General features: G+C 37.9%; 6 protein-coding genes across 15 annotated transcripts in view; 4 read left to right on the top strand and 2 right to left on the bottom strand.

Moving 5' to 3' along the window:
- The window catches only part of LOC128623991 (piezo-type mechanosensitive ion channel component 2), a 99,642-nt gene extending 59,526 nt beyond the window's left edge, over positions 1 to 40,116 (bottom strand). The window contains exons 1-5 of the mRNA XM_053651238.1: positions 38,854 to 40,116; positions 28,482 to 28,577; positions 16,934 to 17,059; positions 8,706 to 8,748; positions 3,599 to 3,761 (exon numbers count right to left, since the gene is read on the bottom strand). Of these exons, the coding sequence (XP_053507213.1) occupies positions 3,599 to 3,761; positions 8,706 to 8,748; positions 16,934 to 17,059; positions 28,482 to 28,577; positions 38,854 to 38,917 (492 nt within the window). The 5' untranslated portion in view covers positions 38,918 to 40,116. The remainder of the gene's footprint in view (positions 1 to 3,598; positions 3,762 to 8,705; positions 8,749 to 16,933; positions 17,060 to 28,481; positions 28,578 to 38,853) is intronic.
- An 11,297-nt stretch (positions 40,117 to 51,413) lies between these two features.
- Positions 51,414 to 58,235, top strand: LOC128624477 (cathepsin Z). The gene is made up of 6 exons (XM_053652160.1): positions 51,414 to 52,168; positions 54,479 to 54,642; positions 55,547 to 55,726; positions 56,040 to 56,190; positions 56,298 to 56,463; positions 56,784 to 58,235. The coding sequence occupies exons 1-6, from the start codon at positions 51,954 to 51,956 to the stop codon at positions 56,895 to 56,897; spliced, it is 990 nt and encodes a 329-aa protein (XP_053508135.1). The 5' UTR covers positions 51,414 to 51,953; the 3' UTR covers positions 56,898 to 58,235.
- An 8,662-nt stretch (positions 58,236 to 66,897) lies between these two features.
- Positions 66,898 to 77,302, top strand: abhd8a (abhydrolase domain containing 8a). Its single transcript, XM_053651509.1, has 5 exons — positions 66,898 to 67,269; positions 72,780 to 73,547; positions 73,898 to 74,068; positions 74,499 to 74,715; positions 75,794 to 77,302. The coding sequence occupies exons 2-5, from the start codon at positions 72,793 to 72,795 to the stop codon at positions 76,019 to 76,021; spliced, it is 1,371 nt and encodes a 456-aa protein (XP_053507484.1). The 5' UTR covers positions 66,898 to 67,269; positions 72,780 to 72,792; the 3' UTR covers positions 76,022 to 77,302.
- A 408-nt stretch (positions 77,303 to 77,710) lies between these two features.
- On the top strand, positions 77,711 to 109,780 carry LOC128624136 (glial cell line-derived neurotrophic factor). 2 transcript variants are annotated; one of them, XM_053651512.1, is made up of 4 exons: positions 95,201 to 96,494; positions 96,767 to 97,367; positions 107,077 to 107,341; positions 107,985 to 109,780. In XM_053651512.1, exons 3-4 carry the CDS (start codon positions 107,104 to 107,106, stop codon positions 108,410 to 108,412), a joined length of 666 nt encoding a protein of 221 aa, XP_053507487.1. In that variant the 5' UTR covers positions 95,201 to 96,494; positions 96,767 to 97,367; positions 107,077 to 107,103; the 3' UTR covers positions 108,413 to 109,780. The 2 variants fall into 2 exon arrangements, with proteins under 2 accessions (XP_053507486.1, XP_053507487.1); XM_053651511.1 differs by lacking the exons at positions 95,201 to 96,494; positions 96,767 to 97,367 and adding an exon at positions 77,711 to 81,220.
- A 5,810-nt stretch (positions 109,781 to 115,590) lies between these two features.
- Positions 115,591 to 118,872, top strand: capsla (calcyphosine-like a). 5 transcript variants are annotated; one of them, XM_053651451.1, is made up of 6 exons: positions 115,599 to 115,643; positions 115,722 to 115,968; positions 116,707 to 116,812; positions 116,999 to 117,176; positions 117,342 to 117,551; positions 118,573 to 118,872. In XM_053651451.1, exons 3-6 carry the CDS (start codon positions 116,739 to 116,741, stop codon positions 118,672 to 118,674), a joined length of 564 nt encoding a protein of 187 aa, XP_053507426.1. In that variant the 5' UTR covers positions 115,599 to 115,643; positions 115,722 to 115,968; positions 116,707 to 116,738; the 3' UTR covers positions 118,675 to 118,872. The 5 variants fall into 5 exon arrangements, with proteins under 5 accessions (XP_053507425.1, XP_053507426.1, XP_053507423.1 ...); XM_053651448.1 differs by having other exon boundaries at positions 116,550 to 116,812; XM_053651450.1 differs by lacking the exon at positions 115,722 to 115,968 and having other exon boundaries at positions 115,591 to 115,643.
- A 377-nt stretch (positions 118,873 to 119,249) lies between these two features.
- Positions 119,250 to 140,054, bottom strand: ranbp3b (RAN binding protein 3b). Of its 5 annotated transcripts, XM_053651442.1 has the most exons (18): positions 140,006 to 140,054; positions 133,111 to 133,169; positions 131,031 to 131,067; positions 130,286 to 130,372; positions 129,873 to 129,944; positions 128,409 to 128,474; positions 127,460 to 127,573; positions 125,812 to 125,912; positions 125,432 to 125,551; positions 125,251 to 125,348; positions 125,053 to 125,128; positions 124,810 to 124,903; positions 124,195 to 124,346; positions 123,823 to 123,943; positions 123,549 to 123,691; positions 122,414 to 122,624; positions 121,164 to 121,197; positions 120,554 to 120,646 (listed from the first exon to the last, which is right to left on the bottom strand). In XM_053651442.1, exons 1-18 carry the CDS (start codon positions 140,025 to 140,027, stop codon positions 120,637 to 120,639), a joined length of 1,617 nt encoding a protein of 538 aa, XP_053507417.1. In that variant the 5' UTR covers positions 140,028 to 140,054; the 3' UTR covers positions 120,554 to 120,636. The 5 variants fall into 5 exon arrangements, with proteins under 5 accessions (XP_053507416.1, XP_053507420.1, XP_053507418.1 ...); XM_053651441.1 differs by lacking the exon at positions 121,164 to 121,197 and having other exon boundaries at positions 119,250 to 120,646; XM_053651445.1 differs by lacking the exon at positions 121,164 to 121,197 and having other exon boundaries at positions 119,250 to 120,646; positions 124,195 to 124,319.
- Between the last annotated feature and the right edge of the window lie 4,125 nt (positions 140,055 to 144,179).

Genomic DNA, 144,179 nt, shown 5'->3' with positions numbered 1-144,179 from the left:
AGATATGACATACATTACTACATACATACATACATACATATATATATATATATATATATATATATATATATATATATATATATATATATATATATATATATGTATGTATGTATGTATGTATAGGTTTAATACATTCTGACTATAAATAAAATACAAATTTAACAATTTTAAAAAGCCAATACGAAATTTTACCATCAAACCGTAACTGTGATATCTCAGGAAAGAGTATTGTAATCTTATTTTCATAAATATGAGCAAAAATTAATATACACCAATACTATCTCTATGATATGTTGACTCTGTGCTGTTTTATCTGGACAAAATACTTCGTAAACAAAATCATTTAGTGCAATTTTTTTCCCAGGAGCACACCAGTTTCTGAACAGGGGATGTGTGTGACTTAAACAAAGCTGCTGTAGATTAGATAACTCTGAATCTCTCAGCAACAACACACAATAAACCAAACAAGCTTTTAACTGCTCCACATGTGTGGCCTGGAGCACAGGAACCAGCACCCTGTTAATGGCATGGCAGCATACTGGATCTGTCTGGCAAGGCCTTTTACGTACCATGTGCTAACACTTACTGAATAAACATTATCGGGCTGCTTTCCTGGATACTTTCCTGGATTAACCTTATTGTTGTACATAATTGCAATGTCAAGGGCAATCCACAATTTTATCAGCAAGATTTTAACATTCTGCGTAATTTCACAGACTTTCAACTCATCAGCTAATTAACAAAGGCTTTGTGAGTTAAAAGAGAGAAACACTCTGAAAGAATAAATTAATGTCTGGATCAAATGTTTTATTTATTTATTTATTTATTGTAAGTAGTTTTTCCTTAAAATATACTTGTTTTCTCAAACAGTAGTAGTTTTTAATTAAGAGCCTCAGGAGAAGAAGTGAGGCGTTTGGCCTATTTAGGAACTTTAAGGTGGTTATCTTCGGACTCTGGGCCGTTCGAGCCCCGAGTTCCATACAAAGTGAGAACGCTGTTTTCTTTCCTGCTTGATTATTGGTACCACGAGAAAATAATAAAAAAGCAGCAAACCCAATGCATAGTACTTTGCAAACATGAGTGCACATAAGTGACTTATGAGTTTGCGCATCTGAGCCACAGTTCAGAAGTATTTTTTTCTACATGAATCCAAACCAGCAATTACAATCCCTGTCTGCAAAGAAGCCCAGAATTGGTCCTAAGTGTGGACTTGAGTTTTTGGACCAAGTGTGAAAACGCCCTAAGTAAAGCATTTTCCCTGGGGGAAGCGCCTTGATAACATAAAATAATCTTACTTTCATAGAGGTAATGCACTCATTACTATTTATACAATTTTAATCTATGAGCAGGTGTGTCCAAACATGTGACTGGTAGGGTGAGCTACACAGCATCCACTCCCAACAAATTAAATTCTGGCCACATTAAGGGAAAGTGGAGACACATTTTCCTTTATATCTCAGATTTTATGCCATGAATCTGGCACGGTGCACTCTTTATCCTCTAACTCTATAGCAAAATAAAGATATATGAGAGTAAGTGGAAGAAAAACACATCAAACACCAACACTGCTAGTAAAGATGCTGTTTATAGAAATCTGATTATGGCTTTTCATTTCAACTAATAAATATTTAAGTAGTCCTTAGTTCTGCCATGTATTTCACATGCCACTTTAAGCAGTAATATTTTAAGAGTAACTCAAATTCAAACACAGTTAGGTCCTTCATCAACCATAACCTATATATGGTTCCCTCCAAAAGTATTGGAACCGAAAGGCCAATTCTACTGTTCTCACTGTACATTGAAGACATTTGGTTTTGGGATTAAAAGATGAATATGAGACTATAGGTCAGGATTTCAGCTTTCATTTCCTCATATTCACATCTAGATGTGCTGAACAACTTAAAACATCATTGTCTTGCTACATGATGAAGCTCCTACCAATTAGATTGGATGTATTTCTCTGTAAATTGGAAGACAATTTGTTTCTGTAGACTTCTGAATTCATTCTGCTTTTACCATCATGAGTTACATCATCAATAAAGATTAGTGAGCCCATTCCAAAATCAGCCATGTGAGCACAAGCCATAACACTACCTCCACCATGTTTCACAGATGAGCTTCTATGTTTTGGATCATGAGCAGATCCTTTCTTTCTCCACACTTTGTCCTTTCCATCACTTTGGTAGAGGTAAATCTTGGTTCCAGAACTTTTGTGGCTCATCATTTTATCTTTTTGTAAATTCCAATCTGGCCTTCTGATTCTTACTGCTGATGAGTGGTTTGCATCTTGTTGCATGGCCTCTATATTTCTCTAGATTTGAAGTGCACTGCACTTGAAGTGATCTTTGAACAATGAATTGTGATACTTTCAGCTGTCCCGTGAAGGTTGTTTGTTATGTCACTAACTGTTGTTTTTTTTGTGTGTGTGTGGCTTTTTGTTCACAGCTCTCACAATGTTTATGTCATCTGTTGTTGTTGCTTTCCTTGGCCAACCTATTCCATGTATGGCTGTTAGTACACCAGTGGTGGCATTCCACACTGTTATATTGCCTATGCCCAACGTTTGTGCAGTTTTCTCAGCTTCAAAACGGGTTGTTTTTCTCCTACAGACATCTCTCTGGTCTTCATGTTGGTTTATCCTTTTTAACAATAAATGCAGTCTTCTCACATGAAACCTATGGCTCAAACCAAGAGAATACATTCAGCACTATTAATTCTTTGAACAATCAATTTACAGGGCACACCTGGGCAGCAAGAAACACCTATCATACACATGTTCCAATATTTTTGATCACTTGGAAAAAAAGGGGGTAGGCTCAAACAAAAGGTGAGACATTTGAAGGTGTTTAACACATCTAGATATAAATATGAGGAAATAAAAGCTGAAATTCTGATCTGTCATCTCATTCATCTTTTGATCTCAAACCCAAATGTCTTCAATGTATAGCAAAAACAATAGAATTGGCCTTGCTGTTCCAATACTTTCAGATTGGACCGTAATGAAAACATTATTTTAGCAACTATTCACTGGTCAATAATTGTGTTTGTGATGTGTAAAATATGATATAAACTTAGACATTTTAATATATAAGTTCTATTTTTATTTTTTTATTTTTTTGCTTCCACATTTCCCTTTGGACCATGTAGTGAAAGATCTAAAATGCATTGCGATATGCCTATTGAATAAGCTTGACTAAGAATGCATGTGCAAACATAATGGTCAGCCCACTTAAAGCACATCTTTAATAGGGCATTTTTGCAGATGGTGAATTTCAGGTGGATAAGGCTCTGGGATATTATTAGAAGTTCAAATTCTAGCGCTGCCAAGCTGTCACTGTTGGTCCCTCGAGCAAGACTCTTAATCTTTATCTGCTCAGCGCAACTGTAAGTCGCCTTCAATGAAAGTGTCTGCCAAATGTAAATGTAAAATGAACAGCCTTGTTTGTACTAGGATGAGGATATGTTTTTGATGAAGAATATAAAGCACTGAACCAAGACTGATACATTTATGTCTACTAATATCTATTAAACTTTGTATGTATATACATCTGCTTATATATAAATATATATCTTCTGTAACAGTTCATGTCAATCTCACCTGTTCTTCTGCATCAAAGTCCTGGTTGTATTGGGCCATTTCCTCCACTGGTCTCTTCTTCTCCAGACTTCGACACAGCAGCCAGGTGCCGAGGCCGGCCATGAACATACCGATGTCTGGCAGAAACACCCGGATGCCATTTCCTACATCTGCCCCTATAACACTTATGGCAGAGGAGACATTAGGCCATGAGCTTCATACTCAGAAGCTCTGATTAGGTCATCACGATCAATGATGACCATACATCTTACTATACATCATCCCGATATCTAGTGCAAACAAAACATTTCTTGAATATCAGTACATTATTGGGAATTCGCAGATTATGTGTTCTAAAGGTACAAATACACAAATGACTATTTTTTTTTTTAAGGAAAGCTTGCCAGGTTCATAGCGCTAAAGTTGTGTACCAACATAGGATCCCATGCAAGTGGGAGGTTTTTACTTGAGCAAGCAATCAGATATGATGCTTGTGGGACAAACAAAAGCCACCTACAAGTGCATTACAGCGTTCGTTCCATTCATCCTTAGTAACTGCCTGGACAGGGTTTTGGCGGTTTAAATTAGGCTGCTTTTTCTTTTAAAATAGAATCAACTAAAATCATTAGAAAATATAAGCACACATCTGTAGTTGAGACCAGTTATGAACTCGAGCGATGTAGCTGAGGTTGAGGAACTGTCAGAGGCAGAATTCACAGACTGTGCTAACAATGCTGCCATTTCTACCTCGTTTTTTTTTTTCTTTCTTTCTGTCCTTTCCAGTGTTTCCAGTGGCGTAGAGGCAGGCTACATTGATTTATTTTTTTAAAAAAAATACATTTCTCATATAGGTCACTCTCACTTCAAGCTTAATTCGAATACAGATACAGATAGGAGTATTTGGGGCATTAAACAAATACAGGTATTGGCATTGTGTTAAACCCCTACTATGCATATAGAGCAAAATGCTGAAATTGATGATGAACTCAAAAGTTATAATAATGTCATGTCATGAATTTACACTAGTGGTTCAAATAGTCTTTAAAAAACATTTTCAGCTTTATATTTAAATAATCTGATAAAGTGCAGTGATAATAAAGAAGTGCTAGCATTTTATAGGAACAATACCCCCCATGTAAACTTCTTATTGGTGTTCGTTTACCAATAACAACCCGGATACCACGTGTAGCCGTGGAGGTCCCGTGAACAAACACCATCTGTGATAATGGAAAGATGGGAAGTTTATTGGAATGCAGTTTTTTTTTCCCAGCAGCATTTTCCAGCTACAGCTTTTTGCACATCTGTGGTGTGCTACAATACTTGGATTTTATATGCCTCTCCACCCAGTTCTATAAAATCAGCATTTCCCCATGTTAAAAAGATATAAATATTTCTCATTAGAAGCACATCAGGCTTCTCTAAAACAGCCACAGTGGAAATAAGGCTACCAAAGTGTTATTCTATTTAGGGACGATTTATTCAAAACAGTCTCTTTCACAGTCCTATAAAAGCCTCTATTGAACTTTTCTTCAAGGAGCAACATGTTTAGGTCTGCATAGCCCGAACGAAAACTCAAAGCCCACGCAGAAATACGTCTGTGATTTCAATCTTGCAGAATAAGTAAATAAGAATGGTTATAGCATTAATGTATGCCGTATGTCTAAATTAGAAAATTGAATAGTATTCAAGGTAGGAGATAAACATCATCCTTAAGGTTTTTCTAGCTGGTTAAACATAATCAACAGTTACTGTAAAAAAAAAAATCCTTGTTTACTACAAAATCATTTCTGTGCCCTGTAATTTATTTACTAATTATATAAGTATATTCATGTCTCTGAATGCCAGACTCTGCTGCTTCAGATCAAATTGTTTACAATAATAAATAGCTCTTGCTTCTCACAAAAAGCATGCAATTATTCCTGCATGCTTGAAAGTGTGAAGCCCAAAAGGCCGCGTTTCCAGACTGTGTTCACCTCATAAAAGTTGAAAGTTGCAGTAACAGCTAATCAACGCCTGCTAAGTGAATTCCAGTCTAATTACAGCTCACTGATGTTTCCAATTAGCTCAGGTTTACCCTTAAAAAAAAAAAAAACCCAATGAGACAAAATCTTAGTGAAGGGAAAATGTCCTTACTGTGTTAATGAACACGGTCATGTTTCCATTTCATCTATGAAGATTTAGTGGTTTTTCGAAAGTCCCTTTAAACTGGATGCTCCAACACCTCTAGATAAAAAAGACGACGTGATGATGGTTTCTATATTTTCTGGTCCAAAGCGGCCACTTTAGACTCATCTCTCCCTGGCGTGCCGGCTCTAAGTCAATTTGGCGGCTCTGTTTCCTCCCTCTCGCATGCCTCCATGCCAGGTTTAAGAGGAGAGAGACATCACCGTCCCGTAATGTCATGGCTAAATGCCTTCGTTGGAGTAACAGGTCAATTAGGGGCATAAACAGTTTAGAGTTCAGCTTCCTGCCACTTTCAGCGGCTCCACTCTTAGCAAAATAAATCCACAGACACGCGGCCCGCACTTATGAGAAACCACGGCTAATTGTATCAGGGTCTTATGAGTGCCTCCGTATGTCAGATTTGGCTCTGAAAAATGTGGGCTTTCAAAAGCAGGTCAGGTGTAAGTGGGTTTAGCGCTCAGGTGGAGCTGTATGGAGAGATGGGCAGACTGCCTGACACGCGCGTAAGTGGGCTGTAATGCTGTTTGTCTCTGTTTGTTTCCTGCTAACAGCAGGATGATGCTTACACAGGCAAGCAACTCAATAATTTAAAAATATCACAAAGGTCTTTCTCGCTCCTAGACTTCAAACAACCAAGGGTGAGTCAATAATTTTCCACCACTTACAATAATTAGTAGCACAGCATGCACTGTGAGTGTCATCTGTTCCAAAGACACTGGGTGCTAAACCTGATTTTACACAACCATTGCTCATTTTTACAGTGTTGCTATAAAACCTGTTTACTCGCAGCACTGCAAGACACTACATTCAGTGAAGAATATTTCTAACCTAAATTCTGACAACAGGTTCCTAAGTTTGGGGTTGTGCAGTATGTGCACTGAGAGCTGATTCAGACATTCAATATTCGGAACCTTTTTTGGGATGTACAATAAGCTCACGATCATAAAACTCCCACTGTAACTTTTTTTCTTCATGTATTATGATGAAGCTCTGAATCAGATTTATTAACTCTGGAATAACTCTAAAACAGTTCTGGAAATTCAGGACTGGCAAGAAGGAATTTGTTAGTGAGTTAAGTCATTTGAACCTGGAATTAATGTTGGGCAGGTCTGTAGTGGCTCAAAAGTTAAAACTCTGGGTTATTGATCAGAAGGTTCAAGCACTGCCAAGCTGTTATTGTTGGGAGACCTTGAGCAAGGCTCTTAACCTTCCAGGGGTGTTGTATAGTGGCTGAAAATCCTAGATGCCTTAGAGAAAAAACTGAATTTTCCCACATAAACTGGAAAGCATATTGGTAGACAGGAACCTCAGTTTTGTTTTTTGTTTTTTTTTTTGTTGTTTTTTACTAACCAAAGATTCCAGAATCCTGCATTCTTGTTTTCTATTGGCACACGAGACAGGTTTGCAAATTCACAGGTCAAAGTTCACCTACATAAAGTCAGCACAATACAAAACACTACCAGCAGCACAAGTATTTCTCATGCCTCATATCATTTCCCTGTCACTGACTTGCCTTTTTTTCTCCAGTAAATTTGAACTGTGTTTGGTCTGACCAGTATGTTAGCTTGTAAAGCAGAAAAGTGTAGTCACTTGTATCGCCGTAGCAATGAGTAGGTCATAGATGTTGGTCGACTGATCAATCGGCCTGGAAAATTAATTACATTGATATCCAGCATTTTTAGGTAATCTGCCCTGAAAGCAATCAGCAACGGTTCAAGCTTACCCTTTTGTCTTCCCCGGCAACTACATACTGTTTCCAACTCAATCAAGTGGCTCAGAGACAGCACTGGCATTGGAGAACAAATGGTAAGTCTCAGATCCTAGCTAATTAATTTTATTAAATTTAATTTAAGTTAAATGTTTTATATGCTGTTTATAAGATAAGAAGTGTTTACTTTAGCCTCTGCATAATTAGTTTGACTCCTGTCATTTGGTGAGAATGCATGATGCTAAGATAAGATAAGATAAGAACAATACAAACACAAAAAAGCCTAATATTTAGCAGACTGCAGGCTGCATACCAGACACATGCATAACACATACTGCAGACTCACTGTAGATTAGGGCTGAACAATACAGCATCCACATCACAAGTTCTGCATGTGCACTGATTTCACAGGAGACAAAAACTAGCAATTTTCATCACTAATCTTGAAGAGAAAATATTTAGCCCATGTAAAAACCCAAATTAAACTGAATTGAATTCAATTTAATGAGTTTATTGCTTCTGGTTCTGGACAAATTGCGCATGTGCCCTTCACATGTGCATGCACTCTGAATGGCCGACCATAATCGTTCAATTCAGGCTGATTGATTCCCTCACAAAACGAGTAGAACTTGTCTAGTCCTTCTTGTTATTCATTTGAAATGTTCAAATATAAAATATATTTCAGATAAGAAGGAAGCTATTGAAGAAAAACGATTTCAGACATTTGATTTCGCTGTGATCTTGACCCTGATTAAGTCCATTCCAAAGTGTATTCAATTCATCTAGTGGTTACTGTGATAATTCCATTCAAATCCCACAAACATTTAATCACTCGCTCTTGAGATATCGTGCTAGGGAGAATCTCGGATAGACGGACGAAACAAAAACACAATGCCTCCAACACGTATTGGCCCCTCATAACACTTACTGACATAAAAAGTGTAGCTGGTTTATGAGGGATGTTTAGTACAGCACAACAACAAAAAAAAACTAAATCAGCATTGGCCACTGAAATAGGCCAACCACATCTGTATATCTTAAAATACTTAAAAACTGAAATATACATTGGAATAGATTACCAAAATTTAGGTCACAAAATGGACAACACATACACATGCACAGGTTTCTTCTCTCTCTCTCTCTCTCTCTCTCTCTCACACACACACACACTCTCTCTCACTCTCTCTCACTGTTTATACAAAATCCATAGAGTTAAAATAAAATGATGTATCTTACCTCTCAAATCCGATCTGTCGTATAGATTTCTCCCAACCTGAACCTGGTGGGGGAAAAAAATAGAGCTCTTTAGAATCTGGTGTATTTCCACTACATTTTCTTCATGGCCTGATTTCTGAAGCAAAATAAAAAAAAAAATGACAGTGTGTATCGTTATGCAAAGTTCCAAAGGTTATTTCTAACGTTTTTGCATGAACCAATTTACAATCATTATATCACATTTAGCTTTTCATATACACTCACTATCCACTTTATTGGGAACATCTGTACACCTGCTCATTTATGCAATTATCCAATCATTAAATCATGTGGCAGCTGCAAAATGTGTAAAATCATGCAGATGCAGGTCAAGAGCACCAAGTAATGTTCGCTTCAAACATCAGAATGGAGACAAAAGGGTGATTTCTGTGACTTTTAACCGTGGCATGGTTGTTGGTACCAGATATGCTGGTTTGAGTATTTCAGAAATTGCTGATCTCCTGGGATTTTCACACACTACAGTCTCTAGAGTTTACACAGAAAAAAAAAACAACCATCCTGTGTATGGAGAGTCTGCAGGCTGAAACACCTTGTTGATGAGAGAGATCAGAGGAGAATGACCAGACTGTGACTTGCTGGATGAGTAGTTTCTGTGCTATTGGAGGAATTTTGGAAGGTCGGCCACTTCTGGGAAGGTTCACCTTTCCTTTGGGGAAAATGTTCCTTTCCTTTTGGGATAATGTTCTGTGGACTGATGAGTTGAAAGTGGAACTGTCTGGAAGACAGGGGTCCTGTTACATCTGGCGTAAACCAAACACCGAATACTGAATTCCGAGTTTAGTTTAAGCCTGCAGACTCGCCATACACAGGATGTTTTTTTGTTTTTCTGTGTAAACTCTAGAAACTCTAGAAATCACAAGAGATCAGCAGTTTCTGAAATACTCAAACCAGCCCATCTGGTACCAACAACCGTGCCATGATCAAAGACACACGTTTTCCCGCACTCTATTTGATGTAAACAATAACTAAAGCTTTTGACCTGTATCTATTTGATGCGTTTATATTTAATGTCACAGAATCCCAACTGATGCTCTATAAAAGATTATGTGATAAGCTCAAACCTCAAACTCAACTATATTTAAGTACTGCATGTAGGTGGCTGCTCTAATGCTTTTACGATCACTTTAACTAATTTGTCTTTATATCATAATGGCTATAGATATAAATGGATATAAAGAACCAATCAGAAAACTTCTCTTGGGTTTTGGAGAGAGATCTGAATAAAGGGGTGTGGCTTTAAGGTACTGTATATATATAAAAAAAACGCCTCCATTTCATTTAACATGCATCCCTCTGTGTTGAGTGTGTCTATGAATGTAGCTATTTCGAGCTGTAAAATTGGCACTGAAGAGTGTCCCTAAGTAGAAAATGCCTACTCCCGGAATAGCATTACAAAGGCCATTAACGAAACATTTTTGGCATTCAAACAATCCAAACAACACAAAACAGCCTTCACTCCAAACAGCTGGATGGATATCGAGCATATCGCCTTTTCCGCAGCAAACAGCAGTGATGAAATCCCACCCCTCCAACACTACCCGGTTTCCCAAAACCTTCCTAGCATCAATACTGTAAGACAGTAATACTCGTTCTACCATTTCATCATCTATCGTCTCATTCAGTACGTTTACATGGACAACAATAATCCAATATTAACCCGATTAAGACAATACTCTGATTAAGAAACTAGCATGTAAACAGCAATTTTTAATTACCTTAATCCGATTAAAGTCATACTCGAAGTAAACACAAATCGAATTAAGACAGGTGGAGTATTCCTGTTTTAGTCGCATTATCGATGTGCGTCACAGACATGTACACACCTTAATCACACTATTAACATCGTGTGAGAGTTTTCACCGCATTTTGGAACAGGACACGATCACACACGGCAGTGCTCAACCGTTTTACGGCAAACAAGAGAGCACGGCTGCGTCCCAAACCGCGTACTTGCCTACCATAGGCCTATAGCAGGTGATATACATGTATCCCGGCTACTATACAGTAGGTAAGTACGCGGTTTGGGACGCAGCCCATGGTTTCAAGCAGTCATCTATTAGAACGTATATCATGACAAATAATTAACTGCACTGGAAGCATTCGTAAAATTAAAAATAACAACACCCAAAACTGTATACGGTACCATAACCTCCATGATCCTCGAACCCCGGATCATGGAGGTGTGAGGCGAACGTGCTAACCACTAAGCCACCATGTGCCCTTGTTTATATTTTGTGAATAAAAATGACCTTTTTCTATCAGATACTCTGCGTGCTCGCTCTATAGCACAATGTGTCTTTTAGAGTTGCTGTAACTTGTGCGGGTAAAGAAGTGGTCAGCACAAAAATGATAGTGGTCAGCACAATGCACTCAAGCCTGAGATAGATCAGGAGCCATCACTGGCTGAGAGAGACATTATTAATCGCACACTATATTTATATAGACTGATCAGCCATAACATTGAAACCACCTGCCTAATATTGTGCAGGTGCCCCTTCTGCCGCCAAAACACCTCTGACCTGTCGAAGCATAGACTCCACAAGACCTCTGAAGGTGTGCTGTGGTATCTGGCACCAAGACATTAGCAGCAGGTCCTTTAAGTCTTGTAAGTTGTGAGGTGGGGCCTCCATGGATCAGACTTGTTTGTCCAGCACATCCCACAGATGCTCAGATCTGGGGAATTTGGAGGCCAAGCCAACACCTTGAACTCTTTGTAATTTACCTCAAACCATTCCTGCACAATTTTTGCAGTGTGCCCAGAGCGTCGCATTTCCTCCACGGCTTGTCTTCTTCTCATAGTGCATCCTGATGCGATCTCTTCCCTTAGGAAGACACACACACACCCGGCCATCCACATTATGTAAAAGAAAACGTGAATCATCAAACCAGACCACTTACTTCCATTGCTCCACGGTCCAGTACTGATGCTCATGCGCCCATTGTGGGTGCTTTCTTTGGTGGACAGGGGTCAGCATAGGCACTCTGATCAGTGTGCGGCTATGTAGCCCCATACGCAAGCTGAGATGCACTGTGTGGTCTAACACCTTTCTATCATAGCCAGCATGAACTTTTTCACCAATTTGTGCTACAGTAGCTCTTCTGTGGGGTCGAATCAGACAGACTAGCCTTCGCTCTCTATGTGCATCAGTAAGCCTTGGACACCCATGACCTTGTCACTGGTTGTCCTTCCTTGGACCACTATTGGTAGGCACTAATCATTATATACCGAGAACACCCCAAAAGACCTGCCGTTTTGGAAATACACTGACCCAGTCATCTAACCATCTCAATTTGGCTCTTGTCAAAGTCGCTCAGGTCCTTACACTTGCCCATTTTTCCTGCTTCCAAGACATAAACTTCGAGAACTGACTGTTCACTTGCTGCCTCATTTATCCCACCCCTCGACAGGTGTCATTGTAACATGCTCATCAATGTTAATGTTGATGGTTTTAATGTTATGGCTGATCGCTGTAAATAAAAAAGTTATATATATATATATATATATATATATATATATATATATATATATATATATATATATATATATATATATATATGGAATTTATCTAACATGGCTCATAATGTTTTACACAAACATAAACCTGTGTCAGTTCAAGTGTACACTATCATTAAAGCAAAAAGGGGACATACCAAATATTAAGAAACTGAAATTTCTAAATATTAAATATTTCTAAGATTCTCATTTTCACTCAAGTATTTGCTGATGACATAATTCGTATTGAAAATGTTTGTGTTAAATTGAAAAAGAATGTCAAACACAAGTGTGTGTGTGTGAGTGTGTGTGTGTGTGTTACAAAGTGATACTGTTTGTAAAGTCTGCAAAATTATCTTTATCAGATCTTTCGCTAAAAATGTTCAAGTAACACCTCTGTCATGGTTTTGCGAATGTTTCCTGGTTAATGCCTTAATGGCATAGTTGGCACTGCGAGGACAGAAATGTGAAAGAATGGGTGTCATGTTATCAGAGCATCACACACACACACACACACACACACACCATAGATTGTGAACCGATGTTCCTGAAACCATTTAAACAAATACCAGCACCTTAATTAACCCCTTACATGTGTTCTTTCAAATACACTGCTACTCCACATTAATATTAGGTCAATGATACTTATTCTAATGCTTGAAAAATAATGAATATCACACTGCATATTAAAACGTTGCGTTGTATTATGGTTTTTAAACGTGCCTCATTTTATTTTAAAGGTCTCAGACAATAGGTTTCATTCATCCAAGGTCAAAACACACTTTCATTTTTGTCATAATTTACATTGCAGCATTAGCTTTTTTCCCCACTGTCACAAACGACTCATTCAATGATCCGTTCACTCTAAACTCCTCCTTTCAGAGAGCCTACTCTGCTCTGATTGGTCAGATGTCCCAGTCTGTTTTGATTGGTCTACTGCTGTCGGAAAGGAAACGCCCACTATAATATCTGAGTTTACCATATCCGTAATAATATCGGTTTTACCTTACCAGTCTGAGACCGAGTCCGATATTGATGCATCGGAAGATAAACCCGAATCACCATCCAGAGCATGACGAGAACAGTGTGTTTCTCAGTGGTAAGTTTATATGTAGTTTGAAAATAACGTGAGTTAGCCGGTTAGCAGAGGCTAACAGTTAACAGAATAAAAGCTGTGCATTGGCTTTATACGTATAAAACACAAAACTACGCATAGTAGAAAATATATACATAAATAATTAATCATACTTTCAGGTTGTGATCCAGAGGTGCAAAACGGTCCATATAAAGTGGGTATGATCCCATCTTTGATTTCAGCTAGATTTGAGAAGTCATCAGTGAAATGACTTAAAGACAAACGAAAGTCGGTGGTATCGTTTTAAAATGAATTCTAACCACTGACGCTTTACATCCTCATCCTTTGGGAGTCCATGCAAAGTGGTTTTGCTTTTGCAGCGCAGGAAACAGTGTCTTCTAGACATGAACCTAACTCTTTCAGGACGCAAACTCAACTGTAATGTTTGAAGGCGGTTCAAAGTACACGCTGTTCGCGAGCAGCCAATGAAGTCCAGAGGTGGGTTTTTTTTGTTACCAAATTACGTAGGTTAGTACAGGAAATAAGTCTGGAATTACTGACGACTCGTTTCAGCTGATCAGAATCGGTTCCTTCTTTTGGGAGTCAATCACTCCATTTGTAGTGAGCTTTCGATTTTTTAAACTTTGCAGACTTTTTACATTCACAAACAGCTACAGAACGCACTACATGAAAGGTAATATCTGAAAAAGCATAATAGGTGCACTTTAAGTCACAAAGCCACAATGAAATTATACGTTGATCATATTCGTCAACTGAGCTCTTTATTGATTAAGAAGCCATATGCAAATGCATTACTTTAAATACAAATTGAGAGATGATTATTCTCTCCAGGCTCAGGAGTACTTCTGTCTAGACAAACTAGAGTTTAATAGTGTTTCATAAGCTTTTAAGGGTCAATTATCAGCTATAACTATATACTTCTCATAGTCTCCCTTCCTCTTTAAGTGAATATTATTTATTTCAATGAATAGATGTATTTTTTTGCTTTTGACTATGTGAATATTAACTCTAGTTTTATTACCTACTGTAGCATTGCGACAATAAGTTTAAGATTTTAAACAATGCACTGTCTGTATGATGGACAATATGCATAATAGCATAGTGGATGCAGTCGAACATTAAACATACGATATAAAGTTTATTCTATTTCAACCATCAACTGGTTTCAACTGGATTGGACAGCTAATGAAGGACCTTTCTCTGTGCTACACTTTATAGATACGTATATTACACTGTATATTTCCAAAGAACCAGGACGTTTATTTGTTTGTCAGTGTAAAACACAATGACAAACTGCTTCCATGTGCCATGCGTGCATGTGTTTGCACGTTCAGATCTGAATTCATTGAATGCCCTGCCTAGCATTCAGGTACTGTATCTATTCTGCTAAACTTCCCTGAGGCACCGGCTGCATCAAACAGCTGTGACAGCCTAATCTGCCTCCTGTCATAACCTTTAAAAAGCAGAGTCATAGATAAGATCGGAAACAATTAGTAACTGCTGAAAGCTCCTTAAAAAGGCATTAACCACGGCACCATTTTATTTGTGGAACATATATATCTACTTGACAAAAACCTATAAGATAAAACACCTCAGCAACAATGCCCTCTCCGTATCTATGGATAATGTGCCTATATTCAACAAAACACAGCTTGTCATTTTACAGAGAAACCGGAAGACTTTCCTATACTTGATTAACTTTGCAAATCATCTTGACTGTTTCAAAGCAATGAAAAACCTTCTCCATATCACCAATTCTACATTTAATTAAATGTAAATAAAAATTAAATAAAACAACAACCCCTTTTTTTTTTTTAGTTTATTACTAGATTTTTTTTTCTAAATGAATCTAATTTAGATCAGATTATGTGGTGCATCCAGTTAGATTAGATTATTTGGCATCCCTGTGTATGAGGTGTTACTATAGAAGCAATAATGTATTAGGTATAATACATTATATTAATCTATAGCTGTTGTTAATGTTACAGCTGGAACTGCTGTGCAGTTATACAAAACTAATGCTCGTCTTCTGACCAATCAGATTCGAGAATCCAACCATACTATGGTATAATATGTAATAAATTGTTTCCATTTAGGCCAAAACTATTATAGTGCTAATAAAAACATAGCACAAGACATCTTGAGACAGCGATTTGCATGAATCATGCTGGATGAAAGGTTGGGGGCAGGATTTAGTGGACGTAACTTTTCTTTTGACTTCCTTCATATGTAATCAAGTGAAATCCTAACACTTAACAATTTATAGTTTTTTGAGAGAGCGAGAGAGTGAGAGAGAGAGAGAGAGAGAGAGAGAGAGCGAGATGGTGATGGGGAATGACTGTTTATCGCAATTAAAATGTAAGTGATAGCATGGCCTAACTTCTCTCTTAACTTTAAACCATTCAAATGTGCAACGTTTCTTTCATTAAGAAACTAAATATTGTAATGCCAGATCGCTGTGGTATAAGCAAGATCACACGCAACATACTCTTACACAAAAATAACGCACTTCAAGGAGGTAGCAGCACTCAGCTCTGCATTGAGCTGCATCACACCACCCTGGCGTGGCTTTTTTTCATATAACTGCACGATCTGTTGCGTATTATTCCTTACATCACGCTTACATCTAAGCTTATGTTTAACACATGGTGCTTTATTCCTCTTACCACAATAATTTGGTATAACACTAACAATTTTGTTTGTAGAAAAAAAATTACGTTATACTTTTTAGCCATTTATAGTTACTTTTAATTTTGTGGCACATACACAAGACAAGTTAGTTCCTGTTATAGCTTGCGTTGTAACAGCTAGAAACAGCAGTTCTCTCACCAGTATCTATATTATTCTCTCTCTTAAATTTAAGAAGACAAAAAAATTATCTTGTCATGTAACTAAAAGTGTCCTCCATCCTCAAGACTTTATGATGTTGTAAAATGTAAAGTTACAGCTTTATCTCTCAATTTTACAAAGCACTGACACTTGGGACTCCTTCTAAAACGGCTAAATAAATGTCTCCTGACAAAAAACTTCACCATATCAATAATTACACACGTTTTAATCTGCTGTGAAGCTCCTGCCTTACACGTCCATGTGTACGTGGTTTGGTTTTTTTTTTACTATAGAAACAACAGTATAAGAGAATGAGTGCTTTGATATAAAGTATACTGTATATTACACCGACCAATTAGAAGCGAGAGTTTAATGCCGCTCTGACATAAATATACAGTAATCTGTCTCTTTTTGGTGTTTATCATTTTAAATGTGACGAATAAAGAAAATAGCCCGCAACATCAACTTTTATAATGAAAAATTGTTATAAAAGATTGTTTTAAGAAGCATTTTTTTTAACAAATTATCAAAAATTATAACATACAACATTACAACTTTTTTTTTTTAATAAATGCTTCATAGAAAGGGCAACCAATATCTCTTACAAATCAAAATCCTGTCAGGAACTGACAAGACAACAGTAGATGATGTTCACTCCAGGTTTGGACTAGTGCAGTTTTAATATTTTAGAAATTAATGCATCACTCTCTATGAATCCTTTGAGTATGCCTACGTGTTTTTGGGTCATGCTGAAAAATATGTTGGACTCACAGTTGAACCCAGGATCGATGTTGTTTCTGGCTAGCAGACTGTTGACAGTGATCTGGTAGATGATGTGGAACAGGAGGAAGGTCATACTGGTGAAACACAGTGACTTCAGCAAGCGCCCCGTGTGGCCTGTAGGAAACACAAACATATCAGCACCAGGGATTAACTGAGATAACCTTCAGGTATTTAGTAAACCTTCAGGTATTTACTATATAACTGAGTCAGAGAAGAACACTGAATTAATTAATTGTGTCAATAACATTGCAGTTCTGTAATCATATTAGTGCCAAAGGACTTCAATAAGATACTATTTGGCGCTACAAGAGAAACAGTGTACAAGTTTTGAAATTACCATACAACAAGGTCATACAGCCTTCAGAATGGCTACATAACTCGGTACAAGTGTTGAACGATGGTTTTTGGATGAGTGTCCACGTTGTAGCTGAGTAGGAACCATAAAAAGAGTAGGATCAGGTCGATGTGAAGAAATTATGGTTATAAATCATGATGGAATGCAACCTAATGTGGTTCAAATGAAAATATGGACGTTTGGTTTTTTTCTTTGTTCTTTTTGAGCAGATACAGCTGCCAAGCGTATGGGCTTTTATAGTACACCTTCGGCTATTCTGAAGCCTAATGATTGTTACCCTGTTATATCCAGTGTGTACAGAACGTCTGCATCCACCGTTTTACAGTGAATAAGCATTCCTGGTGTTCGTTCTAGAGCAGAGGTGCCCAAACTTTTTCCTGTGAAGGACCAAAAACCGAACTTGATTGAGGGCCGTGGGCCGAAAGTAAACGTTGCATTATACCAAACTTTATTATATTAAAATTTAAGTTGCCATGGTTCCCCTCATTTATAATATTTAAAAATAAATAAATAAATAGAAATCATTACTCTGTAATCTGCTTAACTAAGGCAGGTTTATTTTCCAAGGTTTATAGTTCAATGAAACTAATAGTACAATGAAAACATAGAAACAATCCCATTTATAGTACAATAGAATTCACTGCCTAATAATTCAAGCTATAAGCAATGCAGCCATATGCTTGCAATATCAGTGACATCTAATGATAGACATGAAGCTGGTCCTTATTTTTAAAAAGTTTTTTCCAAATTGGGCTGCAGCTGACTTACTGACAAAGTCAGGGTTTTATTTAGGTGAGAGTCAGTTAGTTTGCTTCTCAGTTTACACTTGTTTAAGTTCATCAGACTGAAAGTCTGCTCACAGAGGTAGGTATGCCAAACAGAGACAGCATCACTTGTGCCTGTTTGCACATCTTTAGGTATCTGTTTGGTGGGACACATTTGTAGAGGTCTGTCAAGGGAAGGGACCTGAACTTGTGTTTGAGTTCTTAATCACACTGAAGCTCAATTAGTTCCATCTGAAGATCATCACTGACTGTGTCCACACTGATGGTGAAGGGTTGAGCAAACAACACAAAGTCACGCATCACAACCACAAGCCTGATGGATTTGGCACATAGATGTACTTGATGTAAAATACAGTAGTACTTTACCACTTTCCTCCCACATTCACTGACTTTATGAGACACCAAGGTATCAAGGCCAGATTTCCGCCCTACCATTGCCGGGACTCCATCAGTTAATATCTCCATCAGCCATATTCTCCCAATTTAATTAATTCTTTTTCAACACTTTCCTTCTTCTCATATATGGCATGGTGGGCCAAATCAAAAGTCGCCACGGGCCAACTTTGGGCACCTCTGCTCTAGAGCTTATAAGCCTTATCTATATACTTCTTTTTCTGTTAAAAACATCTAAATGTGAACAATTAAATCAGGTGCAACTTACAGTCATGTGAAAAAATAAGTACACCCCATGGAAATTGTCGGCTTTCCTGACATATTTGGACAAGCAAACATTTGATCATCTTTAAAGTAATGCCTATTAATGAAGTTGATATACTTGAACAAAACCACAAGGAAAATGAGCTTTTTCAATAATTTATTCAACAGAAATATCAATAGATGTGATATGCTCATGTGGAAAAAGTAAGTACACCCTTGGCCTCAAAAGCTTCTTGTAGGCGTTTTGCATAATTGTCCACCAGGCTTGCTGGAATTTTTGACACTCTTCCATGTAATATTCTTTCAGTTGCTAGATGTTTGAGGGTTACTTGCATATACTGGCCATTTCAAATCCCCCCACAACATTTCAATGCGACTCAAATCCGGGCTGTGACTTGGCCATTCCATAACCTTCCATTTCTTCTTTTTGAGCCATTCCTTGGTGGATTTGCTAGTGTGCTTAGGAGGATTATCCTGTTGAAAGGTCCACTTTCAGTTCAACTTCAACTTTTGGACAGATGGCCTCACATTATCTTCAAGCACTCTTCGATACAATGCAGAATTCATAGTTAAATCAATGAAAGCAAGCTGTCCAGTCCCTGAGGCAGTGAAACAACCCCAAACCATAACATTTCCACCACCGTGCTTCACAGCTGGTATGAGGTGCTTCTCCTGAAAAGCTGTCTTCGGTCTGTGCCGAGCATGTCTGCTGTTACTGTTGCCAAACAATTCCATCTTTGATTTGTCTGTCCAGAGCACAGTATTCCAAAAGGCCTGGTCTTTGCCTATATGCTCATCGGCAAACTGTAGTCTTGCAAAGGCTTTTTCCTGGCACGCCTCCCATGCAGGTCATATTTTTGTGCAATTTCTTTCTGATTGTAAATGCATGCATTTTGACACCAACAGTTGTAAGACTAACTAGCAGATTCTGTGATAAAATTTTGGGGTTCTTGGAGACGTTGCATCAGACGGTCTGCTCTTGGGCTGAATTTGCTGGGACGGCCAGTCCTGGACAAATTGGCAGTCGTTTGAAATCTGTGCCCTTTCTACATGATTTTCCTTACAGTGGAATGATGTATTTCAAATAATTTGGAGATCTTTTTAAATCCCTTGCCAGACTCATAGGCATCCATAACCTTTTTTTCTGAAGGCCATACAGACCTCTTTAGATCTTGGCATGATGACATCACACACCTCAATAGCAAAGGGAACACCAGACACTAGATATGAGAGGGGTATACATAAGAACGGTTCCACCTGCACTCCCTTAGCAGGTTCTATTCACTGGCATCCAATATTCAACACTTGAATCAAATTTTATGGATTTGAAGGTGTGAAAAATGTAGGGGTGTACCTATTTTTTCCATGTGACTGATCTGTTTTTTTTTGTCAATTTTCTGTCATTTGATAGAGTCACCTTTATTATCACCTTTATGGCACTGTTTCAAAGAGGATCAAATGTTAGCTTGTCCAAATATGTAAAAAAAAAATTATAAAATTTTTAATATAATTATATAATTGTACTTATTTTTTCACAAGACTTTATGTTTATTAATTTAGCAAGATATTTATACTCAAGATGACTTACAAACATGAGCAAATGAGCCGGTGATGGTTAATGTGTATGGGATGTGAACTCATAACCATCAGGTCACAAGCACAGAACCTTACAGCTGAGCTAAAACTGTAAAACACTTCAGTTTCTCGCACTGCTAAATATAAATCGTCAATGTACTCATCAGAGTTAAAAATACAAAAACCAATACATATCTGATAAGGACATTTTCTCTATGTACTGTAACCTACTATCGCATAAAACCTCACACTGCCAGCAATAATCAATAAGAAGGAAAAATATACGTTTACCACTCGTCAGTCGTATGTAGAGAGGTTTACATACCGTCATGTGAAAAAATGTGTACACCAAGCAAACATTTGATCCTCTTTGAAACAGTGTCTATTAATAAAGGTGATACACGGTAACAATAATAATACATAAATAAATATATAATAATAATACATAAAATTGACATTTTCTAGTAATTTACATAATTTAAATTAACAAAAAACATTCACATGGAAAAAGTAAGTACACCCCTATATTTATCACACCTTCAAATCCATAAAATTAGGATTAGGTGTTTAAGATTGGGTGCCAGTGATTAGAACCTAGGTGGAAGGTGGAACCTGTCTTATTTATACCCTTCTCATACGTAGTGTCTGGTGTTCCCTTTGTTATTGAGGTGTGTGCTGTCATCATGCCAAGATCTAAAGAGTTCTGTAAGGCCTTCAGAAAAAAGGTTGTGGATGCCTAAGAGTCTGGCAAGGGATTTAAAAAGATCTCTCAAATAATTTTAAATACATCATTCCACTGTAAAGAAAATCATGTACAAACGGTGCAGATATCACAAAACTGCCAATTTGTCCAGGACTGGCCGTCCCAGCAAATTCAGCCCAAGAGCAGACCGTCTGATGCAAAAAGAAGTCTCCAAGAACCCCAAAATTCATCACAGGATCTGCTAGTAAGTCTTGCAACTGTTGGTGTCAAAGTGCATGCTTCTACAATCAGAAAGAGGTTGCACAATTTTGCCCTGCATGGGAGGTGCACCAGGAAAAAGATTCTGCAAGACTACAGTTTGCCGATGAGCATATAGACAAAGACCAGGCCTTTTGGAATAATGTGCTCTGGACAGACTAATCAAAGATAGAGTTGTTTGGTCACAGTAACAGCAGACATGCTTGGCACCGACCAAAGACAGCTTTTCAGGAGAAGCACCTCATACCAACTGTGAAGCACGGTGGTGGAAATGTTATGGTTTGGGGTTGCTTCACTGCCTCAGGGACTGGACAGCTTGCATTCATTGATTCAACTATGAATTCTACATCATATCAAAGAGTGCTTGAAGATAATGTGAGGCCATCTGTCCGAAAGTTGAAGTTGAACTGAAAGTGGACCTTTCAACAGGATAATCCTAAGCACACTAGCTAATCCACCAAGGAATGGCTCAAAAAGAAGAAATGGACGGTTAGGGAATGGCCAAGCCAAAGCCCGGATTTGAATCCCATTGAAATGTTGTGGGGGGATTCGAAATGGGCGGTACATGCAAGAAACCCTCAAACATCTTGCAACTGAAAAAATATTGCATGAAAGCGTGGTCATAAATACCAGCAAGCCGATGTCACAGACTGGTGGACAATTACGCAAAATGCCTACAAGAAGTTATTTTTGCTAACGGGGGCAGTACTAACTTCTGATGCCAAGGGTGTACGTACTTTTTCCACAGAAGGATATCACATCTATTGATATTTCTGTTGAATAATTGATCGAAAAAGCTCATTTTCCTTGTATATTTGAACATTTCATTAATAGGCACTGTTTCAAACATGAGCAAATGTGTGCTAGTCCAAATATGTCAAAAAAAGCCAACAATTTCCATGGGGTGTACTTATTTTTTCATGACTGTAATAAATACTGCATTCACCAGATTCACTTGTTTGCGTGGAGTGCAGCCTTGCAGCCTCTCTGACCAGCGTATCAGTTTCAGGCCTTGTCCGTGCTCGTCCTCGCTAATAAAACCAAGAGCACTAAACAATTTTCTCATTTCCCCTCCAGTTCGCCTCTGTCAGTCAGAGAGGATGGAGAACGCTTTCTAATATTAAGCTGTTGGAAGAGAGAGAGAGAGTGAGAAGCCTGGAGCAGTTCAAATTCTCTGTTAAAACTCTCAACCACATCATAATGCTCCATATTCCGTCCAGATAAAACAAAGGAGCAAGTGTTTAGGGAAATATCAGAACTTGGCCATGTTTTTTAGTGTTGAAAATGTAGACTTTTTTGGACTGTTTTATGTCTGCTAAGTCGTTACATTTAGGATTTAGATTTACTTGTATGCCGAGGTGGTGTGATGTGGCATGGCACACAAGTGAACTGACCGATCTGACCAATCAGAATTGAGGATTCTGTGGAATGAAAAAAAAGAATAACATGCAATAAGTACCTTTTTTGAGCTTAAACATACAGGGACATTGTGTAAATTTATATAAACATGTGTTTCCTTCCAAACACAATAAGATGTTGGTCCATACCTCCATACAGAAAAATGTAAGCATTTTAGAAAGGGTAGCAATTCAATAATACAAGAGAGAGAGAGAGAGATTATATATATATATATATATATATATATCAGTATCGACTGGCTTATTAAACAATTAACCAATGTGTACTGTATATAAAAACTTGAACTCTGAGGGCAGTTAGTAATTTCATGATCTTTTCACCTACTATGTTATAATCTTTTCAAATGATCAGGCTAGATCATTAGAGTTGTTTTGTTTTTGTGTTTGTTCATCAGTGGGAAGCACGATGACAAAATGCTCCCATGTGCCATGTGTGTGCGTATGTTTGCACGTTCAGATCTGAATTCATTCAATGCCCTGCCTAGCATTCAGGTCCTGGATCTATTCTGCTGAACTTCCCTAAGGCTTCAGCTGCATTAAACAGATGTGACAGCCTAATCTGCCTCCTGTCATAACCTTTAAAAGCACAGACAATATCAAAAACTGCTGAATGCTCCGTAAAAATGCATTAACCAATAACCACATCATTTTATTCGTAGAATAACTAACTCTATTTGGCATCACTGTCCTATGCTACAGTTTGATGCATCCACAATATGTCATGCTGAATTGTATGTTTGGGGCTGTGAATATACTCAAAAGACTATGGAATGACATCTGAGGCCAATGTTATATATAGAAATAGAAATATTAATTAATACTATTATCCTTTTATTCCACAAAAAGTTGTTTGGTTGTTTTTGTCTAGTTTTTTTTTTTTAACATGGAGGATATCAAAGGAGACAGCATCTTAATCTGTGACACTGCTTATCTCAAGGACTGAATTTTTTTATGGATAAAGTTATGAAGTAACTTAAAGTGAGCTGTAAGTGTAGCAAATGAGTTTTCAGTCCGCTTATCCTTAAAACATGCTTTCCTAAAAGAAGAGCACATCAAGTTAACAGAACAACTAAAAATAGTGAATGAAATGCGTGATAAAATAGCTTACATCTACGATTTAGTATCTAAAAAGGAAAATAATAGGAATAATGAGGGTGGAATCCAAATTAGTCAAATTATACCAGATCTGTGGTGAGCATTATAGTTAGGACTATTCATGCAGCAATATATTGGCAATATTCTCGACTCCTATTAGATGTTTATTTCAATGTTTTCCATATTCTAATTCTCATCATCATATTAGCCTTTTTTTTGGCTTTTGCTTGCTTTTTTGCATTTTCTATTTTCATTTCGACAATTCTATTAGGAATTAAAGACAACTATTCGTCTTTAAAAGCAGTGGTCTAGATGCTATTGAAAACCCCATATCAGACACTACTACTCAAGATCTGGCAACCCTACTAGGCATGAGCTTCATGCAGGTAATTTACATAATTTGAATGAGGAGCCCAGAAAGCCTACTTACGCTGCTACATAACCCCAGTTTCAATATGTGTAACTTTCCCCGTGTTAATATTGACATGACTTTTGAACGGCCCTGAACGAGTTTTAAAAACTGTAAATACATAATTCTTTTTATGAAAGCATTAAAATGGTATGCCTTTAAACATATGAGGCCGGAGTATCCAAATATTTAAAATGTCAGAGAGAGATACAAAATATGTAATGTTATTATTTAATTTATTACCTGTAGCCTTGTCTTTCTTATATCGACATACACTCATCGGTCACTTTATTAGGAACACCTGTACATCTATGTTTGTAGTTATCCAATCAGCCAATCATGTAGCAGCAGCACAATGCATAAACTCATGCAGATACAGGTCAGGAGCTTCAGATACTATTCCCATCAAACATCAGAATGAAGAAAAAGTCTGATCTCTGGGACTTCGACTTCGATGGTTGTTGCTATCTTATGGGGTGGTTTGAGTGTTTCAGAAAGACTACTGATCTCCTGGGATTTTCACACACAGTCTCACAGAAATTGTCACAGAGTTTATACACAATGATGCGAAAATGATGCCACATGATTGGCTGATTAGATAACTGCACGAATGTGCAGGTGTACAGGTGTTCCTCAGTGTATACTATATGTTTTGTGCTCTGCTGTTTGATATAATTTTAGACTACATGCCAAAAACCTTTGATTACGTCCTCATTCTGTCCAGGCTTGGCCTTCAGTAAGGTTCAAAAAAGTGAAACCCAGTCATTGAAGCATTCCCAGCATCTTCAATCAGACGACAGTTTGAGTCTGTCACCAATAAACACAAACCAACCCAGATCCGCTAATAGGACCAAGAGCGCCATTAGCGACACATGACTCAGAACTCATTACTCATTCAACATTTACAGAATATAACTTGAAACAGAGAAGAATTGAGCACTTGTTCCTGGTATGAGTGCTGTCATTCAATACGAGACACAACAAGTCTCGTCCGAGTGCAAAGTAAACACGATGCAGTACAATAAATGCATGTATGTGTTTTCATAGATTTTTGATTTACAGAAACCTACATACTGGATCCACATAACCTACCGAAGCCTAGAAGAAGCCTTAATGAAAAGGCAATGCGTGGGAACACAATAACAAATCCTGGTTCTAATACTGATAATCAATTTTCTCAAATTTCCCCAGAAGAAATCAATAATGTCTATCTGTCCGTGTGTCTGTCTATATCTATATCTATTCATTTATCTGATGTCAGTAGGTACTGTTTTATACAACTATACCAGACTTGATAAGATCTATGAAACACCATGCAGGAAGCACATTTCCTTTACAATAAAGGCAGGTCTCTTTAACTATTGATGAGGGTGTAAGTGGTCCACTTTAGAACCTGCTATCCTCCTTTTCTCGTCTGAAGCTCTGAGAGCCAATGCAGTGATGTCCCTGCCCTTCCTCTGACCCATCAGACCACTGAGTCTTTCAGCATGACACACATCCCTCCATGGCTGAAGGCTCTATCTGCTATAATATATCTCCTCTATATTTAATTCCTCTGTAATATAAAAGAGAATGTTTGCTTAAATGACGTGTTCAAAGTCTAATCATGAATGTCTCTTGAATGTAAGCCTAAAATGTATTTTCTGCTAGGTATGAGTATCTACAAATACAGTTACAGAGTGGAATAGGAAGCACATAATGGCAAAAAGAAGCAGATCAGAAATTTGTGAAAGGCCAAGAGTTAATACATAACATGTTACATTTAAATAAGGAATAACTCACGACGGCATCTGCTGTTTTTGGAAAATACTCAAAAACAGGGTGGTGAGATGCTGCACAAGGCAAAGAGGAGTTACTTTTGCCACCCTGAAATGTATTATTTTCCAATAACAGCAGCCGGAGTGGTGTATTCCTCTTATACCACAGCAATTTGCCAATGATTACAAATTTTAATTCATTAATGAACTACATGTCACTTTTAACCATTTAGTTACATTTAATGTTGTGGAAGCAAGTGAGTTCCTGTTAACATAATAAATGAACTACAGTAATTCCCTCACAAGACCTCATCTCATGGAATAAATAAGACAAAAAAAAAACAAAACAAAAAACACCGTTTGTCATGTTACGTAAAGTGCAATGTCCTGAAAACTCTCCTGTGATGGAAAACTTACTGCTTCTTACGGCTCTGACACTGGAGACTCCTTCCATAAATGTTCAATAAACAACTTACAGAAAGCTTCACCACATCAATGATAAAACAATTTTTACTTCGTTAGATAGCAACATGTTTTTAATCTACATAATCCATCCATCCATCCATCTTCAACTGCTTACTCCTTTTCAGGGTCGCGGGGGAACCTGGAGCCTATCCCAGGAAGCATCGGGCACAAGGCGGGGTACACCCTGGACAGGGTGCCAGTTAATCTACATAATATTAGGTTCAAATGATGTGGAGCGTCTGCTATACAAGTCCCTGTGAATGAGTTGTTACTATAGAAACTCTCGAGAAAAGAAAATTCTATACCACAGTATTTGATTTGAATGCTCAAATCTGATTGTTCAGAAGGCGTGCGTTATTTTTGTATATAACAGCACAGGTCGTTCCAGCAGAAACATGAACGGTAGGTTAATATTAATGCTCTCGTTCTAATATGTTATAGTTTCTATAGTAACAGCTCATACACAGCAACTTGGACGGCAGAAGCTCTACATAATATAAGGCTAATAATACACTGCAAAATAACAATACATCCTATCAAGTGGAAATACCTTGAATATAGTCAAATCTATCTAGTATTTCCTGTTATAAGTTTACAATAAACCAAATATAAGATTATTAAACCTATTTCAAGCCATTTGTACTCATTTCAAGCTTGAAACAGTCTTGTTCTATTAATTTTGCTTATTTTAAGCATTTATTTCTATAAAGAAGCAAAATTATCTGCCAATAGAATATGAATTGAATAATGTCCAGAAATAGGTTTAATAAGCTTACATTTTGTTTACTGTGACTATATTCAAGATATTTTCACTTACTAAGATGACAATTTTTTGCAGTGTAAATGGATTTAAAAAATGTCAAACCTATAATCTTTGAAGTGGTCATGTTTTTTTTTTTTAGGAGACATTGATCCTGTATGGAAGGCGTCTCGGTTGTAAGCACTTTGTAACAGTCACGTTGCTTCGCGTATTTTATCAGCAGGAGTCTTCAGGACAGAGGAGCTTATAGACTCTCTGTTTTCTCTGTAAAATTACAAGCTTTTTTCAGAGAGCGAGAGCAGGAGATACTAATGAGAGAACTACTGTTTATTGCAGCTATAATGTAGGTGAGAACAGGAACTAACTTGTCTCTTGCTCAATGGTTAGGGCATTGGACTACTGATCGGAAGGTCACGTGTTCAAATCCCATCACTGCCAAGTTGCCACTTCTTGGCCCTTGAACAAGGCCCTTAACCCTCAACTGCTCAGTTGCATAAATGTACAATGAACTGTCCTATCACTACTAAGACACTCTGGATAAGGGTGTCTGCCAAATGCCATAAATGTAAAAGTAAATGGATATTCAACAACATTAAATCTAACTATAAACCGTTAAAATGTGTGGCATTAGTCCATCCATCTTCTACCACTTACTCCTTTTCAGGGTCATGGGGAACCTGGAGCCTGGGACCAGGGAGCATCGGGCACAAGGCAGGGTACACCCTGGACAGGGTGCCAGTCCATCGCAGGGCACAATCACATACACACTCACACACCCATTCATACACTACGGACACTTTAGACATGCCAATCAGCCTAACATGCATGTCTTTGGACTGGGGGAGGAATCCAGAGTACCCGGAGGAAAGACCCGCAGCATGGGGAGAACATGCAAACTCCACACACACAGGGCCACGAACCCTGGAATCGAACCCCGGACCCTGGAGGTGTGAGGCGAACGTGCTAACCACTAAGCCACTAAGTAATTCCTTACTTAATCAACACCTTCTGACTAAATCAGTTTCAAACATTTAACAGCACCATGGTATAAACAATATAATCTTGTCTGTTAGGTGTATTCTCTTGTAAGCGCTCTAAACAATAAATCCTGCTTTAAAGTCCTATATTCAGCTGCATTAAAGGCAGACAAACAACTTTTCTTTATATACAACCTCAACATCATTAGCGTGTTTAAACCCATTGGTTTCTTTTCACAGGCCACTTGGTAGCAGGGATGAGACGGATTTCATCCCAGCATTGGATTTTATGTCAGTGGTCATGAATTAGAGTAGCTCTTACTCTGCATGGTTGTGCTGGAGGGCTCGGGGAACAGCGGGATGAGGAGGAGGTAGATGAGGTAGACGAAGGAGAGCCAGTTGTACCTGAAGAAGCATGCTACAAAGAGATGGGACAAACAAAACCAGACATAGGTTATAAAAAGCCTCACATACAGTAGCCTGTAAATGCAATGCATACAGATGGGTGACAAATGAATGGAAATAACAGTGGCTTTGTTATGCTGTAGTATTTTGTTGGTATGGTTTGAGTCCACTGCAAATCAATGAGCATGCGCATTTAAATGATTTCAGACCTTCACGATCACCAGATCTCAACCCAATCGAACACATAATGGAGATTTCGGAGCGAAGTGTTAGACAGAGCTTTCGTCCACCATCATCAAAACATCAAATGAGGCAATTCTGTTCGGAAAAATATTGTTCATCCTTCTAGTAAAGTTTCACAGACTTCTAAAATCGGTGCTAAGCTGCACTGAAGCTTTTCTGGCAGCTTGTGCTGGCTCAACACTTTATTAAGACACTTTACGTAGGTTTATCATTTGTCACCTGTCTGTACAGAGCAAGAAGCTATGAGAGCATCAGATGTACTGGGTAAACACTTTGCACAGATTTAACACAGAGACACAGAGACGCGTAAGGCAGATGTCCAAATGTTACTGTCTAGCGTGCGAATGGAACAGTGCAAAGAGTGTTTGCTTGGAAAGAATTTTGGACAGTGTGTCATTGTGAAAGTCCCAAGTCCAGGTGTAAAAATGCCAAATGTATGAAGATAATTTTAGACGTTTACATTTTGTGCAGAAATGTGAAACTGCTTTAAAGATTTGTGCAGCAGCCTGGGAAAACTTTTACATGGTGAAATGTTGATCATTTCTACTATGTATTGAAATATGTTTCTTTTTTGCATCTATCTCAACCGCAAGTAAAGCTGTAGCATTTTAAAGTAAAAAAAAAGGGGTAAAAAAAGGTACATCTTAGGAATTTCATTGTGACTGTGTCACAGGAGCGTCATGGATATTTTGACAGGCGGTCTCTGATTACAAACTGAATTATGACACAGTTTCACTACGGCACCTAGCTACCGAACAACTTGATCCAATCGTGATATTCAGTGTGTGAGGAAATCCCACTTAGCTAGCAAGATTCAGACTTATTATGCCAAACTGTCTGTTTTTTACCAGCCTGTTTGTTCAACTGGCTGCTTATCCTACATCTTTGCAGCCTAAAAAACATAAAAAATTACATTTAAAAAAGCATATAAAAGCAGGCCCAAATCATGGAAAGTAAATTAAAGCATAAATAAAAAAAATTCCACATTGTGGAAGTACAGTACGTTATAAGCAAAAAAAAAACCCACACAAACAGCAAAATCTGGTCAAAAACGTGTGCGTTCTGAGATGCTTTTCTGCTCACCACAGTTGTAAAGAGTGGTTATTTGAGTTATCATAGCCTTCCTGTCAGCTCAAACATTCTGGCCATCCTCTTTTGACCCATTTCATCAAGAAGGTGTTTGCACTCACTGGATGTTTTTCCCCTGCACCATTCTGTGAAAAATCTAGAGACTGCTGTGTGTGAAAACCTCAGGAGATCAACAGTTTCTGAAATACTCAAATCTAGCACCAACAACAACCAAAGTGACTGAGATCATATCCCCCCCACCCCCCCACCCCCCATTCTGATGTTTGATCTGAACATTAACTGAAACTCTTATCCTGTATCTGCATGATTTTACACATTGCACTCCTTCCATATGATTGGATGACTGGATATTTGAATGAATTAGCAGGTGTACAGATGTTTCTATTAAAGTGATTGGTCAGTGTATACTGTATATGCATGCACACTCCAATCCTACAAACTGTTTTAAATATTAAAATATTATTAACATATAAATGAGAAAAAGCTTCTGGATACTTATATGAGTTTATAAAAGGCTTGCTGATGAGTGTGGAAAACTACCAGGCCTAGCTCCAAACAGGTTTGTGGGTTACGGTAGGTGTCCAAGCATTTATGTCGCATTAACGATCATTTAAGCTAATGACAATTTAAGATAAAGATCATTTTGTAAAATCTAAATAAGCTTTACAGATCTTTATTGGAAAGACTTTGAACAGGTGGTAGGCAATTAAGGTCACAGTTACAATAATGAGGACACTAAAGAGACCTTTCTACTGACTTTGAAAAGCACCAGAAGAAAGGTGCCGATGGTTCCTGCTCACCTGTGTGAACATGCCATAGACCTGCTGCAGGGACGCATGAGGACTGCAAATGTGGCCAGAGCAATAAACTGCAATGTCTGTAATGTAAGAAGCCTATGATAGTGCTACAGGAAGGACAGCTGTTCGTCCCTGCAGTAGAAAATGACATGTAACCGTGTGTCCCCCCCAGACGTGATCGAGAACTTGCAAATGCCTTGGTGGAAGAGTGGGGAAACATCTCCTAGCAAGATCTGACTAATCTGGTGCAGTCCATGAGGATGAGATGCACTGTACTTAAAGCAGCTGGTGGCCACCAGGTACTGACTGTTACTTTTGATATCGACTTCCCCTTTGTTCAGGGACTCATTATTCCATTTCTGTGCGTCAAATGTCTGTGAAACATGTTCAGTTTATATATCAGCTGTTGAATCTTTTTATGTTAATACAAATATTTATACATATTAAGAAATTTGCTGGAAATAAAAGCAGTTGAACGTGAGAGGACGTTGCTTTTTTGCTGAGTATATAAATAATATAATGCCTTTTCACACACCGAGTCAGTACAGTTTAATGGAGTATTTAAACTGCATTGTGAATTTATACAGCGTATCAGTGTTCTTTAGTTATTAATGGGCCCTCAGAGGACTAAAATGAGAGCTGTAACTTATTTTTGTCATTTCATCAACAGAAAAGTGCAAAACTAATCAATTCAAACACAGGACTAGAAACTGTCCTGTGTAGAGGACCTGCAAAACAGTGCAGAAATGGACACAAATCAGACGAGTCTTGTGTCTAACGGCCACGTCTTTTTATCTTTTCAGTGTGTGTAAAAGTGAAGGTGAGAAGAACAAGGCACATCTGGCTTTTCAAGAGCTTTCTTGGCTCTGAAGCGTTGTCATCCAGATGGCAGCAGCTGGATGGCTGCTAATCCCACCATTTCCCACAAAACACTCATTTGACCCGAACAGTTTTACATTGTGAATTTAATAAGCTTGGGTTAAACTGCAGACGTGTTCCCTCAGAAACGTCTGAAACGTTTCAGTGAAGTGGAGGACAATAGTCCTCCTGTCATTTTTACTTCCTAATTCAAACTCTCAGTGCTCATTGTCTGCCAAACAGCTTTGACTATAACATACTGTTAAAAATAAATCTACTGGTAAGCTCTGATGGAATACAACTATGCTTACTTCAATTGGTGACTCAACTTGCATCAAATGTGGTTAAATAAGCAATATTACACAGTAAAATCCACAGTGTTGAATTAACATCTACAGAGTTTATTCATGTCCAATTGGAAACAAATTCATCACTCTAGGTGTGTTTCCATAGTGTTTAAATTAAACATACACTTTTAAAGATCTGAACAGCCTTTCAACAGGTTTCTATCATAGTGGATACACATTAAGTAATGATTATACCACTTTGAGAAAAATAACCAGTGATGAGGTAGTGTACTGACGTTACAACCCTGAAATTGATTATGTTCCATTAACAGCACACCCCAAAGTTGTTTTATCCTCTTGTACCACAACAATTTGCAGACAGTTACATTTTTTTTTCATTAATGAACCAAACGCCTGATTTATTCAAATTGTAATTACAACCCCAATTCCAAAAAAGTTGGGATGCTGTGTAAAATGTAAATAAAAAGAGAATGCCATGATTTGCAAATCTCATAAACCCATATGTTATTCACAATAGAACATAGAAAACATATCAAATGTTTAAACTGAGGAAATGTACCATTTTAAGAAAAAAAATAAGGCAATTTTGAATTTGATGGCTGCAACGCGTCTCAAAAAAGTTGGGACGGGGCAACAAAAGGCTGGAAAAGTAAGGGTTACTAAAAAAACTAATTAGGTCACTTGGCAACAGGTCAGTAACATGATTGGGTATAAAAAGAGTATCTTAGAGAGGCAGAGTCTCTCAGAAGTAAAGATGGGATGGACTCTGGATGGAAACATATAGCCTAGGGTTAGGCTATATGTTTTTTGAGACGTATTGCAGCCATCAAATTTCAAATTACCTTCTTTTTTTCTTCAAATGGTACATATCCTCATTTTGAACATTTGATATGTTTTCTATGTTCTTTTGAGAATAACATATGGGTTTATGAGATTTGCAAATTATTGCATTCTGGGGTTTTTAACACAGCGTCCCAACTTTTTTGGAATTGGGGTTGTACATATAAGGTATGTAGAACCGCTGTGAAACAAGTTAATTACTTCTTTTTTTCTCTCTTTAAGTTAATAAGACATAAAATGCTACTTGTCTTGTTAATTAAGAAGCCAGGAAGCACAAAAGTCCTCTGTCCTAAAGGCTTTCTCATGTAAGAGAAAGTACTGACTGTTACAAAGAGCTGGCAAGATAAAGAGCCTCCCATAAATGTTAAATAAACATCTCCTTACACGTTTTATTATTACAGGCTTAGTTTACATGTGTCCGGAATACAAGTACCAGTGAATGAATAGAACGAGCACATTAATGTGAGTGTGAAAAGTAATCAACAGCACTGTGGTATAATAGAAAATCTGTATTTTGACATGACATGACATTCTTTTAAAAGGGTTGATCAATCAGACAAGGTTCACAATTGTAAGCAATAAATGAAAGCAACTAGCATGAGAACACATGCATGCGTTGACATAATATCATAATATTGATTCAAATCAGCAAGACATCATAATGAATGGAAACTAGTTTTGCCAGTTAGAATAAAGCCAAACGAAGTACCAATATTGGCTTCAATATACTTGTTAGCTGGATTAGAGTCACTGAGTTGAAGTAAAGCAAGAAATATGGACTACAGTTAATAATGGTACTATTTTTTTTGTGACCACATACCAGCAGGTCTGCTGAAGATAAGAATAAATAAGTACCAGCTGACAGCACAGGAAACCATTAAGCACAATGACATATCACTACAACATATATCCTGCTGGTAAAATCAGCAACCATGCAGAGTGCTTTCTGAGAAAGATGTGGGCAAAACTGGATAATGGTTACTTGGCAATCTTGAGATTTGAAATTATAACCTTCAAAAATCGCAAAAATCCTTGGGTCATGAGTTCAGATGGTGGTCCTAGAGCTCATAATGTGGTGTGCTCGTTGTCAGTCAATTTACCAACTCTGTAACCAAAGACAGACGACGACAAAGTTTTGGCAATGTCTCAGAATGTGAGTGCTCGTCTACAACGTTTGTCTATAAGCCATCAACAGGAGGATGGCGCTGGATGGTGCAAAAATAAGGTAGTGGCAATGGCAAACCATAAACACATACGCTAACTGACTGGAAATTTCCTCAGGCTCACTTTTAAAAAAAATTCTGTTTACAGGACCCTGTTTTTTTTTTTTTTTTGCATGAGCCTGAATCATGCGGATTGATGATGTAAGCAGAACCTCATTTTCTTTAATCACAGATCTACCGTTAGAGAATCTTCTTAGTAAAATTTGACATGGAGAACACCATCAGTTTACACCTGGTTGTTTCATGCATCTTGATCATCAGGATTATATCCGGATAGAGATTATCCACATACAAATGCAAGTTTACAGTAAATCCCTTCAAGACAACTTTAAAACATTTCAATTAGATAGTTTAAATCACTTCATATTTTATCCGGTTATATATTTCATCCAAATGTTATATAAGCGTAAATGAATTTGCCTCTCTAAAACCAAACCAAACCCCCTCCTCAAGGGAAGTCAATATTTTTTTTTAAAGGTGGCAATAATCTTTTCCATAAAACAGCTGAGGAATAAATGAGGAATATAATAAGAAGTCTGGGTTATTAGCTGGTGTGCAAATTAAATCTGGCTAACCAGAGAAGGATGAAATTCTTATCAGGTCCAATCCAAGATGCACGCCCTGTCGGCTTCAGATATCTTTTGCACACTTTTCTGGCTACAAGCTTCAGAACCTTGAAGGTTGCAATCTGACTGCTTATGTTATTTCTGTGTATGGGCACTATTTTTAACAGACAGTAGCATGAGCATACCTAAACATACAGTCATAAGTTCCTTAAATTCTCTCTCTAAAACTTATCAGAGATTTTTTTGGACAAACTTGCATGTTTGCCAGCAGGCTATGGGAAAAGGTCTACACGGTTGGTCGTCTACAATGTCAAGGTCTGTCAGTATGCATCTTTCTGTGAAAGTATTGCATGTTTGTTAACAAAATGTACCAGCAAATGCTAGAAGGCTGGCTGGTGAGATGTTTAATTTAGCTATTCAGTTTCACTTTTAGCTTTCTTCACTTTATTCACTTTTAGCTGTTCTAATTGAAATCAAAATGCTCTTCGTTGAATTCTTGGAGATGATATGAAATATAAACTGACCCACACCTATTTACAAGTTTTCTCTGCCAGTCTTTTCCCATTAGTAATCACAGCCAAGCTTAGAACCACAGATCCAGGACAGCCCTCTATCAAAATATATAGTGTGTTCTGTAGATCACATTTAGGTACAATTAATGAGGGTCCACTAATAACAATATTATATTCTTATGTAACAGCCAGGCAACAGTAGCTTATTTAACGAGCTGTGATGGTTTTCATAACCTGGTTCTAGTTCAGAAATATGACTACAAAAAGCTGTGGTTTTCAATTATGACACTCATGGGCTTGCCTTAACTGTCGGGTTTGATCTGCGGTACAGCAAACTGGCTCAGGAATAATTGATGCCTTTTGAAAAGGGAAAGCCACATCAACTGTTGTGTTTAAAAACACTTACTCTAATGTTCACCCTATACATCCATGGCGTTGGATCAATCTTCATTAGTTTTGACATTGCGTAGCACTGTAAGCCTGCGATCTGAGTAAGAAACTGAATTTATACAAGATTACCATTTGATATTAAATCACAAATAAAGCCTTAAATGTCCATCGTATTCGTTTTACTAAAATTTACAAACACATCAACTATTATCAGTCTGATAGTGTTCTGTTACCTCACTGCGTTACAAGAAATGTAAAATTAGCATAAAGTTTTAATGCTTTTCATGAAAGCATGCAACACACATTATCAACAGCATTATAGCACAAACACCATCATTTGGAGGTCATTTTTTAATTTGCTTATATGCTCAAATTAAGAAAATCAGCCTGAACCTTTATTATTTCTTATAGCCATTTTTGCACTCAGGCTTTTGGAAAACCAGGCAACAATAAATTGCGCCTCTGTACCTGACTACAAGTAGAAACCCTACAGCAAAGAGTATTTATCACCTAGACATGTCTAAAAACACTTCAGTGCTCCTGTTTCTCAAAAATGCATTCGTCTTCAATAGCCATGTCGAGTTCCTGTCACGTTTTTTCCTGTTACTGCACATTCCTGTGATTGACCTCTGCTTATCCTCACTTTTAAAAAAATAAATCATCAAATATTAAAGGTGTGTTTACGATAATGGGCAGCCAGTTTTTCTCTCCTCTGATGCCACATTATTAATTCATGCGGTTAAAACTACTTTCCAGCGATTAATGGTAGACGCTCCACGGCTCAGTGAGATTGCTTTCTGAGGAAAAAGAACAGACTTTCTCAGCTGTCAAACGATACATTATCGGCCTATACAGTTGAGTGGATATAATCTACAGAAAGCGCTGTGGGCAGGCTGAGAGGATGACTCTTATGGGTGACAAGTGACATCCGTTGCGGTCAACCGTACATCAAATTAAGCCATCGAGTTTAGAAATTAAGGGGGCATTATCTTGTTGATTACAGTTAGCTTTAAAATGAAGTGCTAGATGTCTGATGGGATACAGGAATACGAATGAATCAGACAGCGTGAAGGGTCCAGTTCGATAATTGTGCGGGCTCTGCACTATTAGCAAAAACATTAGAGATCTCCCATTTGAGCTGACAGCAATCAAGCCTCACTGCCATTAAGACTATAGCCTGTGTTGAGAAACACTCAGAGAAAAAAATTCTGACATACGAACATATCAACAGCCTGTGTGTCAGGTGAAAGCTGAAAGCCTGGGCCATATGAGTATACAGTACGTATGCTACGGCATTAGATACTGACAGTCATGAGCAATAATCTAATATTCTTATATACTGCCTAAACGTAGAGTCTAAATTAAATAATTTTGACATGACTGTACTTATTAATCTTAAATTGTGATGCACATTAACTGGTGAATGAAGAGCACTTCTAACACATACGGTGTGTACATAAAGACAGCTGGACACACATGACCTTGTACGCAAATATAATAAATGCCTATTACACTGTAATTCTCTACTGATGTAATATAGATTATTTCCTGCAATTATTTCCAAACATGAACGCTGTAATGTAGAAAGGATATTACATAATTTTTTTTTCTTACCAAACCTAAACCTAATTCTGATTTTAATGAGCGCCTCGTTTTCGGATTATTTTTGGTTCTTGTAAGTCACCACCTAGCATAACATTGTCAAACACTGCAGGAGTCATTAACCCATTACAAACACATATGCGCATAGTGTTATTGGTGTTGTTTTTTATTATACATATATACAAAAAATGCTAACTTTTTGCATATTAAAAATATAACACATATTTAACATATAGAACTAACAAAGATCATCTTAATCACATTAATTTACTATTTTGTGGGGTTGTTTTTTTTTTAGAAGAAGAAGAACTTTTAACAGAGCTCTTTCATTAGGATCAACCATTAAGGATGCTTGTAAGGATGTCTTGTAAATCATTACACACTCAAAAAAAAAAAGGGGACTACCCTTCCTTGGTGTGGTTATCTTTTGTACCTTTAATATCTATATTTCACCAGCAAATGTGGATCTAGGGTACCTTTAAAAAAAAAAAAAAAGATCTAAGGTTAGACTTTAATTACTTTAAAAGCTTTAAAGGTACACTACTGTACTGTATTTGCACTTTTCTAGGTAAAAGATAAATAATAAAGGGAAATAAATACCTTTGTCTGGTATCTTTTTATCTGAGGATGTAGAGCTCTATACGTACACTCAAAAAATGAATTCATTACTCGTACTTAATTTAATTGGAGACATTTTTACACAATTTAATTTAGTTCATTCCAAATAAATCAGTTTAGTTGGATCAACACAATTTGGGTGGTTTAGCTCAAATTAACTTACTCTAGTATGCTTAATTAACTTTGTGACATTTGTCAAACTACATTTTCTTATGTGGGACCAAATTAATATTTGTATGAATTTACGGAGGTTGAATTAATTTTCTTATGTGTAAACGAGCAGTTTCATTCAACATTACACACAATGTATATGATGAATAAATAAGAAAAAACTGATGGCAGACATTAGTATAGATCACTGAGTGGCCACAAGCCTATAAGCCCAAGCTCCACTCTTCGGCACAATGGTAACCACAGAATTCAAAAACATTACACTGCTTCAAATGTCCAACATAACTCAACATTAAACGCTATCATGTCTTTCCCTTTTCTAAAAAACATAAAATAACGCGTAATCCCTAAACGTATCAATAAATTTAAGCAAGCTGGGAACTACAGATCCACTGCCCAGTTAGTTATAACAAAAATTATTCATGTACCGGTAGTTTTTACACAAATGAATAAAGTAAACTTCAGTTTTAAATATATTAGCTGGACTGAACAGTGAAATGAATGTTGTGACAAAATGTTCAAAAATCGTGTTACTTTAGCTCATTCTAAATAATTAAACCAAACATGAGGAACAAAATCTATTTTTTTTTTAAAGTGTACTTCTCTAACTGGTTTAGAAATGACATCTTAATGTACATATGTATTAAGTATTGAGTGTAGAATTTATTTTAAAGATGCAAAAATAGGTCTGAAACAGACCCATGTCTACGTCAGAGGAAGTATTACATCAATTAGGGGACTGAGCTAAATGAACACCTATAGTGTGTACATAGGTCCAGGTGGTCACACATGAGCACACATCAGGTTAGAAGAGTTGTAAGTGTTCATTCAACACTGCAGGTGTTAATTCAACACTGTATATATTTCAGTACTGTGTAACATGTGCTGTCAATAAGCCAGTAAAATCCAGACATCCTGCTACAATTTGACAGCAAACACCAACAAAACATAACCTTATCTGACAGCTGGAGCTATCCGAGCAATAGGAGCTCGATGACTTCTTTACGCATTGCCCTGTGCATCACTCTTCACTTTTTTTGTTACCTTTTTTTGTTTTTTTTTGTCTACTCACCTGCCGCCAAGCAGAAGGGCAGCAGCAGTCTGAAGATCAGTCCACACACCACCTCAGACGCCATCGCCCGGGAGATTTCTCATCCAGCTTGAAATGCAAAAGCGGTGAAGTCAGAATAAAACGTGTGCTATTCCGTACATTATCCGTTCCGCACGCGCTCTGCTCCACTCCCGCATCATGCGGACATGTGCGAGCCGCACAACTGCCGCGCGCAAATGATCTTCTCAATCTTCCACTTACTGTTATTCTTAGTATTTTCTTACTTTTTTTTGCTTCCCAATTAAAGTCCGCGGTCCAGATAACCAGTCCCAGGATTTTTTTTTAATAAAGTCGGCAAAACATTAATTAAAAATCAAACAAACAAAACAAAACAACAAGTCACATTCTGCTCTGTGGGAAAGTTTCATTCTTTTTCCTTTTCCGTTCTTCTCACTTCAGGATACTGGATCAAGTTTATCCATCAGCCATGTGCTCAAACAGGGCAAACCCAAAAGTTACTGCTTGTAGTGTTGATTCTCCAAAAGCCTTTTTTCTTTTTCTTTTTTTTTTTCTTTTTTTTTTTTGGAACATCAAGTATTATTGTGCGTATTTACCGGGCTCGGGTTCAAAGCCAAGCGACGCACTGGACTGGAATATTTTTTTCTGCGCACCTCAATCAAAACTCTACAAGGCTGAGATAACGCTATGAAACGCTGACCAATCGGAGCGCACTAACTTCCTACACGATCAAACAGATAACCAATAAGAATCGAGAGGAGGCGGAGCTACTGATCCACTCTGACAGGGCAGTTCATTTTGAGCTCGTTAAAAAAAAAAAAAAAAAAGGAGCCTTCTAGAGAAATGTCTGTGTTTGATAGCCAGTCACATTATTTTCCACTTTAGTAGCGTGATTGTTTAGATACCTCTACACAAGTCCAGCCGAAACAGAGGAAGCTATTTCAAGAAGAATGTAGATAAACAATTATGACCGATTCAGCTCAAAATACAGGCCACTAATGCACACTGTAATGGCCATTTGAATCAGTGATCAGCATGTCTTCATGGACTCAAGCAACCACAACAGCTACACTTACAGACTATATTTGTACAAAGAAATTTGATTTATTTTAATTATTGGGGGGGGGGGAGAGAAAGGACATTCATATACTCCTGAGTTCTCCAGAAGCACACAATAAAAATGACCTATGCTAAAACAAATTCAACTTGTGTCTTTAACAATAATTTACTTACATTACCGTAAACATTTTGGTGTCCTACAAGGTATTGATTCAAGATATCAAATCAGGCTCTGTGTAATGCAGAGTTTGTTAAATATTCATCTATAATAAATCTGATTTATGTTAAGTTGGCTACTAATGGTTTTGATTAGGAAGGAATAGCTGGTGCTACATTGTGTTGCTTCTACATTATCTTATAACCTACTTAAGGATCACTTTTAGGCATAGAATTACATTGCCACTGTTTTTCTAAAAGCAATTAGCCTACTGTATATAACCTCTTTGTAGCTTTTAGTGCCTAACAACTTCCTCACAACTAATAATAGCTACAGTGACATACTGTAGCTTGCTTTTTGTCAATTTATTTCATAAATATCTTGAATTTTATGAAATATATTTATTTCATAAATATGTCTATGAATCAAGAGCTCAGTGGTTTCATCCTGGTTGATGCTAAACGTATCAGATAAACGTACCAGGTTTTCACAAACTGCCATTGCATGACATTGGATACCGGCCATACAGCCAACTCAGGACTTACTGGTAATGAGCAAAAAATGAATAAAACAAACAAGGAGTGATACTTTCTATGTAGTTATATTTTAACCATATTTCTCAAGTACTGTGATTTATTCTGCAAAACAGAATTCTGGTTTCAGATTTATTGGACCTCTATAATTACAGTAATAATTGGTGAACCCTTTACTGGAAGAAGTGAGAGCACTGAGCCTTAATATGTAAGGTCTACAAGGTTGAAGACACTTGTAGAGGGATCTTAGGCCACTCTGCCATAGAAAAAAAATTCAACACACATTTAAGCAAGTTTACTGATTCCTTCAATTCAGACCACATTCAGATATTTTCAATATTGTTTCAAAATTATCTTGTTCCTCCAAGGACAAAGTGTTAACCTCATGGCAGAAGCAACCAAGCAGCCACATTTTTCGCTATAGCAGGTGGCACTTAACAGAAACCATTATGCCGACAATCATCAACAAATTAAACCCCAAATCAGCCCCAAAGCATTACTGATCCACACATTGTCCTTTTACCAAACAATGTGTATATGTCCAAACACTAATATTACAAATCATGATTCCAGTTGTAGTTCCAATGGCACTTGGTGAAGTTCAGGGATGGTGTTTGTGCAATTGTGTATACACAAATGAAACACTCAAAACTCAAAGGGACAAAGCACAAACAAAGTCAAGAACAGGCAGAAGGTGAAACACAGGAGGAATCAAAACATGTAAAGAAATATCGGCAGTACAAATCAACAGCAATAATCTGCCCCAGGGATATAGACTAAAGAAGCTTAAGTATACGTCCGGAAATGTACAGCCAACCGATCCCAAAGCATGAGGCAGGAGCAGGTGTGTACGAGTTGTGATCGTCCAATGGCAAGTGGCGTGATGCATTGCAGTGGACTGGGCTAAAGGAGGAGGTTGAGACAAGGGACACCCATCCTACAACCAACATAGACACATGAATGGCACATAGTACAAACAGAAATACGATTGAGACACAGTCATCTGTGATCAGGAGTCCAAGAGAGCAAAATTGGCCATGCTCTCTGGTAGGAGGGATGGCAGACTCTTTCTCCCCCTGAATTACTAAGAAATTGGGAGAAGATTCTTGTTCTTGGTGGATAAGTATGGAACCCAAAGTAGTCTTCTGCTGGTGTAGGCCATCCATCTCAAGGTTCGACTTGTATGTACTGAGATCCTTTTCCGCTCACCACAGTTGTAAAGAGTGTTTATTTTAGTTACTGTCAGCTACTTTCATTTTGCTGTGACCTCTCTCATTAATAAGTCACTTCCTACGGTAGAGCTGCCACTCTGAAGATGTTTTTCACAGCATTCTGTGTAAACGCTAGAGACTGTTGCACACGAAAATCCCAGGAGATCAGCAATTTCTGAAAAACTCAAACCTGCCCATCTGGCTGGCTGAAATCACATTTTTTTTTCTCCCATTCTAATGTTTGATATAAACTGCAATCTTTGACCTTTATTCATTGCACTGCTGCTACATGATTGACTGATTTGATAATTGCATGAATGAGCCGGTGTACAGGAGTTCCTATTAAAGTAGCATTAAGTTTACAATAAAAGTTGTTGTGTTCTAAGAAGTAGCCTAAATAATATCCCTGTATCTACCAGTTTATGTAAACTTTCATCTAATTTTAACATAATAGGGTGAATATGAAATGCTTTTTTGTGTGTAATTGTTTTGTTCTTTTTAATGCATGGAAAGATGTATTTTTTGAAGAATGTTTTTCTTGTTTCTTGAAATGTATTTTTATTTAGAACAAAATGATTCCACATTGACACTAAATGAACCAGTTAGATCAGAAGTCAGTCTAGAATGCTCTAACAGTATTCAAATTAAATTATATTACTGTTTCCATTGATAGTCATTTGGACTATGTCATTTTGTAATTGCATTTATTCAATAGTCAAGCCAAGATTGACAAATGGTAGCAGAGACAAACTCTTTCCAACAGAATCCAACATGGGTGTTTTTCTCCAGTCTATTTTATTGTTGCATTTAGACTAAGAAAATGTTGATCACTTGTATTTTATTTTCCAAAAATCTCTAACTGAGCCAATTCTAAAGTTTCACTAAAGACCAACAGCTATCAGAAATATAACTGATTTTCTAGTAGCAGCAGCCATGGCTTACTGGTGCAGGACAGCATGATCTCATTTGCTCTTGTTAACACAGCTACTTTACTCAGGCAATTCTCTTCAGGAAGCAAATGACCAGCAATGATGCTTTAGTGGCAGAAAGTCAATCAATACAGAGCAAAGTAGCATCCATTGATTGATGTCGATAGTTTTTAAAGCTATTCTCCAAAGGCCTAGTCCTTGTGACTAACAGACACCAGGAAACAATCCATAATTCAGGAGATGTTAAGCTCACAAGCAAAATGCACACAATTTTCTTGACCCATGTTCTTTCCTTGGCAAAGCTTGGGAGCTTTGATTATCCATCTCCCATGAACATCAAAATGATTGATCACAAGACTCTTATTTAATGCACAAGGCATTGATTGTAAATGATGGCTCACAAAACACATCGCGATTGATGTTTTGATACCGCTAGAGGGTATCTGTTGGAATCCAAAAAAATGCAAAGGCATTAACAAGTTCAGCAGCTTTACTGTTGAGTTTATTGTTCCCCAGCATTTACAGACAATATCATTTGTATATGTGGATAAAGACAATGCTACTGTAACCAGTAAAGCGTATCAATTCATATCTATTAATTCAGTAACGTTTGGTTTGGATATCAACTTTCTTCTGTTTAACCATTGAAGAACTATTAAAAATCTAATATCACAATTGCCCCTATTCATTGCGTAGAACCATAAATGACTGAACAGACCGCAATACAGAGGTGAACAGTGCAGTGTGTGTGGTTTCCTGTAACTTTAAGTATCACTTTAATAATCTTCATCATCATATGTAAAACATTCATGATGCCTTGTTAACTGCAGAGCATTAAAGTTTCCCATCATCATCTCCATTATTGAAGGCCATCTATACCATGAAAATCTGCACTTAAGAGCTAGCCACTCAAAGCTTTTAGCACACTTATCACACAACATTGTACTGTAAAGCTACTTCCTTCATACTGTTTGTATACAGGTTTACATTCAAAATGAGCGGATGCTTTTATCCAAAGCAGAATCCAATCCGAGCACAGAACATGTCCCAAGTGCTACAAAACAAAGCTTCCAAAGATAATTGTAGGAAGAATAATAACAGCAACTACTAAATACAAGAGCAAGTAGTACTACTCAGAACTGCTACAACAACTGTTCACGAATCAGTCAGACAAACTGTAGTGCAGAGCAATACATTTACCTACATGTAAGCTGTAGGTTTAATCACCGATATATATCAAAATAGCAAAAAAGAACACACACAAGTAGTGTATAGACATGGATTTCAGAGTGAAAGAAGTTAGGGTTGACCATAGTTATGGTTTTGATGCTGCTACTGAAACTTAATTGAATAAACAGTAATTAAAACATAGACAAGCTGGCATAAAATATCTTTTTTTAATTGAAGAATAATAATTCTATGCTTTTTTAAGGATAGGCAAAACTTCATATGCTTAACTATGAATAATAAAACTGCATTTCGTTGAGATTTTTTTTAATCAAGCAAATATTTACTCTATATCAAATACTGTCTCTATGAGAAGATTTTAAGAAACTGTCGTTCTTATATAATAATTTAATTATAAATTATAAATAATTTCATGCACAATTGAAACCCATGCTTTGAATATTTTACATTATTTTTATTTCATGAAGCGCTGAGAGAACACCGCAAGCATGAACACAATGGTCAGCATCACCTTCAGCAGTGAAACATTATATTAATATATTGAAATATTACATTTGAAATATTTGAATATTGAAATTTTTTACATTTTTTGTCATTGTCGAAGCAGAATCTACAGACAATTTTCTCCACACCTGATGGTCTGTAAGATAAAAAGACATACAGTCATATGAAAAAATAAGTAAACCCCATGGATCCTCTTTGAAACAGTGCCTATTAATAAAGGTGTTACACTCTATCAAAACTGACATTTTTCATAATTTTCAGAATTTAAATGAACTAAAAACAGATCAATCACATGGAAAAAGTAAGTACACTTATCACACCTTTAAATCCATAAAATTAGAATCAGGTGTTCAAGATTGAGTGTCAGTGATTAGAACCTGCTTAGGGAGTGCAGGGGCAACCTGTCTTATTTCTACCCCTCTCATATCTAGTGTCTGGTGTTCCCTTTGCTATTGAGGTGTGTGTTGTCATCATGCCAAGATCTAAAGAGTTCTGTAAGGCCTTCAGAAAAAACGTTGTGGATGCCTATGATTCTGGCAAGGGATTTAAAAAGATCTCCAAATAATTTCAAATACATCAATCCACTGTAAGGAAAATAATCTACAAGTGGTATAGATTTCAAACGACTGCCAATTTGTCCAGGACTGGCTGTCCCAGCAAATTTAGCCCAAGAGCAGACCGTCTGATGCAAAAAGAAGTCTCCAAGAACCCCAAAATTTCATCATGGGATCTGCTAGTAAGTCTTACAACTGTTGGTGTCAAAGTGCATGCTTCTACTATCAAAAAGAGACTGCAAAAAATTTGACCTGTAAAAAAATTGCATGGGAGGCGTGCCAGCCTTTGCAAGACTACAGTTTTCCAATGAGCATATAGGCAAAGACCAGGCCTTTTGGAATCAAAAGCTAGAGTACCAGCAGACATGTTTGGCGTAGACCAAAGACAGCTTTTTAGGAGAAGCACCTCATACCAACTGTGAAGCACGGTGTTGGAAATGTTATGGTTTCGGGTTGCTTCACTGCCTCAGGGACTGAACAGCTTGCATTCATTGATTCAACTATGAATTCTGCATCATATCAAAGTGGGTGCTTCAGAGTGCTTAAAGTTAATGTGAGGCCATCTGTCCAAAAGTTGAAGTTGAACCAAAATTGGACCGTTTCAACAGGATAATGTTCCTAAGCACACTAGCAAATCCACCAAGGAATAGCTCAAAAAGAAGAAATTGAGGGTTATGGAATGGCCTAGTCAAAGCCCAGATTTGAATCCCATTGAAATCTTGTGGGAGGATTTGAAACGGGCAGTACATGCAAGTTCCAGCAAGCCTGGTGGACAATTATGCAAAACGTCTACAAGAAGGAATTTTTGCTAAAGGGAATACTGACTTCTGAGGCCAAGGGTATACTTACTTTTTCCAAAGAAGAAAATCACATCTGTTATTTCTGTTGAATAAATGATTGAAATAGCTATTTTTCCTTGTGGTTTTGTTCAAGTCTTAGCCACCCTATTTTTTTTAGTACAAACTTTGTTACAGATTTTTTTTTTTGTGACTTCTACATTATCAAGTCAGTACAAAATCATTTTAGATTTCCAAACATTAGTTTTCCAGCATAAAATTAAATGTTACTGAAAAATGTTTGTATGTCAGTAACAAAAGCAGCATTTTACATAAGAGACACTTTTCAGCCAAAAAAACCATAATGAAGGCTGCTGGGTTTTGCTGCAAAAATAAGAAGCAAGTGAGACAGTTAAAGTCTCCAGAAGAACCGTGACCGCTTCTGCAAGATGCTCAATAAATCTTACAGCTCATTCCCTTATAAAACAGCACAAATTGTTCCTGAGACTATTTTTTTTTTTTTTAAAGAAAGGCTAGTCTCACCAAATATTGTTTCATTTATTACTGTTTACTGATCTTTATAGTATTTTTTAAATGTAGAAACATTTAATTTCATTATTTTTGAAGGCATCTTTGCTCTACAGCATTTCTTTGCATGTGCCTAAGACTTTTGCACAGTACTGTATATCAACTTCATTAATAGGCACTATTTCAAAGATGATTAAATGTTTGCTTGTCCAAATATGTCAAAAAAAAGCCAACAATTTCCATGTGGTTTACTTATTTTTTCGCATGACGGTAAAATATTCTCTATTACTGCTATTTCGTGTATTGCTTTGCTCAAACACACAAAAATATACATTTCTGAACATTGTAATTATAAGACAAAATATGTGTATACAGTATGTTTATTGCTCAGATGGTGCCAGTGGTAAATGGACTGCACTTATATAACGCTTTTTTAACCTTAGGAGTTCTACAAAGTGCTTTACACTGTTTCTCATTCACCCATTCACACATACACACACACTCACACACCAATGGTAGCAGAGCTGCCATGCAAGGCGTTAGCTTTCCATCGGGTTCAGTGTCTTGCCCAAGGTCACTTTGGCATGTGGAGTCATGTGGGCCAGGAATAGAACTGCCAACAAGTGGACAACCCGCTCTACCACCTGAGCCCCAGCAGCCCCAGTGGTGTTGGTGGATTGGTGGGCTTGAGAGATCTATACACACTCATTTTGTAGGCTCAATTGCTTTTACCTGACCTATGAATTACTGGCTGATTTAAGATAGAAATATAGGTGCTTTTATAATTTGGTCACAAACAAAGTTATTCAAGTCTAATTTCAGAGACTGACTGACTGGCTGTGTTTCCAAAGAAGTACATTTTTCATGGCTGTGTCACTTGTTCTTACAAATGTGATCATCAGCCATGTGTATTATATAAGCAGTCTTTCAGTACAGAAAATATATACAAACAAAATTCTGATTAAACAAAAGAAAAACAGTAACAAGTTATTTTCCAAGTTCTTCACAATTCATGAAAAAAACTTTGTATTTCCCACTGACATCAAGCTAATGAGTTTTGTGTAATGCACCCCTAACTCTAGCTACCTCACTGAGAGCCAAATCTAATTGTCTCTTGTTATACTTTAATAAACAGACCTGCTTATTACTGTTTAGTTCGTCTTGAGCTTTTACCATAGGATTGCATCTTATGTTAGATGATCCAAATTACTCTTATTATATTACAGGAGAAGTTTGGAAAGAGCTTGTAATGGGTTGCCTATAAGGGGAGTTCTGCTGTGTTTAATTTAATCACATGGCAATCTCAACTCAAGGCACTTTGCTGACTGGACAAAAAGTGAAGTAATGATCTTAGGCTATTATACTAATAAGAACAATTCAATTATACAAAAGTATAGACAATAAATGTAATATATTCTGTACAAGGCCTGCAGCAAAATTAAGGGAAAGGGCTAGTGATAGTACGAGTATTAATGATACCGCTACTACTGATGATGTTACTATTACTAAATCTGTTAAAACTACTACTGATATTTTTTATTGCTAATACTGATGCAGTTATGGGGTTATTACCATTTCTAGTAAGAATATGATTTACTACAACATGTGGTAAGAATAAGACATTTTTAATTTTACTTCTGCTGATTCTATTACTACTAATACCATTACTCGCACCACTACTGGTGATAGAGCTACTACCAATACTACTACAACTACTGATGCTGCCACCTGCCACTAGTACATATACTATATCCCCTGCCACAACAACTAACAATACTTATATTCATGTTACTATAACTATATATACTGCATTTATATCATGTAACCATACTGAATTGGTTTCTCCCTTCAGTCTCCTCATCAAGTAGAGAATTGCATGTTCAATTGATTGACATGGCCAGTCTAAAACCTTCTACCTTCCCCCTGATAAAGTCCATTGTTCAGTTGCCAGTGTTTTTTTGGATCTTTGTCTTGCTGCATGATAAAGTTCCTAAATTTGAATGAATTTCTCTGTAAATTGGCAGACAAAATGTTCCTGTAAACTTCTGAATTTCTTCTGTTACCACCATCATGAGTTACATCATGAATAAAGATCAGTGAGTATGTTCCAGAAGCAGACATGCAAGTCCAAGCCATGACACCACGTTTCACACATGAGCTTGTATGTTTTGGATCATGAGTGGATCCTTTCTTTTGCCACACTTTGGCCTTTCCATCACTTTGGTAGAGGTAAATCTTGGCTCCAGAACTTTTGTGGCTCATTTCTGTATTTCTTTGCGAATTCCAGTCTGGCTTGTGAATTGTGATACCTTCACCCCTGCCCTGTTGAGGTTGTTGGTTATGTCACTGAATGTTGTTTTTGGGTTTTTCTTCACAGCTATCACAATGTTTCACAATGTCATCAGCACTTGTTGATTTCCTTGGCCGACCAATCTGGTGTCTGTTGCTCAGTACATCAGTGGTTTCTTTCTTTGTCAGGACATTCCAAATTGTTGTATTGGCTATACCCAATGTTTGTGCAATGCCTCTGATTTTCCCTCTTTTCTCAGCTTCAAAATGGCTTGCCATAGACAGCTCTCTGATCTTCATGTTGGCTTATCCTTTTTAACAACAAATGCACTCTTTACAGGTTAAACTGAAGGCTAAAACCAAGAGTAGATGTTCAGAGCTATTTATTGTTTCAACAATCAATCTAACATGACACACCTGGGTAACAAGAAACACCTGCCAGTCACGTTCCAATATTTTGGCCAGCCTACAAATTGGGTGGTTTGATATAAAATGTACTATGTTCTATGTTGTTTAACACATACACTACATATAAAAACCATGAAAAAAAATATCTAAATTCACTTTCATCTTTTGATCTCAAAACCAAATGTTTTCAGTCTACAACAAAAAGTTGTAGGAAACGTCCTGTCGGGGTAGCTGACTGTAGTAACATCAATCTGACATAGAATTTCACCTTAATAAATTGGAATATTAATTAGAAACTAAAGAGTCAACATCATTAAGAGAGAATGGTCATAACTGAGTGTTGTTTATAGAATTCTTGAATACCGATCATGTGTGTAACACTATGCTGCTCAGAGAACACAGCAGATTCAGGTTAAAAACGCACATGAGATATTATTTATTAGTGCTCATGCCGTTTGGCCCAGTCACTGTGCAGTAATGTAAAATTTAAATAAATAAAAGTCCCGGGTTGATCCCGCTGCCTCAGCATTTATTAAGAAAGAAAACATAAATAAGGCTTTACAAGCACTACCAAAGCAATCGAGCTGTCATGTAATGGGGTTGGAGACAGATGCAAGTGCAGTTAAAGCTTTTATTGAAGAGAGGCTGGGCTGGGACATGTTCTCTGTACATAGTAAAATCCCTAGTATTAAATTAACACCCAGAGTGTTCATTTGAGTCCAGTGGACTTATATAAACACTGTAGGGTGTAAATTCAACACTCTGGGTGTTAAATCAACACTGGCGATTTTGCTGTGTAGTTCTTAGGCAGGAACCAGGCTTGGGAAGCTGTGTCATTTGCCTCAGGCGTCAGCAGAGCTTGGTGGCCTGTGTCGTCAGCCTCAGGCATGAGTAGAGCTTGGTGGGTCGTGTTGTCTGCCTCAGACATGAGCAGAGCTTAGTTGGCTGTCTCGTCGGCCTCTGACTGGAACATGGCTTGGTGGGCCATCTCGTCTGCCTCAGACGTGAACAGGACTTGGTAGGCCGTCTTGTTGGCCTTGGACAGAAACATGGCTTAGGAGGCTGGCCTTTTTGTCCTATGACGACGAGTTCCACCAATTTTCCTCAACTTGAACTTTTTATTTATTTATTTATTTAATTAAATTTTTTATGACACAAATCTTGGTAGGCAACAAATTTTGTGACAGCACCACTTACTGGTCAAATGTTACAATAAAATGCCAAAAATGCTTCCATCTAAGACATTTTTGTCCAATCTTCAACAAATTTGGCTCACATAATGAAAAAAAAAAAACCCCATAAATACTCTAGATGTTTTTAAATTCCATGAAAAAAAAATGTTTCATGTCAGAGCAGTAGCAATCGTGACCACAGGTCAATGTAGCAACAGACAACACCACAGGTCACAGCAGCTGCTGCAGCAGCAATGCTTCCCATTTGTTCATCTAGACCTTTCCTCCTACAGTCAAATAATTCCACCACTGTCCATGGTCAAAACATACACATCGGGAGTGAAACTACAAATCACGCTTGAATCCCTTTGCCTAAGTTGCTGGCTCTGCTTTCCTGTGATTGCAACAATAGTAGCACATCTGTGAATGTGTGATTCACAGAGTCTGGGTGCTTGGAGCCCAAAAATGCTGCATGCAGCTTTTATTACTATTATTATTATTATTATTATTATTAAAAAATAAAGAGATATCCAGACCTAGATTTCACAATAGTGAAAACAGACATTTAAGTATAATAAAATAAATTATCACAGTGACTATTAGTAGTAAACTTTTAAATATACTTTTGAGATTAATAGATTGAATATGATTGAGTAATGAATTCCAGATGACCAGTAAAAAGTGGGGACACCAATGTAAAAAGTGAGCTCAGTCCTAAAGATTTAACAGGAATATTGGGTTTAGGATGTGCAAAGACTTAAGGAAGATGTTACATATCTAGGGGTGTTTCTGAAAAGAATGTTATGAATGTAATTTATTTGCAGCTGTTTTACTCTGAGCTTCACTGGCAGCATACTAACCAGCTTTAACTCTTGTACCTTCTGTGGGCCATTAGGGGGCATTTATCAGGTACTGAACAGTTTTGTTCTGGGTAGCCTGGAGACAATCCTTATTTCTCTTGGTAAGGCTGGAGTACCCTGAGGCACTGGCATAGTCAAAATAACTGAAATGCTGATGTGAGCGCTTTCTTCATATCCATAACTTGATTTTGGTGTTAATAACAATTAAAAAAGAAGAAGAAGAAGAAGAAGAACTATTTTTTTTTGTCATGATTCAAAATTCAGTAACCTATTTCTAGTTTCAGATTTTGTGCTCGAAGGCTGACATGATGTACGTCCTTGGTTCTATCGCCATCTACCGGCGACATGTTGCTACTTCAGTAGCGTTTTAAAGTGAACCGAAAAATTCGATTAAGAAACTACAGCCTCGTTGTAAACAAACAGAATAAACAGCAGCTGGAGAAACGTATGGGAGCCTTTTAAATCAATTTATTAAGACCAGCATATCACCACATTTCAATCTCTTTAATTAATGTGAATTTAAAAAGAAAATCCGACTGGACATGAATTATATAACAGCTCCAATTAACAGCGTCGGTTCTACTCGGCTTTAACTTCGGCTTCACTCGGTTCTAACTTCAGCTTCACTCGGCTTTAACTTCGGCTTCACTCGGCTTTAACTTCGGCATCACTCGGCCTTAATTTCGGCATCACTCGGCTTTAACGTCGGCTTCACTCGGCTTTAACTTCGGCTTCACTCCGTTCTAATTTCGGCTTCACTCGGCTTTAACTTCGGCTTCACTCCGTTCTAATTTCGGCTTCACTCGGCCTTAACTTCGGCTTCACTCGGCTTTAACTTCGGCTTCACTCGGCTTTAACTTCGGCTTCACTCCGTTCTAATTTCGGCTTCACTCGGCTCTGGCTTCGGCTCGACCTGAACGCGCAATGCATTGTGGATGTTCATGCGCAGTATTTGCATTGAGGGTAGTGCGAACTTGAAAGGCGGCAGCTGTGAGGGTTTAAAACACACCATGGCACCTGTCACCAGTATTTTCCTCTGGCTGCTATTTGTTTTGAATGTTTCTGAGCAGACTCCGAAAGTAATCGCTGTCGGGGAAATATCCAATTCTTGCTATAAACCAGTCAAGTTCAACAGACCTACGTTTGTACGGTAAGTAAATGTTTAGAGGAAAGAAACGTTTAAATCACTATAACTGTAACGTTTACATGTTATATAGCGCTGTAATTTATTCCTTAAATAAGTGAAAATGATCACATTAAGAACGCCATGCTGCCAAGTAAACTGGAATTTCTGAAAAGTGCACAGCTTTGTGAATGTTATAGTGTTATAATGATTTTTATACCGTTCAATAGCATTTGAAGGGAATGACTTACAGTCATATAACCAAATGTAAAGTGTTCATGTAGGTGTCAGCTATAACGCACATCCCTTTATTTTATTTTTATATTTAACCCTACAATGCATGAACCAAAAAACCTATACGAATGCATAAAGGGGGGTCAGAATGACCCATATTGGAATTAATCGTTTTCTTCACACACACAAAATGTCCTATTAATGAAATAATTAAAAGTACTGACAATACACAGATGTTTTAATATTTCAAAGATGTATGTTTATTTGTTTTCTGCATTTTATGTCTGTCAGCTGGCCAGCAGATAACTGCCTTGTCGACTCGACTGACCTTTTTGACAACTGTATAGGGAACTGCGGAGAGATAGAGAGAATTGATTACTGAGCAATTTGATAAGTTTATTATTATCTTTTTTCAGATTGATTGTCACCACTGCAGGTGGTTCCATGTTGCATGCCTTTCCATGTCAGAGAAGCAGTTCAAAAAGTTGACTGGAAATGCTGTAAATAATGTTGAATGTCTGTGGCTCCCATCCACAATCTGTCGAAACATGTACATAAATAAATTAAACTGTACACAGTTCCCTATGTACAGTTTTCAAAAAATTGTGCTCATTTTCCAAAAATGTTAGTTTGTGTAGGTTTTTTTGGTTCGTGCATTGTAGGGTTAAATAACAAAAATCTGAAAGGTGTGCGACACCTAGATGAACACTGTACAGTTGGTTTCATGACTGTACGTCTTTCCCTTCAAATGCTATTGAGCTTTAAATAATGGTATATTTTGTGTATGAACCCATTCAGTAATGAAATACATGGCAATATTTACATATGATTTAATAGTTTATTTTAATAAATATAAAAAGTCTAAAAGATGTGCGTTATAGGAGACACCTAGATGAACACTTTACAGTTGGTTATATGACTGTAAGTCATTTCCTTCAAATGCTATTGAAGGTAGAAACGTGTATAACAATGTTGTGTGTAACTATAGAGACGGTCCCTTAGTTTAGCATTTCTGCGAATATCGAACTTCTAACATCAAGCCTTCTTTGTGCCAGTAAATTCGTGATAATGATTTGTCAGATGTTGCTGTGTCATTTTATATAACAGCATCTTAGATACTAGTGCTAGCTATAAGGCAAATCACAGGCTCCTTCTCATGTTATCATTTCTATAGTAACAACATACATTGCATATAGTATGGCAGACTCTCAGCGTAAACTGTTTAAAAACATTTGGCATCGCTGCTATGATGAAATTTTCTGTGAGGAGACATTTTATTTAGCACAGAAAAGAGAAATGCTGATAAAGCCAGATTCACACTGTACAATTTTGGCCACGATTTGTTTGTCTGAGACAAATTTTGAGAATCCTAAAAGATTCCTATAATCCTAGGCCAAAATCTGTAGTCTTTGATCGCTAGTTTAACGTGTTCCACGACAGCCGATTAACTTCCTTGCGATCAAATTTTTCCTCCGATTAAATTCTGGCAGTGTCAGAAGATTTGAGGCACAGTCCTGTAGAGTGGCTTCTCCTACTCCGTACGAGTCTTCTTGCGTGCGTCCGTTTTTCGCGTCTTGACTGTCGTACAGTTTGACATTAATGACAGAGATCCTACAGTGTGACATGGCTTACAGTGGGGATCGTGTTCGTACAGTCTGACAAGAAACAGTCGCAAAGGACTATTAAAAATCTCACAGTGTGCACCCGGCTTAAAGGAGCAACTGTTTATAGCTGTTATAACGTACTGATAACAGAAACTATCTTCTTTTGTGGACATTCTACAACATATACCTTTAAACAAAAAAAGTATGTGTTGTTCAATTAATAAAAGTAATCACTGGTGAATTGCTGTGGTATAAGAGGAATAAAACACTTTGGTACGTATACACTTTGGAAAATAATCAAATTTGGGGTATCACACTAGTCCATTGTTGATTATTTTCCTATAACAGCACTCATGTTTGTGTTTAAATTCTTACATGTGTTCAATGAGTCTTTATTTATTATTACGACTTTTAAAATAGATGACAGAAGTAATCCATGCAGATAATTTTACAGGGTACTTTGCATTAAAACGCATTACTTTTTTCATGTTTTCTTTAGAACATATGCTAGACCTCATGAGTACTTGAACATCACTGACCTCCCTGCTTCCTGGGATTGGCGTAACATTGATGGGATAAATTATGTGAGTGTGACACGTAATCAGCATATCCCTCAGTACTGTGGCTCCTGCTGGGCCATGGGCTCCACCAGCGCCCTGGCAGGTATACAACCTGGACTATGATATATAATTGATTTACCCACCTCTTCTGTGAACACCTAACCAACCCATAAAAAATAAATAAATAAATAAAAACCTTACTCTTGCACTTACACCTCTACTCTGCGCACTTTGCTTCTTCTGGAACTCAATTAATGGATCTTGTATGGTAGCACTAGTATTGTTCTCTGCTTGATATATCGCTTTGCTTGTATTTTCTCATTTGTAAGTCGCTTTGGATAAAAGCGTCTGTTAAATGAATAAATGTAAATGTAAATGATATAGGCTGAATCCCAAATGATCACCCACTGGACACAAAGTGCATCTCCTAACCTTTTCGTTCCTACCCTGTGTAGCGCTTATGTTGATAATTAGCACAGGCTAAATCCCAAATGGAAAGAATAGTTGTACCTATAGTGTGCAGAAGCCATTATATCATACATTATGCAGTATGCATGGAGAAGGAATGAAATACATCATATAGCAACTTAACATGCTAGCAATACTAACAGCTCCTATTGACCAGACAGCATTATGGAAAAAATGTGGTTATTGCTGTCCTGTGCAAAAAGGACTCATATTACATATTCTGTATTACATAACTTATACCACAGCGCTGTGGAATTTGATTGGTCAGAAGGTGTAGATTAATTTTCTGTAACAGCAGCTGTGACAGTAGCTTTGGGTGTAATCCAAAAGAAATGAGGATGAGCTACATAATCTAAGACAAAAAATCAAACAGTTGTTATTTAACACAGCAAAACATATCCTTAATAATCCTTAATCCTTAATATTATAATGTTTTCTATAAGAAAACGTTTTTTAACATTTATGAAAGGAGTCTCGGGTGTCATCACAAAAAATTCTGCAAAAAAAACAACAAACCTCTTCTTGTTTCTCCTCATTAGATCGTATAAACATCAAACGGAAAGGGGCGTGGCCATCAGCTTACCTGTCCGTCCAGAACGTAATTGACTGTGGAGGGGCAGGGTCTTGTTTTGGAGGTGATCACCTGGGGGTGTACGCTTACGCACATGACAAGGGCATTCCAGATGAAACCTGCAACAATTATCAGGCCAGAAATCAAAGTAAGTACAAAGTCCATGTACTGTATATACACCTGTATAATTGTAATACTCACATGTGTTTTATATAAACATAAAGTTTTTAGTGAAAAAGTATCAAATTCATGAATTTATTCCATTTAAATGTAATGTGTACACATCTGTAATAAGTCAGTAATGACAGCAGTTATGACATCAGCCTAATTTCATTAGGGATTTATAGTAGCTCATGTCTTACAATAGTGCGCTGAACAAGAATCATGTTGTAACAGTGTGAGGTTGGCATCAGTTTCTCCTTCTCCTTTTCTCCTTCTCCTTTTCTCCTTTGTCTATGTAGAGTGTGATCTGTTTAACCAGTGTGGCACCTGCTCATTCTTCGGGTTCTGTTCTGTTGTGAAGAACTACACTTTGTGGAAAGTAGGAGACTATGGTGAGGTTTCAGGACGAGACCAAATGAAAGCTGAGATCTACAAAAATGGCCCAATAAGGCAAGTTTCCTACTTCAGATACAGTGTCAGTGAACACTCTCGTCAGTGAGTTTGTGCGATCTGAATATGAACCTGTTCCCTCGCCTCCATCCCTCTCTGCATGGCAGCTGTGGAATCATGGCAACTAAAGGTCTTGAGGCATATGAGGGAGGCGTGTTTGCAGAGTTTCACATCATCTCACTCATGAACCACATCATATCTGTAGCTGGCTGGGGAGTCACTGATGATGGAACAGAGTACTGGATAGTCAGGAACTCCTGGGGCGAGTTTTGGGTGAGCTACATGTTCATCTTTTCAGTCAGAAACGTAAGACATAGTATATGATCTGGGCCATGAATATTAAAAATGTATATAAATAAATAAAAACCCTTATTTTTACATACCCACTAATCCCTTGCTCTGGATCCGCTCTAACCTAGTCCAGCAAAGCATCAAAAGCTTAACACTCAGAAAAGCAAATTGCATGCTTGTAACTCACCCTAGTTTATCTATCACAAGACAGTGCAATGAAAAATCTTAATGTTTTTTTAAGATGAGCTGAATATATTAGTTGTGATAGCAGTAGCAGAAGTGATTTGTACTTTTGTCCACAGGGTGAAGCAGGCTGGGCCCGGATAGTCACCAGCGCGTATAAAAAGGGTAAAGGGCACTGGTACAATCTTGCCATTGAGAAAGCATGTGCATATGGAGACCCCATAGTGACCTAAAGGAAGAGGAACTGTTCAGAGCAGCTCTATCCACATGTCAAGAGTGTAATCCAACTGAGAGCAACACTTACTATAGACCTTATTAAAGTGTTATGAATGGGATTGTGTTAGTAATGAAATTCATTTTTCGATGTAAAATCCATTAACACTTGCTGTCATAGAATTGCAGGGTTTAGAGAGCATTATCACAATACTGTTTATTCTCTATGGTTTATTATTGCCTACTAATGGTAAATTATTTGCTTTTTAAAAAGAAAACCATGTGTTTTGTTTAGTTTTATTTAACGTGTATTTTACACTTGCATATTTTCCTTAAACACTTTTGATTTATAATCTGATGTCTTGGTTGCTGTTTAAAAAAAAATTAAGCAAAAGACAATTAAATAGAGTAACAGAACTACTACAAACGTTGTACAGTGCCTTGTATAAGTATTCACCTCCTTGAACTTTTCTGCATTCTGTAGCATTACAACATGGAAGTGAAGTGGATTTGACTGGGATTATATGTCATGAATCTTCACAAAATAGCCCATAATATTAAAGTGGTGGGGCAAATCAATAGTATTTATTATTTACGACAATGTTTAAAAACATTTTTGTAAATAGTTTTGCACACTATATTGGTTTTCACTCCACGTCACGCTGCTATTTTTGGGGGTAGATTAATGACATTAAATGTGTTTGTAGGTTGTAACACTGCAAAATGTAGAAAAGTTCTGTATTATTTTAATAATTGCAGTGGATTGGATTTTATGAGTGTGATCACAATATTTATTCATTTTTAATGGTTTATTATTGTTTTCTTATAGTATTGTTGTTTTTCTTTTAATGAAAAATAAAAATTGCACTTTCTTTAACTTTTTTTAAATGTATTTTATAAATTTTCTCAAACACAAAGTTATTATTCTGGTGGCTTTGTTGTTTTTATATTTATAAAATCCTAGTCTATAAGCAACACAGCTACTACAAAGAACATATTAATATTAACACAACATATTCATATTAACAATGTATTTCATATTAACACAACGTATTTCATATCAGCACAGCATATTCATATTAACAACATGTTTCATTTTAACACAGCGTATTTCATATTAACAACATATTTCATTTTAACACAACATTTTTTTTTTAACCCAGAGAATTAAATATAAAGTTGGGGAATCTATTCCATACATTATCTTTATTTTTTATATATGCAATTATATCCATTTTATCTTAAAAACGTTATTGAGGTCTGTCTTTTTGTAAATATTGGTGTTTTTTCCTCCAGATAAGATCACTTTTTGGAACATCCATTGACATTAAAGTATATACTGACCTTAAAGTCCCTTCTGCAATTCAACCCCCTGAATAGAATCCCTCACAACAACACAAATATGCAAAACAGGTGTTGTCTCAAGCACACTTGATGCAACCAATCAAGGGCTTCATTAGTTGCACCAGGTGTGCTTGAGCTGGAACACATGAATTACCTGAACTGGCTGTGGATAGAAAATGTGTGAAATACCTGTATGAGGCAGAAAAAGGAAGCTATTAACGGCTGCAAGCAGATTTCTGAGAAGGCAGGTTGTGAAAAACCCTCAAGTGATTGCAAAAGACCTGCAACAAGACTTGGTGGCAACAGGCACTGAGGTTTCAGTGAACACAGTAAGGAGTGTACTAAACGCAGAAGGATTCCATGCCAGAACTCCAAGACGTACACCACTACTGACCCAAAAGTCGTCTGAAAATCATATAAATAACCTACAAAAATTTTGGGATTCTGTTCTGTGGAGCGATGAAACAAAACCAGAACTTTTTGGCACGATGGATCAGCGGTATGTCTAGAGAAATAATAATGAAGTAAGAACACCCTGTCCACAGTCAAGCACGGTGGTGGCTCAGTGATGCTCTGGGGCTGCTTTGCATCCTCTGGCACTGGAAACCTGCAGCGTGTGGAAGGCAAGATGGATTTATTGAAGTATCAGGAAATCCTAGGAGAAAACGTCATGCTGTCTGTGAGGAAGCTGGAGCTTGTGCGTCATTGGACCTTCCAACAGGACAATGATCCCAAGCATACCTCAAATTCCACCAAGGCTTGTTTGCAGAAGAAGTTCTGGAAGATTCTACAGGGCCATCACAGTCACCTGACTTGAACCCCATAGAAAATTTCTGGTGGGATTTGAAGAAGGCGGTTGCAGCGCACAAACACAACAATATTGCTGAACTGGAGGCCATTTTTCTTGAGGAACGGGCTAAGATTCCTCAGGAACGCTACCACAAGCTGGTGTCTGGCTCTGCATCTCGTTTGCAGCAAGTCATAACAGCAGAAGGGTGCTCTACTAAGTACTGAAGATGCTTGCCATGAAGGGGTTGAATAATTTTGAAACTGGAGAAATCATTATAAGTTGCATTTTCAGTTGAATTTGGGGAAACCACTTGAAGCATTCGTTGTGTTGAACTATTTCAATTGCTTTTGTTTGATTTGTTCATTGCAAACAGCTGTAAATGTTGACAATAAACCTGATTTGCAATGGCGTTGAATAATTTTGATTTCAACTGTAGGCCTAATTTAGTGACTCCTTTATTTATTATTCATTATTAACCTTCATGTAACCGTTATTATCAAACTGCCTAATACTACACAAAATTTTATGTTAATACTGTAGGCTTACATCTAGCATACTGCATATGGTACTGTACTATTTCAGCGTACGAAACATACCATTTTTTTTTACAATAATATGTAGTTTGGAGCAAGTTTGTTTCACTTTACATTACGAAAAATGCTATTTTGTTGAATTTACAGTAATAATTAAATGCTTACATTAGATGTATAGTATAGACATACAGTATATGTCCAGGCAGAACTACTGTATCTACTAGCAAGCCGTGTTTATTCAAATAAAACATGACTGCCCCCTACTGGTCTTGTATTTCTGTGCCCGCAGCAAGCACGTGATTCCTAAGATCCCTTTTCTTTTGAGCGCATTTTTAATGGCCACATCTCTGTATACAAGACACTAACACACTTGTGATGTTATTGTTTAAAAAAAAAAAAAAACATGTACAGACAGGCTGTTTTTGTAATTTGGCTTTCAAATGTTTATTGACAAAGTATAAACCGTAAATATCCTGCACATTACTGTGCAGCTTTCAATCAGTGCAACACTCTGCAGTGTCAACATTGCTTTAAATAACAGTTACAAATATTCAAATGTGTTTTCAACATTAACAGTGCAGGAATCTTAAAACAATCCACACATCCGCCTCCCCTTGCATTTAACTCCCCTGGGGCTCGACCCCCCTTGCGCTCAGTTCCTGCACTCAGTTGTTCTCCAAGAGTGAGGTAGTTCTCAGCATCCATTCTCTTCTCTCTTCCGCCACCTATCTCGCCCTTTTGTGCAGCAGCAGCAGCTCTGTTGCTGAGACTGTTATAAAAGCATAATAGCACCCATCAGTTTACCCGTCATTCTCCACACTAGGTCTGGTTCTCTCTTTGTTTGTGTGCTTAGAGCATCACTGTATATGGCTTACAGAAGCAGAACCTTACCAGTTATATTGCTGTTGTCTTTGCCACTGTGGGGGAGAGCTGATCAATACAACGCTCCTGGTAGTGGGACACTGTGTTACCACTTCATAATTTTGTTGGAATGTTTTGGCACACACACACACACACACACACACACACACACACACACTCACACAAAAGTATTGAGGAGATTCTGGCTGCCCCTGGTGACTCTGGGTGTTTGTTCTTCTTTCCATTTTTTACTTCTGTAGAAGTCTGTAGAAAATAATGAGAGAGAGAGAGAGAGAGAGAGAGATGTCTTCAGTTAAATATCATAAATATTAACTTATACTGCATTAAATTTTAGAATAGTTTTCTTTAATTACTTGCATTTAATATTATTAGCATATCAATGTGTTATTGCAGATCTCAGTACTGGTGTAGTACAGTCCACATGCACTGGACATCATTATTTTACACTCACTCAGCTCACTTTATTTAGGTTTATTCTGTTGTTCCTCACTAACCTGGCCTCAGAACCAGTGATGTACAAGGATCTGCTCAAGGGTTGGTTGTCTTTTAGGGTCTCGTTGCAGGCACCACCTTATCAGACTGTAGGCAGCTGTGTGTGCAATAATGTAATTGGTTAAAAATGAAAATGGGTAACCTTCTGAAATTTCTCTTCATATTTAGATTTTCTGTCAGTTCGTTTTAATTAAAAATAATTATATAATCCTAGTTATTTTGCTATGGAAGTTTTTTCGGCTTTGTGTACAGGTTTGAATGTAAATCATCTGCATTTTCTCACATTCAGACAGATCATCAGGGAAGTCCAGGTGGCCATCAACAATTTCTTGCTCTCCACAAAAAAGCTCTTCTTGACACAGCAGTTGGTACAGGAATATGCCAAGACCCCAGACGGTGGCAGGTTCCGCCTTGTAATCTCTTTCAGTGATCCCATTCAGGTGGCTGGAAAGTCCAGGTGCCTGAATGAGACAGAGAAAGAGTATCATCATTAAGATGGAACGTGTTGCATGCATCAATTTCAAAATAAACGTTTACCTTCAAAAAACTATGCAGTTGATCAAATACCCTGTCTTTATATGTTTTTTTTTTTTGTTTAAATACAAGTCAAAGTACATTTACAAATCACTTCTCTTTGTTTTTATTAGCATTTTCCATACTGTCCCAACTTTTTCGGAATTGGGGTTGTAAATATATGTTGCAATAAACAATTTTATATAATTATTAGAATATAAATATAAAAATAAAACAAAAATTATTATAATTATAGCCATCATTTATTTTAATTCTATTCTACAAAGTTTTCCAGCTATGTGTACAGGTTTGAATGTAAAGTGTCTGTATTTTCTCACCTTCAGAGAGCTCATCAGTGAAGTATAGGTCACCATCAACAATCTCTTGCGCTTCAAAAAACGTCTCTTCTCTATGTAACAGGCTGTACAGGAGAACGCCCAGACCCCAGACGGTGGCAGGTTCCGCCTTGTAATTGTTTTCAATGATCCATTCAGGTGGGAAGTAACCTCGAATGGAAGACAAAAGAAAAAGTCTGAAAGATCACAAAAATGATCCATGACTAAATTCCCATCAAATCTATTTGTCTCTGAAGTGCAGTTACCTGCATATTCCGTGTAGGGGGTGTTCTTGAGCAGCTCACCACAGCTGAAATCGATCAGCTTCACTTCAAAGGTCTGAGGGTTCAAGGTTTCCTTCCTTGATGTCTCGATGGAGCACACCCCAGTCACGGCAGTGACATGCAGCATGAATTACTTGCTGCATGATAATTTGAGCCTGAGGTTTAGACACTTTCATGCGTACATGTCTGCAGTACTTGAAGAGATCAACGCAGGGGTCGGGCTGCTCCAGGACTAAGATGAAGTATGTGGACATCTCGAACCATTCCAGCAGCTCTATCACATGTGGACAGTAAGGCTTGCACACGAGCTAGATTAGCGCCACTTCAAGAGGGAGTCTATGTGTGTCATCCGGCTAAAAACACAGTGAACGTGGTTAGTATTGGATTAGACAAAAAGGCACGTGAAGTCAAAATCCAGCTGATCAAAATACAACTGAAATGAATGAATAAATAAATAAAGGTCATTCAATGATTTGAATAAAACTATAATAAACAAGAGAGATAAGTGCTTAAATGATAAGAAAAATCAATAATAATGATAAGAGCTAATTTGCTTTTTAAATCACATTCTATCACCCTTCTTTGTATCAAATACGTTTTACTTCCACATGGCTCACTGGCTTCCCTGCATGAGGTAGTTTTTTGGAATAATAAAAGCTGAAGGATGAAACATAATTTTAACAATTCAATTCAATTCAATTGTATTTGTATAGCGCTTTTAACAATGGACATTGTCTCAAAGCAGCTTTACAGAAACATATAAACACAGGATACAGATTTTAAATGTGTGAATTTATCCCTATTGGGCAAGCCAGTGGCAACGGTGGCAAGGAAAAACTCCCTAAGATGAAATGAGGATGAAACCTTGAGAGGAACCAGACCCAGAAGGGAACCCATCCTCATCTGGGTAACAACGGATAGTGTGAAAATAAAAGAAAGTTCATTATGGTTTTAACATGAAGTCTATTTGTTGAACTAGTCCACTGTTCACCAAAAGAGTCCTGAGTGCAAAACTGCATGTGGTAATTGCAGTCCAAGCGGTACCATCCTAAGCAATATCCAAGCTGTAGCCTCCAGTTGATGAGAGCTCCATCCAGAGGTAGGGCATCAGGACGGATCAGGCAGGTCCGGAGAGCAGAAAGAGTCAGGATCACTGGCATCTCCATAAAATCAATTGTGGCTTGACAGAAGGAGGTGGGGGAGAGATTATTAGGTATGCTTACTATCCCATAATGGATAAGACTGTGTACTTTGTGTAAAAGAAAGTCTATTTATGGTAATCTTGCGTAAACAAATATGTTTTCAGCCTAGACTTTAACACTGAGACTGTGTCTGAACACTAATTGGAAGGCTATTCCATAACTGTGGGGCTTTGTAAGAGAAAGCTCTTCCCACTGCTGTAGCCTTCACTATTCGAGGTACCAACAAATAGCCTGCACCTTTTGATATAAGAAGGTGTGGCGGATCATAGAATACCAAAAGTTCGCTTAGGTACTGTGGCACGAGACCATTTAGTGCTTTATAGGTCAGGAGTAGTGTTTTATAATCAATGTGAAATTTCACTGGGAGCCACTGTAGTGTGGATAAGATAGGGGTGATGTGGTCATAATTTCTGGTTCTAGTAAGGACTCTTGCAGTTGCTTTCTGGACTAACTGGAGTTTGTTTATGCACCTACTGGAGCATCTAGACAGTAAGGCATTACAATAATCTAACGTCGAGGTGACGAAAGCATGAACTAATATTTCTGCATCATGTAATGACATTATAGTTCTTATCTTAGCAATATTTCTGAGATGAAAGAAGGCTGTCCTAGTAATATTATCTGCATGAGCGTCAAATAAAAGATTGGAGTCAATCATCACACCAAGGTCTTTTACTGCTACACATGATGAAACAGAAAGGCCATCCAGAGTTACTGTGTAATCAGAGTTACTTGTAGCTACATGTGGTCCTAGTAAAAGTACTTCTGTCTTGTCAGAAATAAGTAAAAGGAAGTTAATAAACATCCAATGTCTAATGTCCTTTACACATCCCTCAACTTTATGTAGTTGCTGTCTGTCTATCATCAGCATAACAGTGGAAGATAATTCCATGTTTACGAATAATTTGACCCAGAGGTAACATATATAAAGTAAAAAGCAGTGGGCGTAAAATGGAACCTTGTGGCACACCAAATTTAACCTCGGTATGCATGGAGAAATCTCCATTTACATCTATGAACTGATAACGATCGGTCAAATAAGACCTGAGCCAGGAGAGGACTGTTCCCTTAATGCCAACAACATTTTCTAATCTACCAAGGAGAATAGTATGATCTATAGTATCAAAAGCTGCACTAAGGTCAAGTAACACAAGCAAGGAGACACAACCCTGATCAGAGGCCAGTAGTAGGTCATTTACTAGTTTAACCAGTGCTGTCTCTGTGCTATGATGAGGTCTAAATCCTGACTGATAATTTTCATGAATGTTATTCCTATGTAGGTACATGCATAGCTGCTGTGCTACAACCTTTTCTAAGATCTTGGAGATAAAGGGGAGATTTGATATTGGCCTATAGCTGGACGGTTGACAGGGGTCAAGGTCAGATTATTTAATCAGGGGTTTGATAACTGCTAGTTTAAATGATTTAGGTACATAGCCAGTGCTACGGAAATAATTTATTATTTTTAGAAGGGGTTCAATTACTCCTGGACAAATCTGTTTAAAGAAACATGTAGGTAGGGAATCTAGTACACAAGTTGATGATTTCGCTGAAGAGATTAATGAAACTAGTTCGGTCTCTCTAAGGGGAGTGAAACATTCTAATCGATGATCTGATATTGCTATGTTATCATCTACAGGGTTAGTTATAAAACTATCTGGTTTTAAATTAGTAGTCTGAATTTCATATCTGATATTTTCAACTTTACCAATGAAAAAATTCCTGAAATCTTCGCTGCTATATAATAATTGTGATTGTGTGCCTGTTTCTGTAGTGGACTTATTCCTAATTAATTTTGCTATTGTGTTGAATAGAAATCTAGAATTGTTTTTGTTTCCTTCTATTAAGGTGGAGAGATAAACTTTTCTAGCATCACTAAGAGATTTTCTATAGTTGAGGAGGCTCTCCTTCCATGCTGTTTGAAATACTACCAATTTGGTTTGACGCCATTTACGCTCTAATTGTCGAGTGGTCTGTTTTAAGGTACGTGTTTGATTGTTATACCAGGGTGATAGCTTTTTCTCTTGTTTTTTTTTTTTGTTCTTTAAGAATTATTTTTCTTTTGAGTGGAGCTACCTTATCTAGTGTGTAGTGGAGTGTTGACTCTAAGTATTCAGTTGCCTGATCTAGATTTATGGGATCAGACGGTGATCCAATTATAATTGATGTCTCTGGGAGGTTGTTGATAAAACTCGTTGCAGTAGCTGACGTGGATGTACATTTTACGCGGTAGCGTGGTGAGGTGCAAATATTATTATCAATACGCAATTTAAACGAGATGAGATAATGGTCTGAGACAACTTCAGACTGCGGAAGTGTGACTATATTTTCTATACTTAATCCGTATGTTAGTATCAGGTCAAGAGTGTGACCACCATTATGAGTGGGTCCTATTACGTTCTGATTGACCCCTACTGAATCTAAAATGGACACAACCGCTGTTCTCAGAGAGTCTTTTGGGTTATCAAAATGAATATTAAACTCACCAGCGATTAATGCTTTATCTAGAAAAACTTTGAAAAGATTTGAGATAAAATCTGCAAATTCACTAAGGAATTCAGAATATGGCCCTGGGGGTCTGTAAATAATAATGAGCGGAATGGACTCATTTTTTGTGGCTACATATGTTATACTGGTATAAAGAACTTCAAAATAGTTGAATTTATGACTAGGTTTTTGTGTGATGCCTAGATCAGCGGTTCCCAAACTTTTCCAGGGCAAGGCCCCCCAAATGGCATTAACATTTGACCGAGGCCCCCTTTTGCAAGATGTCTTTAAAACACATTAAAAATACAGACTTCTGAATATATCCCCCTTTTTTAAATTAATAATTACATCTTACATCTTTACATTACATTACATTAGGAATTGTTTGTGTGTGTGTGTGTGTGTGTGTGTGTGTGTGTGTGGTTGTCTGAGAGTGAGAAAGATAAAACATACCAGTGGGAGGTATGGGCACACCAAATTGTTGAGGCCCCCCGGGCGCCCCCTGGCGGCCCCCCACTTTGAAAACCAGTGGCCTAGATTATGACTAAAGATGAGTGCAACATCTCCTCCTCTGCCAGTCAGACGGGGCTGATGTATATAACTGTATCCAGGAGGACTAACTTCATTTAACACAACATTAATTTTAACACAACATATTCATAGTAAACAACATATTCATTTTATCACAACGTATTCATAGTAAACATTCATTTTAACAACATATTCCATTTTTTTAAAAACACAACACATTCACAAAGTATTCATTTTAAACAACACAAAATATTCGTTTTAACACAACATATTCATATTAACAACATATTCCATTTAAAAAAAAAAACCAACACATTCACAAAGTATTCATTTTAAACAACACAATATATTAATTTTAACACACACACACACACATTAATTTTAAACAATTACACAGCGATTTAGCCAATATATATATATATATATATTTAATGAACATCACAAATTGTGATGTTTGGTGCCTCAGCACAGCTTTCTACAGCAGTGCTATCATGTACCGGTCCCTAGATAAGGGGCTGAGACAGTCTCGTGCTGCTTCCTATTGGCTGACAACCGTAGCAACGGAATACAGGCCCGTCTCATTGGCTACTTTCTCCCGCCACTCGGTCAGTAATTCGACATCCTGAGTGTCCATTAAGCGTGAGCCGCAAAGCCCCGCCCCCTCTGACTGCAGAAAACAAGGGCATTGGGTCGGTAACTAACCCACCCGGGTGCACTGCGAAACGGGAGATGCTGAGCAGAGACGCGCCCCTGTCTTGGCGGAAGTCTCTGGATAATTTATCCTGATACACTTCTCTGTATAATGCACACTTGGATGTGAAGGATGCCAGTGGGTTCTCCTGTGGTTTGCAGAATCCGGTTACACTGCAACATTGGACTGCACGCAGATTAGACACATCACCGGTGGTGTGTCGCCCCCCCCCACCCCCCGTGAGTGGATGAGTCGGTCACTGCATCGCTGCAGACCTGGAAACCGTCGCTAAGGAATAAGCATCCCAGGTGAGCAATGATAATAATGCATTTAAACAGAATAAATCATCCGTGACTGTAGTAGGTGGAATGTAGTGATTTCCAGATCTGCATGGTGTACAGTTCACTCTTTAACATGTGTTGCGCAGAAACCGATCAATACCATTGACATGTTTATTCCTGCAGGATAAAATGTCTCCTCTGGCACACACATGAACCTCAGACATACCACAACACATGCTGTAATATTTAATCCGTAAAAGATTCATGCATGTAAGCGTGCTGTGTCCTGATGCACTGTATACTAGATCAGTGAAATGCGCAGTTAATATTAATGTAAAGTATGTACTACAATGTAGTACAAAACAGCGTCAACAATACTAGGAATGAGTGTTGTTGTGTACAGTGTAATCACTGGACATTATGTTCCCATGTGTGTTACTCAGTTTGGTTCTGCACGCCTACACAAATAATTACATTCCTTTAGGAACATTGTGCATTTCACTCATCCTCAGGATTTATTTATATATATGGCATTTGGCAGATTTGTCTTTATCCACAGCAACTTACATTGATCTAATTTATACAAATATGAGATAAGGGCCTTGCTCAGGGGCAGCTTGGCAGCGCTGGGATTTGAACTCATGACCTTGCAATCAGTTGTCAAATGTCCTAACCACTGCGCTACTTTTGAACCCCTTTTTATTTTTTATTTTATTTTACGAGTAGTGTATAGAACATTTCAAACATTATGCACTGGTACTACAGAGTACTAGCAGTATATCATTATAATATTGTTAGTAAGATTTTTATGTATTTATAAAATAAATACATAAAACCATTCATGCCATCCTGCTACCTCTACATACTACATACATAAGTTTTCACATTACATACCCTGGCATCAGTGGATCGCCTCTGACTGTACTGTCACTATAGTATTATTTGCACTAATGATTCATGCTGCCGGGAGCATGGTAGCTTAGTGGTTAGCGCATTCCAGGGTTGGGGGTTCGAATCTCGCATCTGCCTTGTGTGCGCAGAGTTTGCATGTTCTCCCTGGGCTTTGGAGGTTTCTTCCAGGTACTCCAGTTTCCTCCCCGAGTCCACAGACATGCGTTGGAGGCTGATTGGCATTTACAAATTGTCTGTAGTGTATGAATACGTCTGTGATTGTGTCCTGCGATCGGTTGGCACCCCATCCAAGGTGTCCCCTGCCTTGTGCCCAAGTACCTTGGGATGGGCGCCAGACTCCCCTGTGATGTTGTGTAGGATAAATGGTATGGAAAATGGATGGATGGATCCATCCTGCCTTTGCAACATGCACAAAGTGTATAATGCACAACTCTTCCTGTTATGTACAGTATTATATTATTTTCTATTATATACATATTCTCTATTCATATAACAATGAGAGATGCAAACTTAAACTCATTGTACTTATACAACAATAACAATAAAGTCCTATCAGTCATAATTTATTAAAGTTGAGAATTTATTTAGATCCATGACATCTGTTCTTAATTAGATTGTCAAAGGTTTCATTACTGACTTTATCTGGAACATTCAACACAGGTCCAAAAACCTGCACTTGACTAGCAATTGACCTTGAGGTTTAAAACAGACAACTGAATTTAAGATTGCCTTTTGTTTGTGTTTCAAAGATGCGTCACAGGTTCATGGGTCGTCATGGAGCTGTGATTGGCAGGTTCTTTTGCCTCTATAAACCCTCCCCTGTCCCTGTGCTCTGGCCTTCACTGTCTACCTCCAATATTGATCTATGTGCAACTCTTATTGAGCTTCCCTGTGGGAAATTTGTGAACTGCACTTGCTGCAGTATAATCTGATCTCCCCTTATTTGCCAAATTGAAACTCGTATCATCAGCATCGGAATAATCATCAGTGGAATAATCTTGTCTCATGATGAACTTGCAGCCAGCAATTCGTTCAACAGGTGTATTATTACAGCAAAATGGCTTTTGATTATATGTATTTACTATGTCAGTGTTATTAAAACAGAGGAAGCAGAGGATTTGGGTTTTAAGGCTGTCTTCTGTGATACTAGAAAGCTCAGAATTGTGCTTGCAAGTGGTTTCGATGGTTACTCTTGTTTTAACGTTGCCGTGCTGGAGCTTGGTTCCAAAACTCTGCCCTTTTGCTGCCCATAGCATTGATTTTCGAGTGCTGGTGTGGGAACCTCAGAAGATACCCTCTTTTGCCAATCAATAGTTGAGAAAATGCACTGCAGTACATTTAAGCAAGGCAGAGGTAGTAAAAGTATGTCCTAGAGCAACATCAACTCAAAGTTACTGTAACTATAACTAAAATATACCTGAAAGACACTGAAGAAGAAAAAGTGATTACATACTCCTACATTTGCTGCATTTTATGTCACGATGCATTTCTAATTCTAGAGAATTGTTTCTCTCATATCCTGGGTCTCTGTAACTCTCGATGGCAAAAAATAAATAAAAATACAGCTGTATACACTGTGGGTGCTCCAGTGTGCCTATGTGCACAGTCCCATGTTTTGTTTTTTTTGCCCAAAAACCTTGTTGACAACCTCATTAAAAAGTAATGCTAGTTAGCTACTAAGTGCAGACTATACAGACTAAGCGAACGTGACATTTATATGAATTGCCTGGTAACCCATCCAGGGTGTCCCCCACCTTGTGCCCCGAGTTCCCTGGGATAGTCTCCAGGCTTCCCCACGATGACCCTGTGCAGGATAAACGGTATGGAAATTGGATGGATGGATGAATTGCCTGGAAACAGACTACTTTGTAGCCATATCATTAACCTCTCCTTACATAGCACATCATGTTTGTGCCCTCAAAAAAATATCACCAAATAATAAGCTTTCAACATACACACAATTGAGAAACTGAGCAAATGAGAAACCAGAATAGGAAGTAATATCTTCCTCCAGTTGTTGAACTTAACTAACAGGCAATTATTAAAAAAAAAAACGAATAACCATGACATCAAATCTGATTGTCCCAGGCTACTGATTTGTCTTAAATCTTAAACAAATAATTTTAAATATATATATATAAAAAAGCCTATTTATGTTAGAAACATCTGAAGTGTGTTGAATTTAACGCCAAGCCATTGTGAACACACCTTCAACCTTTAGACAGGCTAGTCCAACATTTTGTTCTTCAGTGACGACTTGAATCATTTTCTATTGGCCCCATTCCAGTAAAGGGAATCCTTGCCCTGCAATCACCAACGTAATAATACTCAGTGCCGGAGGAGTGGAAATCGGATCTCATAACATAAATGCATCAAAGCACTTTGCAATATTCTACTTTAGTCCCCCAGGATCTGGACTTATTTTAAGCCATGCTTTGGTAGGTTTCTGTTGTGAAGCTTCCCCTAATTTTAAATAATTCACAAATACCCCCCCCCCCCCTTTATTTAAATAATGCATGGCACATCATTATGAACCTGGAAAAATGAGTGGAGGTGGCTGGGAGTGGCTGGAGGAGACACAGCTGGGGAAAATAACAGGGGGCAAGAATGAGAGATGCAGGTGTTATTATGCTGTCTTAAAAAAGGCAGACAGACAGGGTCTGATAAGTGCTCATATTTTTGCCTGCTGCTCTGAATGCTGTTTGTGAATTACCGTTCGACAGGCCTTGCGACTCTGCATTTTGTCTGTCTAATCATTAGTCTGTCAGCTCTCATCAGCATTTACAAAAGCCAGGCGGCTGACTAATGCAGCTCCAAGCTTCTGGTGAGCAGGTGCACACTATAGAGGAGAAATGAAGCGCTAAAATGCATTAAATAGGATTAAAGGAAAGAGGAGAAAACTTGTTCTGGAGTTGTGGTAGACCTCATAATACCTGACATGACATGTATTTATTTGAGCAACATTGTAAAACAAAATGGTGTATTACACAATAGTCAAATCATTTTAAAGCCATAGACTATTAGCCATGGATATGCAGTGCTTTGTATACAAAAAAGCATACAACAAACACATAGCCTGCTCAGCAGAAAACCAATCTGACCATTGTCTGACTGTACAAGTGGTGTGATTACACAACAGCAGACAGGCAGGCATTCACACTCGAATGAAATCCAATCCAGAAGAGCCTTCATTTGTATGATGGGCAGTCAGTTGTACAGTCATTACATAGGCTGCTATCTATGTGCCCAAAAGATGCATGGTGGCTTTTTAGCAGCCATGGGTATTTTTAGACCAATGTCGAGGTCAAAATGTGAATTGACGTGTCTATGTTGCCACATACAGCTAAGCCACATGCTCCATATTGTATTACCATTTCGGCTAATGCGAATGGAATGGATCTCTTTTATGCGGGTAAGTGTTTGGTCTTAATTGCGTTTGCTTACAGTTATTGGTAGTGGGCATTTGACATGATTTTTATTCAGGTTGGAAGCATTTTGAAAACAAAAGCAGAACAATGTTTATCTGTGTGAGTGTGACTTCACTGCCCTAAGCATGGAAAAACTAGAAGCCCCTTGAAAGCCTTATTGCAGCCACTAACTGCTGCGAATGTCCTTATACTCTAAGTTGACAGCAGCTGTCAGGCACCACATCAGCAGACTTCTTCTGTGTGAGTCACTGTGCCTGTATTTCTCTAGGGCACAACACAAAAGCAAACGCTGCAAAATAAATGCTCAGTGCCAGTGCTGGTGTACTGTACTGTAGCTGAAATTAGGTCAAGGACATATTAAAGGGATTCAAGTGGTGGGGTTTGTTTAATATTATCTAGCTGAGATAATTACTTTTACATTATCTCATTTGGCTGATGCTTTCATCCAAAGTGACCTACAATTGAGATAGGATACAGCTGAGTAGTTGAGGGTTAAGCATCTTGTTCAAGGACCCAACTGTGGCAGCTTGGCAGTTCTGGGATTTGAACTCACGACGTGCCTTAACCACTGAGCCTTCACTTCCCCATGGTACTTAGAGATTACTTGTTATGTTACAGAAAAAAAAGCAAAATCGTCTGTTCTGATGACTTTAGCATGTTGGAAACCTCTGACTGTTACAAATCACTGTCATACTAGATACATTCCATAAACGTCCTCATTAGATCAACAATCAGTACGTTTACATTTACAACAATAATGCAATATTAACCTGATTAAGACGATACTCTGATTAAGAAACTAGCATGTAAACAGCAATTTATTATTACCTTGAGCCGATTAAAATCATACTCGAAGTAAACACAAATCGAATTCAGACATGTGAAGTACTCCTGTTTTAGTCGCATTATCGACGTGTATTACAGACATGTACACACCTTAATCACACTATTAATGTCGTGTGGGAGTTTTCACCGCGTTTTGCGACAGACATACCAACATACCAAGATAATTATTTACATTAGAAAGATTAGATTGTGATTATTTACAGAGATCAGATTGCATAGGCTTTATAGTTTGATAAAACACTCCCTGTTTAAAATCAGACCATATGTGTTGATTTGTCATTCTTCGAATCCTGTAATTAATGAATTTGATGTTTAGATGACACTAATCAGACTCTGTATGCATTTGTCCAGGTAAGCGAGTACCATGCTGACTAGCATCACAGAGGGCATCCTGTGCTGCCTGACAGGAAAAAGTGGAAATGCGGTGCTGCCTGTGGAGCCATCGGATGCTGCCCCGTCTGATGGGTTCGAGTTTGTAGAAGTGAAACCAGGCCGTGTATTGCGTGTGCGCCATGTCCTGCCAGAGCGTTCTGCCAATTCCGAGCTGCAGCAGGAGCAGGGTACCAGTGTGCACTGCAAGCGCAAGATCACTGTCTACCGCAATGGCCAACTGGTGATTGAGAACCTGGGTGACGTGCTGCGCTCCGAGATTCTACATTGCCCCAATGGAGAAGTGGAGCAGTGCAGCACTGTGGAGGTGGAGCTTGCTGATTACTTTACTGCACCTTCCTCCCCAGAACCCAAACCAGCTCCTCCTTCTCTTCCGGCCTCAGACCAACAGAAACCAGCTCCACCACCCAGGCGGCGCAGGAGGAAGCCCAAGCGCACAGTTCTCATTGACTCAGAGAGATGTATCAGCAGCTGTAAGGGGACCCACTCGGATGTGGCACTCTTCTTCTTCCACGGAGTTGGTGGCTCACTGGACATCTGGGGTCGTCAGTTGGACTTCTTCTCCAAACTGGGCTACGAGGTCATTGCACCAGATCTGGCAGGGCATGGAGCCAGCACGGCCCCTCAGATAGCAGCTGCTTACACGTTCTACGCCCTGGCTGAGGACCTGCGCGCCATTTTCAAGAGATATGCCCGCAAGCGCAACATCCTCATTGGCCACTCATACGGGTGAGCTTAGGCATGAGTCTGTCAGGGAAAATGTTTACACAAGGATGCATTTTATATAAATGTGCCAAAGAAAAAGTGCTGACGTTGGATCAGCTCTTCATGTCCACATACAGAGGTAGCTAAAAAAAAATAGGAGGAAGAGGGGTGATAGTGTTCAGGGAAATTTGAGAGATTAGAGACAGAATTTTCAGTACGGTCTTGTAAAAGGGCAGTATTACATTTTTTGTGTACTTTAAAAAAAATGGTACTTTTATCCACCATTATGTGTTTCATCAATCTGTGACTTTTACTGTTTAATTCCTATTTTAGGAAATTAAATCTAATTGAAGCCCCTACTATCTTCATTCCAGGGTGTCTTTCTGCACGTTCCTGGCACACGAGTACCCAGAGCAGGTACATAAGGTGGTTATGATAAACGGTGGAGGCCCCACAGCGCTGGAGCCAAGTCTCTGCTCCATCTTCCAGCTGCCCTCTTGTGTCCTGCACTGCTTGTCGCCTTGCCTTGCGTGGAGCTTCCTCAAGTACAAATCACACAAAATGTGCACTAAAATGATGCTTCAACTGTATAAGGATTTAGATTGTACTTAAGATAGCATTTACTGCTGGGCTTAATACTTTATAGAGGGCTTCTTGAAATATAAAACTCACCATATTAGTAGGTAATGTAATGGCTGTCATTAAAATGGTAGCTAAGCAGGTAAATTGTACCCCAATGGTACTTATTTTTGTTCTTTAGTAGTCATATATTTAATTAAAGCTTATTCCCTACATATCACATGGGGACTACACGCAATTAAATGTAATTGCACTAATAACTGAAAGTAATAGATTATTAGCTCTTATTAACTGCACCAGTTTAAAGCCATTATGCTAGTATATTGTGTTAATTGTTTGACTTTTCCCTCGCTCTCCCCTCTATACTCTTCTGAACCTTCTTCTTTTTTTCCTCAGGGCTGGATTTGCCAGACAGGGAGCTAAAGAGAAGCAGCTGCTAAAGGAGGGCAATGCCTTTAACGTGTCTCCGTTCGTGCTGCGGGCCATGATGAGTGGTCAGTACTGGCCCGAGGGAGACGAGGTGTACCATGCCGAGCTCACCGTCCCCATCTTGCTTGTGCACGGCCTCTATGACAAGTTTGTGCCTATGGATGAGGACCAGCGAATGGCTGAGGTACGATGAAATATTTCTATTAAACAAAAGATAATATAGATAATAAATGTGCAGATTTATCTAAATACTTCCCATTTCATGTTTTATGTAATAAGGGCATCAGGTTTTCTTTTGGATTTACCAGTACCCTAAAGATAACACTATAGATGAAAAGACAATGGTAAACAACTAGATCTCTATGCGGTAATGAATGTATTGTTCGTTAAGGAGCATTACGTATATGCAGATGCCCAGTGGCAGATGGTTACTGAATGAAACAAAGGCTTCCTTTCATTTTACTGAGGAGTGTTAACTCTTCTCTATTCATTTTATTTTATACCACAGCAGTATTGAATGCTCATATCTGACTGGCCAGAAGGTGTTAAACAAATTTATATAATATAATAGCAGCTCTTACAGCAGTTCTAACTGTAAGGTTACTGCACTGAATCTAATACATACACATAATTTCTATAGTAACAGCTAATTCTCAGGGATTTGTATGCTGTATGCGGCACATAATTTAAATCTAACAATAGACCGCTTAAAAGCGTACAACATGTGAACTTTGATGTAGATGGGCTAAAACAGCAGAAGACCACATCACCTGATCTTTTTCCAATCTTCAGCTGTCCAGTTCAGTGAGTCTTTGCGCACTGTAACCTCCGTCCTGTTCTTTGATGAAAAGAGTGGAACCCGATGTAGTCTTTTGTTGTTGTATCCTGAGATGCTTTTCGGCTCACCACGGATGTAAACAGTGATTATAAGAGTTACTATAGCCTTTCCTGTCAGCGTGAACCAGTATGGCCATTCTCCTCAGACCTCACTGCTCACTTTCACACCCTTCTGTAAGACTTGTGCACAAAAATCCCAAGATATCAACAGTTTCTGAAATGTTTCTCTCCTTCTGCTGTTTTATTTGAACTTTAACTGAAGCTCTTGTCTTGTATGATTTTATGCATTGCACTGATGCCACATGATTGGCTGATTTGAATAATTGCATAAATGAGCAAGTGTATAGGTATTGCAAATAAAGTGGTTGGTAAGTGTATTTGCAAATTATTTTTAACTGAAGATCTGACATTCTGTGTACTTCCAGATTCTCCTTTTTGCCTTTTTGAAGGTGATTGAAGAGGGTAGTCACATGGTCATGATGGAATGTCCAGACACGGTCAACACACTTCTGCATGAGTTCTTTCTCTGGGAGCCAGACATCACCAGAAAGGATTGTGTGGATGATACACCGGTCACTCCGACTGTTACTACAGACACCATGACTGACGAAAACACTGGCACACAAATATCCAACAAGCCTGTCAACAAATAACCAATGAAGAGTGGTGTTTTTGTTGGGCAAATCAATCAGAAGGCTCTTGATGGCAGGCTGTATGAGGTGGAGTGATCACCCAGGCTGAAAGCTAATTTTTTGGAGCTGAAGACTGAGCTGAGGGTTCGAGCAGGTTGCAGCAGGACAGCAAGAACGGTTCAAGAGGTGAGACTCTGCTGACAGGCCAGAGGTTAAAAGGGAAAAAAAATGAATGCATAAACCTAATTTCAGACCAGAAATCATGGTTTATTACATTTCATTGGTGTCATATCTCTCTTCTACCTTTGGACAAATATCTTTTCTTCTTGTGGTGTATCAACAAATGGACTAAAGCTCTGTCCAGTGGATGAAATCGGGCCGATTTTAGTGCCCGAGCTTCAACTGAGAAATTACAAACTGATTCTTGGCTGGATTACAGAGGTGTCCCCATACTTATGCAGTGCTTGTAATGTCTACTGTGTGATCTATTGTAATCTAGGCCACATGAGTGCATCAAAGCGCGGAGAGAAAGGGAGCCCAGAGTCAAATCGTCAAGTGTCATGTTTTTACATGCTGTTGCTGAACATTGTTATTTGTTCGGAGTAGCACCAATAATTATAATGAGGGAAAAATAATAGAGTAGGGATATTGTCTTCCCATGTAACACACGCCCACAGCCCCAGGAGGATTAAGAGGAAAAAAAAAAAGAAAAAGAAAAAGGCAGAGGAGGCTGGAAGGGAGAACAATGACAAACTTCTAACAAGCATATTTAACTTGAAGGCATTACCTCAGTACTCCTTGAATAATTGATGCTGTTATTTAGAACATAACTAAAATACTAACATATCACTGTTACAGTTAAATAACCTGCTATAATGGGCATTTTCTGCCATGAATTTATCTGTTTTCTTTAAACAAACAAAAACAGCAGATTTGTGGCTAAGTGCAGGGCCGAAGGGTGAACACAAACACAATGAGCAGAAAATTCTGTCAGCAGGAGCACTTTCACGTCTCCTAGCAACGAGAAACTGGAGGAAACGATATGTTGGTGGTGCATTCACAGCTTTGTCACAGAGAGGAAGCGAGACAGAGAGGAAGAGAGAGAGAGAGATGGAGATGGAGAGAGAGGGGGGATGTTGGTGCTGATGGACCACTGATATGGTTTTGGTGCTGTAATGACACCCAGGGAATAAGCTAAGAACTGTTAATGTAATCTTAACACTGGTATACTAACATGAAAACAATGCCCAACACTGAAACACTACTGGAGAATGAAATAATATCAGTGTCACGTTACAGCATTCATGTACATTGACCTCCACTAATATTGGCACCCTTGGTAAAAATGTGTAAAGAATGCTGTGAATTTGCTTTATCGTTTTACCTTTGGATCTTTTGTTAAAAAAAAATCACAAAAATACTCTGCTCTCATGGATATCAAACAATTGCAAACAAAACACAATTTGTCAAAAAAAAAAAATTGTTCAATATAGGTGTGCAACAATTATTGGCACCCCTATGAATTCATATGAGAAAAATATATTTAAGTATATTCCCATTGATATTTTACATTTTTTAGTACACCTGGGTGACTAGGAACAGGAAATTGTTCAGCCATGATTTCCTGTTTCATAGGGGTATAAATATGAGGTAACGCACAGGCCAGATTCCCTTAGTCATTCATAACAATGGGTAAGACCAAGGAATATAGCTGTAATGTGTGGGAAAAAGTTGTTGAGCTTCACAAAATGGGAAGTGGCTATAAGAAAATAGCACAAGCATTGAAAATGCCCATTTCCATCATCAGGGCAATAATTAATAAGTTCCAGTCAACTGGAAATGTTATGAATCAACCTGGAATTAGACATGTGTCTGTATCATCTCAACACACTGTGAAGAGGATGGTTCGAGTGGCCAAAAAATCTCCCAAGGATCACAGCTGGAGAATTGCAGAAGTTAGTTGTATCTTGGGGTCGGAAAGTCTCCAAAACTACAATCTGAAGTCACCTACATCACCACAAGTTGTTTGGAAGGGTTTCAAGAAAAAAGCCTCTACTCTCATCCAAAAACAAACTCAAGCATCTTCAGTTTGCCAGACACTACTGGATCTTCAAATGGGATCTGGTTCTATGGGCAGATGAAACCAAAATAAAGCTTTTTGGCAATAAACACCAGAAGTGGTTTTGGCACAAAGAGAGGTAGCCATATGGAAAAGTACCTCATGTTCACGGTTAAATGTGGTGGTGGCTCTTTCATGTTTTGGGGCTTTTTTTCTGCCAGAAGACCTGGATAGTTTGTTAGGATACATGGCATCATGGACTCTATCAAATATCAACAGATTTTAAATGAAAACCTGACTGCCTCTGCCAGAAAGCTTAAAATGGGTCGTGGTTGGATCTTCCAGCAGGACAATGATCCAAAACATTCATCATAATCAACACAAAAATGGTTTACTGACCACAAAATCAAGGTCCTGCCATGGCCATCCCAGTCCCCTGACTTGAAACCCATAGAAAACCTGTGGGGTGAACTGAAGAGGAGAGTCCACCAGCATGGACCTCGAAATTTGAAGGATCTGGAGAGATTTTGTATGGAGGAACGGTCTCAGATCCCTTGACATGTATTCTAGAACCTCATCAGGTATTATAGGAGAAGACTCAGAGCTGTTATCTTGGCAAAGGGAGGTAGCACAAAGTATTGACTAAAAGGGTGCTAATAATTGTTGCACACCTATATTTAACAAAGATTGTGTGTGTTTTTATTTTTATATAAACCTGTGTTGTGTTTGCAATTGTTTGATATCCATGAGAGCAGAGTGTTTTTGAACAAAAGGTCAAAAGGATAAACAATAAAGACAATTTTCCACAGTCTTCTTTGCTCATATTTACCAAGGGTGCCAATATTAGTGGAGGGCACTGTAAATGTAAATTGACACACATTGAGTGATTATGCAATGAGACAGGGCATGACTTTCGGAACTAAACAAAAGCACAGAAATGGTGACTCATGAGCAAGGCACAGATTGAGGATTATATGAAGGTGCACGTTGCCATAACAACAGACTGAAGAATGTCCGCACGGTAAATAAGATGAAGGCTTGGTCAGTGTAAGATGGCTGATGCAGGAACTGCATTGTAGAAATGTGCGTTGTCTTCATTCCATGTGCATTGACTTCATTCCTTTCGTTTTGTTTTGTTTTTTTAAGGCAAAATGAAAAAGTTTTTCTTGGCACACACTGACATAGGAATTAATTCACTAATTCTCTGGAAACTTATTCTGTTTTCATAACAGATAAGATGGAAGTTGGATCAGGATATGTTGTGAAACATTTTGGGTGATTCAAATATTCTTAAATTTCAGCATCTGGAAAATCCTGCTGACTTTTTCCATGTCATCCTCCTTTAATGTCATGCTCTTGCATCACTGTTTTACAAAAGCATGTAGTAATCCATATTAGCAGTACATCAGGTGCAAAATTAATCCAGTACTTACTGACACACATCCAGGTCATTCAAGATCACTCATTAATTTTAGCCTCATAATGAATCTGAAATGGTAAAAAAAAAAAAGAAAGACAGCTTTTTGCAGTATTTATTATTTTAAAGCCAAAAACATGGCATGTGAATGAATGAACGCAACGTACATGGCCCCATCCCGGGCTTTTCACTTTCTGATTCGGGTACTGCAATGAATACAATGCAGCAAAATACAGAGAAAGCAATGGAAACCACACAAACAGTCTGGTTGTAAGTCCCTTTACACACAGATAAGATATTTAAAAATTAGAATTAAGAAAGCCAAAGTTATAGGATGAAAACAGAATTGGAGACAGATATATAAACATGTTTCTTTAAAACTGATGAAGAACTTATTTTAATATTTACCTTAGTGGATTAAAGTATATCTATTGTATCTGCATTTTTACAGTGAAGGGGAGTCATGATCGCTTCGTTTCAAACACAGTATTAAAACAGCATTAATATCAGTGGTTGCAGCTCTGATTCAAGAATGTCAGTCACTACACTATTAAAAGTACTTGTGAAAATTATTTTTTAAACCTTATTGTACAAGAATCACTGTAAGAGAATCATTATGCATGCAAAATGGAAGAACAATGCTTAGAGCAGATCTATATATCTACCCAAGATGACGAATTTTATTTATTCTTCTTTGTCAAAACCTTGTGATGTGAAAACATTGCTAAAGCACAAGTAACGTTTATAAGCATGGCATTTCTGACCATTACATTCCAGAGTGAGCCAGGTGATACAAAATATATTAATTGTTTATGCAGGATGCAAGCAATTTCAGTTTCTAACCCTAGAAATGATGAATTCTTCAGTATACATGGATATGATCCAATGTACATACACCCTTAAATTCTACATGAAAGGACTTAGGTAATCACAAATGATTGTTCATGATGGGGAACACTACTGTGTGATAATAACTGCCAGGACAAATATGCATCATTTAACTTAATCATCGACATCATGTTTGAGGGGGTGGCGGAGGTGGAATCCAGAAAATATAATAACTCAACTCTTAATTTGTACTACTGATGAATGATTATGCCAAGTATGAACATTTGGTGTAAGTGTGAACCTCTGAAAAAAAGTGAAAATAAATAAATAAATGCATTTTTAAACTGGATACAGACAATAATAAAAAAAGTGCTAATTATTTAGCGACTGCGAAAGAAGCAGCTTCAGGTGCAGTGTGAGTACATGTCTCTACAAGTAAATGTATGTTCACCTACTGAACAAGAAGGACTGCATACTGTAAGAGGGTGTTGAAAGATTTAGAAGTTTCTCTTCAAGATCAAGCAAACATCAAGCAAAGTCAAGGTGACTCAACAGCTTGGCTTACAGCTAGAAAGAGAGGACTTCAGTTTTGACATTTAAGATTAAAGACTCGTCCTCCTGCTCTTCCTCGGGGTGTGTGTCTGTCTGTGTGTGTGTGCGTGTGTGTGTGTGTGTGTGTGTGTGTGCGTGCGTGCCGTATCAGTGCTCTAGTGTACTACCATTTGTGGCTCAATCTATGCCAGAGATCTATGTTATACTATCTATGAAACACACACTGCCTGAAATGTGTGGATATATAAAACCACCACAAAATAAATTAAAAACTCAACATACAAAAGCAGCTATGTGGGTGTTGAATGGCTTGGAGACAAATGAAGTGTTTTTAGATAAAACAATGGAGCCATCATTACAAATGGTGAGTATTTTATGCCCTTCTTCTTTTATTTCCTTTTAGCTATGATATTAAAGGGAAATTTCACACATTAAATAACTTTATACTGAAATAGTTATGATGTGTTTAGGGATTCTGGTGCTACTTTGGTTGGTGTTTGTATTTTTGCTAGTTGTCAGTTGTGTGTTGCTCTGATATCACAGAAGGGTAATTGCTAGTGCAATTAAAATACAATTTATGTAATAGGAGAAAAAAAAAAATCAGCAATCACACACACATGGGATATTGATCAGGTTTAGTTGTTAGCTCCTAAAAGTAAAAGAGCAAGAGCTTCTTTTCTCACTCATCAATTTCCAGCGACACAAAAATATCCCATTAATAAGAAATCCAATGTAAAGGTAATGGAGACAGCAAACATTGGACTTAAAGATCCAGAATGCCGTGCAGCTACATACGATGCAGTTGTGTTATGGCTCAGGTAATTAGCAATGCGAGATGACAAGTGCAATAGCTCTGACAGGGGTATTAGAATGAAAGTTGAAGTTTGATCTGTTTGAGTGTACAGTGTACAGATGAGAATGTGAGAGAGCTAAACAGGCTAAAGGAGTAAAGCGCCTAGCATTGCTCTGTTTAGGTAGAGATGGAACGATGGCATTGTGGGTAATGTAGGGAACTGTCAACTCAGATTTTAATGATAAAATAAATCTTGGATGCCATTGAAGATGATGTCCATCCGTCCATCCATCCATCCATTTTCCATACCACTTATCCTACACAGGGTTGGGGAGTTGGGGTGGGGGCGAGCCTGGTGCCTATCCTAAGGGAATTCGTGGACCTGAACAGGGTGCCAGCCCATCGCAGGGCACAATTGCACACCCATTCACACACTACGGACAATGCCAGTCACCCTACAGCACATGTCTTTGGACTGTGGGAGGGAACTGGAGTACCCGGAGGAAACTCCACGAAGCACAGAGAGAACATGCAAACTCCACACACAGGGCAGAGGCAGTGAAGAGTTAATTGTAAAGATTAACATGTAAGCCGTAAAGGATGGAATTTTTTTTCTCTTTAATTAATCTGCCTATGCAGCCTGGTTTTAAGCTAATAGGAAGACCAACAGCAAAGATCTGCATGCCTACATATAGGGTGGACAAAAACAAGCACAATGGGAAAAGCTGGTTGGAACCTGTGTGTCAGTCTATAAGCTACCACTAGAGGGCGCTGCTGATAGAGAAACGCTGTAAAGCTGAACTGCACTTGTTTGCACCTCTCTGAGACTTCAGTGTATTAAGCCCTTAAACTCCCTGTTTATTCAATTATTCATATTAAACATATTATTCAGTAGCTATTATAAACTTTTCACTATCTCCAGTGATAGTTGTAAGAAATACATGTAGTTAAAAAGGACCCACCAGAAGGAGTGTAAGGGGTTAAACAGCTTCTTTTTTTGTCACATTAATAGTCAACATGGAGCTTACATCAAGTCACTTGAACCATTTCCCTGTGAGTGTTTGGAATTATCGGCAAAGACACTCGTGTAATGGCCATCAGGAAACCCTGAATCACAAGAAACTGACAAATATTTATATTCCACACTCTCGAAGCAGTGATAATCACAACAGCTTTGGAGCATTTCCTTTATATTGAATGCTTGGCCACATGATCACCCCACCCTCTTGCATATTTTTGCACTTAGTAAACCATCAAATATTAAGTCAGCTTTCAACTCGCACATGGAAGATTACAGCTATGACTATGTCACCTGGAATCCCTTTTTGGCAGTGCATTGCATTTTAATATCATTTCATAGCACTTACTCATAGCCATATTCATTAAGGTCGTGTCATACCTGCAGATTGAACGTTCATGTTGTGTGTTCTGGTTTGTCACAAGGCATGGGCAACACATTTCTCTACTGGTGTTTCACTTCATTTTACAGAAATGTTTACAGGAGCATCAGCCACAGCCATGTCAGGATGTCCTTGGTGAGCTCATTAAGTTATGCAGGGATCTAAATAAACATTTTAAGCCTCAGTAAACATGGATGTAGTTTCCTCTGGACGTGCGTTAGTAGTGGATTGTGTTACGAGTAATTGGTTCCATCGTTTGAGCAGTCATGCCCAGAGAGATGAAGTTGATTAACAACAACAACAACAACAACAACAAAGCATGTAGTATATGGGTATGTGATTTTTTTGTTTAATCAATAGTAAGTATGATTTTTAAGTGTAGCCAATAAACTTGCCAATAAACATACTTTCGTTGATGATGACAAAATTGCTGTAATTTCTACAATTCAATAGAAATTCACGATAGCCATCCCTTTATTTTTTTCACCTTTACTTTTTGCATTTTTACTAGTTTTGTGTGTTCGCACCAAGCACAAGGACCACAACCCTTGAAACAGAAGCCATTACATAATACAATTTCTATGCGACATCCTGATACAATAAAAACACCAGGAATCAAATGACTGAATAAACAGATAGTCACACAGTCCAAAAAATAAATACAAAAATAGAGCGAGAGAGAGAGAGATGAAAACAAAGGAGGGTGTGCGTAACCTCACGTATCCAACTGTCACCTTTAATCTTGGTAGGAAAAAAGTAAATGGTGTTACACAGAAGCTCTAATGTATGAGTCAAGGAAAAGATTGCTTTGACTGACACACACACACACACATTAGGGGTGTAACACTGCCACCATCCATCTGTATCTCTTTAATGCACCAAATATCGGTATCTGTTTCTGTAGTTAAACCCGAAGTGGGTGTGGCCTAAACCAGATTTTTTTTTTTAATGGGGTCATCCTGCGAGCTTCATAGTGTATCTCTCGCACACATGAAAGTAAAAACTTCCCACGTGTGTATTATTTTTGTTACATCGCACAGGATCTTAGTATCAATGCACACCTCTATTCTCAACCAGATGCCCTGGCAAACTTTCTGAAAAGGAGGAGATATAGCACACCTCCTATTCATATCTGTATTTGTATCCATTTAGAGCACGTTATCTAGTCATGCCGAATAATGTATTCGTATTCGATTACATCCCATCACAAGTGCACAAAAAAGCATCAGGTTACTTTACACTTACTTACCCTTACTCCCTGTTCTCTAAGCTATTAATAGTCACAGCAGAACAAATACAGCCACTCTAATGGACAAATTATTTTGGTTTTCTTGGCTCGCACCAAATGACTTCAGGAGTCTAAATGACTTAGATGAGAAATTTATCCTGGAATAGGTCACACTAGCTGCATACCTTCAAAGGAAAAAAGTCAAAAACAGAGTCTCTATAACGCATGTAGAAAAAGTGACACATCTGCTCAACACTTCAGAGTTCTCATAGGGTCTTGTGCTATGGAAATAATAGATCGCCTCATTTGAGTGCTCTCCTTTAATGTAAACACAGAAAGGGCCATTCATAGGCGTATATATGATGAGGCAAAGGCCTGTTCCATGTCTGAGCTTTGTCTGGCTCAGTGCTCCTTCCAGTACAATTTGTGAGCAAATCCTTTTTAACCAGTTCATATTACCACCTCTATTGTGCAACAAAGGGCTATTGTACTGGTAATTTACTAGTATTTAATGAGGATGAAAAAACATAGCTCAAAACTGCAGAGTCCATTGTGGTTATGTTTAGGAATGTCAACAAATCACAATTCTCACTGGCTTTGTAATTACTGTGGGTTTGCAGGAGCAACTGTAACATTGACTCAAATGATTGTGACTGTTGTATATCTGTTGCTTTGGCTCTGTATTTCAGCATACTGGATATGAAATGGCATTGGTAATGAAGGGGAGCCATAGCAGAGAAACAGTTTCAAAATCACAGCCATTTTTATATACATGAAGATCAAGTTAAGTCATGAAAAGGTTCTCAACAGGCAAATGTTATGTTCAGTATAGACGCCATGTTTATAACTTGGAAAAATTGTTTTACATATACAGACATCCTGTGCAAACTTGTTGCATTGCCAAGCATCTACTGTAGTTACAACCTGATTATATTCAGGTAGCTTTACCATCAAGATTTATGAAATGCAGACTCTTCCATAGGCCTGTCACGATAACTACTTTTGTTGGACAATATATTGTCCCAAAAATGATTGTGATAAACAATATTATTGTCATTTTAAGACCATTTTATGCACCGTTATTATTATTATTATTATTATTATTATTATTATTATTATTATTATTATAGATATTATAATGATAACATAATAGCATAATAATGCAAGTACACCATTTAAAAAACAATTAACTTTTCATTCATAAGAATATTCAGACACTGGAATACAATATTGTGAATTCTTTATGCTTTAGTTATTCATTGTCCGTGTGTTAGTGCGTTGTTACAGAAAGAGCGTATTCACAACGTGAATTACCGTTCTACATAGCACGTTACTTAAACTCAAGTTCACTTGTGCATTCACGTCATTTTGGGGCGGACGCAAATGCAGTTTAGAGTTTTATTAAGAATGGGTAATCCAAAAAGCATAAACAAAGATAGTCAAGGGTCAGGCAATCGGAAAATGGGCATAAAGCAGGGAAGGCAAAGTATACAACGAGAAACTAGAAACAGGCTCAAATAACCAGAAACAAGAACATGGGACAAAGGCTTGGTAAGGTGAAAACACTCAATACTTCGCGTCTGAACAACGACACAAAAGGGGTTTAAATAAAGAACATAATCAGGGTGTAACACAAAATAGCTGTGATTAACAAAAACACGTGAGGGAGACATCCAACAATGTAACAGGGGTGGAGACAGAACATAAACCATAAGAAATAAATGTGTGTCAAGTAAACAGGGTCAATGTCAAATGCAAACTCGGAAGTGCGCCTTCACGAATCGGGCTTCAGAGTGCGCTGCCTGCTCCAGTGCTTTGCGTTAGGGGGAAATTGTGATAGAGCCCAAACCGTCACCCCCCCCCCCCCCCCACAACCCCAAAGAGTCTTTTGGCAAGCTTTTGGGAAGCTGGGTCACCAGCTTCAGACGGGAGCTTGACTTGGTGGGCCGTCTTGTTGGCCTTTCCTGAGTGTGGAGTGCCATCTTCAGCGGAGTATGTAGGCAGAATGACGTACTCAGTGGAACAGGATTGCAGAGCGACATTCTCAACAGAGCATGGAGGCAGAGCGATGTCTTCAGTGGAGCATGGAGGCAGAGCGACATCCTCTGTGGAACAGGATGGCAGAGCGACGTCCTCAGCGGAGCAGGGAAACAAAGTGAAGTTCTCGGCCACAACGGGAGGTGGAGCAACGTCCTCAGCTGAATGGGGATGCTGAGCGGTGTTCTCCGTCGACTCTGCAGGCGGAACTTGGTTGGCCGTTTCGGCAGACACAGGTGTAAACAGAACTTGGTTGACCATGTCAGCAGACTCAGGTGTAGGCAGGGTTTGGTTGATCGTGTCGGCAGACTCAGGTGTGAGCAGAACTTGGTTGATTGTGTCATCAGTTTCTGGCATGAGCATGACTTGGTTGGTCGTGACGCCAGCCTCAGACAGGAGCATGATATGGGAGGCAGTGCTGTTGCCCTCAGACAGGAACCTGGCTTAAAGCAGTGCCCTTGTCCTCTGACTAGAACGAGTCTTGGGAGATCGTTTCCTTGCTCTCAGACAGGAGCATGGCTTGGGAGGCCGTCTCGTTGACCTCAGACAGGAGCATGGCTTCAGAGGCCGTCTCGCTGACCTCAGACTGGAGAATGGCTTGGGAGGCCGTCTCGTCGACCTCAGACAGGAACATGGCTTGGGAGGCCGTCTCGTCACCCTCAGACAGGAGCACGGCTTGGGAGGCCATCTCGTCGCCCTAAGACTGGAGCATGGCTTGGGAGGCCGTCTCGTCGTACATTTTTGGCTCCATACTTTACTTCTAATTAAATTTTCACCCAATACTTATACTCAATTACAGTTTCTCTGTAGTTTTTCCACTCCATCTGTTATAAAAGGAATGAACTTGCATTTTGTGTTATCTGAATCTTGAATGTACTGACCATTATCATTAATGCAAACTCTGAAAGCCTTTGATGTGATTCTTCTCTACACTCTGAGAATTTTTCAGGATCTATTCAGTCAATATTCGAGGATTTGAGGCTTCGTCTCCAGAACAGAAAGAACTGTCAGCCAGCCAGCATAGTAGGCTTCTCTGGTTAACCTAGACATGTTTCCACCACAGATGCTCACAATGGGTTTGTTCTAAATAACGATGTGACAAACATTTGATTTTGGATAGTTCTCATATTACCTACAGACAGCAGAAATCTAAAGCAACAGCAAACCAATGCACACAATTACCTCTTACATGTACTGACCTCAATAAAAATACACAGACTTGCTTAATGACAAACATCTATGAAGGCTTTTTCACAGATACTGTTTTTTTTTTTTGTTGTTTTTTTTTGGGTGACCAAAAATCTGTGTAAAAAACACATACCAAAAAGCGTAGTTGTTTTTAGTTTTAGTATTTTTGTGTCAATAACAGAAATTTAAAAATAGAACATGAATAGTTATAGTTAGGTCCAGGTAGGAGAAATGATAAACAAAAGTAATTTTTCACTTATATTGTCCGAAAATGCATTTTTGCTTCTCCACAATCATGAAACATACTATATTTTATGGAGGGCAATCATGTTCTCACCATGTCTGTAATCATTTCGGAATATAGTTCCAAAGCTACACCTAAAGCTAGCAAATCATCATAGGTGTACTAGCTGGCCTTGACCAAGCTATTTAAGGCCCTATCAGCAACAACTTTTTCTATTTAGGTCATTTTAAGATTTCCTTCATTGATTTACAAAGCAAGAAATAAAACACTAAAAACAAAAGTCTCATTTAAATTTTGTATCTGCTATTTCTGATTAATAACAACTTATTTTTCTTTGGTTTCTCATGCCTGGATTTTGTAACAAAAATCAAATAACCATTCATGTTTAATTTTATACATCACATTATAGAAAACTCCTTTTCCCCCCTGTGGTGTATTTAATAAAAGTACATGTTTTGAACTTATTAGAGGTACAGTTTACCTTTAAAAACATATAATTAAAAAATTATAGGTTGTTGAGGTTTTTAAATTTTAGAACCCTGAATACAAATCTCAAAATTTCAAATATCAAAAAATACAGATTATATGTAAATTAGGCCAAATGTTAAATATTTGGGAATCCAAGGGACAAGTAGATGCTTTCAGAGTGGTCAAACTCAGCTTTTAGCCAATCACAGTCATCTGCCACGCTCACATCCATGACTGTGCAGTGAAAAATGGAATACAGTAGAATCAACCAGAATCAAGAATCAAGTAGATATGCACCGTAATGAGAAAAGTACATCTACTGTAAAGTTTCTACATTCTACTGAAATAGCTCAATTCCTATTAAGCAACTAACTTTGGCTGACAGTGGATATACACTGATCAGCCATAACATTAAAATCATGTACAGGTGAAGTGAATAACATTGATTATCTCGTTACAATGGCAAATGTCATGGAGTGGAATACAGTCGTGAAAAAATAAGTAGAAATTGGCAGTTGGAAATTGTAGGCTTTTTATTTTTTGACATATTTGGACAAGCAAACATTTGATAATCTTTGAAACAGTGCCTATTAATAAAGTTGATATACTTGAACAAAACTACAAGTAAAAATAGCTTTTTAAATAATTTGTTCAAAAGAAATATCATTAGATACGATGTTCTTCTGTGGAAAAAGTAAGTACACCCTTGGCATCAGAAGCTAGTACTGCCCCCTTTAGCAGAAATAACCCTTGTAGGCGTTTTGAATAATTGTCCACTGGTCTCTGACATTGGCTTGCTATAATTTTGTACACTTTTCCATACAATATTTTTTTAGTTGAAAGAGGGTTTTCTTGCATGTACTGCCCGTTTCAAATCCCCCCACAACATTTCAATGCGATTCAAATCTGGGCTTTGACTAGGCCATTCCATAACCCTCCATTTCTTCTTTTTGAGCCATTCCTTGGTGGATTTGCTAGTGTGCTTAAGATCACTATCCTGTTGAAAGGTCCACTTTTGGTTCAACTTTCTGACAGCTGGCTTCACATTATCTTTAAGCACTCTTTGATATGATGCAGAATTCATAGTTGAATCAATAAATGCAAGCTGTTCAGTCCCCGAGGAAATGCAACCCCAAACCATAACATTTCCACCACCTGTCCCGAAAACCAACAGTTGCAAGACTTAATAGCAGATCCTGTGATGAAATTTTGGGGATCTTGGTAGGGATGCAATGAATGTTCGGCAACCAAAATTATTCGGCCGAAAATAGCAAAAAAAGCACTTTCGGTGTGAAAAGGCCGAATAAATTTGACAGAAAAATTATGTGTTTGATGACGCGACCAAATAGCCTAGCAACCAGAGTGAGACACGGGAAGCTTTAATTGCAGTAAACATGTCGGCAGTGTGGAAGCATTTTAAAGTGTCAGAAAAAGATGTAAGAATGGCCGTTAAAGAAGTAGGCATATGTCTAGGACAATTATTCATTTGCTGTGGGTCCATCCAATTTTTTGCACTCTTGTCAATGCACTTTTTTGTTGTAGACTACAGAGTGTTACATTCTTTCAGCAGTCAGTTATAGGCCTAACATAGGCTATTCAAGGGGGGCTCAAAGATGACCACATAAAAATATTTTTATTTTAGTAATTTATTTATTTAAAGTTATATTGTGCCTTGTTGGTAGCCTATGCCTGCTGGAATGAAAAAAAATGTTCAGCGTTAAATAAATATTTCGAAATTGTAGTTTTTGTAATTGCTTTTTTCTTTGAAAAGCAAGTCAAAATAGTAAAAAGCACATTTTGACTATTTAATTTATGCAATGGTGAAAAAAATGGCAAAATAAATGGAAAAAACGCAAAAAAACGTGTTCGGTATTCGGCCTTCGGCCAAGTTTTTCATTATATTCGGCTTCGGCTACAGCCAAGAATTTTAATTTCGGTGCATCCCTAGTTCTTGCAGACTTCTTTTTGCATCAGACGGTCTGCTCTTGGGCTGAATTTGCTGGGACGGTCAGTCATTTAAAATCTGCGCCACTTGTATATGATTTTCTTTACAGTGGAATGATGTATTTCAAATAATTTGGAGATTTTTTTAAATCCCTTGCTAGACTCACAGGCATCCACCGACTTTTTTTCTGGAGGCCTTATAGAACTCTTCAGATCTTGGCATAATGACACCACATACCTCAATAGCAAAGGGAACACCAGACACTAGATATGAGAGGGGTATACATAAGACAGGTTGCCCCTGCACTCCCTAAGCAGGTTCTAATCACTGACACTCAATCTTGAACACTTGATTCTAATTTTATGGATTTTAAGGTATGTAGGGGTATACTTATTTTTTCCATGTGACTGATTTTTTTTTTTTGTTAATTTAAATTGTGAAAATTACTACAAAATGTCAATTTTACCTGTCATTAGATAGAGTGTATCAACTTCATTAATAGGCACTCTTTCAAAGAGGAGCAAATGTTTCTTGTCCAGATATGTTAAAAAAAAAAAAAAAAAAAAAATCCATGGGACGTACAATTTTTTTCACATGACTATATTAGGCAGCAAGTGAACATTCTCATGTTATCACATTATCATATCACATTATCATATCTGCTGCTAATGTCTTGGTGCCAGATACCACAGCACACATTCAGGGGTCTTGTGAAGTCCATGCCTTGACATGTTACTGCTATTTTGGTGGCACAAGGGGGACCTACACAATATTAGGCAGGTGGTTCTAATGTTATGGCAGATCGGTGTAATAAGTCTACACACCCCTGTTAACATGGCAGGATTTGTGAAGTAAAAGAATGACCAATCATGTCAGATATTTTCCCACCTTTAATGTGAAATTTCAAAGTACAAATAAAGTGGAAAAACAATCAGAAACATTTTTAAGGAAAAAAAAGAAAAAACTTATAATAAACAAGTTTCATAAGTGTGCACACCCCTAAACTAATACTTTGTTGAAGCACAAAATTTGTTTTTATTACACTTTTTGGGAAGGAGTCTATCAGCATGACTATCAGCCTATCAGCATGACTATCAGCCTATCAGCATGAATCAGTTCCAGTTGACTTCTTTAGCTGGAATTAGGTCTGGGTTCTGGATAGTCCATTAAAAAAACACTGATCTTCTTTTGGTTAAGCTATTCCTTTGTTAATTTGGATGTATGCTTTGGGTCATGCTGAAAGGTGAAATTAGCAGACACCTGAAAGTTTTGCACTCAAAATAGACTGGTATTTGTAGCTATTCATGATTCTCTCCACCTTGATAAAAGCCCCAGTTCTGGCTGAAGAAAAGCAGCCCTAAAGCACGATGCTTCCTCCACCTGGCTTCACCATAGGTAAGGTGTTCTTTTGATGATGTGCTTTTTTGTGCCAAACATACCTTTTGGAATGACTTTCATCAGACCTTAAGACATTTTGCCACATTGATTGGGGTGATTTAGTTTGGGCTTGGATGTTGTTTTGTGAGAAAGTTCTTCTGTCTACCCCATAGCCCAGATATGTGAAGCATATGAGAGATTGTTGTAACATGCAGAGAATAATATAGTACTTGTCAGATATATCTGCAGCTCCTTTAATGTTGCCGTAAGTTTCTTGGCAGACTCCCTGGTAAATTTTTGCTTTGTTCTAGGTAATGCCACTGTGGTGACCCATTTTCCCCATTTGTTTGTTGTTGAGTTCCATGGTGCATCTAATGTTTTGGAAATTCTTACCCCTCTCCTGATCGATATCGCTCAGCAAGTGAGATACCGTACATACTTTGTAAGCTCTTTTTGCGGACCATGACATCAGCAGTTAGATTAAACCAAGAAGATGGTAAGAAAATCCTACAGAAACAGCTGATCTTTATTTGGGGTTAATCAAAATAATTTAATTGATGACAGTTGTATGATTAATTCTTTTGAACCTGAGATTGAATGTGATCAGTTCATTCTGAACACTGCCACATCTCCAAGTATAAAACAGTGTGCACACTTATGCAACCAGGTTATTGAAACTTTTATATTTTCCCTAAAACGATTGTTTTTTACTTAATTGTTAAACGTTGCAATTTCACATTGAGGGTGGAAAAAGTTCTGACATGATTTATCTTGATTTTTTAACATCACAAAATCCTACCATTTTAACAGGGGTGTGTAGACTTTTTATATCCACTGGAGCTAATGATTGCCAGCAAACTAATGTTAGCATAGGCTAAATGGGTAGAACGTTACTTAAATATGTAACATTCTATGTAACATTAGCTATGTAACATTCACTAACCTTTGTAATCACTGTAGAAAACTAGGTATTTGAGTAGAAAATAAACAAAATCATTTTTTTTTTAAAATGTTTGACCACTCTGGGACATCCCACATCCATGGGAATCATTTGGCCTAATTTTTATAAAATCTTTATTTATTTATTTTTCTTTTGAGATTTGAATAAATTTTTTACCCTCTCAAATCCGAAATCATTCAATTCAAATGTTGTTTTAAAGACAAATCTTCAAAGTTCAAAACAAAACAAAAAAACACCACTGACAATCATTCATTTTAACATTTATTTTACAAAAGTGAATTTGATGTAGAGTCGATGTAATGTTTGTTTGCAGTCTACTGCATCAGTTTAAAGTCAGTTTAAAACTTATAAATTTGAAAAATTTGACTATATAATGTTTTATATATATTTTTTTTATAATGTTTTATATATCTCTAGTACTTCCTGTCAGTTCTGTTGAAAATGATACTGTCTTGTTCTATGACTTAGCTGGAACTCTTGAACTGCTTTCCAAAGAACACACTTGAAAGCCTATAATTAAACATACGTTCTGAATTCCAGCTAACAAGTCTTTAGGTGATGAGGTAACATTCAGGATGAAAGATAAACACTATGGTAACACTCAAATGACAACAGAAGATTAAGAACAGTTCATGTTGTACATTTTGTGACAGGCTACATGAAAAACATTAGAAAATTGATTCTTGGATGTGCTCTGGTTCTGCATCAGTACATAAAATGCCATTATCACGCATTTACACTTTTAAAAACATTTTTCCTACATCCAGAAACTATGTGTGGACTTTTTTTTAACCTTACATAAATACTTAAATACATAAATACTATGATGAAAACAACTGAATATTATTTAATCAAATTCATTCTCGTCTTGCACAAGATTTGGATGCAAATGCAGGATTATTAAAAGTAGACAGTCCAGAGAGTAAAGCAAATTTAGTGTGAAAAGCAGGCAGACATAGTAGAGAAATTATTTATAATCTGTGATTCTGCTTCTGCAGAATTCTTTTGCTCGTTGCCTCTGACGTGGTCATTAGGGATACAATTATATTTAAATATTATATCCTGTATAAAATGTCTGTAAAGCTGCTTTGTTGCAATGTCCTTTGTTAAAAGTTTTATATAAATAAAACTGAATTGAATTGAACTGAGTATGGCTTGGACATACTCGTTCACTATACAAAACAAAGTCAAAACCAATTTGTACAACCAAAATTTGTCACTGGCAGAAAGCTTGAGCAAGATGCGTTATTTAAATGGATAATTAGAAGTGGAAAATACTGTAGTGTGCATCATTAGTAATCAGGATACGGGTCATGTGATAAATCAGGTCTGTAAAGTGTTGGCAGGCTGAGGATCTTAGGAAATGGAGTGTTATTAATTGATGCAGGTTGTGGCGTGATTTACAGTCCTGGGAAATGGAGTTTGTGTTTTTAAGTGATGTCAGTGACATGACAAGTTTAATGGCAAATGGTTATCCTGGGAAAAACTTCAAAATCATACAGAGAACGATATCCATCAAGACGCATAATGATTTGTTTTGCTTTTTTTTCCATTCTTGTGTTTAATTATTAGTCATGCTGTTGTAAATGATTTTAAGTAGCTATGTTTTCTGTCATTTATAGAAATGAAGTGTCAAAAATTCACATATTTGCAAGATCAATATAATTAATTAAATTAATTAATAATTAAAATCAAGTTTTAACTTTAAATCTAATCCAGGTTAAATCTAATTTTCAAAACTGTTTTAATTGTATTGTATTTGATTGCATTTTCTTCAACTGCATTTTAAGGAATTTATCATCATCTTTGGTTACAAATTTATTCTGTAAAGGGTTGTAGGGGATCCAGAGCCAATTCTGGAACACTCAGGATGAGACACCAATCTTCAGAACACCTTGCACACACACATTCACACCTAGTGGCAACTTAGGTCCATATACAAGCACATTTTTGGACAGTGGGAGGAAACCGGAGAACCCAGAGAGAGAACCTCTTTGGACAGTGGTAGGAAACCAGAGAACACATAGGGAGAACCTCTTGTGAAACTCTTATACATAACAAAATGGTTGTTTCAGTTTTCAGCTCTCTTAGTGGGTTCTCTGCCCTTTGACATTTTTAAGACAGCTTAAGAGAAGATATAAACCAATTATCAATAAATCTGACTTATCAGTCATCTTTTGCTGGACTCCTCCCAAGTTCTCATAACACATTCTCTATGCATAGAGAACAATGGTTTGCTTCTAAAATGGAGCCTTCAACTATTTTGTCTGTTTCTTCAGTTCATATTTTATGTCAGCTTGAGTTTGAGTTTATTTCTTGCTACATGCTAAACATAATTATCAAAGCCACAAAAACAACTCAAATCTTGGTGAACATTTTTAGAGGCAGTTTGGATTCCCCAGAAATATTTACCCCATTCCATTTGATACATTTCAGCTGGGGCATGTCAATTAAACAAACGGCTGGTTTCCATCATTTAAATTTGTCATAAAGATGGTAAAGAAAGAATAAATGTATAGTAGTAAGTTTTGGCCTCAAAATTTGGTTTCATGATTTTTTGTATCATTAGGCAGACATATAAACTTTAATTTATATAATGGGGTAATTATATTAGCCCATTTGTTTTTTTAATTATAAAAAAAACAAATGCACTAATGATGTGTAGTCTTAGAAAAATGGAGGCCAGTTAATTAAGGAGTATAGGTAATATATGGAGACAAGCATCTGGATTGTAAAAGAGTGTAAAAAGAGCTAGAAAGACAAACAATGAGAGGAAGAGTGCAATGCAGTTTTGGCACTTTTACACTTTTGATTCAAGATAAATGAAACTCCAGACATAGTACAAGTCAACTCAATGCAATGTTACAAATTTGATTATTTTAATCTGACCTAATCTTTTTTTTTCCTCTAGTAATTTGTAGTTTAAGATTAAATATTTAACTGAACATGATATATTCCTTTACCCAATCTCAACTACTTTTAGGGATTGACATTAGAATGCAAAGTAGTAGCAAATGCTCTGTCACACATGAAAAGGGTGCTTAGTGAAACGGACATGAACTGGAGACATGTTATTCATTTCTTGCACTGACCCTTGCATTCGTTGTAAGAGCATTGAGTGCTGCGCACATGGTATGCTCGGATATTTCATGCTACACTCAGGTATTTATTTATTTTGAAGATTAGAGTGCTGGAGGGCTGCCCATAAGCCCTCCATCTGTTCACCATTTGCTGCTTTTTACACACCCAATATTCACACAGAAGAAAGAGCCGGCCTCTTTCAAAAGAGCTGTGTCTATGTCTCTCACTCAGTTCCTTTCTGTCCCCCTCTCTCTCTCTCTCTCTCTTGCAAACATCTCCTCTGGTTTATGTCCTCAGCTTGTGAGATGTTTTACTTTGGAATGGCTTCCAGAGGGAATCATTCTCCAACGTGATTGAAGACTTTCCTTATTAGCCAGCACAGCTGAAGGCCATGAGTGCTGTGGTGCTCGTGCCTTGCGCAATAGAGGAGAACTCTATGAGCTCCATCCAGCTTAAAGCATAGTGTCAATGCCCTTGGATTATTCGTACTGGCAGGTCATAGTGCAGCTTCCATCATCGCCATTGTGACAGGTTGAAAGTTGGCACCTAAACACCAAAACCTGGCCCACTTGTATTTGTGAGACTGAAGCATACAGTAGTTATAAGGTATGAGAAGCCTCTGGACACCATGTTCTGCTTGACCCGAGGGGGGAATGCCAGGGCAATGCCGCAAATGATTAGTAAGACAACAGTAATCTGAGATAGTGTGTGATGGCTGGTCTGTCTGAGGTGGAGCCATGGACACAGGGAGGAGAGAAGGAGTGCTACCAGGAGGAGCACACATATTCACACAGTCTAATCCTTACACTCCAATACACTCAGATATTTACAGAGGCTTACAGCCTATCCTGTGAATGTATCCACCACACCAAAGGAGATGCAGTGAGGGTGTACAAAGCTCTTCTTATTTACTGAGGTAAGTGAAGCTATGAAAGAAATGTGGTTCTTTCTTATTGGGCAGCTTGTCACATGGATAATGTTGTTACATGTGAAGTTTGTTATCTGTTTCAAAGTCTCTATGTATATATACTGTACAAAACCAGAAATTAAAGCTAAAAACAATTTCATAATTTTAGTAGTAAATGTGTTTTTATATAGTCTCTACTCAATCAAATCTACAACAAATAATGAAAATTATAATGGAATTCTTTCTTGACTGTTCACTCTGTTCATGATCTGCTGTTTCAGATGAATGATCTGCCTTTTGCTTTCCGTATGATGAATTCCTGCTTCATTTTCTTTTTAAAGTCCAAATCCATATAATTGAGGAATCATCATCATTTACCTGGCTAAGTGGTACCCAGGACACCCGGATTTATACACACCCTTCTGCTTTTAAACAGACAATTTACATGCTGAATAAGATTAGAAAAATTCACTCTTCTATCCCTGGACATGCCTATGCTGAAGGATGTGGAAGAAACTAGATTTCCTCCAGGGTATCCTGACTCATATGAATGATGTAAGCGCTCAAGAAAAGTCTGGAAACGGCGTTACCATGACAAGGAAGCTTCAGTAGTAAACTGTGTCTACCATTTATACTACATCCGGACAACCCAACCCTTCCCAACCCAACCCAACCCAAACCAGCCCAGACGAGCCCAGCTTAGCCAGGGGGTTCCTTCCTTCTTTCCAGAATACATGGAGGTAAAAGGCACAGGGGGAGCATGATCTATCGTCCCCAGTCCTGGCTTACAGAACAAAATGAGGGATTTCCCCTCGCAACCTCTTCCTTGAGGTCAACACATCACAACGCCACCCTGATAAGTCCAACTTAGCGGGGCACTCGGTAAGGACACATCTTCTTCTGTTAACATAAGCTGCTGCCTATAGTCTGGGTGGTAAACACCACAGATAGCTCAAGTTCCAGGAGGCTCCAATGTGCCAGAGCATGCACATTACTAGCCAAACACTGAGTTTTTGTATACATTAGGATTTATTGTGTATAAAACTTTATTGAGTTAACCATAGGCTGAAAGTGTTAGATTACCTTAGACAGGAAATGTATGTTTGCTGGTTTCTACAAAATACTCCCAGACTTAAATCCCTGTAGAGGATCCACAGTTATTGTTAACTTCCTGTGAGTCATCCACTCTGAACTTTGCACTATATGGCATGCAATTCATGGTATGCCACTTCAGAAGGTAGGGTGTATTTGAATGCAAGTTGGGATCACGTAGTAATTACATTTGTCTACCTGCGTGTTTAATGGCTTTTACTTGTATAGATCAGAAAGGGAGAAAATATTTGTTAGGTCTCATCTTTGAACCAGTTACTCGTGTTATGACTCGGACTGGTTCATCTGCTATTGTGCAGTCAAACTATACTGTGATACGGTGGTAATTGTATCGGTGAGTTGTGGTACACTGTAGGAGAGGTAGCGGTACAAGAGGATAATATTTATCCTTTTTAATCTCCTGTAACCTGGGATTCCATCTGGTTGAGTTTTATGAAGGCCTTCCCATCAATCACACTACAAAATCTGTCACTCTGCACTTAAATGCTTTCACTCATCCTTCAACTCTAGCTGGTGGTGAAACCTCCAAATCAGCCCAATCCATATGGGGCATGACTCTACCTTATGCGTTGGCAATTTGTTTTGATGCATTCATGATTTACATTGATGCATTTGAGGATTGTTTTGTCTGCCTTCCCTGCTCTGACATGCTCAGAGGAACTGCATTTAGCTCCAGCCAAGCCTTAGTCAACTAGGCTTTTAAGCTGCCATCACATTAAAAAAAACTTTGGATGTTTTGTAGGAATGTGAACTCTTCACTGTATACAGATCCTATCAAGAGTCCTCAGAAAAGCATACAAATGCTATAAAGGCCTTGAGACAAATACTGTCAAATCTGAAATAGTATTCAGAATTCAGCATGAATTTTAAAATGCAGCTAATAGATTCACACATCTCTCCTTTGTGCACCCAGGCTCTTATGTGTTAGATGTTTCTTGGTTTCTTATATAGGGCACATTTTAACAAGTGAACAGACATAAACAGAAGTGAAAGAAAGGGGTCAAGATCTTGCTTGGGTCTTCAAAGGTCCCGGGTACTGAAAAATCTATAAAAATATCAAATTCCTCTTCCAGTAACCTCCATGGATCCACAAATCATCCTGCCTGTGCTAGATACCTAACCTTATGACTTTGAAAGTATACACAGTCTGCATTGCACACAGTGAAAATGTAAAACACTGCACTGCAAATGTTCTTGCTGAATGACAGCCAGACTACATGGAACATCTGTACCTGTTTATCAAATGTAAAGTACTTACTGGTCAGATAAGCCAGGTGTTAACGTGATTAACACAGTTACATTAGTATATTCTGATCTAGTCATAAAGACACCAGCATTTATTGTGCAATAGCCATGTTACTATAAACAGACTAGTACTTGTGAGATGATATCTTGATTAAATTTCACTTTATTTAGAAATAAAAACCTTCCAACATCGCTGTTTGTGCCTTTTGATGGACTTACCAGTGCCAGTTTTCCCATTTCTAAAATATAAAACCTTGAAGCTGGTTTTAATTTCATGGATGTTAAATGACAGACAGCTGTGTGACATTTTATGGTCAGCCTTCAGCAAATTTATGGCTGCAGTAACACCTTCATGAACGTATTCTCATGAGCAATATTGTGGTACAAAGTGGAAATGAAGTGTAGTAAAGTGGGGCTTATTTGTTGATATAGATAGAAAAGATTTTTGCTTGTATGGAGAATTAAGGTCAAGTCCTTCAAACACAGATAGTGTAGCATTTGTTTTTCTACAGAAATGGCTTTGTAGATAACAGCATCAAGTAATAATGGGAGTTAGATAACCTAAATTTCATACATGGTACAACGAAATAAGGTTATGTTTAATTTATAGTGATCTGCGATAAAAAATAACAGAGTAAATATTGCATTAGATATAACAATAGAGTTAGTCAGTAATGTCAAGTAAGTATGCATTGTTATATTAGCTCAACTGGTGGCTAAATAAACTAACACATGATCAGCCAGATATCCTGATCCCTACATGGCATAATCAGACTAACAAGTGGTAAGTAGAGGGATTAGGCTTGAGTCTACTGCCAGTGCTTTTGAAATTCTTTTATCTTTCAGAAGGGGGGGGGGGGGGGGGCACTTGCAATATTTAATTTTGCCACCTTGTGGACGGAGTTTAGTAATGCAGTAGCCCAATTGACAGCTGGCCAAACTGTCAATTTGCCATGGGTAGGGGATGTAATGGGATGATGCATTATTGCACATGATCTCCCAGGGCTAGTAAGAATTAGAGTATTTAATGTATGACACAGTTTAGCCGTGCGACAGGCAACAAGGCTTGGCTTTGTGAAATTTGGGCTGCAGCAGCAGGGTTCAAGTGAGCTCTGATTATCCTGTCATGACCTCAGAGCACTGAAAAACAAGATTCACTCTGTGGCATACATGAATTAGGCAACACTGGCTATGACAATACAGGGTATTCAGTCTTCCTATCATACCAGGCAAACTGAGAAGAATCAAATTATGCAGTAGAATAAAATTTGTCGCCATTGTAGACCCAAGGACCTGTACAGAAGAATCTGTCTGTCCCTATATGTATAGCCTACACGTAAACCTGATATGTTTTCCCCCTTTAGCCCACTGTAACATCTGTGCTGTGAAATGTAATAGCTTTTCACAAATCCAGCATATAGTGGACCTATTTCTTTAGATTCATACCCCTAAAACAATCACACTCATCACCATATCTTTTTCATTCAGATCTGGACCCCTTTTGTATACAGATTAATTCGGTAATCAAATGTAGCTTGTGCACGACAGCTCTGTGATATCAGTTCCAGTTCTTTTCACAGGCTGCTAACCTGAACAAATACACAAATGTGATTATGTTAAAACAGACAGGAAAAAACAAATCTGATTTGAGTAGTCCAGCCATCTGTCTTAACATTGCCTGAAGGAGCAGGTCAAGAATTAAGGGGAAATAACTTTTTAAAAAGCTTTTACTCAAAGCACACAGGAATCTGAATGAGTTTGTAACATAAGCAAGACATAATTCAAAGCTTCTGGGAAATGAGACACAAGTTAAGATACATTTAAGTGACATTTCGAGTTGGAGTACATTAACTTTCTTTTTTTGTAAGGGGAAGGTGCACTGAAATGGTTAGCATATGTGGGTGCGCTGTGTGTGGTGTCAAACGAGGAAACTGCCAGATTAGCGTCACCGGCAGCTTCCCAGAGAGAGAGAGAGAGAGAGCTGATCCCAGGTGTTTGCCCATGTGACTGTAGATAAAGCAGACAGCATTAGCGCTAATCCTGTCCTGATTTTTGCAGAACACTCCTCTTCCATTCCCCTACTTCTTCTCCACACTCTCTGAAAGGACAGGAGACAGTGAACCATGACCTACTTTTTCTTTTTTTAAAGTTCTTCATAAAAGTGAAGGGAACAAAAATCTGTGGTCAGAAGACAAAGGAGCAATATTGGCCATGTTTGCTAGGTGGGAGGGATGTATTACTCTTTCTATCCTGTCGATCACAGAGACACTAGACAATCGTGGGTGTCTTTGAGCTCATGAATGTGGAAGAGGGCAGACAGCACTTCCCTCTGGGTGGGTTATGCTGCTCTGTGACGCTGCATGAAAAGTAGTTTGCAAAGATGCATTTGGCTGGCTTCACATGTCTTGGAGGAAGCACGTTTTCACTTTCACCTTCCCCTGTTAGTAGCTGTTATATGTTGTTTGTTTGCAGTAGAATATTCTGTTTTCTTACAGGGGTCATTTGCATATGCAGGCTTCTGTGATCTCTGTACTGCAGAGGTTTTTTATAGGAGGTAGCATAGTTCTCAAATAAGGTTTGAGTTCTCTGAGTACTCAAACCTTTATTCTAGTATGTACACACACACACACACACACACACGCACTCACACACACGAAGATACTCCTGTGTCAACTCTGTTTGAACCTGCAGGGGTCCTTTCATAGGATCATGAATCAAAACCTGGAATATTCCACACAGCCACATCATTTGGACTGCTGGACCAACTAAGTAAAATATGCCATCCATGTGTTTTGTGTGGACTGTATTTTCATTCCTTAACGAATATAATTAAAAATCTGGGTCTGTTCTGTTGATCAAATTCTGCTCTTTCAGAAAGCCATTGTGAAGACAATAGGGCTGTGCTCCTGCAGCTCTGAGATCCAGGAATAATTCACCCACAAATGTTAACATTGTTGACAGTGAATGATAATTACGCTGAGTGAAAGTTTGCAATAAGTGCTGAATAATCACAATGTACTCCACACAAAGTATTTTTTTTTTTTTTAACATGTGCACTGTGAAGGTAAAATCAACATGTGAAGCCGAATGGCTGTTGAAGTTCACTGCACTGCCATCACTGTAGTAATAATAATAGCCAAACAGAAAATCGTTTTATTTACATAGGCACTTATGTTTACTTTATAGTGTAGTTGTATTTTACTTTAATTTATTGTGTAATGTGATGAATACGAATTCTTTCTTTCAAAGGAAGGAAGAAATAAACAGAAAGAAGTCAAGTAGGGTATCACACTGGAAAGGGTATCACAGAGGAAAGTGTTCATGGAAAACGACATTTTTATGATTCAGTATATTCAATAAGTGCACTTAAGTGTGTCAACATGAGAGCCTTCATCTAGAGCCCATGTGTGGACCAGTGTGCATCTTATTTGTAGCATCTTATTGTCAAAATAATTAACAGTTAAATATCGTGACCACCACAAACCAAATTCTCTAATTTACTTTTGGAAAGTCTGATTTTTTTTTTCCAGTGCTATGAATGTAGCTAATAGCCTGTTGTGATGGTTGGAGCAAAACCGTGTAAAACAAATATATTCAAACCCACAGTGTGTATTTGTAGCCTCCTGAGGTCAGCTGTAACACCAATTACAACCAGCTGCACATAAAAATTGACAGCCTGAGCCACATTCTAACACGATACTAACACGAAAGGTACTTAATGACAGACATTATACTGATTTTGCTTTCACATTCAAATCACCTTGAGCACGTATTCATGTCCAAAGAGGAAAATAATTAGCCATCAAACTGATGTGGGTGGACATGGGGAATTTGAAATTGGAACACATTTCTAATGGAAAATGCTTTTTGTTCTTCAATCTTTAAACTGAGTGATGAACACGTTTGTGTGATTTACCCTCTTTGTATTGTGCACACATATCAAGCACATCCTAGATGTCCTCTCAACGGGCAATTATGAATCAAATGGCAATTTTCATCTGACAGGAGTGGAACCTGATGTGGTTTTCTGCAGTTGTAGATGATCTGCCCCAAGGTTTAATGTGTTGTGTACTCCAGTTTCCTCCCCCAGTCCAAATGATAGGCTGATTGGCGTGTCCATAGTGTGTGAATGGGTGTGTGAATGTGTGTGTGATTGTGCTCTGCGATGGATTGGCACCCCGTCCATGATGTACCCCGCCTTGTGCCTCATGCTCCCTGGGATCGGTTCCAGGTTCCCCGTGAGCCAAGAGGATAAGCAGTATAGAAGATGGATGGATGGATAATACAATCATTTGTCTCTTAAACTGACAGAAATGTGGCACAGCGTTTTCCAAATCTATGTCAATGGAAAAGGGGAAATAAAGTGCCGCTAGTGGAGAATTTAATTACAAATGATCCCATAAAGATTACGACGTGTTTTATGATGGTGGTTTTCGATTTTTATGGCTTCCAAACCTGTGCATGTTCTCCCAGTGTGGGTTTCCTCTGGGTTCCTACCTACCAAAAACATGCTGCTAGGTGGACTGGTGACACCAAGTTGTCCTGTGTATGAATGCGCAAATGTGTGTGTCTGGCATCCCATCCAATATTACTGACTTCACACCTACTGCTCCCAGGATAGGTTCTGGATTCAGTGCAACTTTGACCATGATCCAGGACAAAGTGGTTACTGAAGACCAATGTATGAATTCCTACATGTTTGCTTTCATTTCATAACTTTCATTTGCGGTTTTGTGTTTAACTTGTATTATTTGTATAAGGCGTGTGATTTGTATTTGTTTTACTCATTTTTTTTTTTTACCACAATGACAAGTAACCACTTATGCTATTATGCTTTTGTTGCAACACATCTCACACATGATTACATTTTGGTGCTCAGTAATTCTTGAGTAGTTGCTTATTACATCCATTAAAATCAAATTACTAATTCTAATTGCATTAGATTTTTCAGCTTCTGAAAAAAACTATTCGCGCTATTTTCTTTTCTCACTTAAAATTCACTTTTTTTCTTATCTGTGAAGTGTGCTTTGTAGTAACCATGAGTACCCCTAAATGTACATTTACATGATCTACTGTCTTGTAGTATGCATTTTTTTTGATGTGACTTAACTGCAGGAGTGCTGGAATTAACTTTTAGAAGGCTGTGGCTTTTTTATTAGCAGCACTATACTATAATCACGTGTCATTTTGGCTGTGGGTTGTTAAACATTAGGTAGGGAAACACTTACAAGATGGATGTGCGTATCAATAGCTTCTGTCTCTTGGCAGCGTCAATGCAAACAGATGACTTACTGATGAAGCAAGGCTTCATATTCTTTTATAGCCAATTTTACTTTGTCGCAACTTCAGCTCCTAGAGTATACGTCATACTCTTACTGCTATTCTTACAGTTTGTGTATATAGACCAGTTAATTACAACACTAATAGTGAGTACATAAACACCCATTAACACCAGGTGCCCATAATGTTCCAAGTCTAATGCATTAATTAAACAAAGTGGTTAAAGGTGGTGGTGGTAGCAATGCAGATCAACAAGCAATCAATCAAGCTTAGTGTTTGATTATTCATCCTGCAATCAAATGACAAATTAAAAGAGCAGAAAATGATTATTGGATTTCCATGTCAATGACAGCACATCGAACTAATATGCTCCATTTTTGGAGATGTTTATTGACATACCATCATTTTTAAGTTATTAAGACGTTACGCAATCTGGCTTAATGGGGATTTGGGTAAAGAAATACTTACGTGCTTGGCTGTATGAATAAATAATTATAAAATAATAATTTATCTTCATTTGTGAGAAACAGAGATTAAAAACCTGCCAAAATCGTATTGCATTTTTCATCCTCAGAATGGACAAGATTCAGTGGTGTAGCTTATTGAGGTGGTACTAAATCCAAAACACACAGAACAGGAGATAAAAATGGATCCAAAATTGGAACAGGTTTCTCATAAATGGAGATAAGTGTCTCAAGAACTTTCAGAGAAACCTTCTTAGTGATGTCTTATACTGAAGGTTGCATGCGACAGAGAGACTAAGGGGAATAAATAATGTGATTTATTTTGTGTGGTAAAGTAATACCAGATATTATTTTTCAGGTTTCAGATGATATTTTAGAAAATTAGACATCCAAACCTAAGGCTGTTTTTATCCAGATGGTCTTATCCACATTTGACTTACAAAAGTGATTGGCTCTCTGCAGACTGGCCAACAAGCTAAGAGGAAACAGTGATTATACACATATCGGCCACTTTAATAGGAATACCTGTACCTCTGCACATTCAACCAATGATCTAATCAGCTAATCATGTGGCAGCAGAGCAATGCATAAACTCATGCAAATACATGTCAAATGCCTCAGGTAATGTTTACATCATGGTTGAAATTTAGAAAAAGACCTCATCTTCAACAGTCCATTTTTAATGAGCCTGTGCACAATGTAGCTTCAGATTCCTGTTCCTGGCTGACAGGAGTGAATCTGATGTGGTCTATGGCTCTTGTTGCTCGCCATGGTTGTAAAGAGTTACTGTAGCCTTCATTCCAGCTCAAACCAGTCTGGTCATTCTCCTCTAACCTCTCTCATCAACAAGGTTTCCACCTGCAGTGTAAACTCTATAGAGTTCTGTGTAAACACTATAGACTGCTGTAAGTCAAAAACCCAGGAGACTAGCAGCTCTTGAAAAAGTCCAACCAGCCTCTCTGGCAGCAACAACCATACCATGGTCAAAGTCACAACGATTACATTTTTCTCCATTTTCTCCAAACATAGAGTTTTCAGTCTATGTTTGAAGACAGCACAAGATCCAGCTGTTCAAACAGCCACGTACAGTTTATTCCATCACCTCGATGCCAGTACAGGAAAGAGGGTTGATTTTCCTTGTTTTCTTACCACTAACACATGAACCGGTTTTGTTGTCACGTACACTGTGCCTTGTCCATTACAGAACTAACATTGGGTTTACTTTTAAATAGACATGCATGTACAGTAAGGGTGGTCTTGTGGTTCTTCCTGCAAAAGCTTCTGCTGTTAAAGTATTTGTTTTAAAAAACCATCCATCTCTCTATGGCATAACCATTTCTAGATCTGTATCAGCCAAGGCTAAACAGCTCATACTTCACAGCACACAGACACCACCACACAGTAAGTGTGCCAAAACACTTTACTGTGAGGCCTGTCTGGATTTTTTCTTAGGTTGTAAAGAGTGGTTATACATCTTTACATCTGCCCCATCTTGATCTGGGGAAATGTTTCCCCCTTGCCGATCATGGAAGGCAGTAGATGGCATACACTGGGTGGAAGGCCACTATTTGTAGGGAGTAATACGACTGCCATATTACACAGGGATCTTTAAAAGGGATTGGTGATGATGTATATGATCATATGAACATGTGTTTACTTAGATAATGAAATAAAAGTACAGGAAGTGCAGTCATGCTAGCACAGCAAATATGTAGCTTAGGGAAAGCAGTGTCTTTTATTATGCCACTCAGAATTCTCTCTCTTTCTGACACACACACACACACACACACACACACACACACACACACACACACACACAGTCATGTCAACAGGAATAACTATGTTTGTCAGGCCAAATCTGCCCCCATTCACTGAATCAACAGTTCTATAATACAGAGAGGGACTGCACTGGGTTCTCACTTTCACAAATACTGACGCTGAATGTTTGGACATGCTTGTAAATACTGATGTGGGGTCCCCACCCTGGCGGATGTTCTACGCCCTCTTCAAAACTGAGAAAAGGATCACAAAGAGTATAGTATGACCTATGGCATCAAAAGAAAACTCTCTTTGCATTCAACTTGAGCAAATACAGAAGTGTTCAGTAGCAATGAAAAGAGAAACACAAATGGGACATAAGAGAAAAATTCCTAATGGGAAAAAGAGTGACTTCATTTCCCAAAAACTGTAATGAGCACAAAACCTATTAGTGCTAATCTATTAGTGCAAAAGACAAAAACTGTTTCTTTCAACACATACTGACTTATTACTAACTTTATTTTTTATCAAAAGGGGCAGGCACTGATCAAATCTTGAACAGCAACAAGGCTCTTAAGTAAACAACACCAGTTCACCTATAGGTCTAAACTTTAATTCCTAGCATCTGTATGCTGTAACCTGATATCCCCTGAAAGGAAACAGTTTGGTATTGTGTTGGCCTTGGCTTTATATAATGATGCCTAATGTCTGGTCTTCTATTCTTTGTCTTATAGCGTTTCAATGCTCCACGTTGCTCTAAGATGAAGTTATGGAAAAAGGCCATTTTTGCCTTTACACTCCTTAGTGCTGCTCTCTTTCTCCTGCTCTTCATAACAATGATACCCGCTGGGTCCATCATCCCCTGGGCCTCAGCTGTGTCTGTACATCCTTCAACAACAGCACCATCACCACCACTATCATCATCATCTTCGCCCAAGGTGACCAGTCATCGGCGCATGGCCAGAGAATCTGAGGACATGGGTTCCCTCTTATCGGAGTGTAAGATAAACACACACTATTCTCATGTGGATTAGTTGGTCTCAAAATAAACTGATGGAGGGATTAGTGCACTGCTCAGCAGTTCGTGCTGTTTCATTTACACATCTCACTCACATCACACCTCATGTGTCTGGTCCCAAGGGCCTGAGCCAGATTTTAGGGGGATAAAAAAGCCCGGTCTTTCGGAATCAGGCCAATTATAAACGGATGTTGAGATTATGGTTTTAATTACAAGAATTTATCTACTCAAAATCCACACATTTAGATAATGAGTGAAAAATCAGCTCTTCAAGAGTTCACTAAAACTCTCGGTGTGTTAGTGTGCTTTGCTTTAGTTTTAAATTATTTTAATGTCAGTGAACCAATAAAGATACACTTACCTGATCCCTGAAGCTTCATGTTGCTGAACAAGCTTCAAAGTTAAAAAGCAAAAGGTTTCAGTCGAGGCCATTGTGAAAAAAAGTATTTTAAAGGGAGACATAATCCCTCTTTACATGTTTTCATAGGTGTTGAAATCAGGCCAACTGCTCTGCCATCTAGAGCACAGACACATGTACCTTCCCATCTCATTACTTTATTATAGTGCCAGTCTACAGATGTTTATTTCTTTTCAAACGTTTGTGTGTTTGCAAATCTTTTTCAGTTTCCTACCTGTTTCAGAGCTTCACTGAGGGTGAGCTTCGGAGGGTCATCAGGTCACTGGTGGACAGGAAAGTTGGGAGAAGGACCAAGCGCGCGAAAAGCGCAGAGGCATGCTCATTGCACCAGGTGGTGCTAACAGTGAGCGAGCTGGGCCTGGGCTATGAAAGCGATGAGACAGTGCGCTTCCGTTACTGCAGAGGGAAGTGCAACAGACGCCTCGGCAACTATGACATGGTGCTGAAAAATGTGATTATGAGCAAGACATCCGAGAAAGACATAACCACTAAGGGGGGCACTGCTAAGACAGAGAGGGCACCCTACATCCGCTGCTGCCGGCCCACCAAATACGAGAACATGTCATTCTTTGACAATAAGGCAAAATTCTTCACCATTCAGGACGTGTCAGCCAGAAAGTGCGGCTGTGTGTGACACTGCAGGGTTCGCTGAGATGATTGAAGCAAATGAGACCACTACAGTCATAGGATTATCTAAGCGATTAGATGATTGTATGGATGGGGCTTCAGAAAGAGGCTAGAGTCAATTAGGTGGAAGTGGAAGGTAAATCATATCCAGAAAATCTCACTTGGAGAATCCATGCATTTCATAATCCAAGCCACAGGCTAGAAGGTTGATTCTGACCATCTGGCAGTGCAGAAGGTAGGAAGATGGAAGTTTTGTGCTTTTAAGGGTTTCTGCAGTGTCTTAAACAGTTTTGAGCTCAAGAGAAAAAAAAGATGCTTTAATGATTTGACGGCATGTGAAGTAGCAACCTTCAGTGCTAAGACACAACACTGGCCTTTTACTGAAGCCATGAAACTGTTACTGAGTGGCAACTGCAATAGTGAAAATCCAGAATAATTTGAAATAAGAAATTTCCATATGGACTAAAGCAGTATAGAAAAGTGTTTTTGTTTTTTTGTAACAAATACTATCTGCATATTCAAGTATGAAGTTATCCACAGCTACCTCATTTGTATTTGTTACAGAAATATGCATCACACCAACTCTCTTGTGGGCAACTATTCATTGATACAAACGTTTAAATATACAGTCTTCTCAGGTCAAATACTGAAAATAACAGCATGCATTGTTACTTGAAGTGAAAACCCATCAACTCACACACTCATTTCATTTGCTCTTGTCAAGAGTCCAACTTCTCTAATTGTTCATATCATCCCCAAGCCAAATACATAATTGGATGTCTTTTTTTTTTTTTTTTTAAACTCCTCCAACTTTCATATAGTAGGTCATGAACACTGTGATGTCTGAGACACTTCTGTTAATGTTATAGTTGTAAAAAAAATATGTTGTCTGTATTATCTGTTATATTGATTCTGACATATTCAACTATCAATCTAATGTGCTGCTTTTTATGGACTGTTGTTACCTGAAACTGTGTGGCTCACTTATACCTTAAAAGGTTAAATCTGCTCATGATTCTTAAAGATTATGCCCTAGTACATCCAAGGGGTTAAGTGAGACTTGTGCCTGTTGGATTGTCCCACATTTTAAGCCCACTGTACACAGCATTAACATCTAATTCCCTTTAAGTCAAAGCGGCCATAAATAACCGAACAGAACAGTTAGATAACCTCCACATCTCCTTTTAAAGTTTCTCTCTATGTGATGATTCCCCTACAGCAGTGGTTCCCAACCTGGAGTTCACAGAGGGGCGCGTGATCTCATTTGCTTTGAGGTCAAACATGCATAAAATGTTCCACTATAATTAAATTGTAAAACGAATACCTTTTAAAATGTTATTTTAAAAAATCATGCTTGCAAAAATAATAATAATGGCAGAGAAACGTAAACGCGGTAATTCCCTGAAAAATAAAACTGTGCATGTCAATGACCCACACTCAACCAGTTTCATCTAGCAGCTCATTTTTCCTGCAGTCAGAGGATCAGTATTTTATGAATAAAACAATATGTCTAAGAAACGTCAAAGTGCTGATAAAGTAAGGCTATATCTTGAGAGCTATTTTAACTTCGGTTTTAATGGAGGACAGGACAGGACTTGGCCAGAATGTGTCATTTGTGGGGAAACAACAATTTCACTGCTGATGAAACAGTCTGGTGGCACTGTGCCTGCGTCTTTACGCACTGAGTTTACCCGGCACATGAACATGCCTCGGGAGGAAATTAAACCCCGTTTTGCCAATACTGACGAATACTTATCGTGGGTGATGGACTCTTACATTTGCAGTTTCAAGGACGTGGAATACCTCGGCTGTGAACATGAGCTTGCTGACCTTCAAGCCGATTCTGTGTCAAAGAAATATATCCATGAAAACAGACATTAAAAGGTTTGGATTGTCAAAGGACACGCTGTTGCACCCACGCTCAGCCTCTCTTAGATACAAGTCACGGGGGGGGGGGGGGGGGGGTTGTTACCAAGGAAAAATGGTTGGGAACCACTGCCCTAGTTTTGTTAAATTATATACATGAGGTAATTAAGCACACAACCACAGACCAATTGTACCTGAATTACTGTATATACAGAGCTATCAAGCTCTAAACACAGCCTGCCATAAAATCTAATGGACTTACTGTGAACAAAAGGCAATAGGAGCTGAAGGACATGCAGCCTCATAGTCGCACCAGACACAGGTAGATTTACCTACAACACAACAAAAAAGCCAAACTGAAAATGTCTAGAGGCTTCAATTGATGGAATTTTTTTTTATTGTACCTTATACTTTTTTTTTTTTTTTAGAAAAAAAAATGGATCATCAATAGATGCTTTTTACCATGAGCTAATAAGATTTCTATTTTTATAAATATATTTATATACTTGCAAATAGAATGTTGCAAATATTATGTATTCTCCCAAACTCATCCTTGAAGAAACTGCTACAGTTCAGAGGCATAATATGAAAGTTCTGGAAAATGCAACTTCAGGGGGAATGTGATGCAACAGGATTTCAATACACATTTATCATATTTCAACTCATAGGTAATACCATATATGTTAATATATTCATATTTTATATTTCTTTCAAATACTGTATGTCTCAAAAAACAATGGTTTCAAGTGCTTTTTCAGAGGGTGATACTTTGTTTTGGTGTTAATACTTTGTATTATTGTTGGAACGGAGTGTTTCTTAGCGTAAAGTGTAGGACTGTATTTTGTTTCATATCAATCTGTGTACTATGTGTAAAAATGACCTGAAAGAGGCAGTACTATGTGTGTATAGATAGCTTCTCCCCAAGTTACCAATTTACAGATCTGGCAGCGTTGGGACCTTTTTCATACCAACAGCAGATATGTTGATGCAGTGCATCTTTGATGTGAATAATCGATATTTATTGGACAGTGGTGTGCATATTTATTTAGATACTTTACACGAAAGGGAAATATTGACTTATTTATTTAAAAAAAAACAGCTTGTGCCAAATGTATTTTCTATCAAATCCACTATTCCTAAATAACTGCTGAATAAACATACTCAGCTTTACAAAAAAACAAAACAATGCTTATTTTCCTTTTCATTGCATCTACGCCCCAAGTGTTGCTTTTCTGTTCCTGAAGATTGCAAACGGATGGCCGACCGCGTCATCCCTAATGATAAAATAATAAACATGGCTTAAATGAATGTGCCGAGCCCAAAGAAACATGGTTTAAAAACTCTTTGCAAGTAAGCTTTTCAAGAGAACTGATGAGTCTGATGAGTCTTTGTTTTTTTTGTTTTTTTAAAGTAACTTGTCCAAGATTTTATAGAGTAGCTCTTCCAAGGTGGTCTTTAAAGTGTGAGTGAAGCCAGACGCATTAGTGAACAGCTTCATTAGTATGGACATTACATCAGCTCCAAAAATTCCAGTTAGAATATAAGTCTTTTTTCCAAGATCCCAGTTTTTCGGTGGGGAAAATGTTTGTACAACCACAAGTAGCTCATCCATCAACCATAAGATGAGTTCATACAAAAGAAAAAGAAAAAAAAGTATTACAACATACTCTTTGTTGAAACATGCATGTAAATACAAGCATGGCCCTCTGCAATAAACAATGACCATAGTGAGGAAACTATGTCTGCTTTGTTGTGTGCTTGCACTGCATAAGCCAACACATTCAGCAACCTCTACTTACCACCAGTATATAAATGTACGCGCTCCAGCTAGCAAGTAACAGTATGCATTTGAAAACTACAGAAAATGTGAATTAATACCATCGAGACAACAACTAACTGTAAATGATTCAGTGGAATTTTCCGGAAAATGGCTCCAACTGCTAAAGGTTTGGGCAAATGTATCTCCTGTGTTTATTCATGCTACACCACAAACAGCTCCCCTGGGGCCATACCATTCACACAATCATCAAACCATTACAACAACTGAACCACCTTAAATTCCACAACACTCAGTCACCCAACATTTAATCTTGTATAATGAGTTTCCTAATGAGGACGTCTTTCACCGTTTTTGAGACACATTGCTGTACTGGGCGTAGAAAGACGTGTAAAGATATAGTGTCTGATGATGACAGGCTGATTCATAAGCAGGTTCAATAGACTGATTAACCACATACTATTTGTCATGTCCAAACTGACACTTGATAATAATGTATGTTTAACACATCAAGTTGTCCGCATAGCCGTGATGTAAAAATTTTCCCACCTTGCTTGGAGTTTATACACGTCATTGAATCTTAATTTGTAGCGTCACTTGTAGTGTCTTTGTATAGGACTGGATCCCAAGATAAACTCTGGTTTCACGGTAACCCTGACCAGGATAAAGCAGTTACTGATGAATATATAATACAATACAATAATAATTCCATCCATTTTCTATACCGCTTATCCTTCAGGGTTGCGCCGGGAACCTGGCGCCTATCCCAGAGATCATCAGGCATAAGATGTTGTACACCCTGGACAGGGTGCCAATCCATCTCAGGGAACAATCACACACACATTCACACACTACCGACACTTTAGACATGCCAATCAGTCTACCATGCATGTGTTTGGACTGGTGGCAGAAACCCCTGCAGCACGGTGAGAACATGCAAACTCTACACACGTAGGGCAGTGGTGGTAATCAAACCCCCAACCCTGGAGGCGTGAGGCAAACATGCTAACCACTAAGCCACCGTGTGCCCACAATACAATAATAATAATGCGTTATGCCAGCCTGTACTGCTTTTTGACAGTATTACTAGTAAGGTATAATAATAATAATAATAATAATAATAATAATAATAATAATAATAATAATAGAAAATGTATGAGATTTTTTGACTGAATTGAATGTATGCTGGCTAATGGGTAGGAACTGACAGATGACCAAATTGGGGCAAAATAAATTCATCATTTTAAAATAAATATTTAATATGTTAAAATAGCAAATTATATCTGGGGTCTGTGATTTTTTTCATTTTGTTACAGTGGTTATAATGACAATTCAAATTAAAGCTGCAAGCAACAATTAACAGGCCATCAGACCCGGGTGCACCTGGGGGCTGCTCTGCCAGGGGAACGCCATACTCTTACACTTGTATATTGTTAGGCATGTATCACGATGTAAAACATGTAATTTCCTGTTGGCAGTAGGTGGCACTATGACTGTAACTGAATATTGGCATGAAAATGTCTTCAGGCCCGGACATTTATCAAAAATGTGAAGTTTTGGGAAGATTAGGCATTGTATGCTTGAGTTGTAACAACTTTCTGTTTAATAGCAGTAATAGCACGCTTAGGGAAGCTAAAACAAGCTGGGTGTTGCTAGCATGTTTTAACATGTTGCTAGCATGTTTAGAATTTGCTGGCATATTTTTTTTTATATGTTGTTAGGAATACATTAGTGTAAAACATGCCACTTCCTGTTGCCAGCAGGTGGCGCTATGACTATAACTGAATATTGGCATGTAGATGTCATCAGGGCAGTATTCATATGAAACTTGAAGTTTGGTGCAGACTGAACATTTATTTCTGAGTTAGTGTAAAACATGTCAGTTCATGTTGCCAGCAGGTGGTGCTATGACTGTAACTGAACATATAGATAGCCTCAGGCCCAGATACGTATGAAATATGTGAAGTTTGGTAAAGGTTTATTAAAAAAAAAAACTTCCTGTTTCGTCGCATTAATAGCGTGCTTTAGGACTTAGCTAAGTGTTGCTAGCATGGTGTAACATGTTTCTAGCATATTTACCACATGCTGGCATATTTTAATGTTGGTAGGAGTGCATCACAGTGTAAAACATGTCACTTCCTGTTGCCAGCAGGTGGCGCCATCATTATAACTGATTATTGGCATGTAGATGTCTTCAGGCCGGGACTTTTATCAAACTTACGAAGTTTGAAGCAGATTGGACACATTGTAAGTTTGCGTTACAACAACTTCCTGTTTCATGGAGAAACCGCCACGCCCATGCCGTGCGGTGAAAACTCTAAAACGTCGCAATTTAGCATCGTCATTGCCTTTAGATTAGACTGAGTGTATATGATGCCGATCTGATTAGATCTCTAGGAGTTCGTTAAAGTACGAGGCCTGGAAATGGCAAAATCTGAGCAAAACTTTAAGAGAAAAATCAAAATGGCTGACTTCCTGTTGCGTTTAACAGTGGCATGTTACACATGTTTACCGAATTTCGTACATGCAGGTGAAACGTGACGCGAAGCCCACATCGGTGAAATTTTGTAAGTGGCGCTATCGAGCCACACTCGATTCTGTAATCTCTATCAGATGTAAATTTTCACCAGTTCTGACACGTCTGCAAAGTTTCGTGAGTTTTTGGGCATGTTTGGGCCCTCTAAAATGTGATTCGCTTCAGAACATAATAATAATAATAATAATAATAATAATAATAATAATAATAATAAACAGAGCAGATCCAATAGGGCGTTGCGGTGCTCGGGCCCTAATACAAAATGTGTACTAGTGGTGGAATGTTCTGGAATAAAAAAAAGCTTCATGGATCCAGAAAACAAACAAAAATATTTCTGTACACATTTAAATAATGGCCCTAGTGTTTGAACAGCTGGATAATGTGGTAAAATAAATCTGTACCCAGGGTGTGTCTACTACCCCCCCCCCCCCTTTTTTTTTTGGTGTCTCTTTATTGTCCTTTTTTTCCAAGGGGACACTAGACGTTTTTCAGGTATCCTGTTATAAACACTAGGCAGGTGCAAACATATTGACCAGTTAAATTAGAGTCACCAATGCTTTAATTCATTTGCATGCCAGAAATAACAGACATATTGCTCTAAAAGTTTGAGCTCAACACTTAAAATGCGTCTCCACTGTTAATTTTATAGTGACATCCAAGTCAAGGTAATGGTTTAAGTACCCAATGTCACAGGTAAACTATTAGATTCAATATGATTAAGTTAGCTAATAATGTAACTAACTAATGTAACGTTATTCTACTCTCACAAACCGGTCAAGACACTCACCTTAACAATGTACAAAACAAATACTGTTTTTGTTCGTATTTACAAGTTGGTGGTAATAAACGTCCATTAAAAATGTTAATGTATATATTTTAAACTTAGTGGTGTAAATGGCCGTTTCCTGAAGAAAAACAAGAAATTTCTCAACGGAACGGTCTCGAGCGTTTCACTCGTGATTGACGTAGAAAGCAGCCAATGGAGTTCCGCTAAAAGTACAGAGGCGGGACTATAACGAGAGCACCTGGAAAGACGGCGCGAATTACGGACACGCTCAGGTAAACATGGCGGTTATGTTTATTACTTTTATTTTTATTTTATTTTGTACTTCAGGTAATTCTTGTATTTTATAATAGGTGAGAACAATCTGTTGAACCACTGTGGGCAGGGCGTGTGGAGATAATGGGATAACATTACACTTTACTTTAATCTTGGAATGATGCAGAAAGACAAAATGGAGGCACAGGTTTTCAGACATGGATATCATCCCTCGTCACCAGTGTGTGAACAGACCTTCACCTGTTCCCACCAAAATTAATGAACATGAGATACCAAAGTCATAAGCATGAATTGTGTAACTTGAACCCACGTCAATATTTTGTGGTAAGTTCATACTTATTGTGGCTTTGGTCTGTGGTCTCAAAACTCAGCCTCAGTAGATTAATTTATGGCCAAGTCTAATGAATAATTAACCATTATGTCATCTTAGAGGGCCTGTAGGGATACAACCACTACCAAGTTAAATAAATGCCTTGTGAAGAACAGCTTTCTTGTTTGCTACTTGATTTTTACCCCAACTGATCAAATGACTATCCATGTACTCCATATAATAATATACAAAATGTGTTGTTTGCTTCATATCTTATTCAAGTAGTGCAGTTGGTTTTGGTAACAGAATCCATCATGTAAGAGCTGTTTCAAATAGTTTATGGTGTAGTGTATGTACAGTATATGTTCTGAGAAACACTACAGACCCTGAGTAGAACACTGTTGTTTTTTTTCTTTTTCTTTCTTTCTTTTTCCCCCAGATAAAGTTATTGCAGTTTCACTGCGTTACAGTTACCCAGTAACATTATTTGCATTTTGGTTTCCAAGCCAACTAAGCCCTCGGGGCATCTACTTTATTGTTTGCCCATGTGACTTGTTTATTTCCATGCCAACCTGTACTCTCTATGGACTTTCAGAGCTTCTTACTCAGATTACAGTAGGATCGGACAAGTGAGGTTGCTGCGCACAGTTAAACCACATAGAAAACCATTTGAATCAAAGTGTAGCTTCTCTAATCTACTGAGGGACACACTCTCTGGCAAGTGTCTAGCTCTTTTGGATCATTTGGTACAGGGGTCCAAACAAGGAAGCCTGGAACAGAGAGGATGGCAGACACACTGGAGGAGTTGAGACAACAGTGTCTGAGTAGAGGAGCAGCTGGGATTAAAGGCCTGGCAAGGCAAGAGACCACACTGTTCTTTTCATGCATACATACATACATACATACATACATGACCCCATACTATCATGCTTAATATTATGTCAAAGTAATACACATACCAACTGTATTGTGACATTCTATTCAGTATAGTACTCTGTGGTTAAATCATACAATACAATATTGATGACACCGCTGTGTATTCAGAACCTTCCGCATCATGGATGATGATGGCAGTAAGTCTCTAAACCTGGAGGAGTTTCAGAAGGGTCTGGAGACCTATGGTTTGTCTATTGGAAAGGAAAAGGTCAAGGAGATCTTCACTTTCGTAGACAAAGATAGAAGCGGCACCATTGACTTCGATGAATTTCTTGAGAAACTAAGGGTAAGAGACGAAGTGCAAAGACACCATTAAATGTTCTTTTTTCCAAAGGTAACAACAGTGAACTAGCTTTGTCCAAGAAAAAAGTTATTAGAAACAAGGCGTAATCCTCCAGATGAGCAACAGGCAAATTATTGTTTTAGCTCATGTCAGATCATGTGTCCCCAGCCCCCTATGTCCAGCGCCAGAAAGCAGGTGATCAAACAGGCTTTCCAGAAGCTGGACCGTACCGGTGATGGAGTGATAACTGTGCAAGACTTGGAGGGAGTCTACAACAGCAAACATCACCCCAAGTACAAGAGCGGCGAGTGGACCGAGGAACAAGTGTTCCGCTCTTTCCTCGACAGCTTCGACTCGCCATATGAGAAAGACGGAAAGGTATTGCTATAGTTATTTCTCTATATCAAACAGGACCGTAACTCAAATATGGTAGTTTTAAAGCTAGAAAAAAAACCAGGTTATACGTTAATGGGTTATATCCACTACAATGTGATTATTTGGTGATTACTGGGTTATTGTTACTGAATTCCATAAACCACAACATGTTGTCTTTTAGTCAAGTCGTGTTCCTCCTACTCTCTGCTCACCCACTCCCACAGAAAATTTGATCAGTCACATTATTGCAAGTATTATTTTTGTTTGTAACTGCTCATGTAATTTTCATTAGAAAATGCCATACTATTAAGTATAGGTGTGCCCTATTAAGTATAGCCGTGACCCCCAGCAAAAACGTCACCAGACCAGGTGGCGAGATACGAAGCTCATGGGACAAAGAAGAGTCACATACATTAACATGAGTATATTGGGTGCTTGTGCAGCACTGTGCAACACATTTACCATGTTCAGTAACTCCTTTCAACTAGACAAGATCACTCTGATTTAAATGATTAATTATAAAGCTTTTACTGAAAATTAATGTCATGTCTAGTGAGCTCCTAATTCAATGAATGTGGCCTTTCTTTGTCCTGTGAGCTTCATATCTGTCCATTTCACTCTTGTGACTTTATTATTGGGACTCGTGGAGGGTCACAGTCCTGACACACACCTCAACCCTTCAGGCATACTGATCACTTTAATAAACACAACTAGAGCAACCTTGTAGGTTTTGAGGTAGAAAATATAACACAGCTTATCATACTGTAGTTGGACTGTTGCGTAACTTGGCAAAGACACTGGACCTGATGCACTCATACCAGCTGCACATATACTGTCCGTGTACCATGTCGAGATCATTCTCCAAAACCCTACAGTCAGTATATATATAAAACAAAGGCCACATATGTGTAGGTGCAGTAGTTGTAAATAGATTCAATTTATTATGGGTGTGTGTGTGTAGTGTAATGTAATGTAATGTTGCAGTCTTTAGAAGTAACTTGACACATGCTCCTCTCCATGGCAGGTCACTTTGGACGAGTTTGTGAACTACTACAGTGGAGTCAGTGCCTCCATAGACAACGATGATTACTTTGTGACCATGATGCAGAACGCTTGGAAGCTGTAATCACCACGAATCTCATCTCTTCATTGGAAGGCTAGAAATTTGTAAACTGTTCACTTTGCTTCGACTAGTACTGGAAGCAGTAAATGATGTTTTTGGCTAAAATGTTTCATTTCCTGGAATTTGAATGTGCTTAAAAACTGCATCTGTGCAGATGTTTGTAGGGTACACCTAAACAATAAATCATACCTGTATCTCAACAAACCACCAAAATACTTCAGTCCTAATGACTATGAAAAATTATTTCTTCATGCATATCTCCAAGAGCAGTACAGTTACTTCCAAGATAACACAAACTTCTCACATTGTACCAGTGTTCAGCAATAAATGATCTGACACCCCCTGGTGGACACACAAATGTACTGTTCAGATGAACCTCTTATCAACTGAATAGGTGAATTCCTAAAGACGTGCTTAGTAATAACTCACACACTAACGGAGTAACATTTAAACGTATTCCCAATACTGTGCAGTTATTTCTTATGAATTAAGCGGTGTGCACCTTCCTCGAAGGAAAAAAAAAATAGCCAGCACTTAACCTTGAATAAAAACACCGGTTAATACAGTGTAAACCAAAGTTAACTGATTCCAGGTTTTAATTCACAGTCTGCTGCTTTAATGTTACAAAGCACTTTGATTTTCATTAACAAATCAAGACTGATAAAAAGGTAAATGATAGACCACATTTGACATTACACAAAAATTTATTTCAAAGCTTTTCCTTTTTTAACTTTGATTTTTTTTTTCTATTTGTTTTGTAAAGGAGATTGGAGACATGTTCTAGTAAATGATAATATATTCATAGAAATTTACATGAGAAGTTCTGTATTCACGTTTCTAAATGCACTCAGTATTTCACACACACACAAAAAAAACAATCATCTCCATTGTACTGTCTCCAATATCACGGAAATGGATAAAAAAAAAGTTAATAAAACATTTTTTTAAAAAAGTAACATATTACAAACATTCAGAATATGGAAAATAGACATGGATATCTGCAGAGATGTTGATTTAATTTTTTTTTTTCTTCAAATCAAAACAGAAATAACCATATCTGTCCATTAGCAAAGCTAAAGGGCAGATTCTGGTGATTCCATAATGGTGAGGGGGCCAAAGTTAATTCCCTTTTACCTTTCTTATCTTCTTCTCAGTGATGGAACATTGGAGAAGCACAGATCCACAATAGCACAGTCCGTGTATTGGTTTAGTTCTTTATTCGTTATATCAATAAGAGATCTAACTACCATCATAGCAGACTAGTAGAAGTACTGGTTTATGGTAAACCACTGGAAATGAGTTAGACTCAGATACCAAAAAAAAAATAAAATAAACATGTTTGCGGTCCAGCGAGGTTTTGGGTTGAGGGCATAAAGTTACTGAACGGATGTTGTACAATTTTGAGCAATAATGTGATACAGTGGTGGTCTGAAGCCGAGCATGAGAGATTAGGAGAAAATAATACAGTGGGTGGGGGGACAGCAAGAAAGTAAAAGACAAATCCTGTGGTAGAAATTGCAGCTGTGACGTGCCGTATCTTAACACAGAGAGAGGAATACCCTCACACTCATCAATATGATGAGGAGCCAAGTCCAAACCCTTAAATGGAAAAGTCTGTTTCTCTTTTTTTTTTCTTCTCTTTTTTTTTTTTAGTTTGTTTGCAGTCCCGGAAAACTAAAACAAAACCAAAAAAGCAAACAAAATGATAAAAACAAAAATATTGAATTCCAGATTCACAATAAATGTAGGAAGGGGGGAAAACGAACTACGAGTTTTAAGTGAGAGACGCTGGAGCTCTGCTACAGGGCTGGAGCTGAAGGACCCACAGCACTGGGCTGAAAGAGTTGCGGTGGTTAAGGCTGTCCACCCAGATGCCTGCCCAAAAAAACCCTGTTGAGCAGTTTTTAGTCAGGCAGCTAGCCAGGGTGTTATGTGCTCTCAGCTGCCGGTGCCTCGGCAGAGGTTTCAGAAGTGCCTGAGGAAGAGGTGGGGGGAAAGGTGTTACTGTTGATGAACACTTCAAATACTTCATTCCCTTAAATGGCCTTATTTTTTTTAAAAAAGGAAGTATGCACAGTAGTCATGTGTTACATTTTCAGATCACAAAGCTTTTACGGTAGTTCGCTATCAAAATATTGGGTTTAAAAAGTCTAAATAGTAGCGTTATTCTCCTACAGAACCCTGTGTTTATACGATACTGCATTTGAGTGAAATGATAGCTGTTCCAAGACGGCTAATCTTTATTTGAGAAAAAGGGGAAAAAACACCCCAAAATGCTGCTTAAACTGCAAGTCTCCTTGCAAACAAAACATATGGCAATGATAATAATCTGAATAACAATACCATGCATGTCTATTATCCTGATATATATTATATTACATTTTATTGGTACACATACAGTGCAGTGATATGAATATGTCAAAGTAAATATGGTAGATCATTTCAAATAAGGAAAAAATATTACTTTGGTTTAAAGGAGGGTAAAAACATACCAAAAACTGGTATGTGCTGATAGATTGCCAGAAGCTGGTCCCATGGTTAAATATGGAAAGAGTAAAATACAATGCAGTGTCCTGTTATAGTAAAACAATCAAATCTACTTTGCATCACACCACTCTGAAGTTGATTATTTTCCTATAACAGCACGTCCCTGTGGGCTTTGCTCCTATTATAAAATAGCAATTTACCAATGATTACAAATAATTCCTTAATGATTGGCACGCAGTACCATTTCAATCCGTACAGGATTTTGCAGAGGTTTTTGTGTGATTGTTGCGGCCAAAAATGCTCGATTTTGCTGCGGCTTTTTTTTTTGCGTAAATCAAGTTATATTGGCGAAATTGCAATTGCACAAAATCGCTGTGCACAGTCTTTCGAGCAGACTGTTGGTAAATGAAACCTTTTAGCTGTACTCATGTTCGACGCACGTGAATCGAATAGGGCTTTGACTGAATGTGCGTTGTGATGACGTCAAACATATGATGGCCCAAATCTGCAGTAATTTAGAAAAACTGCAAGCTCCTCTGAATATTGCGGAGTTCGCTTGATTTTGCATTCATTTTTGCGATCAGTAAATCCTGGATGGACTGCCATTTACATAGTTAATGTTATGAAACGCCCTCGAGACATTTCTGCTGTCACTTACGTTATGACCGCTATAAACTGTCTTCCCCTCACCAGCCTCTCTTGTTTGTTTCTCTTAAATTCCATAGGACAAGAAGAAATAAATCAACTTGTCATTTTACCTAGAAAACAGATGGCGCAACTTCCTCCAGTGACACAAAACTCTTACAAAGCTCGGACACTGGAGTCACTTTTTTTTTCTTTCTCTAGAATGCTTCACCACATCAACGATTCAACTTGTTTGTTTTTTTTTCCGAATAAATGGCACATTTGTAAACTGTATTAGAGCAAGCACATTAATATGACCCTGTGATGTGAATTACAGCTGGCATTACTGTCAACGCTGCTTATTAGAAAATTAATCAACACCTTCTGACCAATCCAATTTGCGAATTCAACAGCGCTGTTGTATAAAGCAATGTAAACTGGCAGGCAGTATACATAACTGGATACAACACAAACCATACTAAACGCTGGGCAATTACTGTGATGTGATCATTCATAATACATTGTCTATACCATAACACCATAAAACTAAACTAATAATCAAACTAAACTAAATGTAACTAAAGCAGACAACAGAATGATCAACAGTGTGAGGGGAAGCAGAGAAGTGTACCGCTGGCGGTGGTATTTCCTGTAGGGGCGATGTTGCTGCTGTTGTTTTTAGCAAGCTCGACGTCATCATCGCTGTCATCTTCGTTGGATTGCGTGATCTCGGTGTGGGGCAGTTCGGCTGTGCTCTCTGCCTCCTGCTCAGCGCGGCTCCGCAGGGCCAGGATGCGGTGGTGGAGTGCTGCTGCCAGCTGCCCTGCATCCTTCGAGCTGGCCTGCAAGAGGAGAGTCAGAGTACTTCTCAGGGTATTCCTTGTCAAAACACACTGAGGAAGAGATTCTCAGTACCAGTTATGGGGATTGCGTTTGCTTTTCAGCTTGTATCAAATAAACAAAATGACTGCATATTTGCCTAAAATACAATCAAATAAATTGTGAAGTCTGAAGATATGGGCATTCAGTTTGCATGAAGCTAATTCGTGGTCATAAGCATCCAGTATTTGTTAAATTAGTTATCCTGCTGTGCAAAAAAGTGAAAGAAGCAAAATCCGGACACAAAACCGGTCTCTTGGCCCAGTGATAGACTTGACCGTCTCGAGGCCAGCTGTAAATCTGAACAAATTAGATTTCCCTAAAACTATTCCTTCAGCAGGGTGAATTTAAACATATTGACAGTCAAATGTCTTAGAACAGAGAAATTGATTCTCTGTAGACTCTGATGTATAGGTTCAACCCGATACTGCAACTGTTGCACTGGTATTTTCAGTTTCTGTCCTCCAATTTGGGGAATGTTTGATCGTTTCTAAAACAAGTCGCCTTTTCTCTAATAGGGAATTCAAGAACACAGACAAGGAAGGATTTACTGCATTCTTTTGTGGATGAACAGATTGCGGATAACCTAGTCAAACTGTACTGGATCCTACATTCCACAAAACAGCACAGACAATGGGGATTAAATATCCATGAAACATTCTGAAGAGTTAGTATTTTCCACAATTTCATTCTGACATGCCTTCTTAAACCTAATAACCAAGCAAAAACATGGATGTAAGATCCAATAAGTTGAAACAAAAACATTACTTGCTTCTCTTGGAACGGTAACTGACGCACAGACAGTGGCGCACAGACAGTGGCGCACAGACAGTGGCGCACAGACAGAGGCGCACAGACAGAGGCGCACAGACACACGCTCAACATACCGATATGAGGAAGACCTTCACTCCCTGGTCCTCTGTGTCCATGGCAGTAATGCGGACGCTCTTCTCGCTGGCCTTGTCCACCTGCATCTGAGCCCACAGCTTAGTGTTCAGAATCAGCCGCAGACTGCCCTGGGTGCGCATCACTGATCAATAATAAGTGGAGAAAGAAAAAGTTAGGGAAATATAGAACAAGAAGCTACATTTCTATTACTCAAAACCTCAAAACATGCATCTGCTTTCAATAAAAAGCAACACAAAACACTGAGGCTCTGACCTAGCCTGGATTGTAGTGTGCCATCGTCGGTAGAGGCCATGTCGTTGAGTCTCAGCAGCCCTCGACCTCGCTCGATCCACGACTGAGCTGGCTTATCAAACACGAACAGCTTGCACTGCATCTGTAGATCAAAGACAAAACCATAACTCAACATTTTAATCTAATGCTGCTATTTATACATGTGCTGACAAACCCAGCAAATCAGATTTTCCACTTTTTTGGACCAAATCCATAACAGGTGCTTTTCAGGAATGTGAAAAATGACCTTCGCTGACTTACTGAAACAAATCGGTTACATTTCCTCATACCCTGAACAGAGGTACGAAGCACGAGTACGGTGTTTTCTGCATCAAACCGAAAGTGGCAGTTTACCTGCAGCACATTGCTCTCTGCTTCCTCTCCAGTGCGGACCTCCACTTTCTCCAAAATGCACTTCTTGGCTGTGGCTTTGGTGTACGCTGCTGCCGATTCCTCTAGAGATTCTGTCACACTGTGATCTGGACACACACAGTATTCAGATGCACCTTGAATAGGAGCAGAGCGAGGGGATGCATATTTTTTCCTATTGAGATTATTTTACAGTCAAGTTAAAAACCCAGAGTATTAATTATTAACCTGTATTTTGAATCAATAGCAGCTGATATAAATGAGCTGGGCCCTCCCCCTCTCTTTCAATGAAAAAATGATCAAAATAACGCTTAGTTTTTGACATCCACATTGTCCTATTCACTGTTAGCAAATGGCTAAGTGGATTATTTCTGACTATGTGTGGAACCAAGAACAGCACCAAAAAAAAAAAAAAAAAAAAAAAAGATGAAGTAGAGGCTGTGGCTGATTTCTTTCTGGACGATGAAAGAATGGAATGGAATTGAAATGCTTGAAAAAAAAATATTCAACATCACGACCAACCGTCACTGACTATAATTAAAAACGTTTTATTCAGTCATTATTTTTTAGCTAGCTGAAATAGAAGCGAAGGGCGCTCACTCTTTTCCGGGGTGGTTTCCTGTGACGAGGGTTCTGATACTGAAGCTGTCTCTTTACATCCCTCTGCTGTTGATTCACCACCTTTTGGAGGACTCTGAAAAACACACACACACACACACACACACACACACACACACCAAGTTGTTATAAAAGCTACAGCAGACCGATACTTTGTTTTCTAACATTTAGAAGCCAGAACCAGTAGGTAGTGCCAACATTTTTGCAATACTGTATCCATCTTACCAGCACTCTCTCCGACATGTTCTGGCCAAACACAAACTTGGCTCCTTTGTCTGTGTTGTTTGTGGCATTCAGAGAGCTGGAAAGCCAAACATGCACAGAATTAGACAATTACTGACAAAATTACTGCTATTTAAATCAGAACATGAAAGACAAAAAAATTAAAAAATGCATAAAGACAAACAGATGGATGAGAGTCACCTTGAAGTACCCATGTACTGCAGGAAGTAATTAGTACTCCCAGACTGAGAGTCCTGTGTGGCGTCTTTAGATTCACTGCCTGTGCTGTTCTCATCCAACTGTGGAGAAAATGAGATTTAAACAACTCATATAGAATCATAAGGTGTTGTGACTTGACCAGTGCCCATAAGCACTCACTGACCTTTGCTCGATCTTTGATATTCTGGCCGAAAACGAAACCGGGGTCGACCACAACATCCTTCTTTTGTGTGTTCTCCTCTGTCTTTCCCAAGTCATCCTCTGCTCCTTCCTTGTCTTTCTTCTGCAAGAAAGTTACATGTCAGCAACTGACAGCAATTTTACAAAACAATCATGCAATGTAAAATAAACATGCAGGCAGCTAAGATAACAGAATCATTAGATACCGTTTGAGTTGGGAGTGCTTTTAGCAGTTGTTTACTGACTTACTAAGGCATCGTCTCCTTAAACAAATAAAATAACCCTGTATAGACAAGCGAAAGTATGTGTGTGTGTGTTTATGATCCAGTGTGTTGAGATTACAACAGTAAAAATAAGTCTCACCGGTGATTTCTCTGAGCTTTCTGAGTTGTTCAGGAAAATCGCCCGGCCTTCTGTAGCTGCCTCTGAAAACTTGCCCACTCCATTTGTTCCACAGCTCGAGTCTATTAGGGAAACACCATCAGTTAATACCGTACATACGTAATACTGGATATACAACTTTATTTGGGTAAGAATTTAATAATATTGCTTCTCCACTGAAAATCACAACTTGAAACCGAATGCTACTGTACAGAGGATGTCAGATTTCATCCAGTCTATAATTAAAACACTCTATGACACTTTTTATAGCATGATAGCTTTATGCCACAGTCAAGTCCAACACCTTATATTTGACATGCTCAGACACTTTATATGGCCACTGCAGCCCCTATGCCATTCACTGGGCTGCACAACATAGCAATGTGTACAATGCTCTGGCTTGCTTTGAATACACTGCACTGTGTGCAACAAAAATACACTACCGGTCAAAAGTTTGGAGACACATGACTAAAATGTCTCTCAGGATCTTAAAAACTTTTTGATCTGAAGGTGTGTTTGATTAAATGTTGGAAATCGTGTTGTAGACAAAAATATAATTGTGCCAGCATATTCATTTCTTTCATTAGAAAACTAACATTTTATTTACAAAAAAAAAATGGTTGGATATTTTTTTTAAAGGATGGCTTGGAGCGAAATATTCCAAGTGTCGAGCATCGGTGGGAACTCCTTTAATCCTGTTTAAAAAGCATCTCAGGGGGATTCCTGAAGAAATCGGTTGAGGAAATGCCAAGAATACATCTCTGGAAATTCTAGGCAAAAAAGGGTGCCTACGTTGAAGACGCTAAAATATGAAATTATTTTGATTTATTTTGGATTTTTTTTATCACAACATAATTCCCATAGTTCCATTTGTGTTATTCCAGAGTTTTGATGACTTTATTATTATTCTAAAATGTGGGAAAAAAATTTAAATAAAGAATGAGTGTGTCTAAACTTTTAACCGGTAGTGTATTTACAATACTGGATACTGGAGGTGTGCAAGTTATGTGTGAAAGAGTGGATGTTTGTCATTTTTTTTACATTTATATTCTATGTTTATCTTACATGTTAAGGTGACACTGCTTGGCGGATAATTGGATTTCCTTGCCCAAGGCAATGTCTTGAATCTTAAATCTTAACATAGGCCTAGTTTCCTTTAGTAATGCCACACGTTACTAGTGAATACTATATTTTTTACAGGTGCACCAGTATAAGTTTTCTCACATTTAATAAGTGCCACCCACATATTTATAACTGATAAGGGGCAGTCACTGACACGGTCACTTTGAACCATTACTATAGTCTTTAGTTTTGATTTAGTTCACAACATGGAAAAAAAGACCACAAACATGAGAGAAAGACTCACTATTCAACACCTGCATGGAAGGGTGAGATGAGACAGCTGTAACCATTCAGCTCTACAGTGACCAGTAACCAACTAGGTGTAACAAAAGCATCGAATGTTTTGCAAGAGGTCGCACCTCGTGGGAGGTTACTTTGAGAGTGTTAATGTCACTTAATGCCCCCCCCAATGAATTTAATAAAACAGTCAGCACTAATGAGCTGAATCTAGTGTACAGTATGTAATTAAGGAATCAGAGGAATAGCAGGCTGCTTTGAGTGTACTCACTGCTCTTGCTGGGATCAGGGAGGGTCTTAGTGGGTGGAGCCTGCAGGACCGCAGGTCTCAGGACGCTACGCTGCTGCTCCTTGGGTTTCTGACTAGGTACACCTGAAAAACAGCCTACTAATGGATTGGAACGGAAACCGAAAATCCTACAAGAGCCAGCCAATGCTGGGAATCTACAATAGAAAATACAGCCCAAGCGTAAAGAGTTAAAATGATGATTTAGCCAGTTCAATTACAGTATTTTTAAGTGTTTTATTTATTTATTTATTCAAAAGCAACCATAGCTTAACAGCTTACTAGATGTCTATATGACAACTTGTCAAGAAGTGTGTAGGTACTGGGAGACAAACAGTATATGCATCAAGTAATACATACCCAATTTTATTTTTGTGTTATTCTACTAATATACACTCAGCTCCAGAATTATTGGCACCCCAGAAAAGTGTTTTCTTACATCTAACCTCAAAGCTATTGGAACTTTGACAGTAACTGTCCAGATCAGACAAAAATACAGTTTTTTGGCGACACACACTGTATTCTGGATCTCATCAAGCAGTATAGGAGACTCAATGCTTTTAATGTTTTATGGAGGTTAATGTTTAATGTTTGGCAAATGGAGGTAGCAGAAATGACTAAATGCAGGCGTGCCAAATATTTTCTCTAATATTTTCAGTGTGAGCGATGTCAAGCTAATTGAGCAGACATTTTTCTACTTCCAAAACTAAGAGGAAATGAATCTAAACTGAAATAAAATCCCAATGCACGATGAAATAAAATAATAAATAAAAGTGTCACTGATTCTTTACATGAAAACAACCACCTCAATCCGGGAAACACTCCCAAAATCGACATGAAACCTTTACAAATACACCCCTTGCATACGACACCCCTCCTTCCTGTAGGTCGACCGATTAACTTGCTCTCACTGCATGGAAAGAGTAAGTCTTACCTGCACTCGGCGCTTGACCATGGATCAGAGTTGGAGGTTTCAACCGAAATCCAACTGGCTTCTCCTCTAAAAGGGTCAGAGCAGCAAAGAAACAGAAAAAGACAGGGTTAGAGCTGTTTGATTTCTCCCCGTGTGTCTTACAGAAGAGCACTATTTTACCACTTCCTATATAATTCCTTATATTTTATATATATATATATATATATATATATATATATACACACATATATATATATATATATATATATATATATATATATATATATATATATATATATATACACACATATATATATATATATATATATATATATATATATATATATATATATATATATATATATATATATATATAAAATCTCCTTTGGCCCAGAAACCTACTTCAGCACATTCCTGCGCTCTCGGAAGTGGTATCTGGGCATATTTTGATTCCGCCTGTTTGACTGCTCAGAGAAGAGATAGAAATAGAAAGCTTCTTTGATTTTCCTCCCTACTTCACCTACTCACACTTTTTCTGGGTGGTGTACAATCATGATAAAAGCATGTCACAACTAAGCTCATAAACATGAGTCATGCCCTGGCAAGTGTTTGATATGATTTCAAAATAGCGAAACTATTTTATTCCTCTTTCCTCTGCTACATAAAACTAGCTTGGTAGGGGAAAACATAGCAAAGCCATCTTGCACAATTGAATCAAAAGAAAGTTATTTAGAAACATGGATAGGAAGCGGTCATGTTTAAACACAGTCCACAGAAAATATGAAATACAACATGTGCAGCATACAAAAATGAAAAGCAAAAGAAACAAAACTAAATGTTAATTCTCTCATTGAATTGTAGAACAGGCAAATGCAATCAATGCATTACAGTCAGTCACTTCCGTGTAAAAATGAATAGCTCACTGGAAGGATTAGACAAGGAATTTAATCCCGGCACTATGCTTGCATTGTTTGTATCAGCCTGAAATGTGATTAAGATGAGACTATAATACCATTTGGAGTATGCAATGAGGAACTTGACATTTAGTTTTGGCTCATTTGAAGCAGCACTCATTAAAAACAATGTGTGTATTTCATGATGCATTTTGTCAAATCCCTGCTGGTTGTCTTCTTAGTATACGGGTTATGTGACGTGAAAAGGTTTTGGTTTTCTTTTTAGTGTGCCATACGCAAGACATTAATAAAGTGTTGCATCTCACATCGCACCAATACTGATTAATTAAATCAGGAGTACTGATTCCTCTACATTACAGAACAAATATGTGGGGTTTTTTTTTTTTGGTTTTATAGATCATTTCATAATAAGCAGGCAAACTATCTTTTAGCACTGTGCAACTAACAATAAATCCAATTATAATTACAAATTAAACCTTCCATCACTTCATGTCGACCTTGAATGAGATTTAAATAGTAGTTTTACTCTGACTTGCATCAGTTATAGTAATATGTTCACATGCTCTCTTACCTGGCTCTGAGTCCGAGTTGCCTGTTGGAGACTGACAGAAACTTGACGGCATAAACACATTATTCTTGGAAACTGCAACACACACACACACACACACACACACACAGGAAGAGGCAGTGTGACTATGACAGCATGATGAGCCAACAGTTCTGACAGATGGCTGGTTAACAGTTGGCACCAAACTGAGGTCACGTCAGAATAACACACAGCTGAAGTGCCAAGTAGTTTGTAGCATTGTAGAGAGGAACCAGAACTGAAAGAATCAGTGTTTCTCATGGACAAAACAATATTTGCATTAGCATGACATTTACATAAATACACATCAAGGCTGTCAGACCGGAGTGCAGGAGCAAAGCTTACACGTTCAAATTACATCACGAGCGTATCTGAGTGAGTTACAGTTGTTGGGTTACCTGAATGTGCAGGTGGGAACTGTGTTAAGGACGAGGTTCTCTCTCTCTTCACTGGAGGACAGTATTCTCCATCCTCTCTGTCCGAGTCTAAAGACAAGACAAATCCACTATAATCCGAAATGCTTACAGCATTACATTCACCTTTTGGCACTATTTGTTAAGACATACGCACAGCTTAAATCATATTTGTTTGTAACAATCTACCCCTAAGCAGTTGATCAGTGTATTTTTAAAAAAAAAAAAAAAAAAGAAAAAAAAAAAGAGGCATTTATATTGATAAATAGCATCCTCAGATGCCAAAGGTATCAATTCATTAATCTTCAGCAAAGGTTTGATACCCGGTGGATCTGGAGCGTACAGTACAGTACACCCAGGTGGGACACCAGTTCATTTTCTCTCCTACTGTTATCGTTGGTCAAGCTAATGTTTCCTATAGCTATAATAAGCTACAGGAAACTTATATACTTATATACAGAAAGGATGCACATTGATAATGATAATGCGTACATTCAAAATGAAACGTATATTATACTGTACCAGCTATATATAAAACTATTATAGTATAATAAATATTTAATTTTGAATGTATGCTATATCATAATCAATGTGCATCCTTTGTGTTCTGCTTGTACTTTGCATGGCCGATTTGACTGGAGTCCCTATTCCCTTTTAAACCAGGATCATAGCATGCAACATACAAAGTAACACTGAATGTGGCTTGAGACGGAAAATTAAGCAGATGTACCTTCCCCATCCTCTGCACTGGACCCATCAGCAGATCGCTGCAATGGAGAAAATGTGCCACGAGAGAGACATTAACAACTAGAAAATATCTCATTGCAAGCCTAACCAATATGGCACTCATGGTTCCAGATATTATGCTCCTATCCATCAAGCATAATAACAACAATAACATTGTAATTTATCTGGTTCCCACATGGAAATCAAATGATGTAATTACTTACAGACATGATTACCGCTGATTTTTATATTATATTTGCTTAATATTAAAACTAGTGTCAAAGCAATATTACGGTCATAAGTGAAAGAAAAACACAAAGTTATTAATGAATAAAATTAATTTGAGGAACATTCAAAATATGTGGTGTTTTTTTTTTTTTTTTTAAACACACATCTGGCCAAACCACAAACATCCAAGCATAAATCTGCATATAGCTCAGTAAACGGCCAAATATTTCCGGCCTGCAAGAAACTAAAACAATTGACTAAGTGCTGCCTTTGTGCAGCGTCCTATACAGTCAACTGTGCCAACAGTCAGCTGAATTTGGACTGTACAGTTTGGTGATGGTCCCCCTGCCGGGCTGGTCCATCTTGTCGCCATAGATACGGTTCCACCCGCTGATGAAACCACAGCTCAAACGGCACCATCATCATCCAAGCCACCTTCTTCTTTTTTTTTTTTTTTAACGATTGGACAATCCCTTTCGCATATTACCCCTTGCTGTTACACTGCCTTGTTTGATGGACAGCCTACTGATCCAAAAGACTATGAAACCTCAGGGCTTTCCCAGAGTTTGATTCGTTTGGCTCTCAGAAGCAACTGTGACAAAGTATAACAAGCTCTATTAGTTGAAGCTAGACAGCAGAGATGATGCCATAAAATAATGTGCTAAATTAAATAACAGCTTTGCACTGAAAGGATATTAGGAAGAATCAGTGTGCAGACAAATAACCAAATAAATCAATCTTCTACATAATCTCAATAGCTAGCTAGATCAACTCAAAAAACCCAAATTCAGATCAGATTGCTCTAATAACTGGGAAGTAATTGTTGGGTTTGTTGTTGCATGGACAGCTTCTGATTGATGGACCTGCTTGCCTATTTGCCCTAACCACTTGATATCGATGATGATATTATTAATAACATAGGCTACAATTAAAAGGCACAGCTTTTGCAGTTTGAAATTAGATAAATGAATAAATGTTACTAACACGCTGACAGAACCTGAGCAACAAGCAATGACCATTAAAACACTGTAGACTAGGGATGGGCGATATCTTATCGTTTGTGATATACCGGTAGAAATCTTCCCCACAATAAGAATGAGTCTTCCTGCGATAATAACGATAAAGCCTAGTTTACGACGCATTTCTGTGTGCGTTGATCTGCGACCCATTTGTAGCTCACGTGCAGAGCGAAAACAAGTATGGCGGAAGACGGACGTGAAGCTGAGGAGGAGTTTATCGCTAAATGAGGAGATACCTCTACAATCTGGAACTGGTTTGGTTACAGTAAATCAGTTTTACTTTTAGATCAACGTTTGTGTTTCAGAGGCTCTCTAGATCACAGATATCATTTGTAGCCAAAAATGGTGGCGAATGGTACTATATTTATATCGTCACTGATAACGTTATCGCAATAAATACCAGAAAATATCATGATATAGTTTTACGTCCATATTGCCCATCCCTACTGTAGACTTAAGCAGAGTCCTTCATATTATGCCCCTGAACTAATGGCACTTGCTGAGCCACAGGACTGTATCAAGGGATTCACATTAGAAATGTTAAACTAAGATTATAAATTATTAAACAAAAAGCAGAATCTAATTATTCATCACACTTCTTTCTCAGAGAATGTCCATTTCCATTTTACCGACCTTATTTGTTATGCAAGTCACAATGGCAAAGTAGCTTTACATAAGGCATCCATGTTGAGACCACAAAGATCTGTAGCAAGAACAACCACGGAGAGCATCCAGGACTTACAATGTAAACCCATCCTTCTCGCCATACCTCCAGATAGTGAATTTATAGACAACAACTAGAAAAACAAACATTCACTGAATTAAAATCAGGCCTACCTTCTGTGCCTTGTCCTTTTGAAACACGAACACTGGAGGAGCTATGGCAGGCTTCTCTCCTAAAAACAAACACAAAAAAAATACAAACAAAAACAAGTGATTAGGTTAATAACGTCATTTGGACTAATTAACAATGCCGTTCATTGAGTCATTCCTTAACTTTCACAAGCATACTTCCTGCTCCTAACAGTAACGAGAACATCAAACGTGTACTGTCTGGCGGTTATGACGATTTTCAACAAAAGGTTGAAAGCACAATATTTTAATCCAATTAGCACGACTCTTACTGTTCTCACTCTCAAAGTTACAAAGTGTGAATGGACGCTTAAACTCATCCTGCTTGTTTGTAACCTGTTTTTGATATTTCGATCTGCTCTTGTCCAATCTCAAAAGTTGTCAACCAATCTGAAAAGGTTACAGATTCTGACCAATAAAATTGCTTCTCCTCTCTTACATCGTCATTGGTAGATGAAAGCAGGGATTAAACAGATCCAGCAACTTTTCCATTGGTAGATGGGTTAATAATGCTCACAGCTTAAGCAGAATTTCTGACCCTTTCACACTACTCAGTTTACACCGTCTTGCAGATGAGGCACACGCGCTACATGACCTTTCACCTGGAGAAATGTCTGCCGAAGCACGCCTAATCTCCAAATCCACTTTCTCATGAAGATAAACATGAGCGATATCAATCATGTGGCTGTGCGATTGTGCCACAATTTTGTACCAAAACATGAAAAAAAGGAAATAAGAGAAAATACCGGAGGAGAAAGGATTGTGTAGGAAGGATTAGAAATGCAGGCAGTGAGGACTGTCTGTTCTGCAAAGAGAACTGGAGCTACAGTGTAAAAAGGGAGCTATTTATATTCTGTGTGCCAGCAGGAACTGGGCCATGTTTGTTTTTATTTTTGCTGTTCCCCAACAACCATTTGAGTAAAACATGCCAAATAATTTCTTATAGAAGCATTATTAATGTGCTTACATTTTGCTCTCACCCTCCAACATGAACAGATGGATGATAAATTGGATTCAGGCATCCGCTGCACATGACTGCAGATGAATTCTTTTCCTCTCCGACTCTCATTGGCTGTTTCTCATCGTTGTACTTGCAACTACTTGCAACTTGATTTATCAGGAGAAAATCAAACATGCTGATCGTGCTCAGATTTGGTAAATCTTATTGCTGAACAGTTCACACATAGTGAGGTGGGGGGGGGATGGAGTCACTTAGACACAAAATTAGCTTACAGTTGGGAAACTGGGCCTAAAATCATGTAGTGTGCACTGGCTTTAAACTACTGAACGGTCAACTTTTGAAAGCAAAATGGAAATCAAATAAGTGTGTATTGATGCAAAAAATGTAATGATGTGCATTGTGGAAATGTGTGACATCAGCATTCTATTAATTGTGAATTAATTACATTACATTGTAATGAAACTGACTAATACCTAATATCCCAAACTTTAATCTAAACCCGATCGATCACACTCACAGAGCAGTAACGCAAACACCTCCAGTAACCTCAAAGTAAGTAAACCTTTTTTTTTTTTTTTTTTTTTAAAGCACTTGAAATGACCCATGGTCCTAATAAAACTCTGGCATGGTTAAGAGGGATTCAAATACACAAAACATTTTGTAAATAAACAAAGACACATGATCAGCCTGACACTATGTGATATTTTTAACAGCAGTAGTAGTTGCTGTAACTGCTGTAAATGAAAGCTGATACTAAATGACCAGGCTCAGTCAATGTGGTTCAAAAATACTGGTGTAAACGTACACAGAAAAATCCAAGCTATGCTTGTTTGTATATAAATGATATATAAACAGAATATCTATATACAAATCTAAGGCACTGGAATAACGTTGGTTAAGCTTACGTTCAGACTCTCAAGTGACAAGTCTCTTGTGACCGCGCACTGACCAATGTTAAACGCACACACAGCTTCTAGAACTAACTAGTTCAAATACAAATAATCCACTAATCAGTCTGAAACATACTCACTTCATTGGCAGATGAGCAAAGCAAGCTAACTGTACCAGCTACATACACTGACCAGCAATCTCTGCTACTTCTTTCCATGCTTTATTTCTGTATATATCTAAGGAATCTTTGTAGGACAGTATAAGATGAAGCCACGGTTGTTTTCAAGGTTTGTCTTGCATTTTCATTTGTTAGTCAAGAATTTGCACTAGGGTTAGGGTGGGGGGATCTCATTTCAAATGTCACTTGTTGCCCTGTCAATTAAATAATCAGTTCTGTCTCACACGTACACAGACAATTAACGGTCATCTGTTGGTTTGGCACTTGGTAATGCGAAAGAAGGGCAACACATTCCCAATACATTTTTCACTTTGGCTTAAAAGCTGATCAAGTGGATCATTTGTGAACTAGAATGCAAATATGCTGTAGAGCGCTGACTGCTGGAAACTTTATCTAAACTTTAGCGGGACATTTAGCTAGCTAGCAATACCACAAGGCAAGTCTTAAATGGCTTCCTATTGGTCAGATAGCGGATAGCAAAATGTCTACACACCCCTGTTGTAACTGCAGGTTTTGTGAGATTTTTTTTTTTAACACCCTTAATGTGGTATAGCAACCAGCAAAAGTCAACTGAAAAACAAAAAACCTTTAAGGGTAAATAAGGAAAATGTAAAAATAAATGAATAATAATAATAATAATAATAATAATAATAATAATAAACTTACAATACCCTGGTTTTTATTGTGTTGTAATCCAGCACTCATTCTTTTTGAGTAAGCGTCTGTCAACTTAGCACATCCTGATTTGGCCGTTTTATTCCGTGCAAAAATGCCCCATCATTAAAATTGCGAGTCTGTGCACAGGTCTCTGATCATCATCATCTGAAGATCTGTTGACTTGGATCTGTGCTTTCGGTCGTTATCATGCTGGAAGGTGAAATTGTTCTTCAACTTCAGCGATCCAATAGGCGCCTGTCGGTTTCGTGCCAAAATATATTGGTACTTGGAGCTATTCATGATTCTCTTTATCTTACCTAGAGTCTCTGCTGAAGAGAAGCAGCTCCACATCATAATGCTGCCACCACCATGCTTCTCCACGAGTATGGTGTTCTTTGGGTTGTTTTTGCACCAAATATATATGTTAGTTGAACCCAAAAAGTTTCATCAGACCATAACGCATCTTGCCACATGGTTTGAGGTGATTTATGCTGGCTTGGAGGGGTTTTAAGGGTTTCTATCTCTATCCCTACCACATAGCCCAAACATGAGAAGAAAGACTGTTGCCACATGGGGGGAGTAACTAGTAATTGTAGATCTTCCTGCAGCTCCGTTTTGCCTTCAGGTTCTTGGCAGTCTCCCTGATAAGTTTTCATCTTGTCCTTTCGTCAATTTTGAATGGGACCTCATGTTCTTGGTGTCCTGTTCTTGGTCAGGTCACTGTGCAGTCCCATTTCCTCCACTTGTTGATGATTGCCGTCAGTGTTCTCCTGATTGATACCTTCAAACTTTAAGCTCTTTGTGAACCATGGCTTCAGCAGTCGACGAAACCAAGATGATGTAAAGAAAATCCTACAGAAACAGTTTATCTTTATTTGCGGTTAACCCGAATCACTTATTGATGACTGCTGTATGACAATTCATTTGAACAGGAGTTTGAGTGTGATTGGTTAATTCTGAGCAAAAAGGTGTGCACACTTGTGCTACCCGGTTATTACGAGTTTATTCTTTTCTAAAATGTTTCAATTTACTTTCAACTTGACTTTTGTTGGTTGTTAGATCAGATTAAAGGTGGAAAAAAAAAATCGGGCACGGTTTATCTTGGGTACAAGATAAAGAGACAGCAGTCTCGCCAATGCCATGCCTGAAAACCACAAACTCTTGGCTTTGCCCTTTCGTGACCCTTTCTGAACTGACACACAGGCAAGCAGAGACACCTTAAAGAGAGTCAAGTCAGAATGTCCAACACTTTTACATCAAGCAAACAAATGCAAATATCTGAAATACATCCTGTCTCAATTTTAACACCTATATTGGGAAACGAAAGTCTTCCAGTTGTTGTTTTTAATCTAGCAAAGCTTCAAACCACGATCTGGCACTCAAACAATGCCATTTGGGAGCAGATAGACAAGTTTGCACAACAATGCATTTGGACAGTTCGTCACTCAAATAACCTGTATGCCTGCTTCATGGGTATATCATAGCATGGTGCTTAAGTGTGCTTTCATAACTATTAATTCATTCGTCTGATTCAGATTGATTTTAGGTTTTGGTTCCACTCTTCAAATACAAAAACAAAAGAAGGTTGGTTGAGGGGTGCATAGGGACGAAAACTCACTTGTAAAACTCTTTCAGTCATTAGTCAAACATACAATGATGGATAAAGGTAAACAAGCCTTCACCCAAAACCACCAAGCACAGCAAACATGGAATATATCAAACAGATGATTATATAAACAGTCGGTTTTAGGTACTGCATCCAGCATTTTATTATTTATTTTTTTGCTCGCCAGTCCAAATATCCAGAACACGTTACATTTCTGCAGCGCTACAGCTATGTCCTTGGGTTCAGTTTGTGCCTTATGGATCAGATTAGCAACTCAGAGCTCCAAAAAATGCTTTATGCAACCCAAAACACACAGCATCTTTGGTTCACTTCCTGCAGTTCGTTCAAGTCACTTTCTCACTGAGGCTGAACCAAGCTAGAGTTCGGCTTGAACCAGAGCAAGACTACCTCGGCTCAGACGGCCCCGAACGGTTGTTCTGGTGCAAGTGTGAATACTGTGTTCTCACTTGCATAAATGACATGCACATATACATATATAAACACACATACATACACACAGGTAATATATGTAGCGTTCGGTCAAACCTGTTGGATCCGAATCAAACACTTAAAGTTACTATAGAACACGTAATATGTATTACAATAGACTATTTAGCTAACTGCAGACAAAACAGAAATGCAGCATTAAAACCATAAAACCTTTGTAACTGAGTTTGTGTGTTTATTTTATTTTTTTTAAATCAAATTTCCCCGGGGTTGCTTTTTAACACGAACTATAAATTGCACAATGTGTACATCAGCACCTTCTGTCAGTAATCATCAGGATACACACTTCTCTAAAAAGTGACACTGGTTTGTAAATAGTTTATAGATGCTCTCGGTTTCTGTGTACGCTGTAAGCACTGGTTTACTCTGATTTCCCATCAAACCCCCATCCAAACATACACACAGCCTTCCCATAACCACACATCGGGGCAGTCGATACTATTCTAGTCGTACTGTTTAAGAGTGGCCAATGCAAAAAAAATAAATAAATAAATAATAATAATAATAATAATAATACCACCACAACGTAATGAACCCAGATAACTGGGCTGGATGTTCATGTGCAGAAGAGTTTATTACACTCAAGAGTTCACAGCCTGATTTTAGCAGCATTAATGTTCATTACCCAAGTAACTAGACTGGCCTCCACATGAGACGCTGATATCCACTGATCTGATGCAGTACTTGTATTGAAAGGGCTTAAAGTGATGCATAAGACTCTCTCTCTCTCTCACTCACTCACACACACACAACAGAACTGTACTGCAAGTCATGACTCAAATGTGCATTTTCCTAACCACCCAACCCCACGTGAACGACAAAATGACGACATCTCGAATTAATTTAACCAGCGAGCTTTTCATTTCTCAGCATTAGCAAAGAACAGCGTGTCATTACACATCCATCCATCCATCCATCCATCCTTCAAATATTTACCTGTGTACACTACCGGTTTCTTTACATCACTTCAAAAGCACAGCAAAGCCCATTTCCAGTTACAAGATTAGCGCCAAGCTGAGCTGTAGATTTCAGAGGTAAAATAATAAATAATAATAAATACACAGAGATATCAGAGAGACCTGCTATGTGAGCTAAACTAACCTTCAAGCAAAAGTACCCGGATTTTCTTTATACCTCAATCTGATCGTGTTTATCAAAAGAGAAGGAAAAAAAAAAGAGAAGTGTGCACATGGACTGTCTGCTTCGTTTATTTACTGAGCAGCAATGCCTTAACTGTTTACATCACGAACACTCTGGATTACTGTGATAACTAACGATGAGACACTAAATTAGATCGTTTCCTAAAGATAAGATGTTTGGAAATATATACGTGTGTGTTGGTTTGATCAAGTGCGAATTAATGAATCTAGCTAACGTTAGCTAAGAGCTAAGCAAGCAATCCTGTCTGGGTGATCAGATCAGATCAAATCAAATCCCGACCAGTCAGATCTCAAAATAATCCTAACTAATAAAGGAGCTAAACCAGTGATGCGGAATTATGATGATGATGAGGCTGAGAACTATACGATCGACCTTGTTGGTTGTGTTAAAATGCTTGCACTGACTGACACAGACCTGACATCACTGATTCCCCGCTAAACATTAAATATAACCTATAAACCAATACACAACATTCAGGCAGCTTTAAAAACCTGCGACTTTATTCCTGCATTAAAGTGTTTCTATGCTCCAAACGCTGCTAAATCAAATCGCTAGACGTGAAACTAGTGAAAGAAGAGAGAGAGAGATAGAGATAGAGAGAGAGAGACGTACCCGCCTAAAAATCAAAGAAAACAGAAAGGCCCGGAACATTAGCTAGCTCCGGAGGAGGCTATTTAACCAGGGCTAGCACCTCTCAGCTCAGCTAGCCAGGCTAAAGCTAAACAGATTCTCGCTAACCATGCTAGCTGAAACATTGGCACCAAATTAACAACAGGCGAATTAAATCAAACCCGAATCTCAGAAACGAAGCGCAAAATGAGTACAGCACTCTTACAACACACACCCACATGCTTCTGCACTTCTTTAAGTCATTTGTGTTTTTGTTTTGTGGCTTCATTGCTTCGCCCCATTTGCCTACCTTCGTTTGCCAAGTCCGCCATTTTACTTCTCCGAGCACACCCACAATGCACCGCGCCACACAGGCGTTATTTCTAGCTAAGAAACAAAAGCTGGGAGAGAAGTCGAGATGAATAGGCTTCACTGTGTTTTATACATATATATTGACTCGTAAATGACAATAAATGTACAAAAATCCATTTACTGAATGGAATATTAAAACTGTAAAAAAAACAAAAAACAAATAAGATTATATATATATATATATATATATATATATATATATATATATATATATATATATATATAAATCTTATTTATGTTTTTTTTTTTTTTACAGTTTTAATATTCCATTCAGTAAATGGATTTTTGTACATTTATTGTCATTTACGAGTCAATTCATAACTAATAAGCTTCTTTTAACCCCTATATTCTCCGTCAATGTGATACAGGTTTATTTAGATCAAACGCGTTAAATCCTACGTTTTGTGTGTTACTTTTATGTTTGTGGTGGGTTTTTGTTTGTCATTTACCATTTCCTTCCATAAATTATGTTGAAAATTGAAGTCCAGAGCATCACATATTTCGGAGAGCTGTGCATTTATCTTTCTAACCACTAGATGGAGCAATTCTGCAAGTGTACATATAATATTGAACATTTGAACATGTCTTGGGCTAGATACATGGTTATTCCTTTCATTATTAAACCCTTGATTTAATATGTATGTGCATAGTTAAAAGTCTGATTTTGATTATTGGCCTTAATGTAATATTTATATTTATTGAAGCCAAAAACTATCTACAAGTGAAGATAAACAAAATGACGATATTTTTTCAATCTTTGCCAGTTGATTGCTGGTATTCTTGCAAGTATTTTATTAGTTTTGTTTTGTAATAAATTTACATTTATTTATGTAAATCAGGCTTAATCTACATAAATATGCATACATTTGCATACGTAATAAAACCAAAAGCATCTATTATTTGAATAATGTTAGAATTAAAATGTTTATGTCACTGTGAAAACCCTTTAAAATGAAAATCATTTATTTATTGTTCAACCAAGAGGATATCACAGACTGTTATTATAAAAATATGTAGGTGGGGTTTTTTTCTTTCATTTTTTAGTATAAAATCTAATGTAAATCCAACAAGTGTCAACATTTTGGAAAGTTTCACATTAATACCCTTCTAAATATGTATGAACAGGTACAAATTCATGAATGCAGGTCATTTAGAAACAGAGGTGTTTGGTTTTTACCTGTAGTGTCTTGCCCTAAGTCAATAGACTCATTACTGGTTATATTCTATTAAATTCCACGATGCACCCTGTTGATAAGCATGTATTGTCTAGAATTAACGCGACATGAAAATGACATTAAATATATTTACATGGTAGCAAGCAACTGGATATTGGGTTTATTTTTTAGACGGGTAAAACACTTAAGAAAATCAGAAAATTGTGGACCTATTTGGATTATTTTGTATATAAAATTTTGTAAAAGGATCACATTCCTTTGAATTACTGAATATTATTGCATATGACTAGTTTGTTAAATAAATTAAGAAAACTAATATAAGTATACAAAAACTAGGTGACACTTTCTATGAAGCCTATATTTTTAACAATTATAATTGTGCTCATACTTCTTTGTAGGTTGGTAATGTTTCCTTGTAATCATTTTTATAAACTCAAATGCTTCATAAAGTTTATTAATGAGGTATGGTATAAGTAATTTCTTGTTAAATTATAATCATGTTGTAATGCAAATGTCACTCTTCATTATAATGCCATGTGCTGTACTGAGCAGCCTTTATCACTAATAAGGACCTGTGCATAATTATAAGGCATCTGTAACACAGATAGTTTTGTTTGGAGATAATAGTTTAATAGTCTAATAGTCTAATAGTTGATTTTAAATGTGACATCTACAAGAAACTAAATTATGCAGTTCTGTGTATTGATGCGTTATGATTTTTGGGGTGTTTCTAAACATTTTATTATTTCTGGAATGGTGCCAAATGATACACTGTAAAAACTACCTTGTAAAAAAATTATAGTATCTTACTGGCAGTAGAGCTGATTGAGAGCCACTTACTGTACTTAGTAATTACTGTAATTAGGATTTATATATATATATATATATATATATATATATATATATATATATATATATATATATATATATATATATATATATATATATGTCAAAACTTGCAAAAAAAATCCAGCAAAGGAATATCATGAGGTTTTTGGTGCACATAGGAGCCAATTGTCCAGTACCCTGATGCCTTTTGTCCTCAGAGGTGCCACAGGGCTGCTTTCCTTCATCTCGAGAACATCAATGGCACTAGAGAGAGAAACTGAAGGGTAGAACATTGTCACATGTCATTGACATGTGCCTGTCTTTGGAAGGCGAGCCTCAAAAGCATTTGTGTTCTGGGGCAATGGGAACAAGGAAATATGCATCACACTGAACCACTGAAATGAAGAGTCCTGCAGCTGCACAGCATGAATTACATCCCATAGCTTTAGCAACCTGTAATGTACCAGACTCAATCAGAAGTTAGGTGCAGAGTTTATTAAATATAATTAAATAACAATACAAAACACTGTTGTGAAAACACAATGGCATCAAACAACAAACTAACAAGAAAATCCAAAAAAAAGTAGTCAAACAGGTTGTAGAAAAATAGTCAGAGCATGGTAAAGGTTAACAAGGAAACACAGCACAGAACATCCCTAACCTGAGAGAATAGCAAGACTTTGTTTTAAACTGCTCAGAGACATATGCTTATAAACCAGGAAGTAGACAGGAAGTGAGCAGTTGACTACAGCTTTTCAGAACATGTCCCACAGGGTGAATGGGGAGCACTGAAGCACCAGGGTGTAACTTTGCCTGTTTAGGGCTCGATTGAGGCCGATTTTTTGTGTGCAATCATTTGGACATGCTGCTTTTGAGACTCTGAAGCCTTAAGATTTTTCTTAAGGACCGTGACATACAAGACAGATTATCAAGGACTGATTTGCATGCATCTGGCAATCCAGTGTTCCCAGGATCCATCACAACCATGACAAGTGTAAAAGTGGTTAAAGAAATGAATGAATAATTATATTACATATAACATGATAGTGTTATTTGGTTGTGTTAAATTAATTATGTTTTTATGCAGTACTTTAAACAGCTTGATGTTTGAAGAGATCCTTAAAGAAAACAGCCTCATAAATCATTCCGAGGTATTTTGGCATTCCTGTATATGCACCAAAGAATAAAAAGGGAGAAAGAGATAAATGGATTAAGGGTATGTGATTAGGATATGCCTCTTAGAATTAACTGTGTATGTGCGGTACATTTGACACATCCCTTGGGCAAACCCCATGTACTCACATGTTCAGTGGAGTAACTTCACAAATCCTTCGTAAATAAAAGAAAAAGTGCGAAGTGATGGGTGCAGAGGTGCTGACTCTTTGCTAATCAACTGCAGGTATAATCTAGTTGTGAAAGCTTTCAATCTACTTTGATGGAAAAGATAGATACAGACAGAAGCCTTTCTATAAATATTTATATTTTACTACATTTAATTTGTGTAATAATTATTAATAAATAAAAGAAATTTTAGGAATTTGCAAAGCCATTTTACTTTGTAATTATGGTGTATGTAAACACCTTTTAGATAATATTTTCAAAACACCTATTCAAACTTCGCTGTGGGCCAGGATTATCGAGGGTTAATCCTTTTAAAACAGCTGCATGTTGCTTCTTTCTTTTTCCTATTCATGTAATAATATGAAAAAAAATTATAGAATGCTAAATAGTGATGAGAAGTGAAGCTCACATGCTGCAGAGGTTGAAGTCACAGGGCTCACCTTGGGGGTGGGGGTGGGGGGTTGGGGTAATGGGTTTGGCATTGTAACTCTCAAATGGACACCTGTGAGCTTCTTTTCCAACCCTAATCCCAACCTCAGTTTTATGTAAAAACATTTAATTTCATTATTTTTGAAGGAATTTTTGCTCTATTGTATTTCTTGTGCCTAAGACTTTTTTTTTTTACTGAATAACTCCAACATTGCATAAAGGTATTGTATGGAGTAGAGATGTAAGGGAATATGAATACATTATTGGGAATGAACAAATAATGTATTCTAAATAGATATAAATACAGATATTAACATGTGGTGCATTATTTGTTTTGTT

This window comes from Ictalurus furcatus, chromosome 20 (assembly GCF_023375685.1).
Source record: "Ictalurus furcatus strain D&B chromosome 20, Billie_1.0, whole genome shotgun sequence".
Taxonomy (NCBI): domain Eukaryota; kingdom Metazoa; phylum Chordata; class Actinopteri; order Siluriformes; family Ictaluridae; genus Ictalurus; species Ictalurus furcatus.
Note: the sequence above shows the minus strand (reverse complement) of the source record. Positions and strands in the feature narration are given on the sequence as shown.

Bases quoted from the DNA above. Each gene is read 5' to 3' on its own strand.
- LOC128624477 (XM_053652160.1), top strand. From the start codon at position 51,954: ATGTTCATGCGCAGTATTTGCATTGAGGGTAGTGCGAACTTGAAAGGC. The intron at 52,169-54,478 runs GTAAGTAAATGT...TGTTTTCTTTAG, and splicing joins AACAGACCTACGTTTGTACG to AACATATGCTAGACCTCATG. The intron at 56,464-56,783 runs GTGAGCTACATG...TTTTGTCCACAG, and splicing joins ACTCCTGGGGCGAGTTTTGG to GGTGAAGCAGGCTGGGCCCG.
- abhd8a (XM_053651509.1), top strand. From the start codon at position 72,793: ATGCTGACTAGCATCACAGAGGGCATCCTGTGCTGCCTGACAGGAAAA. The intron at 73,548-73,897 runs GTGAGCTTAGGC...TCTTCATTCCAG, and splicing joins CTCATTGGCCACTCATACGG to GGTGTCTTTCTGCACGTTCC. The intron at 74,069-74,498 runs GTACAAATCACA...TTTTTTCCTCAG, and splicing joins CTTGCGTGGAGCTTCCTCAA to GGCTGGATTTGCCAGACAGG.
- LOC128624136 (XM_053651511.1), top strand. From the start codon at position 81,041: ATGCCAGAGATCTATGTTATACTATCTATGAAACACACACTGCCTGAA. The intron at 81,221-107,076 runs GTGAGTATTTTA...TTTGTCTTATAG, and splicing joins TGGAGCCATCATTACAAATG to CGTTTCAATGCTCCACGTTG. The intron at 107,342-107,984 runs GTAAGATAAACA...AATCTTTTTCAG, and splicing joins GGGTTCCCTCTTATCGGAGT to TTTCCTACCTGTTTCAGAGC.
- capsla (XM_053651450.1), top strand. From the start codon at position 116,739: ATGGCAGACACACTGGAGGAGTTGAGACAACAGTGTCTGAGTAGAGGA. The intron at 116,813-116,998 runs GCAAGAGACCAC...CTGTGTATTCAG, and splicing joins GGGATTAAAGGCCTGGCAAG to AACCTTCCGCATCATGGATG. The intron at 117,177-117,341 runs GTAAGAGACGAA...ATGTGTCCCCAG, and splicing joins AATTTCTTGAGAAACTAAGG to CCCCCTATGTCCAGCGCCAG.
- ranbp3b (XM_053651441.1), bottom strand. From the start codon at position 140,027: ATGGCGGACTTGGCAAACGAAG. The intron at 130,373-131,030 runs GTACATCTGCTT...TCTTGTCTTTAG, and splicing joins CAGTGCAGAGGATGGGGAAG to ACTCGGACAGAGAGGATGGA. The intron at 125,349-125,431 runs GTCAGTGAGTGC...TTTTCTCCACAG, and splicing joins ATATCAAAGATCGAGCAAAG to TTGGATGAGAACAGCACAGG.